The 144,179-nt window shown below is 46.3% G+C and overlaps 1 protein-coding gene across 1 annotated transcript; it reads left to right on the top strand.

The window, feature by feature from the left end:
• Positions 1-84,544: 84,544 nt before the first annotated feature.
• On the top strand, positions 84,545-143,639 carry TERB2 (telomere repeat binding bouquet formation protein 2). The gene is made up of 7 exons (XM_063930425.1): positions 84,545-84,700; positions 88,190-88,271; positions 89,807-89,946; positions 127,350-127,411; positions 132,095-132,156; positions 135,651-135,739; positions 143,409-143,639. The coding sequence occupies exons 1-7, from the start codon at positions 84,637-84,639 to the stop codon at positions 143,558-143,560; spliced, it is 651 nt and encodes a 216-aa protein (XP_063786495.1). The 5' UTR covers positions 84,545-84,636; the 3' UTR covers positions 143,561-143,639.
• Positions 143,640-144,179: the final 540 nt, after the last annotated feature.

The following is a 144,179-nucleotide window of genomic DNA, read 5'->3' as shown; positions in this document are numbered from 1 at the left end:
TACTGTACGATCGAAAGTACTGGATTAGTGGAGCATTAGCGACACAGTGGTGGAGATGTGTAATGCATGATGAGTATCTAGATCGCCTCAACGCGCCTGCCTGTGATGAAACTCAGCTATCGCATTAGCGTGACTAAACGCCCGTCTCGGCGGAGAAACAGTCAAGATAAAGGTGGCTACATCTGTAGCTGATATTTAAGGTACAAGGACTGGAAGACATTTCAGTGAGGTTGTGTACAGGGTGAAAAGAAGTGGCCAAGAACAGATCTTTGAGGTACACCAATAGGTAGAGTAGAAGAGAGGGGAGATGGATTCAAAGTTAGAAACAAATAATGAGTTGCTAAAAAGGCAAGAGGACAGAGTCATGCAGACAGAGAGTAAGGGGCTTGAAGGAGGGGTATCAAAGGCACTTTATAGGACCAGGAGGATGAGTAGAGAGAAAAGACCCTTGGATTTGATGGTGAAAAGGTAATTGGGGTGGTGGTGGTGGGGGGCGAGTACAACAATCAAGAAGATTGGATGCAAAGGAAAAGGAGAGTAAGGAGAGAGTAAAGGTCAATAGGGTCAAGTACTGGTTTCTTGCCAATTTCTTGATGATTGGTGTGACAATGGTACGTTTGAAGGAAGGGACAGGTTGAAGAGAAGGGCAAGAGGAGAGCAGGCTTCTGGAGAGAAGGAACAGAGTAAGAGGGATGAAATAGAGTCCAGGAAGCAAGTGGAGGGGGGAATTCAAGGAAAAAGCATATGTATTATTCTTGCCACCTCTTCTGGTATCTGCGCCAATGCTCACTTCTTTGTACATGCCCTCAGATTCCATTTCCTACTCAATAATATTCATATTGCATATGGCTGACACTGTAATTACTTTATCAAAATACAGACGCTTTTTCTATAGACCTGGGTTGTTTGTTCAACAGAATATAACTGGTAGCTCCAGAACCAGCTCTACTATCCGTCCAGTATGAGATCAGAGTATAAGTATTCTCAAACAGAGTGGATTTTGTAACAAAATTATATTCTCATACTAAAACAGATATTTTACTGTAGAGAGCTTGACCTTAAAGCTTCAACGACCTACTTATTTCCCTGATAACTGGAAAACTTGACTAATTATTTGAAAAGTTCAGTTAATCCAAGGGTATAACCTTTCTTTCAAAATCTTTCAAAAAAGCTCTTTCAAAATCTTCAGGACTAAGGGCCTAATTCATATTTGTAAGCAAAAACAATTGCGATTTTCTAGGCTATGGAGCTACTAATGTTAGCAAGTGAAGCTGCCGCCATGAAATGAAAAGAGACACCCACCAAGCCATCGCAAACTCATCTGGATTCGCATATTTATTTGCAACCTGTACGCAAAAACGAGGCACATCGGGCTAAGGGTTGATCTATGGCTACGCAGACTGGACACAGCAGTAGCAACACAGGTGCCGTGTTTTTGCACATATGAGCTTACAGCCATCAGCAAATACACGCCCTGAAATGACCATGACAGTCCTGTGTTTTCCTAACCACTCCCAGTAAACTCCCTGTTAATACTTCCAAACGGTCACTACCTGTCAATAAGTTTTCCATGAAATCCTCATTGCAAGCAAGATCGCAGAGACACCTTCGCACATGCTCATTGCGATCACAGCACATGCGCATTCTGCCAATAATTGCTCCGTTGCCTTATAAATGCCCATTGCGTACATACATGAATTAGGCCCTAAGTGGAATGTCATCTAAAAACTATGGTGCTAAAGTAGAGTTGAACAATATGCACTTTCATACTGTGCATGCACACCAAATACAGTGCATCCGGAAAATATTCACAGCGATTCACTTTTTCCACATTTTGTTATGGTACAGCCTTACTCCAAAATGGAATAAATTAATTTGTTCCCTCAAAATTCTACACAAAATACCCCATAATGACAACGTGAAAAAAAGTTTTTCTTTGAGATTTTTGCTAATTTATTAAAAATAAAAAACTAAGAAATCACATGTACATACTGTAAGTATTCACAGCCTTTGCCATGAAGCTCAAAATTGAGCTCAGGTGCATCCTGTTTCCACTGATCATCCTTGAGATGTTCCTACAGCTTAATTGGAGTTCACCTGTGGTAAATTTAGTTGATTGGACATGATTTGGAAAGGCACACCCCTGTCTATATAAGATCCCACACTTGACAGTGCATGTCTGAGCACAAACCCAGCATGAAGTCAAAGGAATTGTCTGTAGACCTCCACAAATCTGGGGAAGGGTACAGAAAAATATCTGGTGCTTTGAAGGTCCCAATGAGCACAGTGGCCTCCATCATCCATAAATGGAAGAAGATCGGCAGGGCTTCCGTTAGAAATTATGGGGCCCGGGACTGACAAAATAGACAGCCCCCACCCAAAAAAATAAAATAATAAAAAAAATTCTGCCACACTGCTCCGCCCCTATGTGATGTCATACGTTGTGATGTTACATACAGATGGAGCGTTGCGGACCTACAGGAGCGGTTCGCAGAGAGCTGATGCACAGGGAAGGCTTGTTTGAAGAAGTCCTCCTTGCGCATCAGCCTGCTGTTGTTTCACAGCCTGGTGCAGCTCTCCAGGTATTAACGGTAGGAGCCAGGGGTGGGTCCCCCTCTTCGTAAGGGCCCTGGACACCAGTCCCCACAGTCCTCCCCTGATGGCTGCCCTGAAGTTCGGAACCACCAGGACTCTTCCTAGAGCTGGCCGGCCGTCTAAACTGAGCGATTTGGGGAGAAGGGCCCTAGTCAGAGAAATGACCAAGAACCCGATGGTCACTCTGTCAGAGCTACAGCATTCCTCTGTGGAGAGAGGAGAACCTTCCAGAAGAATAACCATCTCTGCAGCAATCCACCAATCAGGCCTGTATGGTAGAGTGGACAGACAGAAGCCACTCCTTAGTAAAAAGCAAATGGCAGCCCACCTGGAGTTTGCCAAAATGCACCTGAAGGACTCTCAGACCATGAGAAACAAAATTTCTTTGGTCTGATGAGACAAAGATTGAACTCTTTGGTGTGAATGCCAGGCGTCCTGTTTGAAGGAAACCAGACACTGCTTATCACCAGGCCAATACCATCCCTACAGTGAAGCATGGTGGTGGTAGCATCATGCTGTGGGTATGTTTTTCAGCAGCAGGAACTGGGAGACTAGTCAGGATAGAGGAAAACATGAATTCAGCAATGTACAGAGACATCCTGGATGAGAACCTGCTCCAGAGTGCTTTTGACCTCAGAATGGGGTGACAGTTCATCTTCCAGCAGGACAACAACCCTAAGCACACAGCCAAGATATCAAAGGAGTGGCTTCAGGGCAACTCTGTGAATGTCCTTGAGTGGCCCACCCAGAGCCCAGCCTTGAATCCAATTGAACATCTCTGGAGAGATCTGAAAATGGCTGTGCACCGACGCTTCCCATCCAACCTAATGGAGCTTGAGAGGTGCTGCAAAGAGGAATAGGCGAAACTGCCCAAAGATAGGTGTGCCAAGCTTGTGGCATCATATTTAAAAAGACTTGAGGCTGTAATTGCTGCCAACGGTGCTTCAACAAAGTATTGAACAAAGGCTGTGAATACTTGTGTACATGTGATTTCTTAGTTTTTTATTTTTAATAAATTTGCAAAAATCTCAAAAAATCTTTTTTGACATTGTCATTATGGGGTATTGTGTGTAAAATTTAGAGGTAAAAAAATTAATTTATTCCATTATGGAATAAGGCTGTTACATAACAAAATGTGGAAAAAGTGAAGCGCTGCAAATTCTTTTCGGGTGCACTGTATGTGTATGCTCACCTGCGTATATTTTTTGTGTGTCATTGTTTACTTTGATTCTATCACATTCATTTCCAAGCACACAATGCTGCTGCACCTGCGGCCTACTTACATACATCTCTGTCTCAGGACCTACATGCCTTAAGGTGCATACACACTGAGAGATTTTTCCCCCTGCCCAGCGATGTCAGCGGGGTGAACGGCTTTCCATAGCAGGACATTCATGAAGCGGGGGCGTGCATCAGTGCTCATCGCCGGGGCATAAACACTAGCAGGGACGTGCAGTCAGGGGAGGCAGGGTAGGCAGCGCCTCACCTGTCATACTCCATGTCATTCTCCAGAGTTTTGACTACAAAATGATTAGAATAATACAAAGAAGATATTTATAACACATAATCATCTTCTTTCTATTAAAGTGATCATTTGTAAAGTTAAAACTCTCCAGGTTTTAGGATCTCTGTGGAACTGAAGGGAGAAATGAGACATGAGGCAGCAACAGCTCTGCCTCACATCTCATAGTTGGGGGCTGCTGCAGCGCAGCCTGTGGAGCGAGGTGGGGATACACAGCGGCCAATCACACCAGTTAAAAAAGAGCCAAGTGAGGCATGCCTCACAGTGGCTTGAGCTGTGATTGGAGACCTCGGATGTGTCATATGACCATCCAGGAAGAGACGGGAGCGCTGCGTTAGTAGCACAATGGCTGACCGAGGATGCTCATTTTCTGCATAACGGGACCCGCTGTTATAGTGACCGCACACCTACCCCCGCACAGGATATGAAGCATCTCTCACTGCAACTCCGGGCCCCACTTACCAGGAGGAGGTTGTAGCAAATACCAAAGGAAGCCTGGCCGTATACCGGGGGAGAGGGGCGCAGACCCGAGTCCCCTGTCCACCGCCAGCCACTGAGTACAGTCTCCCTTTTTCCGTATAAAAATTCCAGCGGGCAAGTGACAGGAGAGGACCCCGGCACTGCCAGCAAAAGTTCGGTGGAAAGGAGACCAGCAGGTACCGGCTGATATAAGGCTCTCTCATTACATAGATGGGAGGGCTTATACTTTGCATGTCAGTACCATTCTGTGTGTATGTCCATATTGAGTACAGTGCCTTTTATTTCTTTGACATATATGAACTGGGGGGGGGGAGTTAGGTTTACCCTGCAGACCAAGGGTTAGGGTCAGGCTGCGGGGGTGGGGTAGGGGGGGCGGTGGGTTAGGCTGCAGGGATGGTTAGGGTTAAGCTGTGGGGAGGGAGGGTTAGGGGGTTTAGGGATCAGGGTTAGCTTTTAAAATCAGCCAGTCTAAGTATTTGAAATATCGCAATGTCGCTGTCACATCCCGACCGCTGGGATCCCTATAACAATGTATATATATATATATATATATATATATATATCAACACATGTCCATCCATAACTTTCCAGCCAGGGTGTAGACTGAACCAGCACACTACTTAATATTCAATCAGCTTTTTACTTCATACAGCAGACATGTTATTCAATCAGCTTTTAACTTCATGTAGCAGTAGAGCACAAACATCTGGATTTAGCAAATACTCATCGTATGCAGGGCAAGTACAGACTGGCAAAATCCCAAACAGCCGTTTTCGGTGCTCCTTCCTCAGGGGAAAACCAGTTAAGGTGCCATAGTGCCTGGTGTTAAAGTGTCAAAGTGCTGTGCAAAATGCTGCATCATAGGAGAGCATTATTTATGCTCCCCTAATCAAGCTCATCACCGGCACCTGGAGTCCCGTGCCGTCGGGGCTGGTCACACCACGCTCCCCAATCCCGGAAACACCCATCATTGGAACGCATGGCGCGCACCACGGGACCGGAAGTTCCGGCCCGTGGAGCGCAAACAGCACGTCACCCAGGCGGAAGTCCAGGCCCGGGAGGCGCGGCCAGCAACAGCGTCCCCGGCAACACTGCCAACAGGCCCAGGTCACCAGGCAATGATGCTATACACAGTAAAGGAACAAAATCAACAACAAAAAAAGAATAAACGTAAATATAGGGATCTATTGATACTGCAGAGTATTTGTTTATCAATTACGAATCATTTTTAGACTATTATATGTACCGATTAGCATAACATTTAAATTAAAAAAACACAATAACTGTGCAGTAGCAAATTGATCCCAAAAGAAACAATAAACAATAATAAGGTGCATAAACAAGGTAAGAGATAACTATACCATCAATAGCCAAAAACAAGATCAGGGCATACTCTCTATATCCTATACGGGGCCCATCAGTGATTACTTAAAGGAAAGGGCTAAAAGAAAATTCCTCATTTAAACCATGGGGTACCATTGCATCCATACGATATATCCATCGACACTCTTGTTGTAACAGTAATTTATGTCTGTCACCTCCCCTTCTCAAAGGTGGAACGTGGTCGATCGGCATATATGCAAAATCACTCAGCTTATGTCCACGTGTAACATAGTGTTGTCACAACTGAGGGCCTGAGCTGACGGGAGGCAGCCTCAGTTGTAGGGGCTGAGGTGTAATGGAACCTGGCAGGTTGTATCAGACCCCTAGACATATAGAAGAATTGCCCGAAGGCGTGACCACGACAACCAGGAATAAAAGTCAATGATGTTTATTTATGACAAACTCCATGCATCACAGTAGCAGTAAAGAAACATAAAAATCAGCAGAGAAATAATAATACAGTTCCTGGGTACTACAGGGTGGCAGGGGCCACAGAGCTCTGGTGGTATGAGACAGTTCTTATTATCTGCAAGTTGGAAAGTCCTTACCAGGCTCAACTGTAGCAATGCAGAAAGCCCAGGGTCGTACCAGCTGGTGTTCCAGGGAAAGCTGGACTGCTGAAGATAAAATGCTGCTGTGGGTACTGGTTAGAACCAGACAGGTGTTGGCACAGAGTGGATACTGGCTGGAACCAGTTAAATAATAAATGAGGCTTGAGAGCGATGCAATATGGATGAAATGTAGAATTTGAGAACGGAGAAATAATAATACCGGTGGAGAGAGGTAAACTGCAGAAAGGACACCGGCCCTTTAAGAGAAGCTGTACACTGCTGGAAGCTGGGCTGGAAGCAGGTGATTGTTGTAGCTGGAAACAGGTGAGTCCAGAATGGATTGGAGAGTCAGGCTACACCGCAGATGGAATGCTGGTACACCGGCCCTTTAAGAGAAGCTGTACACTGCTGGAAGCTGGGCTGGAAGCAGGTGATTGTTGAAGCTGGAAACAGGTGAGTCCAGAATGGATCGGAGAGTCAGGCTACACCGCAGATGGAATGCTGGTGCGGGTCTCTATAGCAGAAGTCTGGAGACAGGAGCTGGAACCTGGAAGACAATCACAGGAGAGAGACAAACTGGAACTAGGTTTGACAACCAAAGCACTGACGCCTTCCTTGCTCAGGCACAGTGTATTTATACCTGCAGCAAGGAAGGGATTGGCTAGGCAATTATGCAGATTAACAATACTGACAACAGATTGGAGGAAATGATCAGCTGACAGAATCCAAGATGGCTGCGCCCATGCAGACACTTGGAGGGAAGTTTGGTTTGTAATCCATGTGGTAATGAAAACAGTAATGGCGGCGCCGGCCACTGGAGACAGGAGACGCCAGGCTGACAAGTGCACATCCAACCACGCGGACACAGCGGAGGCCGCGGCTGACGTAATCGCCACTCAGACACTCTGCATGCAGAAGCTCAGGGACGGCGGCGGAGGCCGCGGGAGACGCCATGCCAGGTGTAATATGGTGTTTACTGTGACAGCGTCTCAGAGTGACAGGAGAGGATACAGGAATGTAAACATTAGGATAACAGATGGGATCCGGTCCTGGAGCGCTGAGCCAGCCTTAGGAGGCATCTGATGGGTAAGAAATGGCGTCCAGATACCCGGATCGTGACAGCACCCCCCCCCCCCCCTTTAGGAGTGGCCCCAGGACACTTCTTTGGCTTTTGAGGAAACTTGGAATGGAATCTCCGGACCAAGGCAGGAGCATGGACATCAGAAGCATTGGTCCATGAACGTTCCTCAGGGCCATAACCCTTCCAGTCAATAAGATATTGTAGTTGACCGTAACGGTGACGTGAGTCCAGGATCTTGGCTACTTCATACTCAACGCCTCGTTGAGTTTGGACTTTCGGAGTTGGAGGAAGTGAGGAATGAAACCGATTCAAGATCAGCGGTTTCAACAGGGAAACATGGAATGTCCTGGGTATTTTTAAGAAGGGGGGCAACTGAAGTCTGTAAGCAACAGGATTGATGACTTGTTCAATCTTGAAAGGACCGATATAGCGAGGTGCAAACTTCATACTGGGAACTCTTAACCTCACATTCTTCGTGGATAACCATACCTGATCACCCACCTTGAGAGCAGGAACTGCTCGACGCTTCTTATCCGCAAACTTCTTGTACCTGAACGATGCGTTGAGCAGAGCTGATCGTACGCTCTTCCAGATATTGGCAAACTGATGCAAGGTGATATCCACTGCGGGAACAGAAGTTGCTGGAAGCGGTTGGAACTCAGGGACTTTAGGGTGGAATCCAAAGTTAGTGAAGAATGGTGTTGAAGCAGATGAAGAATGATACTGGTTGTTATGACAGAACTCGGCCCAGGGAAGTAATTGAACCCAGTAATCTTGAGAGGAGGACACATAGATGCGGAGGAAGGCCTCCAAGTCCTGATTCACCCTCTCGGTTTGACCATTGGTCTGAGGATGGTAAGCCGTGGAAAACTTTAGCTTGACTTGGAGGACTTGACATAAACTTCGCCAGAATTTGGCTGTGAATTGAACTCCTCGATCTGAGATAATTTCTTCAGGAAGACCGTGGAGTCGGAAGATCTCTTGTATAAATACTTGAGCCAACTTGGGAGCTGACGGAAGACCGGTGAGAGGAATGAAGTGTGCCATCTTGGTGAACCGGTCAACTACCACCCAGATGGTATTGAACTTGTTGCACATGGGTAAATCTGTAATAAAATCCATCGACAAATGGGTCCAAGGTCGACGGGGAACAGATAGTGGAACCAGTTGCCCTGCAGGCGACTGGCGGGATACCTTATGTTGAGCACACTTTGGACAAGATGCAATAAACTCCAAGACGTCCTTTTTCAGAGTTGGCCACCAATAGGACCTAGAGATAAACTCCAGGGTTTTTTGGATACCTGTATGTCCGGCAAAACGGGAAGCATGGGCCCAATGCATGAGCTTCTTCCTTAGCATCGGTTTCACAAAACTTTTCCCTGATGGGGGCGTAGAGTCCATCCCTACCGTGGAGAATGCCAACGGATTTATAATAGGATGCTTGTCTGAAGACTCTGACTCATTTTCTTGCTCCCATGAGTGGGAAAGGGCATCGGCCTTGCGATTCTGAGAGCCCGGACAGAACTGGAGTTTAAAGTCGAACCTGGAAAAGAAAAGTGCCCATCTGGCCTGACAAGGATTGAGACATTGTGCGCCTTTCAGATATAAAAGGTTCTTGTGGTCTGTAAGTATGGTGATTGAATGAGAAGCTCCCTCCAACAGATACCTCCACTCCTCTAGAGCGAGCTTGATGGCTAGCAACTCCTGGTCGCCAATGGCATAGTTGCGCTCAGCTGGGGAGAACTTCCGGGAGAAGAAACTGCAAGGGTGTAAATGGCCATCTTTAGCCCTCTGAGATAACACCGCTCCTACTCCAACGGAGGAGGCATCCACCTCTAAGATGAAAGGAGAGTCGATGTCAGGCTGTTTCAGAACAGGCGCAGAGATGAACCTTTGTTTTAAAAGATGAAATGCTTGCATGGCTTCTTCAGACCACTTGGACGGGTTAGCACCCTTCTTAGTGAAAGCAGTAATAGGCGCCACAATGGTGGAAAAGTCTCGTATAAACTTTCGGTAATAGTTGGCGAACCCCAAGAACCTCTGGATCCCTTTGAGGGTTAAGGGTATCGGCCAATTTTGGATTGCTTGTAGTTTCTCAGGATCCATCTCTAGTCCGGAACCGGACACAATGTACCCTAGAAACGGAATGGACTTGACTTCAAAGACGCATTTCTCTAATTTGCAATAGAGATGATTGACACGGAGATGGGACAGAACCTCTTTAACCCAAAAACGATGTTCCTCTAAATCGTTGGCAAAAATGAGGATATCGTCTAGATAGACCACGACATGACGGTATAGAATGTCTCTGAAGATCTCATTGACAAAATGCTGGAAGACAGCTGGAGCATTGCTCAATCCGAAGGGCATGACGAGGTACTCATAATGTCAGTCACGGGTGTTAAAGGCGGTCTTCCACTCGTCACCCTCACGGATCCGGATGAGATTGTATGCACCTCTCAAGTCCAGCTTTGTAAAGATGGTAGCTCCGCTAACTCTGTCAAAGAGCTCAGTAATCAGGGGTAAAGGATAACGGTTCTTGATGGTAATGTCGTTCAAACCTCTGTAGTCGATGCACGGCCGCAGACCACAATCTTTCTTTTTTACAAAAAAGAAGCCTGCGCCGGCTGGGGAAGAAGAAGGTCGAATGAACCCCTTTGCTAGGTTCTCTTTAATGTATTCCTCCATAGAATGCGTCTCAGGCAGAGACAACGGATAAGTTCGGCCTCGAGGTGGAACCTTCCCTGGAACGAGATCAATCGGGCAGTCCCATTCTCTATGAGGAGGAAGGATATCAGCAGAAGCTTTACTGAACACATCCGTGAAATCTTGATATGGAGGAGGTGGAACATCAGACGACCTGGGGGAGGAAGAATAGACAGGCAATACTTTAAACAAACATGTCTCAGCACAGGAGGAACCCCATGCCAGGATTTGCGTAGTCGTCCAATCAATTGTAGGATTGTGAAGACGGAGCCATGGAAGGCCCAGGACCACAGGATGTGTGGCTCTTGGAATCACTAAAAAAGAAATAAATTCGGAATGAAGAACTCCCACTCTCAGACGAACTGGTAGAGTCCTTAGGGAAATAACTGCATCAAAAATCTTGCTGCCATCCACGGCAGTTAAGGAGATGGACGAAGGAAGTCTCTCGGTGGGTAGGGACCACCGTTTAACATAGGCTTCGGTAATAAAGTTCCCAGCTGCTCCGGAATCAAGGAGGGCAATGACGTTCCGATAACGTTGAGCAATTTGGAGCGACACTGGGAGATTACAATCATAAGGAGATGGAGAGGAGATCATTACTTCTAGCCGGCCCTCTCCTGGGCGAGCTAGGGTTTGGAGTTTTCCCGGACGTTCGGGACAGGCATTGATGGTGTGAGACGGAGCTGCACAGTAAAGACAAAGAGACTCAGAGAGACGTCTTCGGCGCTCAGCAGGAGTTAAACGGGAACGGCCAATTTGCATGGGCTCGTCTTTAGATGGTGACAGTTGGCGAGGAGGAGGAGCAGAAGATTTTGGAGCAGATGATCTTCCACGCTCAGTTGCTCTCTCTCTGAAACGTAAATCAACTTTCGTGCAGAGTGAGATTAGCTCATCTAACTTAGAAGGTAAGTCTCTGGTAGCTAACTCATCTTTAATACGCTCAGATAAGCCATGCCAGAATGCAGCATACAGGGCCTCGTCGTTCCATGCCAGTTCGGATGCCAGGATCTGGAACTGTATCAGATATTGTCCTACAGTACATGACCCCTGGCGTAAACGGAGAATCTCGGATGAAGCTGAGGTTACCCGGCCTGGCTCGTCGAAGATGCGCCTGAATGTTGAGACGAATGCAATGTAAGAAGATAGCAGGGTGTCGGACCTCTCCCATAACGGTGATGCCCAATCAAGGGCTGAGCCACTGAGAAGAGAAATAATGTAGGCAATTTTTGTACGGTCACTGGGAAAATTGCCAGGTTGTAGCTCAAACTGAATCTCACACTCGTTGAGAAATCCCCTGCAGAATCTTGGAGATCCGTCAAATTTTGCTGGCGTTGGAAGATGAAGACGTGGAGCAGAAATGGGAAAGGTGGGTGGGGTTATAGCTGGAGTCACTGTGGTTGACGCACCGGACGCGTCTGATCCACGGAGGGTTGTCTGAATCCCATCCAGCCGAGTAGAGAGATCCTGGAGACAGCGGATGATGTGGCCCTGTGCAGCCTCCTGATGTTCAAGTCGGGCTGCCAGTTCTTGCATTGGCCTAGCCGCTTGATCCTGGTCTCCGGCTGGATTCATTAGGTCAGTGCTTACTGTCACAACTGAGGGCCTGAGCTGACGGGAGGCAGCCTCAGTTGTAGGGGCTGAGGTGTAATGGAACCTGGCAGGTTGTATCAGACCCCTAGACATATAGAAGAATTGCCCGAAGGCGTGACCACGACAACCAGGAATAAAAGTCAATGATGTTTATTTATGACAAACTCCATGCATCACAGTAGCAGTAAAGAAACATAAAAATCAGCAGAGAAATAATAATACAGTTCCTGGGTACTACAGGGTGGCAGGGGCCACAGAGCTCTGGTGGTATGAGACAGTTCTTATTATCTGCAAGTTGGAAAGTCCTTACCAGGCTCAACTGTAGCAATGCAGAAAGCCCAGGGTCGTACCAGCTGGTGTTCCAGGGAAAGCTGGACTGCTGAAGATAAAATGCTGCTGTGGGTACTGGTTAGAACCAGACAGGTGTTGGCACAGAGTGGATACTGGCTGGAACCAGTTAAATAATAAATGAGGCTTGAGAGCGATGCAATATGGATGAAATGTAGAATTTGAGAACGGAGAAATAATAATACCGGTGGAGAGAGGTAAACTGCAGAAAGGACACCGGCCCTTTAAGAGAAGCTGTACACTGCTGGAAGCTGGGCTGGAAGCAGGTGATTGTTGTAGCTGGAAACAGGTGAGTCCAGAATGGATTGGAGAGTCAGGCTACACCGCAGATGGAATGCTGGTACACCGGCCCTTTAAGAGAAGCTGTACACTGCTGGAAGCTGGGCTGGAAGCAGGTGATTGTTGAAGCTGGAAACAGGTGAGTCCAGAATGGATCGGAGAGTCAGGCTACACCGCAGATGGAATGCTGGTGCGGGTCTCTATAGCAGAAGTCTGGAGACAGGAGCTGGAACCTGGAAGACAATCACAGGAGAGAGACAAACTGGAACTAGGTTTGACAACCAAAGCACTGACGCCTTCCTTGCTCAGGCACAGTGTATTTATACCTGCAGCAAGGAAGGGATTGGCTAGGCAATTATGCAGATTAACAATACTGACAACAGATTGCAGGAAATGATCAGCTGACAGAATCCAAGATGGCTGCGCCCATGCAGACACTTGGAGGGAAGTTTGGTTTGTAATCCATGTGGTAATGAAAACAGTAATGGCGGCGCCGGCCACTGGAGACAGGAGACGCCAGGCTGACAAGTGCACATCCAACCACGCGGACACAGCGGAGGCCGCGGCTGACGTAATCGCCACTCAGACACTCTGCATGCAGAAGCTCAGGGACGGCGGCGGAGGCCGCGGGAGACGCCATGCCAGGTGTAATATGGTGTTTACTGTGACAGCGTCTCAGAGTGACAGGAGAGGATACAGGAATGTAAACATTAGGATAACAGATGGGATCCGGTCCTGGAGCGCTGAGCCAGCCTTAGGAGGCATCTGATGGGTAAGAAATGGCGTCCAGATACCCGGATCGTGACAAGTGTCTTGCAACCATCTACCTTCTGGTAGGCCTTTTTAATCGATGATCTATGCATTCCATTTCTCTCTTTTAGCATACGTATGGTTTTCCCTATATAAACCTTCTTGCAAGGACAGGTTATCATATAGATCACAAATTTAGTTTCACATGTCATCCGATAACGCAAAGGATAACATGTTCCCCTCATGGGGTGACAACAGCTTTTTCCAGTCAGCATATAATTGCAATTGACACAACCAGGACATTTATAGGCACCAGTGTGAAGTTGTAGCCAGTTTGTTCCCCTACCCATGCGTGGGCTAATGTCAGAGAAGGTCACTTTTTCTTTCAGATTACGGCTCTGCTTATAGCAGAATAATGGTGGCTTATTGCAGTAGTTCTGCATCACAGGATCTGATTGCAGTATGTGCCAGTGTTTGCGAATTGACTGCCGAGCATTGCCAGAGGAGATAGAGTACGTGATGGCAAAAACCAAGCGCTCTGGTTCGAGCTTAACCCGTGGCTGTAATAATTCATCACGTGACAGTTGCACACATCTATCTATTGCCTGTTGTACTTCAGTGGTGTCGTAACCTCTGTCGATGAATTTGTCACCCATCATTGCAAGAGCATCAGGTAGTTCCTCACGGTTAGAGGTAATTCTTGCCACACGAACTAATTGAGAAAAAGGCAGCCCCTTTTTTAGAGCTGGTGGATGGAAGCTGGATGCAAGTAAGAGAGAGTTTTTATCAGTGGGCTTCCTGTAGATTCCTGTTGACAGTACCCCATTGCATATTCGCACAGAAACATCAAGGAAATTGATCTCTGAAGCATCATGATTACTAGTGAATCTGATGGACCCCGGCAAATTGTTAAGTTTATTAACAAAATTAATTAGCATGTTTTCGCCACCAGACCACAGTATGAAAAGATTGTCAATATATCGTACATAGAATTTAATGTACCCCGAGAACAATGTGTCCCCCATGATATGACGCTTTTCATACTGATGCATAAATAAATTGGCATATGATGGGGCCATATTAGACCCCATCACTGTGCCTTTAAGTTGTAAATAGAAAGAGTTGTTGAACAAAAAATAATTTTTATGGAGCACCACCTCCATCAACAACAAAAGAAATTCCATAGGAGGACCCGCATACTGTGGACTATGGCTCAAACATTCCTTTACAGCAGAGATCCCTTCTGTGTGCCCAATATTAGTGTATAAACTGGTGACATCTAGAGTCACCAGTATACATTCAGAAGTCAGTGTACCAATGGTATTCAATTTACAGAGAAAATCTGTGGTATCCTTTATAATGTACTGGGAGGCTGGCTGGCTTAGAGACCCCCGTGCAGAAATAATAGGCCTCCCTGGTGGTTTCTCTAGTGACTTGTGTACTTTCGGTAGAGTGCAGATCAATGGGATCTTAGGAAACTCCTGCATAAGAAAGTTAACCGTGGATTCATCAATCCAATTATTAGATAGACCCATATAGATAATTGAATCAATTTCCTTTTTAAAGCGCTCTGTTGGATCAAAAGGGAGGAGCTTATAGCAGTCAAAATCAGATAATTGACGTAGCACCTCGTTAATGTAATCTAGACGGTTCATCAACACAATAGCCCCACCCTTATCAGCGGGGCGTATGATGAGGTCAAGGTTATCACGCAGACCACTGATAGCTTCAGCCTCAGATTTAGACATGTTCGAGAAACACATCCTCCCTTTTTGAAGAGAGGTTAGTTTTTCATTACGTACCAACCTCATAAAGGTTTCTATTGAGGCATTATGTGCAGGCGGATCAAACGTACTCTTACCCCTAAATGTGGACTTTTGTCTAGTATCTTCACCCTTTCTGTGAAAGAAATCTTTTAAGCGTAGTTGTCGTTGAAACTTGTAAAGTTCAATTTCGCAATCAAATTTGTTCTGTCGGTATGTCTGTACATATGACAGACCTTTAGACAGAACAGTCATTTCCAATGCAGTGGGCGTATAGGTTGATAAGTTCAGTACTGTTATCTCCTGCCCCCTTTGGGATTTTTTACTGCTTTTGTGTTTCCTCCCCCCTCGCCTGCAGGGTTTTTTGAATTTCTGTTCCCCTTTAATAGGCTTCTGGTATTTGCCCTTTCGCCTAAAAAAGACGTGGAATTCTTATAATGTGACGAATGATCAGAGTCACTTTGAGATGTCAAGGAGTCAATATCAGTAAATTGGGCCTCCGCCCTTTTTCTAAAACCCTGTCCATTTCTCCAAGGCCGACGTATAGTCGGGGAGAACACCCAAGGGTACACCCTAGATTCCTTGTAGTCGTCTTTTACTTTTCTGTATTTGGACTTTTTAAAAGCCAGCAAGTCTCCCTTAAAGGACACCAAATTTTCTTCAATCTGCGCCAACCAATCAACTGAGGTATCAGCTTTGAGTATAGACAAACCCTGTGCTTCGCAAGTGGCTATTTCCTTCTTAACATTCTCAATATCAATGTTCACTTGTTGAACTAATAAAACCATAAGATCAAAACTACATTGATTGAGTATTTGACACCACTTTCTGCAAAACTCTTTACTATTGTGCCCCAAAGTAGGTTGGTTTCTAATCCTTAGACCTCTTGGTATAAGGTTTTCTTATGATATTGTGAGAGCGTAAGCCTGTGCAATTCCAATTCTATCAACCTTTTGCACAGTTTAAGTAAATCAAAATTTATCTCAGACGGTGTGTCGACATCAAAAGCAAGCTGGTCAGTAGTATTAAACAGTATACGTGTTACATCTTTATCTTTGTACCAGTATAGTCAGCAACATTCTCCATCCTATACTGAATAATACAGCAAAATGCAAGTGCAAATAACAACAAAAAGGAGAAAACAAAATGAAAAAATCAGAATCAATATAATTAAAATCAAATAGTGGTGCAGCTCCAATTGAATTAAATAAACAAATCACAGAACAAAGTCCCAGGAAGCCGCACTGACACTCTCATATGTAATGATGCAGGTGACCGGTCAGAATGAATGTTATATCAACACATGTCCATCCATAACTTTCCAGCCAGGGTGTAGACAGAACCAGCACACTGCTTAATATTCAATCAGCTTTTTACTTCATATAGCAGACATGTTATTCAATCAGCTTTTAACTTCATGTAGCAGTAAAGCACAAACATCTGGATTCAGCAAATACTCATCGTATGCAGGGCAAGTACAGACTGGCAAAATCCCAAATAGCCGTTTTCGGTGCTCCTTCCTCAGGGGAAAACCAGTTAAGGTGCCATAGTGCCTGGTGCTAAAGTGTCAAAGTGCTGTGCAAAATGCTGCATCATAGGAGAGCATTATTTATGTGTAAGAGGGGTGGCGGCGGTGCGTGTAGTGCCTGCTGCCGTGCAGGTGTAGGTTCACCACTTACCAGGCGTCGCACTCTCTCACCTTCAGGTACCGGAACCTTCAACGGACCTGGAACTCTTCAGTCGGACCCGGACACGATGATTCCCTCTCGGAGCTGACAGACGAACGAGCTGAGGAGAAAATAGTCTACCTTAAGGGGGGTATCAACCCTTCTTCCACCGGAAAAGGGGATACCCCAGGGGTGACGGCGATCTTCACCGGTTGGGTGAAAGGTCATCACAGGCACAAAGCCTCAGCCACCCAGAATTCACACACTCGCACTCTCGCGCGTAGTGTGATGAAGGGGATTCTCACGTCCGTGAGCAATCCCTATTCCGGCTCTCGGGGACAGACAAGGGACAAACGTACACAGAGGCTACTCACCGTCAGTTCCGCACTGCTAACATCTTCTTCTCTTACAGGTCCCTGTAAGGAGGCAAACAAACAAGCAAACAGCCGTGCAGGGCCTAACTCTAACCTAGTGTCACACCCCTATACTAACTACAACGGCAGAGCCCTCAAACTAGCTCTGTGGGTGTAGTGCAACAAACTAAACACACTTAACAAGCTCACACTTTGCCCCGCACGGTAACAACATACATCACGATACACAGTGCAAGCAACTACCACGGTGCTGTCCCTTTAAGTACCCAACTCAGAACACCCGGTAGTGGGGGCCGCACAGCTCACCCACCTCCCGTACTCTCTTCTCAGGGGCTCAGGCCGAGCGGGCCTGCCTGCCTAAATACCTTGGGGTGGACTGGGCCTAGTGCCCAGTGCAACCTTTATCCACCTTTGAGGAGGGCCACTTATGGACTGGGCCTAGTGCCCCCTATTTGCGCACTGGCCCGAGGCCCGATATTACCCACGGGCCTAGCGCCCGCCTAACTGGTCACCCGTTGGATGACCTGGGCCTAGTGCCCAGGGTCACCTCATAGCTCTAACTGCCGACAACCAAACTAGGGCCTAATGTCCTCTATTTGTCCCGCAGGCCTATTGCCTGTTTTCGCCCCTCCGGCCTACTGCCCGCCTACTATGCTGTTTAGGCGGCTTGGGCCTAACGCCCAAACCACCGACTCAGATGGTGACCCCAAAACTCCTATCTGCGCAACAGGCCTAGTGCCTGAACTGTGCCCCCGGGCCTAATGCCCGTCCCTGATGGTCTAGGGAGGAAAAGGGGAGGGGGTGAGCGTAGCCTCACTGAGGCCTCACCTGATCCAGGGATCTCCACCGCCCTCTTCTGCTGCTGACCCGTCCTGGCCAGCAGCGCCGCCTCCGCCTTCCTTCTGAGTCCAGCCGCCGCTGGACATCTTCTTTCAGGAGGCCGACATCTTCCGGCCTCTTCAGCGGCCACCGGAGCTCTTCTCCCCACGGCTGCCGTCTTCTTCCTCGTCCACGCCGCCTCGGCTCCCCGTCCGGCTCTTCAGCGCTCTCCTAGTCTTTTTCTCCCGCCCGGCGTCTGACGTCAGACACCGGGGGCGGGGCCTATGATGCGGCGAGCGCCGATTGACTCGCCGCTCCCGCCTCTGATTGGCCGGCACCCCACGAGCCGCGATTGGCTCGCGGACGGCGCCGGGTTTGAAAAGACGCCGGCGGCGCTTCTCATTGGCGGCCCAAGTGGCGCCAAGTTTAAAGCGCCGCCGCGCCGCTACCCGCCGCCGCCGACAGCCCGGTGCAGGGAAACATCCGATCCCTGCACCAGACACCCGCCGCCGCCGCATATGTGACACAGGGCACATCTCCCACATATGCTCCCCTAATCAAGCTCATCACCAGCACCTGGAGTCCCGTGCCGCCCCGGGGCCGGTCACACCACACTCCCCAATCCCGGAAACAGCCGTCATTGGAACGCACGCCGCACACCACGTGACCCGGAAGTTCCGGCCCGTTGATCGCAAACAGCGCGTCACCCAGGCGGAAGTCCAGGTCCGGGAGGCAAGGCCAGCAACAGCTTATTATTGTTTATTGTTTCTTTTGGGATCAATTTGTTACTTCAGTTATTGTGTTTTTTTAATTTAAATGTTATGCTAATCGGTACATATAATAGTCTAAAAATGATTCGTAATTGATAAACAAATACTCTGCTTTTAAAGGTACACTAAACCTGTGTCAGCTGCTCCTTAGTAATTTATCAGCCAGCCAGTGTCAGGTGACTAGTGTACCTTTAAAAGCCATAAGATGCATGGCAGATACACATTAAACCTAGTGGGCATGTGTGCAGTATATTATGTGTGATACAGTTGCCAGGTTTTAATTTTAGAGACTTTGTGATAGTGTAGGACCTGCATGAAGGTGGGGTACCTTGGCGAGTGGTATGCAGGCTTCCGTGCATTGGCCAATTCACTAACTAAACCCCCATCATTTATTTATTGATGTTGTGAGGATAAGTGAGCTTGCTATGGTGAGTGCTGAACTTTCTGTTTGTATATATTTGGGTTGGTGGCCATGGGCTGCATGCACCCCACCCTATGAGTGGTGAGTGCAGATATTGCACCCCGCTTCTGGGGTGGCGAGTGCTGTGGTTTTCTAAATTTGTTTGTGTATATATATATATATATATATAGACACAACAGAAGTACCGGCTCTCCCATCAACAATCACCAATAATGCGCCGGGTGCCCGTGCTATATTTAGTAATACACTCCTCCATAAAGGCACAGCACTCCAAGCGGCTTGTTAATAATGAAAGACAGCAGTATTTCAGCAACATTTCAATGTATTTCACATTGTCCTCAGGCTTCACAATGGGCTCATTTGCGCTCACCCAGCTGTCAGTATGCCGGCGTTCCAGATTCCGGCGCCGGTATGCTGGTCGCCGGGACCCCGAACGCCGGCAAACCACACTACACCTGTCACTGTGCACTAGGCGGTTTTGAGCTGAAAGGAGCAAAAGTGAGCTGCTTTCAGCTCAAAATCGCCCAGTGTGTATGGGCCTTTAGTATGTAGATCTTTAACATTATAAATTGCACCAAACATAAAACACCAGTTCGGCCGAATTTTATACAAGGCAAACAGGATGCTCTGTGCCTCCTTATGTCAGTGATTTAATAAATGCTATAAGTGTGATAGGATAGGAGATGCTGCTGTCTAAAGCTTGATTTAAGAATTAAGCCCTATTAAACTGCATTACAAACTACTGTCAATGTCAAAAAATAGTTAAAATGGCAATAAGCATGTGTGTGTTTCTGAACTCCCACCTTCCCACTCCTCTCGGGACTATGTGTTACAGAACCACCTTTCACATCCGATCAGCAGTAGCCTGTGTGAAGCTTTCTCAGCTGCTAAATATTTGATAAAGATTCTCCCGCCTCCTCCCTCAGAGGGCTGGTATGCTCTGTCAGGCACAGCAGATGGAGCCAGCCCTAAAAAAAAGGGTCAGGTAAAACTTTGTAGAAATGTACAGGCTTCCATTAATTTCATACAAAATTACTGCCGATGTTACATACAGCATCACTGTGAGAATCAAGACATATATATAGCATTTGAGAGTACTATTTTTACAGGTAGGAAACTCCATATGTTGTAGAACTACACATTTCAGTATGAACTGTAAGAAAAGGCATATGCTAAAATATGATATTCTATCTATCTTTATCCTTATAACCAGGTTGGTTTTGCATTGTAATTGATTGCCCCTTTTAAAAATGTTTGAGATTGTCCAGCAGACCCTATTACATATGCCCCTCTCTTTTCAGAAAAATGGACATAAGACCTCCCTCATTCTATTTTGCTTACTGATTTATTCCCTACACAGTACAGTGTGAGGCAAAACAACCTTCCAGATTTTAAAGGTTAACAACAAGGCATGGTAAATGCTATTCAAAAGTTTAGTACATAATGTAAAAGTGCATGGGATACAGTTTATTTTCAATTGGATTTCTTCCAGATGGTGGCCTTCATTCGTGATACACATTTGTAGTCGATTTCTGAAGTTTAACAAAGTTCGCTTTCATTTGACTGGCTACTTTAACAAGCAGAATTTTCGTTACTGGGCGGAAATCAATCCTCATCAGCTTCATGAAAGGCCTGTCCACAGCCAACTGGGCCATCTGAAAGCTGAGGTCTACATTGACCAAGAACCATTAATGAACTCAAGGCTGCTATATGCCAAGAAATTATGATCTCATATTCAAAGCTGATTGAACATAAACTGTATTCCATGCACTTAGATTATGTACAAATATTCTGAATAGCATTTATTAGAATGCAGGTTTTTTTTTTTGTTAACCTATACAATCTGGGAGGTTTTTGCCTCATCCTGTATTAAAAATGATTAAAATAACTATTCTGGCTGGAAATAAAATAACGTTTAGAATAAGTGCAGACTGTTAAAGCAGACTGTTTAATCAGTGTGTAGAAAATGTATACGGATACAAGGTCAACATGGCAGTTGGCACCATTTGTGTCTGCTGGCTCTTTGTGGAAATGTCAGGATTGCACATCACCTGGCTGTACGGTCTGCATTCTGAGATGTCTGATTAGGAAATTTGGACAAATGCAGGGGCAAACGCAGGATTTCCTGGGGTTTTTTCTAATTTTATTTACCTAGGGACCTCTGGTATAAATGACTGTGCGCCCAGGTGGCTGTATTCTTCATATGTTAACACACGCGCGCGCGCACACACACACGCACTTTAAAAGCTGCCTTTATTTTTCCTACGTTTCGGGCTTACACTCGTCGTCAGGGCAGGACTCGCACACAATGAGATACAAAAAGCATATACTGTATATACATACACAAGACATGATTAAAATATAAGTGCACTCACCTGCCCAGCCGTTCTCGGCAGTGCCAGATTCACGCGTCTGAACACAGCGTCGCAGCACTCGGACGTCACTGAGCCCCGCTGCGCAGAGCAAGTCCTTAGTAACATTGTTACTATATACAAACAGAGAATGTCAATACTGGTCAAAAAAATGTATGAATTAGCTATTTCCAGTCTCTGCTTATATAGTCATATGCAATTAACTATACTATATGGTCCTGCCGTATGGATGAGTGAGTCCTGCCCTGACGACGGGTGTAAGCCCGAAACATAGGAAAAATAAAGGCAACTTTTAAACTACGTGACAAGCCTGCTGAGTGTCGCCGACACTTTGGAACACTGTATGGAGCACGCCAGCTCATGGAAGGCACCGCAGCAAGTAAATTATACCCGCATTATGAGTGCCGGACACTTGGGTGAATATATATATATATATATATATATTTCTCCAACTCCGGCACTCCGCTGACATAAATCAATTGCTGCACCCGATGCCTTCCACATGACAGCCTGCACGGCTCCACGTAATATATCCCTCCACTGGCGGCACTCAAAGGTTAAAGTAAAGATGACACAAGGCCCTAAACAGCCGACTTGTGTCATCTTTACTTTAACCTTTGAGTGCCGCCAGTGGAGGGATATATATATATATATATATATATATATATATATATACATACAGATCCCTGCACTCTCACATAACTCTGCCAACAACTGGGGTGCCAATCAGAGTCCGACCCACTTAGAGGTGGGACCCATAGTACAGTACAAGGTTATCCACCTAGTGGAACAGATAGCACTCTCCAGACTTTATCTCAATTTAATCAGCAAAAGTATTTAATAAAGGTAATCTCACAGTTCCAATGTAAAGTCCAATTCCGACGTTTCGGTCCACACCAGGACCTTTGTCAAGGAGTTACGGCATGGTCACAGCAGACATCAGCACAGCACGGTCAGCATATAACAACAGTTCCCATTTATGCTGACCGTGCTGTGCTGATGTCTACTGTGACCATGCTGTAACTCCTTAACAAAGGTCCTGGTGTGGACCGAAACGTCGGAATTGGACTTTACATTGGAACTGTGAGATTACCTTTATTAAATACTTTTGCTGATTAAATTGAGATAAAGTCTGGAGAGTGCTATCTGTTCTACTAGGTGGATAACCTTGTACTATATATATATATATATATATATATATATATATATACACACACACACACACACACACACACACACACACACACAGTGTATATATGTATATATATAGTGTTTCCTTGTGTGTAATTCTTTAATTTTCTCATGTGTGAAGTACTATATAATTAGAATTAGACAATGAAAAACATTTTTCAATAGCCTGTCTTATCTACTTTTTCTCTGCTGGACAGGCACTGTCTGGCTCAGCAGTGCCTGTACGTTCCTCTCTTCCTCAGAACTCAGAACATCCTCCGTAAGGCTAAGCTCATTTCTGCTGTGATCTCCCTTCCTCCTGCCTCCTCCATCCCTGCAGCATGCGTGCCAGCCAGTCAGCCACAGGCTGCAAAGCGTCTCTTACCATTGGAGAGTTGAACCGTTACTCGGCAGTCCGGCACAGTGCTCAGTGCTCTGCGGCGCCGGCAGCTGTGCTGTAAGTGTGGTGCGCAACGCTGCTGATCTGATCTGTAGCGGGCGGCGCGAGTGGTGAGGTTGCTGACCCCTGCTCCCCTCAATCCATCACTGGGAGGCGGCTGTGCTTATTCATCCGCTCCGTCTTCTATAACGTGGATGTTTTTTTCCCCTCAGTTTGTTAAGTTTATTTCAAAGTTGTGAGGATGAGGGGGGTTTCTGGGCAACTGGAAACCCCCCCTGTGTGCGCCACTGAAATGGGGCTCACCCATGATCAATATCCGTTCAGATGGTCGACAATGATAAGGTCGACACTCATTAGGTCGACCACTATTGGTTGACGCTGACATTGTCAACATAGACAAATGGTAGACACGTGAAAGGTCGACATGGCTTTTTTTAAAAACAAAAATAGATTTTTAACTTTTTTATGCTTTACCATCCACGTGGACTACGATTGGGAATAGTACCCTTTGCCGAGCGCTGCGGTAGCGGTGCGAGGCACCTTCCCGCAGCATGGCGAGCAAATCGAGGGGTTCCTGGTCATGTTACGGAAAAAATTACACCAAAAACGGTACAAAAATGGGGTTCCTTGTCATGTTACGGAAAAAATGACACCAAATACAGTTAAAAAATCCATGTCGACTCTTTCACGTGTCGACCATTTTCATGTGTCGACCATTTGTCCATGTTGACCATGTCAATGTCAACCAATAGTGGTCGACCTGATGACCGTCGACCTTAACATTGTGGACCATTCATACCGGAACCCCCATGATCCACCTAGAACATGTCCAGATCTACCCATTACAGCAAGTTCCTGTCCTAGCACTGTATGTCACCATTTTCATCATGTGAAACTGCACATTTTTCATAGAAATTACTACTGTTCTGGTACTGGTATTTTTTTGTGCAGTAAATAATAATTTTTCTTTAACAAAAATCCAGGGGTCTGCCTAGCCATTTTGATGCTTGCTATTTGAAATGAAGTCTCTCTCTTCCCGTATATAAACCATAGACAATTCTAATAATTGTTTTAAGTATTATTAAATCTGCATACAAGTAAAATTGGATTTTTAAAATGAATTCCATTTGTTTGCAGGCCTCACTCAATGTTGTTGTTGCATCATGGGCACAGTGTTGTAAATAGATGTAGATACAGGGGCTGACTCACAGTTGATTATTGTGTTTGTTATACTGCATGTACTCCGGAACACAGAGTGCACAAGTGTGGCCATTCAGAGTAGTATGCATTTCAGGAGCATTCCCACTTATAGCTAAAGAGGTGTAAAAGGGCTAAAATGGGACATTATCACATACAGATGAGCGTACAGGTAACTTATCACATTCTGTACTGCAATGCAGGTGAATTTGTGGCCAATTTTCGTTCAACTCTGCATTGGCCCCATTAGCCACTTGCCTGGCTTGGTCACAAGGGATGCCACCACAGGTAGCCAGGCTTCCAGTGATTCAGTCACCAACTTCTCACTGGACCCTCTTTGCCTGACTCCGCAAAATACAAGGTTACAAAAAACAAAACACTGTATCCACTTGTAGACACAGGTGACAGATTGTGAAATCTTAAATGACTATAATTACCACAGTGATCACAGCACACAGTAAAACATATGAAATAAGCCACAGTCCATTAATGTAACATTTTTTTTCATGATCTATACAGAAGTGAATGGTGATGAATAAAATGAAAAATAAGAATTTACTTACCGATAATTCTATTTCTCGTAGTCCGTAGTGGATGCTGGGAACTCCGTAAGGACCATGGGGAATAGCGGCTCCGCAGGAGACTGGGCACAAAAGTAAAGCTTTAGGACTACCTGGTGTGCACTGGCTCCTCCCCCTATGACCCTCCTCCAAGCCTCAGTTAGGATACTGTGCCCGGACGAGCGTACACAATAAGGAAGGATTTATGAATCCCGGGTAAGACTCATACCAGCCACACCAATCACACCGTACAACCTGTGATCTGAACCCAGTTAACAGCATGATAACAGAGGAGCCTCTGGATAGATGGCTCACAACAACAATAACCCGATTTAGTTAACAATAACTATGTACAAGTATTGCAGACAATCCGCACTTGGGATGGGCGCCCAGCATCCACTACGGACTACGAGAAATAGAATTATCGGTAAGTAAATTCTTATTTTCTCTGACGTCCTAGTGGATGCTGGGAACTCCGTAAGGACCATGGGGATTATACCAAAGCTCCCAAACAGGCGGGAGAGTGCGGATGACTCTGCAGCACCGAATGAGAGAACTCCAGGTCCTCCTCAGCCAGGGTATCAAATTTGTAGAATTTTGCAAACGTGTTTGCCCCTGACCAAGTAGCTGCTCGGCAAAGTTGTAAAGCCGAGACCCCTCGGGCAGCCGCCCAAGATGAGCCCACCTTCCTTGTGGAATGGGCTTTTACATATTTTGGCTGTAGCAGGCCTGCCACAGAATGTGCAAGCTGAATTGTATTACAAATCCAACGAGCAATAGTCTGCTTAGAAGCAGGAGCACCCAACTTGTTGGGTGCATACAGGATAAACAGCGAGTCAGATTTTCTGACTCCAGCCGTCCTGGAAACATATATTTTCAGGGCCCTGACTATGTCCAACAACTTGGAGTCCTCCAAGTCACTAGTAGCCGCAGGTACCACAATAGGTTGGTTCAGATGAAACGCTGAAACCACCTTAGGGAGAAAATGAGGACGAGTCCTCAATTCCGCCCTGTCTGAATGGAAGATCAGATAAGGGCTTTTACAGGATAAAGCCGCCAATTCTGACACGCGCCTGGCCGAGGCCAGGGCCAACAGCATGACCACTTTCCATGTGAGATATTTTAACTCCACAGATTCAAGTGGTTCAAACCATTGTGACTTTAGGAACCCCAAAACTACATTGAGATCCCAAGGTGCCACTGGGAGGCACAAAAAGGAGGCTGTATATGCAGTACCCCTTTTACAAACGTCTGAACTTCAGGAACTGAAGCTAGTTCTTTTTGGAAGAAAATTGACAGGGCCGAAATTTGAACCTTAATGGACCCCAATTTTAGGCCCATAGACACTCCTGTTTGCAGGAAATGCAGGAATCGACCTAGTTGAAATTCCTCCATCGGGGCCTTACTGGCCTCGCACCCGCAACATATTTTCGCCAAATGCGGTGATAATGCTTTGCGGTTACATCCTTCCTGGCTTTGATCAGGGTAGGGATGACTTCATCCGGAATGCCTTTTTCTTCAGGATCCGGCGTTCAACCGCCCTGCCGTCAAACGCAGCCGCGGTAAGTCTTGGAATAGACAGGGTCCTTGATGGAGCAGGTCCCTTCTTATATGTAGAGGCCACGGGTCCTCCGTGAGCATCTCTTGAAGTTCCGGGTACCAAGTCCTTCTTGGCCAATCCGGAGCCACGAGTATAGTTCTTACTCCCCTCCGTCTTATAATTCTCAGTACTATTGGTAAGAGAGGAAGAGGAGGGAACACATACACTGACTGGTACACCCACAGTGTTACCAGAGCGTCCACAGCTATTGCCTGAGGGTCCCTTGACCTGGCGCAATACCTGTCCAATTTTTTGTTTAGACGGGACGCCATCATGTCCACCTTTGGTTTTTCCCAACGGTTTACAATCATGTGGAAAACTTCTGCTGAGGAAGTCTGTTTCCCAGTTGTCCACTCCCGGAATGAACACTGCTGACAATGCTATCACATGATTTTCCGCCCAGCGAAAAATCCTTGCAGCTTCTGCCATTGCCCTCCTGCTTCTTGTGCCGCCCTGTCTACGTGGGCGACTGCCGTAATGTTGTCCGACTGGATCAGCACCGGCTGACCTTGAAGCAGAGGTCTTGTTTTGCTTAGGGCATTGTAAATGGCCCTTAGCTCCAAGATATTTATGTGAAGTGATGTCTCCAGGCTTGACCACAAGCCCTGGAAATTTCTTCCCTGTGTGACTGCTCCCCAGCCTCGCAGGCTGGCATCCGTGGTCACCAGGACCCAGTCCTGAATGCCGAAACTGTGCCCTCTAGAAGATGAGCGCTCTGCAACCACCACAGGAGAGACACCCTTGTCTTTGGTGACAGGGTTATCCGCTGATGCATCTGAAGATGCGATCCGGACCATTTTTCCAGCAGGTCCCACTGGAAAGTTCTTGCGTGGAATCTGCCGAATGGAATTGCTTCGTAGGAAGCCACCATTTTTCCCAGGACCCTTGTGCACTGATGCACTGACACTTGGCCTGGTTTTAGGAGGTTTCTGACTAGTTCGGATAACTCCCTGGCTTTCTCCTCCTGGAGAAACACCTTTTTCTGGACTGTGTCCAGGATCATCCTTAGGAATAGAAGACGTGTCGTCGGGATCAGCTGCGATTTTGGAATATTAAGAATCCAACCGTGCTGCCGCAACACTACTTGAGATAGTGCTACCCCGACTACCAACTGTTCCCTGGATCTTGCCCTTATCCGGAGATCGTCCAAGTAAGGGATAATTAAAACTCCTTTCCTTCGAAGGAGTATCATCATTTCGGCCATTACTTTGGTAAAGACCCGGGGTGCCGTGGACAAACCAAACGGCAGCGTCTGAAACTGATAGTGACAGTTCTGTACCACAAACCTGAGGTACCCTTGGTGAGAAGGGTAAATTGGGACATGGAGATAAGCATCCTTGATGTCCAGAGACACCATACAATCCCCTTCTTCCAGGTTTGCAATCACCGCTCTGAGTGACTCCATCTTGAATTTGAACCTTTGTATGTAAGTGTTCAAGGATTTCAGATTTAAATTAGGTCTCACCGAGCCGTCCGGCTTCGGTACCACAAACAGCGTGGAATAATACCCCTTTTCCTGTTGTAGGAGGGGTACCTTGATTATCACCTGCTGGGAATACAGCTTGTGAATGGCTTCCCATACCGCCTCCCTGTCGGAGGGAGACGTCGGTAAAGCAGACTTTAGGAAACGGCGAAGGGGAGACGTCTCTAATTCCAATTTGTACCCCTGAGATACCACCTGAAGGATCCAGGGGTCCACCTGTGAGTGAGTACACTGCACGCTGAAATTTTTGAGATGGGCCCCCACTGTGCCTGAGTCCGCTTGTAAAGCCCCAGCGTCATGCTGAGGACTTGGCAGAAAACGGGAGAGGGCTTCTGTTCCTGGGAACTAGCTGTTTGCTGTAGCCTTTTTCCTCTCCCTCTGCCACGGGGCAGAAATGAGGAGCCTTTTGCCCGCTTGCCCTTATGGGGCCCAAAGGACTGCGCCTGATAATACGGCGTCTTCTTATGTTGAGAGGCTACCTGGGGTAAAAATGTAGATTTCCCAGCCGTTGCCGTGGCCACCAGGTCTGTTAGACCTACCCCAAATAACTCCTCCCTTTTATAAGGCGATACTTCCATATGCCTTTTGGAATCAGCATCACCTGACCACTGTCTTGTCCATAACCCTCTTCTGGCAGAAATGGACAGCACACTTACTCTTGATGCCAGTCGGCAAATATCCCTCTGTGCATCACGCATATATAGAAATGCATCTTTTAAATGCTCTATAGTCAGTAATATACTGTCCCTATCTAGGGTATCAATATTGTCAGTCAGGTAATCCGACCAAGCCACCCCAGCACTGCACATCCAGGCTGAGGCGATTGCTGGTCGCAGTATCACACCCGTGTGAGTGTATATACATTTTACTGCTTTCTGTCAGCAGGTTCCTTAAGGGCGGCCGTATCCGGGGACGGTAGTGCCACCTGTTTAGACAAGCGTGTGAGCGCTTTATTCACCCTAGGGGGTGTTTCCCAACGTGCCCTATCCTCTGGCGGGAAGGGGTATGATGCTAATAACTTTTTAGGAATTAACAGTTTTTATCGGGGGAAACCCACGCATCATCACACACTTCATTTAATTCCTCAGATGCAGGAAAAACTACAGGCAGTTTTTTCTCACCCAACATAATACCCTTTTTAGTGGTACTGGTATTATCAGAAATGTGTAAAAACATTTTCCATAGCCTCAATCATGTAACGTGTGGCCCTACTGGAAGTCACATTCGTCTCTTAATCGTCGACACTGGAGTCAGTATCCGTGTCGGCGTCTGTATCTGCCATCTGCGGTAACGGGCGTTTTAGAGCCCCTGATGGCTTTTGAGACACCTGGACAGGCACAGGCTGAGTCGCCGGCTGTCTCATGTCATCAATCTTTTGTAAAGAGCTGACACTGTCACATATTCCTTCCATAAGCTCATCCACTCAGGTGTCGACTCCCTAGGGGGTGACATCTCTGTTACAGGCAATTTCTCCGCCTCCACATCATTTTCCTCCTCATACATGTCGACTAGAGATGAGCGCCGGAAATTTTTCGGGTTTTGGTTTTGGGTTCGGTTCCGCGGCCGTGTTTTGGGTTCGACCGCGTTTTGGCAAAACCTAACCGAATTTTTTTTGTCGGATTCGGGTGTGTTTTGGATTCGGGTGTTTTTTTCAAAAAACACTAAAAAACAGCTTAAATCATAGAATTTGGGGGTCATTTTGATCCCAAAGTATTATTAACCTCAAAAACCATAATTTACACTCATTTTCAGTCTATTCTGAATACCTCACACCTCACAATATTATTTTTAGTCCTAAAATTTGCACCTAGGTCGCTGGATGACTAAGCTAAGCGACCCTAGTGGCTGACACAAACACAAAAACCACTGCAGTGTCACGCAGGATGTCCCTTCCAAAAAACCCTCCCCAAACAGCACATGACGCAAAGAAAAAAAGAGGCGCAATGAGGTAGCTGTGTGAGTAAGATAAGCGACCCTAGTGGCCGACACAAACACCGGGCCCATCTAGGAGTGGCACTGCAGTGTCACGCAGGATGTCCCTTCCAAAAAACCCTCCCCAAACAGCACATGACGCAAAGAAAAAAAGAGGCGCAATGAGGTAGCTGTGTGAGTAAGATAAGCGACCCTAGTGGCCGACACAAACACCGGGCCCATCTAAGAGTGGCACTGCAGTGTCACGCAGGATGTCCCTTCCAAAAAACCCTCCCCAAACAGCACATGACGCAAAGAAAAAAAGAGGCGCAATGAGGTAGCTGTGTGAGTAAGATAAGCGACCCTAGTGGCCGACACAAACACCGGGCCCATCTAGGAGTGTCACTGCAGTGTCACGCAGGATGTCCCTTCCAAAAAACCCTCCCCAAACAGCACATGACGCAAAGAAAAAAAGAGGCGCAATGAGGTAGCTGTGTGAGTAAGATAAGCGACCCTAGTGGCCGACACAAACACCGGGCCCATCTAGGAGTGGCACTGCAGTGTCACGCAGGATGTCCCTTCCAAAAAACCCTCCCCAAACAGCACATGACGCAAAGAAAAAAAGAGGCGCAATGAGGTAGCTGTGTGAGTAAGATAAGCGACCCTAGTGGCCGACACAAACACCGGGCCCATCTAAGAGTGGCACTGCAGTGTCACGCAGGATGTCCCTTCCAAAAAACCCTCCCCAAACAGCACATGACGCAAAGAAAAAAAGAGGCGCAATGAGGTAGCTGTGTGAGTAAGATAAGCGACCCTAGTGGCCGACACAAACACCGGGCCCATCTAGGAGTGGCACTGCAGTGTCACGCAGGATGTCCCTTCCAAAAAACCCTCCCCAAACAGCACATGACGCAAAGAAAAAAAGAGGCGCAATGAGGTAGCTGTGTGAGTAAGATAAGCGACCCTAGTGGCCGACACAAACACCGGGCCCATCTAGGAGTGGCACTGCAGTGTCACGCAGGATGTCCCTTCCAAAAAACCCTCCCCAAACAGCACATGACGCAAAGAAAAATTAAAGAAAAAAGAGGTGCAAGATGGAATTGTCCTTGGGCCCTCCCACCCACCCTTATGTTGTATAAACAGGACATGCACACTTTAACCAACCCATCATTTCAGTGACAGGGTCTGCCACACGACTGTGACTGAAATGACGGGTTGGTTTGGACCCCCACCAAAAAAGAAGCAATTAATCTCTCCTTGCACAAACTGGCTCTACAGAGGCAAGATGTCCACCTCATCATCCTCCTCCGATATATCACCGTGTACATCCCCCTCCTCACAGATTATCAATTCGTCCCCACTGGAATCCACCATCTCAGCTCCCTGTGTACTTTGTGGAGGCAATTGCTGCTGGTCAATGTCTCCACGGAGGAATTGATTATAATTCATTTTAATGAACATCATCTTCTCCACATTTTCTGGATGTAACCTCGTACGCCGATTGCTGACAAGGTGAGCGGCGGCACTAAACACTCTTTCGGAGTACACACTTGTGGGAGGGCAACTTAGGTAGAATAAAGCCAGTTTGTGCAAGGGCCTCCAAATTGCCTCTTTTTCCTGCCAGTATAAGTACGGACTGTGTGACGTGCCTACTTGGATGCGGTCACTCATATAATCCTCCACCATTCTTTCAATGGTGAGAGAATCATATGCAGTGACAGTAGACGACATGTCCGTAATCGTTGTCAGGTCCTTCAGTCCGGACCAGATGTCAGCATCAGCAGTCGCTCCAGACTGCCCTGCATCACCGCCAGTGGGTGGGCTCGGAATTCTGAGCCTTTTCCTCGCACCCCCAGTTGCGGGAGAATGTGAAGGAGGAGATGTTGACAGGTCGCGTTCCGCTTGACTTGACAATTTTCTCACCAGCAGGTCTTTCAACCCCAGCAGACTTGTGTCTGCCGGAAAGAGAGATCCAAGGTAGGCTTTAAATCTAGGATCGAGCACGGTGGCCAAAATGTAGTGCTCTGATTTCAACAGATTGACCACCCGTGAATCCTTGTTAAGCGAATTAAGGGCTCCATCCACAAGTCCCACATGCCTAGCGGAATCGTTCCGTGTTAGCTCCTCCTTCAATGTCTCCAGCTTCTTCTGCAAAAGCCTGATGAGGGGAATGACCTGACTCAGGCTGGCAGTGTCTGAACTGACTTCACGTGTGGCAAGTTCAAAGGGCATCAGAACCTTGCACAACGTTGAAATCATTCTCCACTGCACTTGAGACAGGTGCATTCCACCTCCTATATCGTGCTCAATTGTATAGGCTTGAATGGCCTTTTGCTGCTCCTCCAACCTCTGAAGCATATAGAGGGTTGAATTCCACCTCGTTACCACTTCTTGCTTCAGATGATGGCAGGGCAGGTTCAGTAGTTTTTGGTGGTGCTCCAGTCTTCTGTACGTGGTGCCTGTACGCCGAAAGTGTCCCGCAATTCTTCTGGCCACCGACAGCATCTCTTGCACGCCCCTGTCGTTTTTTAAAAAATTCTGCACCACCAAATTCAAGGTATGTGCAAAACATGGGACGTGCTGGAATTTGCCCATATTTAATGCACACACAATATTGCTGGCGTTGTCCGATGCCACAAATCCACAGGAGAGTCCAATTGGGGTAAGCCATTCCGCGATGATCTTCCTCAGTTGCCGTAAGAGGTTTTCAGCTGTGTGCGTATTCTGGAAAGCGGTGATACAAAGCGTAGCCTGCCTAGGAAAGAGTTGGCGTTTGCGAGATGCTGCTACTGGTGCCGCCGCTGCTGTTCTTGCGGCGGGAGTCCATACATCTACCCAGTGGGCTGTCACAGTCATATAGTCCTGACCCTGCCCTGCTCCACTTGTCCACATGTCCGTGGTTAAGTGGACATTGGGTACAACTGCATTTTTTAGGACACTGGTGAGTCTTTTTCTGACGTCCGTGTACATTCTCGGTATCGCCTGCCTAGAGAAGTGGAACCTAGATGGTATTTGGTAACGGGGGCACACTGCCTCAATAAATTGTCTAGTTCCCTGTGAACTAACGGCGGATACCGGACGCACGTCTAACACCAACATAGTTGTCAAGGCCTCAGTTATCCGCTTTGCAGCAGGATGACTGCTGTGATATTTCATCTTCCTCGCAAAGGACTGTTGGACAGTCAATTGCTTACTGGAAGTAGTACAAGTGGGCTTACGACTTCCCCTCTGGGATGACCATCGACTCCCAGCAGCAACAACAGCAGCGCCAGCAGCAGTAGGCGTTACACGCAAGGATGCATCGGAGGAATCCCAGGCAGGAGAGGACTCGTCAGAATTGCCAGTGACATGGCCTGCAGGACTATTGGCATTCCTGGGGAAGGAGGAAATTGACACTGAGGGAGTTGGTGGGGTGGTTTGCGTGAGCTTGGTTACAAGAGGAAGGGATTTACTGGTCAGTGGACTGCTTCCGCTGTCGCCCAAAGTTTTTGAACTTGTCACTGACTTATTATGAATGCGCTGCAGGTGACGTATAAGGGAGGATGTTCCGAGGTGGTTAACGTCCTTACCCCTACTTATTACAGCTTGACAAAGGCAACACACGGCTTGACACCTGTTGTCCGCTTTTCTGTTGAAATACCTCCACACTGAAGAGCTGATTTTTTTGGTATTTTCACCAGGCATGTCAACGGCCATATTCCTCCCACGGACAACAGGTGTCTCCCCGGGTGCCTGACTTAAACAAACCACCTCACCATCAGAATCCTCCTGGTCAATTTCCTCCCCAGCGCCAGCAACACCCATATCCTCCTCATCCTGGTGTACTTCAACACTGACATCTTCAATCTGACTATCAGGAACTGGACTGCGGGTGCTCCTTCCAGCACTTGCAGGGGGCGTGCAAATGGTGGAAGGCGCATGCTCTTCACGTCCAGTGTTGGGAAGGTCAGGCATCGCAACCGACACAATTGGACTCTCCTTGTGGATTTGGGATTTCGAAGAACGCACAGTTCTTTGCGGTGCTTTTGCCAGCTTGAGTCTTTTCAGTTTTCTAGCGAGAGGCTGAGTGCTTCCATCCTCATGTGAAGCTGAACCACTAGCCATGAACATAGGCCAGGGCCTCAGCCGTTCCTTGCCACTCCGTGTGGTAAATGGCATATTGGCAAGTTTACGCTTCTCCTCCGACAATTTTATTTTAGGTTTTGGAGTCCTTTTTTTACTGATATTTGGTGTTTTGGATTTGACATGCTCTGTACTATGACATTGGGCATCGGCCTTGGCAGACAACGTTGCTGGCATTTCATCGTCTCGGCCATGACTAGTGGCAGCAGCTTCAGCACGAGGTGGAAGTGGATCTTGATCTTTCCCTAATTTTGGAACCTCAACATTTTTGTTCTCCATATTTTAATAGGCACAACTAAAAGGCACCTCAGGTAAACAATGGAGATGGATGGATACTAGTATACAATTATGGATGGACTGCCGAGTGCCGACACAGAGGTAGCTACAGCCGTGAACTACCGTACTGTGTCTGCTGCTAATATAGACTGGTTGATAATGAGATGTAGTATGTATAAAGAAGAAAGAAAAAAAAAACCACGGGTAGGTGGTATACAATTATGGATGGACTGCCGAGTGCCGACACAGAGGTAGCTACAGCCGTGGACTACCATACTGTACTGTGTCTGCTGCTAATATAGACTGGATGATAATGAGATGTAGTATGTATAAAGAAGAAAGAAAAAAAAACCACGGGTAGGTGGTATACAATTATGGATGGACTGCCGAGTGCCGACACAGAGGTAGCTACAGCCGTGAACTACCGTACTGTGTCTGCTGCTAATATAGACTGGTTGATAATGAGATGTAGTATGTATAAAGAAGAAAGAAAAAAAAACCACGGGTAGGTGGTATACAATTATGGATGGACTGCCAAGTGCCGACACAGAGGTAGCTACAGCCGTGGACTACCGTACTGTACTGTGTCTGCTGCTAATATAGACTGGATGATAATGAGATGTAGTATGTATAAAGAAGAAAGAAAAAAAAAACCACGGGTAGGTGGTATACAATTATGGATGGACTGCCGAGTGCCGACACAGAGGTAGCTACAGCCGTGGACTACCGTACTGTACTGTGTCTGCTGCTAATATAGACTGGATGATAATGAGATGTAGTATGTATAAAGAAGAAAGAAAAAAAAACCACGGGTAGGTGGTATACAATTATGGATGGACTGCCGAGTGCCGACACAGAGGTAGCTACAGCCGTGAACTACCGTACTGTGTCTGCTGCTAATATAGACTGGTTGATAATGAGATGTAGTATGTATAAAGAAGAAAGAAAAAAAAAACCACGGGTAGGTGGTATACAATTATGGATGGACTGCCGAGTGCCGACACAGAGATAGCTACAGCCGTGGACTACCGTACTGTACTGTGTCTGCTTCTAATATAGACTGGATGATAATGAGATGTAGTATGTATAAAGAAGAAAGAAAAAAAAAACCACGGGTAGGTGGTATACAATTATGGATGGACTGCCGAGTGCCGACACAGAGGTAGCTACAGCCGTGGACTACCGTACTGTACTGTGTCTGCTGCTAATATAGACTGGATGATAATGAGATGTAGTATGTATAAAGAAGAAAGAAAAAAAAACCACGGGTAGGTGGTATACAATTATGGATGGACTGCCGAGTGCCGACACAGAGGTAGCTACAGCCGTGGACTACCGTACTGTACTGTGTCTGCTGCTAATATAGACTGGATGATAATGAGATGTAGTATGTATAAAGAAGAAAGAAAAAAAAAACCACGGGTAGGTGGTATACAATTATGGATGGACTGCCGAGTGCCGACACAGAGGTAGCTACAGCCGTGAACTACCGTACTGTGTCTGCTGCTAGTATAGACTGGATGATAAATAATGATATAAAAAATATATATATATCACTACTGCAGCCGGACAGGTATATATTATATAATGAGGGACCTGCTGGACACTGTCTGTCAGCAGAATGAGTTTTTTAATTTTTATAGAATAAAAAAACACCACACAAGTCACACGACGAGTGTACTTTTTCAGGCAGACAATCACAATATACTATACTGGTGGTCAGTGTGGTCAGGTCACTGGTCACAGTGGTCAGTGGTCAGTCACACTGGCAGTGGCACTCTGGCAGCAAAAGTGTGCACTGTTTAATATGTACTCCTGGCTCCTGCTATAACCTATAACTGCTCCCCAGTCTCCCCCACAATTAAGCTGTGTGAGCACAGTCAGATATTATACATAGATGATGCAGCACACTGGGCTGAGCACAGATATGGTATGTGAGTGTGACTGAGTCACTGTGTATCGTTTTTTTCAGGCAGAGAACAAGAACAGAACGGATTATTAAATAATAATAAATTATAAAACTGCACTGGTGGGTCAGGTCACTGGTCATCAGTCACTAGTATAACTCCTCCTAAGCTCCAGTAAGTAAATGAAGTGTCTCACTCTCACTCTCCTATCTATTTTAATTTCTAAACGGAGAGGACGCCAGCCACGTCCTCTCCCTATCAATCTCAATGCACGTGTGAAAATGGCCGCGACGCGCGGCTCCTTATATAGAATCCGAGTCTCGCGATAGAATCCGAGCCTCGCGAGAATCCGACAGCGTGATGATGACGTTCGGGCGCGCTCGGGTTAACCGAGCAAGGCGGGAAGATCCGAGTCGCTCGGACCCGTGTAAAAAAACATGAAGTTCGGGCGGGTTCGGATTCAGAGAAACCGAACCCGCTCATCTCTAATGTCGACACAACGTACCGACACACAGCACACACACAGGGAATGCTCTGATAGAGGACAGGACCCCACTAGCCCTTTGGGGAGACAGAGGGAGAGTATGCCAGCACACACCAGAGCGCTATATATATATATATAGGGATAACCTTATATAAGTGTTTTTCCCCTTATAGCTGCTGTATTGTTATACTGCGCCTAATTAGTGCCCCCCTCTCTTTTTTAACCCCTTTCTGTAGTGTAGTAACTGCAGGGGAGAGCCAGGGAGCTTCCCTCCAACGGAGCTGTGAGAGAAAATGGCGCCAGTGTGCTGAGGAGATAGGCTCCGCCCCCTTCTCGGCTGCCTTTTCTCCCGTTTTTCTGTGGAATCTGGCAGGGGTTAAAATTCATCCATATAGCCCTGGGGGCTATATGTGATGTATTTTCGCCAGCCAAGGTGTTTTTATTGCTGCTCAGGGCGCCCCCCCCTAGTGCCCTGCACCCTCAGTGACCAAAGTGTGAAGTGTGCTGAGGAGCAATGGCGCACAGCTGCAGTGCTGTGCGCTACCTTGGTGAAGACAGGATGTCTTCTGCCGCCGATTTTCCGGACCTCTTCTTGCTTCTGGCTCTGTAAGGGGGCCGGCGGCGCGGCTCTGGGACCGGACTCCGAGGCTGGGCCTGTGTTCGGTCCCTCTGGAGCTAATGGTGTCCAGTAGCCTAAGAAGCCCAATCCACTCTGCACGCAGGTGAGTTCGCTTCTTCTCCCCTTAGTCCCTCGATGCAGTGAGCCTGTTGCCAGCAGGTATCACTGAAAATAAAAAACCTAAAACTAAACTTTCACTAAGAAGCTCAGGAGAGCCCCTAGTGTGCACCCTTCTCGGTCGGGCACAAAAATCTAACTGAGGCTTGGAGGAGGGTCATAGGGGGAGGAGCCAGTGCACACCAGGTAGTCCTAAAGCTTTACTTTTGTGCCCAGTCTCCTGCGGAGCCGCTATTCCCCATGGTCCTTACGGAGTTCCCAGCATCCACTAGGACGTCAGAGAAATGGGGATGAAGCGATTATAGCTTCATTTGAACTCGCCAAGTGTTGTCGTTTCTGTTTACCAAAAATTAAGTTCTCTTCATGTTTGTTCTGCGCATATTTTCTTCTTGCAAACACTTTTTTTTCCCTAGAAGCCCTACTCATTTGCCATCACAATTTTCAGTAAGTATAAGCAGACACACAAGACCAGGAAGCTGCACTTCCCATAGACTGTTCTTGTAAGTTGTATGGCAATGGAACAGAGAGAAAGAATGATTGCGGCCTGCAGGCGGTTTAAAACATTAGCAGCAGTCTCACTGTCGCCAGATCGTAGGGTAATAATAAAAATAATTTTATTTATATAGCATTCTTTCTCCAACAGGACTCAAGGTGCTTTACAGACATCAAAACAATGCACAAAGGGGGTCATTCCGAGTTGTTCGCTCGCAAGTGGATTTTAGCAGATTTGCTCATGCTAAGCCGCCGCCTACTGGGAGTGAATCTTAGCATCTTAAAATTGCGAACGATGTATTCGCAATATTGCGATTACACACCTCGTAGCAGTTTCTGAGTAACTTCAACCTTACTCGGCATCTGCGATCAGTTCAGTGCTTGTCGTTCCTGGTTTGACGTCACAAACACACCCAGCGTTCGCCCAGACACTCCTCCGTTTCTCCGGCCACTCCTGCGTTTTTTCCGGAAACGGTAGCGTTTCTTCCCACACGCCCATAAAACGGCCTGTTTCCGCCCAGTAACACCCATTTCCTGTCAATCACACTACGATCGCCAGAACGATGAAAAAGCCGTGAGTAAAAATCCTAACAGCATAGCAAATTTACTTGGCGCAGTCGCAGTGCGGACATTGCGCATGCGCATTAAGCGGAAAATCGCTGCGATGCGATAAAACTTACCGAGCGAACTCGGAATGACCCCCAAAATACAAAAGATTTAGATAATACAGCACTAGACAAGCCGCACAGACATAACAAAGAAAACCTTAAGCACACAGTAAGCACAATAGGCGGTATCCTATTAACCCGCGGACATTGACAGCGGGTAATTAGTGCACTGGGGGCTTGTTTCACCAGCCTCAGGCAGGCGAAACCAAATCCTCGAAAGCAGCCCCGTTTTCATGTGAAAATGGAGCTGCGGCCACAAAAAACACACAGGTTTCACTGAACCTGTATGTTTTTGGGAGATAATTTATTTTTTTACAGGTCATTCTAATTGGATGGCCTGTAAATAAACATTGGTGAAACATCGGAAAAAAGTGCGAAAAACTACTGTGTTTTACTTTGGCTAATAGGATACCACCTATTGCAGGGTTGGTGTTGGCATTTTGGGTAATAACTTCCATGGGTTGTGTATTTCACCCTCACAAGATAGCACGTTAGGCAGCCATCTTGGGCGCATTGCATAGGATTACCCTGAGTGGAATAGTCTACCCCTAGAAGAGATGACACAAAATGGAGTAATTGCAGCATCCTAACACTCAAAGCAGGGTCCCAACAGAACCCTCAGGTCCATGTATTTTTCATTTCATCCACAAGCGTACCAGATGAGGCAGCCATTTTGGGCACACAATGAAGTTACACTGTGGGAGGTGAGCCATACAAAGCCCCTATGCATATATGGGGAAACTGACACTTGTGTAGTAGTATGATGTACACGGAACCATCCACGTGAAGTACATCTTTACCATGGAGGAACCATCCGAGGCAATCATCTGGGGTGAACTGCGTAGGTTGCTGCTAGCAGTATGTGCAATCAGTGGAGGTACATTACAGGAATCAGAATCAGCTTTATTGGCCAGGTGTACTCACGTACACTAGGAATTCTTTGTGGTACAATGCATCGCCAAGCAGCATCATGAAGGGGGAATACATAGCATAAGAAGGGGGGAAAACGTAGCATACATTACAAACATAACACATATGAGTTCATACTGCACATTGTAACTGTACGATAGACTCGACATATTAGACATATTATATATGTAAGACTAAAAACGAAGACTGCTTGGCAGAGCAGCACCGAAGCAGCCATCCGCGGCGCTAACTAGAACTCAAACAATGCACATAATACAGAAGATTTAAGTATTACATCAAAAGATAAACCACACAGACAATAAAGACACAGAAAGAATAATGCATGATTGGTATAGGCATTTTGGGTAATAACCTCCAGGTGTTGTGTATTCCACCCTCACAAGGTACCAGGGGGTAATTCTGAGTTGATCGCAGCAGGAACTTTGTTAGCAGTTGGGCAAAACCATGGGGGGTAATTCCAAGTTGATCGCAGCAGGAATTTTGTTAGCAATTGGGCAAAACCATGTGCACTGCAGGGGAGGCAGATATAACATGTGCAGAGAGAGTTAGATTTGGGTGGGTTATTTAATTTCTGTGCAGGGTAAATACTGGCTGCTTTATTTTTACACTGCAAATTAGATTGCAGATTGAACACACCCCACCCAAATCTAACTCTCTCTGCACATGTTGAATCTGCCTCCCCTGCAGTGCACATGGTTTTGCCCAATTGCTAACTAAATTCCTGCGGCGATCAACTTGGAATTACCCCCCATGTGCACTGCAGGGGAGGCACACATTACAGGAATAGCACACAATGAGGCGGAAGTACACTGTACTTAAAAAGAAGTCTGAGATTTTCTGGCAATTCGCACCTCTGGCGATCTTGGGACTCCATTACATCACGCAAAAAATACATATTTCTCTGACGTCCTAGTGGATGCTGGGACTCCGTCAGGACCATGGGGATTAGCGGCTCCGCAGGAGACAGGGCACAAAAATAAAGCTTTAGGACTAGGTGGTGTGCACTGGCTCCTCCCCCTATGACCCTCCTCCAAGCCTCAGTTAGGTTTTTGTGCCCGTCCGAGCAGGGTGCAATCTAGGTGGCTCTCCTAAAGAGCTGCTTAGAAAAAGTTATTAGGTTTTTTATTTTCAGTGAGTCCTGCTGGCAACAGGCTCACTGCAACGAGGGACTTAGGGGAGAAGAAGTGAACTCACCTGCGTGCAGGATGGATTGGCTTCTTAGGCTACTGGACACCATTAGCTCCAGAGGGATCGAACACAGGCCCAGCCATGGAGTCCGGTCCCGGAGCCGCGCCGCCGACCCCCTTGCAGATGCCGAAAAGTGAAGAGGTCCAGAAACCGGCGGCAGAAGACTTTTCAGTCTTCATGAGGTAGCGCACAGCACTGCAGCTGTGCGCCATTGTTGTCAGCACACTTCACACCAGCGGTCACTGAGGGTGCAGGGCGCTGGGGGGGGGCGCCCTGGGCAGCAATGATAATACCTTGTTCTGGCTAAAAATACATCACATATAGCCCCTGGGGCTATATGGATGTATTTAACCCCTGCCAGGTCTCACAAACACCGGGAGAAGAGCCCGCCGAAATAGGGGGCGGGGCCTATCTCCTCAGCACACAGCGCCATTTTCCTGCACAGCTCCGCTGCGAGGAAGGCTCCCAGGACTCTCCCCTGCACTGCACTACAGAAACAGGGTAAAAAAACAGAGAGGGGGGGCACTTTTTTGGCGATATTGATATATTAAGCTGCTATAAAGGAAACAACACTTCTGTAGGGTTGTTCCTATATATTTATAGCGCTTGGGTGTGTGCTGGCAAACTCTCCCTCTGTCTCCCCAAAGGGCTAGTGGGGTCCTGTCTTCGATAAGAGCATTCCCTGTGTGTCTGCTGTGTGTCGGTACGTGTGTGTCGACATGTATGAGGACGATGTTGGTGTGGAGGCGGAGCAATTGCCGGTAATGGTGATGTCACCCCCTAGGGAGTCGACACCGGAATGGATGGCTTTGTTTATGGAATTACGTGATAATGTCAGCACGTTACAAAAATCAGTTGACGACATGAGACGGCCGGCAAACCAGTTAGTACCTGTCCAGGCGTCTCAGACACCGTCAGGGGCTGTAAAACGCCCTTTACCTCAGTCGGTCGACACAGACCCAGACACGGACACCGAATCTAGTGTCGACGGTGAAGAAACAAACGTATTTTCCAGTAGGGCCACACGTTATATGATCACGGCAATGAAGGAGGCTTTGCATATCTCTGATACTGCAAGTACCACAAAAAGGGGTATTATGTGGGGTCTGAAAAAACTACCTGTAGTTTTTCCTGAATCAGAGGAATTGAATGAAGTGTGTGATGAAGCGTGGGTTAACCCCGATAGAAAACTGCTAATTTCAAAGAAGTTATTGGCATTATATCCTTTCTCGCCAGAGGTTAGGGCGCGCTGGGAAACACCCCCTAGGGTGGATAAGGCACTCACACGCTTATCAAAACAAGTGGCGTTACCGTCTCCTGAAACGGCCGCCCTCAAGGATCCAGCTGATAGGAGGCTGGAAACTACCCTGAAAAGTATATACACTCATACTGGTGTTATACTGCGACCAGCCATCGCCTCAGCATGGATGTGCAGTGCTGGGGTGGTTTGGTCGGATTCCCTGACTGAAAATATTGATACCCTGGATAGGGACAGTATTTTATTGACTATAGAGCAATTAAAGGATGCTTTTCTTTATATGCGAGATGCTCAGAGGGATATTTGCACTCTGGCATCGAGAGTAAGTGCGATGTCCATATCTGCCAGAAGAAGTTTATGGACGCGACAGTGGTCAGGTGATGCGGATTCCAAACGGCATATGGAAGTATTGCCGTATAAAGGGGAGGAATTATTTGGGGTCGGTCTATCGGATTTGGTGGCCATGGCAACAGCCGGGAAATCCACCTTTTTACCTCAGGTCCCCTCCCAACAGAAAAAGACACCGTCTTTTCAGCCGCAGTCCTTTCGTTCCTATAAGAACAAGCGGGCAAAAGGACAGTCATATCTGCCCCGAGGCAAAGGAAAGGGTAAGAGAGTGCACCAAGCAGCTCCCTCCCAGGAGCAGAAGCCCTCCCCGGCTTCTGCAAAGCCCTCAGCATGACGTTGGGGCTTTACAAGCGGACTCAGGGGCGGTGGGGGGTCGACTCAAGAATTTCAGCGCACAGTGGGCTCACTCACAGGTGGACCCCTGGATCCTGCAGGTAGTATCTCAGGGTTACAGGTTGGAATTCGAGAAGTCTCCCCCTCGCCGGTTCCTAAAGTCTGCTCTGCCAACGTCTCCCTCAGACAGGGCGACGGTATTGGAAGCCATTCACAAGCTGTATTCTCAGCAGGTGATAGTCAAGGTACCCCTCCTACAACAGGGAAAGGGGTATTATTCCACACTATTTGTGGTACCGAAGCCGGACGGCTCGGTAAGACCTATTCTAAATCTGAAATCTTTGAACCTGTACATACAAAAATTCAAGTTCAAGATGGAGTCACTCAGAGCAGTGATAGCGAATCTGGAAGAAGGGGACTTTATGGTGTCCCTGGACATCAAGGATGCTTACCTGCATGTCCCAATTTGCCCTTCACATCAAGGGTACCTCAGGTTCGTGGTGCAAAACTGTCATTATCAGTTTCAGACGCTGCCGTTTGGATTGTCCACGGCACCTCGGGTCTTTACCAAGGTAATGGCCGAAATGATGTTTCTTCTGCGAAGAAAAGGCGTATTAATTATCCCTTACTTGGACGATCTCCTGATAAGGGCAAGGTCCAGAGAACAGCTGGAGGACGTAGTAGCACTAACCCAGGTAGTGCTGCAACAGCACGGGTGGATTCTGAATTTTCCAAAATCTCAATTGACCCCGACGACACGTCTGCTGTTCCTGGGAATGATTCTGGACACGGTTCAGAAAAAGGTGTTTCTTCCGGAGGAGAAAGCCAGGGAGTTATCCGAACTTGTCAGGAACCTCCTAAAACCAGGAAAAGTGTCTGTGCATCAATGCACAAGAGTCCTGGGAAAAATGGTGGCTTCTTACGAAGCGATTCCATTCGGCAGATTCCACGCACGAACTTTTCAGTGGGATCTGCTGGACAAATGGTCCGGATCGCATCTGCAGATGCATCAGCGGATAACTTTGTCTCCACGGACAAGGGTGTCTCTTCTGTGGTGGTTGCAGAGTGCTCATCTGTTAGAGGGCCGCAGATTCGGCATACAGGACTGGGTCCTGGTGACCACGGATGCCAGTCTGAGAGGCTGGGGAGCGGTCACACAGGGAAGAAACTTCCAGGGAGTGTGGTCAAGCCTGGAGATGTCTCTTCACATAAATATACTGGAGCTAAGAGCGATTTACAATGCTCTAAGCCTGGCAAAACCCCTGCTTCAGGGTCAGCCGGTGTTGATCCAGTCGGACAACATCACGGCAGTCGCCCACGTAAACAGACAGGGCGGCACAAGAAGCAGGAGGGCAATGGCAGAAGCTGCAAGGATTCTTCGCTGGGCGGAAGATCATGTGATAGCACTGTAAGCAGTGTTCATTCCGGGAGTGGACAACTGGGAAGCGGACTTCCTCAGCAGACACGATCTACACCCGGGAGAGTGGGGACTTCATCCAGAAGTCTTCCACATGATTGTGAACCGTTGGGAAAAACCAAAGGTGGATATGATGGCGTCCCGCCTCAACAAAAAACTGGACAGGTATTGCGCCAGGTCAAGAGACCCTCAGGCAATAGCTGTGGACGCTCTGGTAACACCGTGGGTGTTCCAGTCAGTGTATGTGTTTCCTCCTCTGCCTCTCATACCAAAAGTACTGAGAATTATACGGCAAAGGGGAGTAAGAATGATACTCGTGGCTCCGGATTGGCCAAGAAGAACTTGGTACCCGGAACTTCAGGAGATGCTCACGGAAGATCCGTGGCCTCTACCTCTAAGACGGGACCTGCTTCAGCAGGGACCGTGTCTATTCCAAGACTTACCGCGGCTGCGTTTGACGGCATGGCGGTTGAACGCCGAATTCTAAGGGAAAAAGGCATTCCGGAAGAGGTCATCCCTACCCTGGTAAAAGCCAGGAAGGAGGTGACTGCACAACATTATCACCGCATTTGGAGAAAATATGTTGCGTGGTGTGAGGCCAGGAAGGCCCCGACGGAGGAATTTCAACTGGGTCGATTCCTACATTTCCTGCAAACAGGATTGTCTATGGGCCTCAAATTAGGGTCCATTAAGGTTCAAATTTCGGCCCTGTCGATTTTCTTCCAGAAAGAATTGGCTTCAGTTCCTGAAGTCCAGACTTTTGTAAAAGGAGTACTACATATACAGCCCCCGGTTGTGCCCCCAGTGGCTCCGTGGGATCTTAATGTAGTTTTGGATTTTCTCAAATCCCATTGGTTTGAGCCACTCAAATCGGTGGATTTGAAATATCTTACATGGAAAGTAACCATGCTACTGGCCCTGGCTTCAGCCAGGAGAGTGTGAGAATTGGCGGCTTTATCGTATAAAAGTCCATATCTGATTTTCCATTCGGACAGGGCAGAACTGCGGACGCGTCCTCAGTTTCTGCCTAAGGTGGTTTTCAGCGTTTCACCTGAACCAGCCTATTGTGGTGCCTGCGGCTACTAGCGATTTGGAGGATTCCAAGTTGCTGGACGTTGTCAGGGCATTGAAAATATATATTTCAAGGACGGCTGGAGTCAGAAAATCTGACTCGCTGTTTATACTGTATGCACCCAACAAGCTGGGTGCTCCTGCTTCTAAGCAGACGATTACTCGTTGGATTTGTAGCACAATTCAACTTGCACATTCTGTGGCAGGCCTGCCACAGCCTAAATCTATCAAGGCCCATTCCACAAGGAAGGTGGGCTCATCTTGGGCGGCTGCCCGAGGGGTCTCGGCATTACAACTCTGCCGAGCAGCTACGTGGTCGGGGGAGAACACGTTTGTAAAATTCTACAAATTTGATACCCTGGCTAAAGAGGACCTGGAGTTCTCTCATTCGGTGCTGCAGAGTCATCCGCACTCTCCCGCCCGTTTGGGAGCTTTGGTATAATCCCCATGGTCCTGACGGAGTCCCAGCATCCACTAGGACGTCAGAGAAAATAAGATTTTACTTACCGATAAATCTATTTCTCGTAGTCCGTAGTGGATGCTGGGCGCCCATCCCAAGTGCGGATTGTCTGCAATACTTGTACATAGTTATTGTTACAAAAAAATCGGGTTGTTATTGTTGTGAGCCGTCTGTTCAGAGGCTCCTACATTTGTCATACTGTTAACTGGGTTCAGATCACAGGTTGTACGGTGTGATTGGTGTGGCTGGTATGAGTCTTACCCGGGATTCAAAATCCTTCCTTATTGTGTACGCTCGTCCGGGCACAGTATCCTAACTGAGGCTTGGAGGAGGGTCATAGGGGGAGGAGCCAGTGCACACCACCTAGTCCTAAAGCTTTTATTTTTGTGCCCTGTCTCCTGCGGAGCCGCTTATCCCCATGGTCCTGACGGAGTCCCAGCATCCACTACGGACTACGAGAAATAGATTTATCGGTAAGTAAAATCTTATTTTTTCAGAACCATTGTATAAAAAACATATCTTACACTAGTGAACATTAGCGGATAGGATGAGTTTTGCAACATCTATCCAAGGGCCTCTGAAATGCTAAGTGCTTATGAACATACTTTTCTACACAGTAATGAGCGGTGTATTTTTCAATGACTTGCAGACACAAGGGCTGATTTTGAGTCGCACGCAAAAAGTCTGTAATTGCGGGCAGCAGCGGAAGTCTGATTTATCACACAATGCTAATATGAGTATACATTCAACAAATGCAAGGGCTCGTGCATGTGCAAAAGGAAATCCATGCTGCCCATTCAGTTTCCGCCAATCGTTGCCATAGTCATCAGTAGTATGTGCACTTGCACCAGCCCTTACACTATTGACACACCAACAAGTCAGAGTGGTTACGTTCAACTGCTTTGTCACTACCCAGTTTATGTCCTGAAATGCCTTATTTCACGGTATGACAGATCTGGCCAAGTTGCATCTTACTCAGATGCAAAAGTGCATGAATTTACTTTTGCGCAAGCTTTGTATGCAAAAATAGGAATTTAATACCTACTGGTAATTCCTTTTCTCGTAGTCCGTAGTCAGGAACGGATCTTGGTGCGGGCAAGCAGTGCCTTTGCCCGGGGCGCTGCGGCCTGGGGGCGCGGCCGCAGTCACCCCGCAGGCACCGCCGCCTGCCCGCACTCCGCTCCACGGCTGCAGCAGACGCCGTGGGCTGTGTGGGCGTCCGCTGCAGCCGGCTCCGGCACAGACACTAGGGGTCGTTATTGACCTCTAGTGTCTGTGCGGCGCTATGGGAGAGACGTCATTGACGTCTCTCCCATAGAGAGGAGCGGGCGGCCAGACTGACGGAGCAACAGCAGCAGCAGAAGAAGCAGGAGCGGGGCAGTGGTAAGTATTGTTTTTATTATTTTGTGTGTGTGTTTGTAAGCGGGGGGCACAGCGACAGGGGGCAAATAAAGAGGGGGCACAACAACTGGGGGCAAATAAAGAGGAGGCACAAATACTGGGGGCAAATAAAGAGGGGGCACAACTACTGGGGGCAAATAAAGAGGAGGCGCAAATAAAGAGAGGGCACAACTACTGGGGGCAAATAAAGAGGAGGCACAAATACTGGGAGCAAATAAAGAGGGGGCACAACTACTGGGGGCAAATAAAGAGGGGGCATATCTGCAGGGGCAAATCAACTGGGGGGCACAGCTACTGTGAGCATAACTGGCCACGCCCCTCCCCTATGAAGCCACGCCCCCCGTTCCGCACACTAATTGTTTTGCCGGGGGGGGGGCGCCAGTGGAAACTCTCGCACTGGGCGCCACAAGGGGTAGAACCGGCCCTGTCCGTAGTGGATACCGGGGGATCTGTACTTTAGTACCATGGGTATAGATTGGGTCCACTGGAGCCTGGCACTTTAAAAAAATAAGAATTTACTCACCGGTAATTCTATTTCTCGTAGTCCGTAGTGGATGCTGGGAACTCCGTAAGGACCATGGGGAATAGCGGGCTCCGAAGTAGGCTGGGCACTCTAGAAAGATTTAGGACTACCTGGTGTGCACTGGCTCCTCCCACTATGACCCTCCTCCAAGCCTCAGTTAGGACACCGTGCCCGGACGAGCAGACATAATAAGGAAGGATTTTGAATCCCGGGAAAGACTCTTACCAGCCACACCAATCACACCGTACAGCTCGTGATACTATATCCAGTTTGACAGTATGAAAACAACTGAGCCTCTCAACAGATGGCTCAACAATAACCCTTTAGTTAACAATAACTATTTACAAGTATTGCAGACAATCCGCACTTGGGATGGGCGCCCAGCATCCACTACGGACTACGAGAAATAGAATTACCGGTGAGTAAATTCTTATTTTCTCTGACGTCCTAGTGGATGCTGGGAACTCCGTAAGGACCATGGGGATTATACCAAAGCTCCCAAACAGGCGGGAGAGTGCGGATGACTCTGCAGCACCGAATGAGAGAACTCCAGGTCCTCCTCAGCCAGGGTATCAAATTTGTAGAATTTTGCAAACGTGTTTGCCCCTGACCAAGTAGCTGCTCGGCAAAGTTGTAAAGCCAAGACCCCTCGGGCAGCCGCCCAAGATGAGCCCACCTTCCTTGTGGAATGGGCATTTACAGATTTTGGCTGTGGCATGCCTGCCACAGAATGTGCAAGCTGAATTGTACTACAAATCCAGCGAGCAATAGACTGCTTAGAAGCAGGAGCACCCAGCTTGTTGGGTGCATACAGGATAAACAGCGAGTCAGATTTTCTGACTCCAGCCGTCCTGGAAACATATATTTTCAGGGCCCTGACAACGTCTAGCAACTTGGAGTCCTCCAAATCCTTAGTAGCCGCAGGCACCACAATAGGCTGGTTCAGGTGAAACGCTGACACCACCTTAGGGAGAAACTGGGGACGAGTCCTCAATTCTGCCCTATCCAAATGGAAAATCAGATAAGGGCTTTTACATGATAAAGCCGCCAATTCTGACACTCGCCTGGCTGAAGCCAAGGCCAATAACATGACCACTTTCCACGTGAGATATTTCAGATCCACGGTTTTTAGTGGCTCAAACCAATGTGATTTTAAGAAACTCAACATCACGTTGAGATCCCAAGGTGCCACAGGAGGCACAAATGGGGGCTGAATATGCAGCACTCCTTTCACAAATGTCTGAACTTCAGGTACTGAAGCTAATTCTTTTTGAAAGAAAATCGACAGAGCCGAGATCTGTACTTTAATGGAGCCTAGTTTTAGGCCCATATTCACTCCTGCTTGCAGGAAATGCAGAAATCGACCTAGTTGAAATTCCTCTGTTGGGGCCTTTTTGGCCTCGCACCATGCAACATATTTCCGCCATATGCGGTGATAATGCTTTGCCGTAACATATTTCCTGGCCTTAATAAGCGTAGGAATGACTTCTTCCGGAATACCCTTTTCCTTTAGGATCCGGTGTTCAACCGCCATGCCGTCAAACGCAGCCGCGGTAAGTCTTAGAACAGACAGGGCCCCTGTTGTAGCAGGTCCTGTCTGAGCGGTAGAGGCAACGGGTCCTCTGAGAGCATCTCTTGAAGTTCCGGGTACCACGCTCGTCTTGGCCAATCCGGAACCACGAGAATGGTGTTTACTCCTCGCTTTCTTATTATTCTCAATACCTTTGGTATGAGAGGCAGAGGAGGGAACACATAAACCGACTGGTACACCCACGGTGTCACTAGAGCGTCCACAGCTATCGCCTGAGGGTCCCTTGACCTGGCGCAATATCTTTTTAACTTTTTGTTGAGGCGGGACGCCATCATGTCCACCTGTGGTTTTTCCCAACGGTTTACCAGCATCTGGAAGACTTCTGGATGAAGTCCCCACTCTCCCGGGTGGAGGTCGTGTCTGCTGAGGAAGTCTGCTTCCCAGTTGTCCACTCCCGGAATGAACACTGCTGACAGTGCTAGTACATGATTCTCCGCCCATCGGAGAATTCTTGTGGCTTCCGCCATCGCCATCCTGCTTCTTGTGCCGCCCTGTCGATTTACATGGGCGACTGCCGTGATGTTGTCTGACTGGATCAGCACCGGCTGGTGTAGGAGCAGGGATTTTGCTTGACTTAGGGCATTGTAGATGGCCCTTAGTTCCAGAATATTTATGTGAAGGGAAGTCTCCTGACTTGACCATAGTCCTTGGAAGTTTCTTCCCTGTGTGACTGCCCCCCAGCCTCGAAGGCTGGCATCCGTGGTCACCAGGACCCAGTCCTGTATGCCGAACCTGCGGCCCTCTAGAAGATGGGCACTCTGCAGCCACCACAGTAGCGACACCCTGGTTCTTGGAGACAGGGTTATCAAGCGATGCATCTGAAGATGCGATCCGGACCACTGGTCCAACAGGTCCCACTGAAAGATTCTGGCATGGAACCTGCCGAAGGGAATTGCTTCGTAAGAAGCCACCATCTTTCCCAGGACCCGCGTGCAGCGATGCACTGATACCTGTTTTGGTTTCAGAAGGTCTCTGACTAGAGATGACAACTCCCTGGCTTTCTCCTCCGGGAGAAACACTTTTTTCTGGACTGTATCCAGAATCATACCCAGGAACAGTAGTCGTGTCGTCGGAACCAGCTGTGACTTTGGGATATTCAGAATCCAGCCGTGCTGGTGCAGCACCTCCTGAGATAGTGCTACTCCCACCAACAACTGTTCCTTGGACCTCGCTTTTATTAGGACATCGTCCAAGTACGGGATAATTAAAACTCCCTTTTTTCGAAGGAGTATCATCATTTCCGCCATCACCTTGGTAAATACCCTCGGTGCCGTGGACAGTCCAAACGGCAGCATCTGGAATTGGTAATGGCAATCCTGTACCACAAATCTGAGGTACGCCTGGTGAGGATGGTAAATGGGGACATGCAAGTAAGCATCCTTGATGTCCAGGGATACCATGTAATCCCCCTCGTCCAGGCTCGCAATAACCGCCCTGAGCGATTCCATCTTGAACTTGAATTTTTTATGTATGTGTTCAAGGATTTCAAATTTAAAATGGGTCTCACCGAACCATACGGTTTCGGTACCACAAAGAGTGTGGAATAGTAACCCCGGCCTTGTTGAAGTAGGGGTACCTTGATTATCACCTGCTGGGAATACAGCTTGTGAATTGCCGCTAGCACCCTGTCTGAGGGAGCAATCGGCAAGTCAGATTTTAGGAACCGGTGGGGTGGAGACGCCTCGAATTCCAGTTTGTACCCCTGAGATACTATTTGAAGGATCCAGGGATCCACCTGTGAGCGAGCCCACTGATCGCTGAAATTCTTGAGGCGGCCCCCCACCGTACCTGGCTCCGCCTGTGGAGCCCCACCGTCATGCGGCGGACTTGGAAGAAGAAGCGGGGGAGGACTTTTGCTCCTGGGAACCTGCTGTTTGTTGCAGTCTTTTTCCCCTACCTCTGCCTCTGGACAGAAAGGACCCGCCTTTTCCACGCCTGTTTTTCTGGGTCCGAAAGGACTGAACCTGATAAAACGGCGCCTTCTTAGGCTGTGAGGGGACATGGGCTAAAAATGCTGACTTCCCAGACGTTGCTGTGGAAACTAGGTCCGAGAGACCATCCCCAAATAATTCCTCAGCCTTATATGGTAACACTTCCATGTGCTTTTTTGAATCTGCATCTCCTGTCCACTGGCGAGTCCATAAGCCTCTCCTAGCAGAAATGGACAATGCACTTACTTTAGATGCCAATCGGCAGATTTCCCTTTGTGCATCTCTCATATATAAGACTGAGTCTTTTATATGGTCTATGGTTAACAGGATCGTGTCTCTGTCTAATGTGTCAATATTTTCTGACAGTTTATCTGACCACGCAGCGGCAGCACTGCACATCCAAGCTGACGCAATAGCTGGCCTAAGTATAATGCCTGTGTGTGTATATACAGACTTCAGGATCGCCTCCTGCTTTCTATCAACAGGTTCCTTGAGGGCGGCCGTATCCGGAGACGGTAGTGCCACCTTTTCAGACAAACGTGTGAGCGCTTTATCCACTCTAGGGGGTGTTTCCCAACGTGACCTATCCTCTGGCGGGAAAGGGAACGCCATTAGTACCTTCTTAGGAATTACCAATTTTTTATCAGGGAAAGCCCACGCTTCTTCACACACTTCATTTAATTCATCTGATGGGGGAAAAACTACGGGTAGTTTTTCTCTCCAAACATAATACCCTTTTTAGTGGTACCAGTAGTTATATCAGAAATGTTTAACACCTCTTTCATTGCCTCAATCATACAGTGAATGGCCTTAGTGGGCATCAGGTTTGACTCATCGTCGTCGACTTAGAGCCCCTGACGACCCATGCGACGCCTGGGCAGGCACGAGCTGAGAAGTCGGCTGTCCCACATTTGGCATGTCGTCGATTTTCTTATATAAGGAGTCTATACGTGCACTCATTACTTTCCATAAGCCCATCCACTCAGGTGTCTGCCCCGCAGGGGGTGACATCCCTTCTAAAGGCATCTGCTCCGCCTCCACATCATTATCCTCATCAAACATGTCGACACAGCCGTACCGACACACCGCACACACACAAGGAATGCTCCGAATGAGGACAGGACCCACAAAAGCCCTTTGGGGGGACAGAGTGAGAGTATGCCAGCACACACCAGAGCGCTATATAATGCAGGGACTAACTAAGTTATGTCCCCTATAGCTGCTTTTTATATTATATATGTATTGCGCCCAAATTTAGTGCCCCCCCCTCTCTGTTTTTACCCTGTTCTGAAGTGTAGACTGCAGGGGAGAGCCAGGGAGCTTCCTTCCAGCGGATCTGTGAAGGAGAAATGGCGCCAGTGTGTCTGAGGGAGATAGCTCCGCCCCTTTTCCGTGGCCTATTCTCCCGCTTTTTTCTGGATTCTGGCAGGGGAATTTACCACATATATAGCCTCTAGGGCTATATATTGTGGTATTTTTGCCAGCCAAGGTGTTTTTATTGCAGCTCAGGGCGCCCCCCCCCCCCCAAGCGCCCTGCACCCTCAGTGACCGGAGTGTGAAGTGTGCATGAGGAGCAATGGCGCACAGCTGCAGTGCTGTGCGCTACCTTGGTGAAGACTGATGTCTTCTGCCGCCGATTTTCCGGACCTCTTCTTGCTTCTGGCTCTGTAAGGGGGACGGCGGCGCGGCTCCGGGACCGAACACCAAGGACTGGGCCTGCGGTCGATCCCTCTAGAGCTAATGGTGTCCAGTAGCCTAAGAAGCCCAATCCGGCTGCAAGCAGGCGAGTTCGCTTCTTCTCCCCTTAGTCCCTCGCTGCAGTGAGCCTGTTGCCAGCAGGTCTCACTGAAAATAAAAAACCTAAAATTATACTTTCTTTCTAAGGGCTCAGGAGAGCCCCTAGTGTGCATCCAACCTCGGCCGGGCACGAAATCTAACTGAGGCTTGGAGGAGGGTCATAGTGGGAGGAGCCAGTGCACACCAGGTAGTCCTAAATCTTTCTAGAGTGCCCAGCCTCCTTCGGAGCCCGCTATTCCCCATGGTCCTTACGGAGTTCCCAGCATCCACTAGGACGTCAGAGAAACTTTAGTGTGTGTATGTGTGTGCTGGCTCCTCCCCTCTATGGCCCTCCTACCAGACTCAGTCTAAGAAACTGTGCCCGAGGAGATGGACATACCACGAGAGAAGGAATAATACAACAGCGGTGAGGCAACAAGCCAACACACAACCATAACTGAAAGGAGGGCGCCAACCAGAACAGAGGATAGCAACACCAACCGAACCAGGATAGCAAGGCTATCTCAACAACAACAAACTGGGACCACTACGGCGGCCCAACCAAATGCTTACACCGGTAAGCAGGATTGAAGCACTGAGGTGGGCGGCCAGTATCCACTACGGATTACGAGAAAAGGAATTACCGGTAGGTATTAAATTTATATTTTCTCTAACGTCCTAGTGGATAATGGGGTTCTGTACTTTAGTACCATGGGGAAGTCCCAAGGCTACCTAACCGGGTGGCGAGAGTGCAGAGACCCCTGTAAAACCGCCTGTCCAAATTGAAGGTCATCATTGGCCAAGGTGTCAAACCTATAGAATTTAACAAACGTGTTCGAACCCGACCAAGTTGCGGCTCGGCACAATTGTAAGGCCAAGACACCCCAAGCAGCCGCCCTGGAAGAACCCACAGACCTCGCCGAGTGGGCCTGAATAGACGATAGCAAAGGCAGAGCCACCTAAGTATAGGCCTGTTGAATAGTCAACCGGAGCCAGCGAGCAATAGTTTGCTGACCAATCTTGGAGATGTTATAAAGGACAAACAGCGAGTCAGATTTCCGATGACGGGCTGTCCTTTTGACATAAATCTTCAGAGCCCAGACCACATCCAAGGATTCAGGACCAACGGAAGCATCAGACAACACTGGAACCACAATAGGTTGATTCACATGAAAAGTTCCACCCTGTCTTCATGAAAAATCAAATAAGGGCCCTTACAGGATAAGGCCCCTAATTCAGAGACACATCTGGCAGACGCCAATGCCAATAACATCACCACCTTCTAGGTGAGAAATTTTAACTCCGCCCTATGTAAGGGTTCAAACCAGTCCGACTGAAGAAAGGATAGAACCACATTGAGACCCCACGGAGCCATGGGAGGTACAAAGGGGGGTTGCAGATAAAGAACACCTTTAAGGAAAGTTTATACTTCCGGCAATAAGGCGAGTTGCTTCTGGTAGAAAATAGAAAGTGCAGAAATCTGTACTTTGATAGAGCTTAAATGTAGGCCCAGATCCACTCCCGCTTGCAGGAAAAGTAGAAAAAGGCTGATTCTAAATTCCACGGGAGACACCTTTCTACTTTCACACCAGGAAACATACTTCTTCCAAATACTGTATGATGATAATGTTTGGACGTCACCATCTTCCTTGCTTGGATCATGGTGAAAGTAACCCGGCAGGGAAGACCTTTTCTCGCTGGAATCTCCCTCTCAACTTCCAAGATGTCAAACGTAGCTGCTATAAATCTGGATAGACAATCGGACCTTGTTGAAGAAGATCCTCTTGGAGCGGTAGAGGCCAGGGATCCTCCAGAGCCATGGTTAGGAGTAGAGAGTACCACGCCAGTCGAGGCCAATCCGGGGCAACTAGAATTGCTAGAATGCTTTCCTTTGTAGTCTTTTGAAAACTCTTGGGATGAGCGGTAGAGGAGGGAACAGATACATAAACTGGTACGGCCAAGGCGTCGTCAGCACATCCATTGCTACAGCCTGGGGATCCCTCATTCTGGAACAGTAGTGGCAGAGCTTTTTGTTGAAATGAGAAGCCATCAGGTCTATCTGCAGACAGTCCCACCGGTGAATTAAGTGTTGAAACACCTGGGAATGTTGACCCCATTCCCCCGGATGGAGGTCGTGTCTGCTGAGGAAGTCTGCTTCCCAGTTGTCCACTCCTGGAAAGAATATGGATGAGATGACCCTTGCGTTGACCTCTGACCAGAGGAGGATTTTTGACACTTCTTGCATCACTGCTCTGCTTCCTATTCCCCCTTGTCGGTTTATGTACGTCACCGCCGTGGCGTTGTCTGATTAAACCTGGATCGCCCGATCCCTCAGGAGATGAGAAGCCTGTAGAAGAGCATTGTAGATTGCCCTGAGTTCCAGGATGTTTATTGGTAGAGCAGATTCCTGTCTTGACCATATCCCCTGGAACTGGGCCCCTTGAGTCACAGCCCCCCAACTCCGGAGGCTGGCATCCATTGTCAGTAGAATCCACAGGTGGATATTTAAACTCCTGCCTTCCACCAGGTGAGGAACTTGTAGCCACCATAAAAGAGAAATCCGGACTCTCAGAGATAAGGTCACTTCCTGATGCATGTGAAGGTGAGACCCCGACCATTTGTCCAGCGGATCCAACTGAAATGGTCAGGCATGAAATCTGCCGTATTGGATTGCCTTGTAAGAAGCCACCATCTTGCCTAGTAACCTGATGCAAAGATGTATGGATACCGTTGCGAGGACTGAGCACCGAGCAAACCATTGCCTGGATAGACAAGGCCTTGTCCATCGGGAGAAATACCTTTTGAGACACTGTATCCAGTATCATTCCCAGGAACTGCAAACATTGGGTCGGTTCCAGGTGAGATTTCTGAAAATTTAGGATCCACCCATGATCCGTAAGTAGGCGAGTCGTCAGATCGATATTGTGCAGCAGAAGCTCCCTGGACACAGCCTTTATTAGGAGATCATCCAAGTAGGGGGTCTATGTTGACACCCATCCTGTGCAATTGCAGCATCATCTCTGCCATGACTTTGGTGAAAACCCTCGGAGCTGTGGCTAAGCCGAAGGGTAAGGCCTGAAACTGGAAATGGTCATCCAATATGGCGAAACTGAGGTAAGCCTGATGGGGGGGCAACATGGGAATGTGTAGGTAATATCCTTGCCATCCAGAGACACCAGGAACTCCCCCTCCTCCAGAGTGGACACCACCGCCCGCAGGGATTCCATCTTGAATCTGAACACCCGCAGATACAGGTTTAGAAACTTCAGGTTCAAGATGGGGCGTACGAACCGTCTGATTTTGGAATGACAAAAAGACTGGAGTAAAAACCCCTGTTGTGTATCAGAGGAGGTACCGGACCACCACCCCTGTTCGCAAAAGTTTTTGAATAGCATCTTGCAAGGAAACTCTTGCTGCGGAAAAAGCTGGTAAGCGAAAAATCTGTGAGGAGGGAGTGTTTGAAATTCCATAAGGTATCCTTGGGAAATGAGGTCCCTCACCCAAGGGTCACGGCAGGACTCCGCCCACACGTGGGCGACGTGTTGAAGGCGAGCACCTACCTGAAAGTCGCCTTGCTGCTGGGGCCAACCGTCATGCGGAAGGCTTAACAGCAGGGGATCCGGTGGTCTGGTCCAGGGAGACAGCAGCAGCAGACTTACGGGACTTACCAGGAGATCCTCTGGAAGAGGTGTAGACCCCTCAGCCCCTGCCTCTGAACCTTGCCGCACGAAAGGACTGCAAGGAGGGTCCTGTGTAAGAACGTCTAGCAGGTGGCGCAGTCGACGGCAGATAGGTAGACTTACCCGCCGTTGCTTGGGAGAGCCATTTGTTTAATTCATCTCCAAACAGGGCATCCCCTGTAAAGGGAAGATTTTCTACACCCTTTTCTGGAATCAGCATCTGCCAAACACTGACGTAACCACAGAGCTCGGTCATTTATCTTACACAACTCCTTAATAGTCTCACTCATAAAATTTGCAGCATCCTGTATTTGTTGCAGCAGAGTAATGACCTCATCCCGGGCAGAGAGTCTAAACCATCAATTACAATATCAGACCATTTGACTACCGCCCTGGAAATCCACCCACAAACAATTGTGGGGCGTTGTGCTGCGCCCGCTGCCATATAAATTGCCTTGAGTGTGGTCTCAATTTTATGATCAGCTGGCTCTTTAAGGGATATAGCCCCTGGTACAGGCAGCACCAATTTCTTAGACAGTCTGGAGACAGACATATCGACTGATTCGGGGGGGGTGGGGGGGGTTTCCCATACCTTTCTGTCCTCAGCTGGGAGGGGAAAGGTACTTAAAAACCTCTGTGGAATTTTACATTTTTTTTTATCAGGGTTTAACCAAGCCTACCTGGCCAGGGAGTTTAATTATTTAGACACAGGAAAAGTTGCTGAGGTCTTTGGTCTAACATTAAAGTACAACTCCTCATCTGGTCCTGTCTCCTGATCCGGTATGTGAAGGACCTCTCTTACAACAAAAATGAGAGTCTCCACCCCAGGGGACAGAGAGCCGTCCTCATCCATATCATCATCATCCACATCAGGCTGATCAGAATCAGACTGGAGCACCTGAGGCAGTGAGCGTTTATGTGAAACCACTAGAGGGGGCTGTGAAGCCTTTCTGGTATCTGCTGCTTTGGCCACACAATCAATAGAGTGTTTTAACATCTGTCTCTCTTTTTTAGCTGCATTTAATCCTGAATTTACATTCTGAATCATGCTTTTAAAACTATCCAGATAGTCAGGTGCCTGTGAACTGTGTCCCTGTGGAGATAAGGAACATTGTTCACATATGAGTGACCCCGCTGAAGATGGGGTTGAGTTACAAGCAGCACACATAACCATGTCAACAGACATCTTACACAACTGTAATACAGCGCAGCCGACTGACCAACACCCTGTCAAAGTCAGAAAAATATCACGCTACACACTGCCATATTTGCACCTCATGCGAGTGCCTGTTGCACGTTCATGAGCCCTGCCGTGCGTGCGCATACTCGCCACTGCGGGCACCCGCAGGCGCACGGTGTGCGCATTTACGGTAAAGTTTATGTGCGTCTAGCGGGCGACTCGTTCGTTACATATTTTAACTATATAATGTATTTTGTAGATCATGGTCCCCTTGATAGATTCTGAAAGTTTAGTTAATATAGCATGTTCATGGACAAAGAGATCCCTCTTTGTATGATACGAAGGGTCAGACATGGGTCATACAGTGGTGTTTAGTATCCATCGGAAGAGTATTTAATTAGCAATATTCCGGTGTTGGTTTGAAGCAGATTAATCGCTCGTGCGAATAGTTATGGACGTAAGAAGTTTATGTCCATTTACTATTATTTGCACTTACTTATCCATGCGGCGGGAAAACTAGTTTCCCACCCACCTGAGCAGTTGGAAATGGTCTCAGCCCACCTGTATGAATCAACCTATGACCTTTTGTTATAATACGAAGACGAATTCCTGTGTCCAATGAACAATGAGATTGTAGGGACCATTGAATTGTATTGTGTGTGGGGCATAAATAGACAAGCCGATCATATCCAGCTCACTCTCTTCAACGGTTCTCATTGCTGATAATCGGGAGCTGGATATCGAGGCGCATGCGATCGTTCCCCTTGTGCGTAAGTTTTCTCCGCAATCATATTGTCTTTATTGTTATTGTGAGCCATATCTCTCTCTATCTCTCTCTCTCTCTCTCCTCTTCTTTCTCTCTCACTTTTCCTTAAACGAAATTGTATTGTATTTCCTGTGTAGTTATCTGGTTAGTTAGTCTATGTTATATTGTAGTGTATGACTTGTATTGTAGTATTCTTTTTCAAGTATAACATTCATATAAGGCGTTAGACCCTAAGCCCGGTATTTGTGTATTTCTTATAGTGTTAAGTATTCTCAGAGCGTCGGTGACGCTCGAACAGCTTTTGAGTTAATAAGGTTACACTGTGTTGCATCTACACTCTATCATTTCACTAAGGTTTTCCTGTATAATACATTGTTCATGGTTTACATATAAAGGTTTAACATTGTGAGCGTTAGTGCCGCTGGTGATCTCCTCGTGGTCCCGAGCGTTCGCTACGCTATAGCGAACCATTACGTTAGTCAGCAGCCAATAGCGTGCCTGTCTGTGATCTCTTGGCCGTGAGCGAACGTGACGCTTGAGCGTCTCGACTACGGCTAAGCGATCGTACGCAACGTGCGTACCCTTACGGTATTTCCATACGTCAATAGCGTACAGTGTTCTTAGACCTCGTAAAGGGTTTTAAGTAAGATAAATATTTAGCTTTATCAATTGGAGGCTCGTCCGTCCTTCACATATCTATACTAGGTAATTTCAGCAGACATTATCCATCAGCAAAGGGCGGGAGGTCATATTCCTCGTAGTGCTGTCTGGATAAGCGTCTGCTTTGCTTAGTAAAGGGTGCTGAGGGAATCCGGAACCGGAGGTAAGAACAACACGCTAGTGTCTTTTAAAACTGTTTATTTCTGTCTTGCGTACGCACACACGCATATCTGCATTTCTTTTATTCGTGTATTTTCATATATCACTCTCCTGTTTGCCATTTTATAATTGATAAACGTGCTAAGAGAGATTTGTCGCTATTTCATAGTTAAAGTGTAAAAGTAATACATTAAGGGATAAAGTGCAAAGCACGCACACAGCTCTACCTAAAGATACAAGGAGAGATTGGTGTGGTGCTCAGTAGATGATCGAGGATCATCTACATTGATAAACGTGTGAATTGTGTTACGGTGGATATTTGCTTTGCGTACACGTGTCTCTAACAAAGGGTGAGACTTGCGTACGCAACTCAAAGGCCGACGCACGCAGCGTATATTACGTAACGGAGCGCCCGGGTACGCCCACGTAACTCAAATCACACGCTAGTGTTATTTTTAACAGGCGAAAAGGTGGCAACGCGATAAATAGCGCAAGTCTATTTTAGTGTCCGAAATTTAGACTAACAGATCCTTCTCCAAATTTACAACACATCTGGTCTAAAGGAAAGAAAATTTCTGCGCAGAAATAGAAATAGAAACAAAAGTGTACATGTGATGAGTGAGTGTTTTGTATATATAAGTTTATACAATTTTTGAGGTTGAACCACAAGAAGTCGAGTTCTCGCAGGGTACATGCATGTAAGTGACGTACATGGTGGCTAGGGAGGCATCCCTTGTTAAACATAGAATCTGAGCATTAGAGTATAGCAGACCAGGAGGTCACACTGTAGCACAGACCAGGAGGTCCAGAACAGACCAGGAGGTCCAGGTACAGCAGACAAGGAAGTCCGCTATAAATAGAGAAAAGAGCACAACCCAGGGGGTTGGTGCAGAACCCATATAGGCCATTAAAGCTCATGCTGAAGGAATTCGCAGCCGAAATTTTCGATTCCACTGGTCGCTCTGCACATAAGATTAGTTGCTTATGTGCTGAACGATTGTACCGCACGTAATTGTGTGCATTAGTTAAATCTGACCAGTACCATTTGTGTACGAAACGGGTCATAAATACTATTTGTACATTCTGACGTGATTTGTGTAATTTTTTATTTTCTAAAGGAAAGTTCGCTGGTCACTCAGGAATTATCCAACAACCAACAGTTACTGGAAAGGGTTAATGCTCTGCGGATCACACTCACATGTTCCAGTAAACAAAGGTTCATAGGGGCCCTGGGTCGAGTACGCCAGCACTAGGGCAGTGTGTAGGTCGTATTGGTCGGCGTGGGCGAGTGAGTGGGGTACTCGGTAAACCGCCACCGTCAGCCTATCTTGAACATTTTGGTTTTTGTAAGGGTTGGCTGAAGAAAGCAACGCCTACAGGTATGGGGGCCAATTGTTCAGGAAGGGGGCGATCAACCTCGGTTCGGGTTGATTCAGTAAACCGACCAGTCGGGTCGGCAAGGTACGTAATGTGTGAAAAATACGGTTCACACACAGAGGTTTTATGTGATGAATGGGAGAGAATGACGGTACATGACGGGGAGAAATTCCCAAGAGTAGGCAGCTTTAGCCCAGAAGTGTTACAAAATCTAAGGAGGAGGATATGTCTCATTAAATCAACAAAGAGACGAATCAAACATTATGATTATTTGCAGCTATGGCAACAGGAGGGTGAAATACAGAGAGGATTGGCTCAGGCGGCGGGATCTAACCCTATCAAGAAACTGATAGCCACGGCCCCGCCGCCACCATACATATCAGGAGAGAAATTGGTTGCGGAGAATGACGCACTAGGGTGTAACAAACAAACACTTAGCAACTGTGTAAATGTTAATAAGTTAACCAATGCAAGTATTAACCCGTGCAAGTTGTACCCTGTTTTGAACTTTCCCCAGGAGTGTGATCAAGAGGACGAATCAGCAACAATATCGGCGCTCTCTCTAGCAGCCACCATATCAGAAACTACAGTAGGCACGGCCCAACCCTTAAGATTAGTAACAAAGGCCCCTAGCGGAGGGACAGGTGAGGTCGTATCTACGGGTAAGTACGGCACCATACACTATGCTGAAACCATTTCACCACAGGCTGTAGAATCTACACAGAATGATGTTGCTAGACTTAATCCTGTTAGGGTGATAGCCGTTCCAAATGGGAAAACAGACACCACAGGAGTCACTCCCATTAGGAACATTGCCATGTATAGCCCATTTTCCCGAATGGAATTAAGAACCATAGTGTCTGAATTCCCTGACCCTAGGAAAGACTTAGTTGCTAGCCAGAAATACATCAGAGACCTAGGGAACACTTTAGAGCCCAATAACAAAGACTGGCAGGTATTGCTGAGGGCTTGTTTACCCTCCAATGTCGACTCAGCTCAATTTTTAGCTGACTGTGGATTGGATCAGGATGTACCTCTTACAGATGTGTACAACAAAGACAATGTAAAAAGGATAAGTTTACAGTTAAAAGAGTATTTCCCAGCTGTAGTTAAATGGAACAAGATATTCTCCATTAAACAAAAGGAGTCAGAAACAGCTGCAGAGTATTTTCACAGGGCATTACTAGATATGGCTAAATACACAGGCATAGAGGACATTAAAACAAACATAAACCATCGAGAAGTAGCAGTGTCTGTACTAATGGATGGCTTAAAAGAGGCATTAAAGACAAGGGTACAGACCACGCAACCATGTTGGCGAGGTCTGTCGGTGGCTACTTTGAGAGAGGCAGCTGTTGATCACGATCGGAATATCACCAGACACAGGGAATTACAAGGTGATAAGTTAATGGCCGTAAGTATACAGGCCCTGACCACAAGGCAGCCTTTGTATAAATCACCAAACCCTGTGGGTAAGTCAAATGTGATAACCTGTTATTCTTGTCATAGAGAGGGACACTTTGCACGAGACTGTAAATCGAGAAACATACAAAAGTCTTATCAACCCCCTAGACAACGACACGACACACGACATTGGGAGCAGGGTCCACAGAAACGGAGTTATGAGCCACATGCAGGGGAAACAAAAAGATACCCCCCGAACAGAGACTGGCAAGCCTCTGGTAGTTCCCATTTAACCCCTTCACAAGTAGTTGCTGCCAGCGGGATTCAGGGAGGTCACCATACCCAATAGGGGTGTGGCCATATCTGTAATCTGCAGCCAGTAAAATTGATTGCAAGTTTTGGAAGTGAACCCGAAATTGCAATTAATGTAGCTGGTAAATCATTAAACTTTCTTGTAGATACGGGGGCGGCCAAATCAGTGATAAATTCGACAGTGGGCATGAGAACCACTGGTAAGACAATTCCAGCCATGGGAGTAACGGGAGTAGTCCAGCATTACCCTGTTAGCAAACCAGCCGAGATTACAATAGGGCCTTTACATACCAAGCATTCCTTTTTGCTGGCTGCATCGGCACCGACTAATCTCCTGGGAAGAGACTTATTGTGTAAAATGGGGTGCGTCATTTATTGTACTCCTGAAGGTGTATTCTTGGACATACCTGAGAATTACGCTCAGGAAGTGCGAGACATGTTAGACTCCCCATCAAAATTAATGACACATACCATTATGACAAATAAGATTCCATCCCAAATAGAAGAGATGACATCCCAGATACCAGAGTCACTTTGGACTAAAGATGGACAGGACACTGGATTAATGGCAAACGTAGCTCCGGTAGTTGTACAAGTAAAAGATGGTAGGATAGCTCCAAAAATCCCACAGTACCCTCTGAAGCCAGAGGTGGAGTTAGGAGTTTACCCAGTAATAGAGCGCTTGCTACAACAGGGCATTCTGGTAAGAACATCCAGCACTGCCAATAGTCCCATCTTCCCTGTGAAAAAGAGTGGGGGGAGGGGTTACCGGCTAGTGCAGGATCTAAGGGGGATTAACAAAATAGTTGAGAGTCAGTTCCCCGTAGTGCCAAATCCAGCTGTCATCCTTATGCAAATCCCTCCCACTGCGAAATTTTTCACTGTTATTGACCTCTGCTCCGCTTTCTTTTCGGTACCTCTGCACCCTGACAGCCAATATTTGTTTGCATTTACATACAGAGGAGTCCAATACACCTGGACTCGATTACCACAAGGTTTCATAGATAGTCCAAGTATATTTTCTCAGGCTTTGCATGATTGTTTACAGTCTTTCCAACCAGAGAGTGGATCAATATTGATACAGTACGTGGATGATTTACTACTGTGTTCAGATTCATTGGAAGCATCCCTGAAGGATACGAAACAGCTCCTGTTTCATCTTTCAGACACGGGACACAAGGTTTCCAAAGACAAGTTACAATTATGCCAAACTAAAGTAAAATATTTGGGACACTGTCTAAAACAAGGACTGAGACACCTGACCGCTGATAGAATTCAAGCAATTAGAGACATGACTCTGCCTCAAACCCAGCAACAGATCAGAACGTTTTTAGGAATGTGTGGGTATTGCCGTAACTGGATCCCAGGATTTTCCATTCTAGCATTACCTTTGCAGGAGATGGTTTCCTCAAACAAGCCTGATCGGATTTCGCACACAGACGAGTCCGAGATGGCATTTGAGAGACTTAAACAGTGCCTAACGCAGGCACCAGCATTAGGTATGCCAGACTATGGGAAACCCTTTGAGCTGTACGGAACAGAAAGTGCTGGTTGCGCGGCAGGCGTCTTAACCCAAAAGCACGGTGATACCAGCAGACCGGTAGCATACTACAGCGCTCAGCTAGATACGGTAGCGCGATCCCTCCCCACATGCTTGCGAAGCATTGCTGCGATAGCATTGCTAGTAACAAAAAGCGAAGATGTAGTGCTAGGTCACAACCTCACAATTCATACACCACATGCAGTGTCAGCCTTGCTAAATTCTGCCCAAACCAGGCACGTCTCATCAGCGCGGTTTACAAGATGGGAATTGGCACTAATGGCCCCCGTAAACATCACCATAAGGAGATGCAGTGCATTAAATCCTGCAACATATCTCCCAGGTGTGCCTGGACAGGCACAAAGGGTGGAGGATGAGAGTGGTGGGGAAGGAGGATTTAATACAAAGGAGGACACACATGATTGTATGGAATATTTGACCTAAAATTTCACCGCAAGGCCTGACATCAGTGACAACCCACTGGAAGATGTAGATCTTACCTTCTACACGGATGGTAGTTGTCACAGACAGTCAGACTCGGGAGACTTGTGTACTGGATACGCTGTCGTAGATGACCAAGGCACCATAGAAGCAGAACCGCTAGGCCCACCTCACTCAGCCCAGGTTGCTGAACTGGTCGCCCTAACCAGAGCATGTGAATTGGCTAAGGGCAAATCAGCCAATATCTACACCGACTCTAGATACGCCTTCGGGGTAGTCCATGATTTCGGAGCCCTATGGCGCCTCAGAAATTTCATGACGGCAGCTGGTACACCGGTAGCGCATGCAGCTCACATCAAAAGGCTTCTAACAGCGATACAGGAACCCGACAGAGTGGCTGTTATCAAGTGTAAAGCACACACATATAGCCAGGACCCAGTATCACTTGGTAACAGCCGAGCAGACGAAGCAGCTAAGTTAGCAGCTGGTACCCCCAGACAAACAGACACCACACAATTGATGGTATTTAATACCATCAACACACAGAAGTTGTGTGAAATGCAAAATTTGTGTTCCACACAGGAAAAGGCAGTCTGGAAGGCAAAGGGATATGGCCAGGAGTCCTCAGGACTCTGGACGGATGGACAAGGTAAACCAGTGGCCCCCAGAGCATACCTTCCATGTTTAGCTGAGGCAGCACACGGGCTGACTCATCTGGGCAAGGAGGGAATGTGCAAGTTGGTAAGAGCATATTGGTGCGCCCCAGGATTTTCATCTCATGCGAGTAAGAGAGCAATGTCATGCCTTACCTGTTTGAGAAAGAATATCGGAAAGGCAATACCAACAGAACCATCTCATATCCCACCTACAGGCGGCCCTTTTCAGGTAATACAGATTGACTTTATTCAATTACCCCCTTGTCGAAATTTGAAATATGTACTTGTTTGTATAGATGTATTCTCAAATTGGGTCGAAGCATTTCCAGCGGCCACAAACACCGCTATGTTTACTGCTAAGAAAATTGTGCAGGAATTTGTATGTAGATATGGTATCCCTAGAATAATCGAAAGTGATAGGGGTACCCATTTTACAGGTGATGTCTTTCAAGGAATGTGTAAGTTGATGGGAATTGATAGCAAGCTGCACACTCCATACCGTCCACAGGCGAGTGCGAAGGTGGAAAGAGTGAACAGCACTATTAAAAATAAACTGAGCAAAGTTATGGCAGAAACAGGATTGACATGGCCAGAAGCTTTACCCATTGTACTGTACAGCATCAGAACCACTCACAGGTCCCCTCTTAATCTGTCTCCCTTTGAAATCTTGTTTGGTCGACAACCGCATGTTATGATTAACCCTCAGGATGATTTGAAGTGTAACAATGAAGTGACTGTAAAGTACCTGGTTAACATGAGTAGACAGCTAAGGAATCAAAATGATAATTTGAAGTTAGTAATTCCTGAGTTACCAGATAGTAATTGTCATGACATTGAACCTGGGGATTATGTAATGATACAGAATTTTCTACGCTCAGGTTGCCTTATTGACAGATGGGAAGGACCATACCAAGTCTTATTGACTAGCACTACAGCATTGAAGGTTGCAGAGAGAGAGACTTGGGTTCATTTGTCCCACTGTAAGAAGGTTGCTGATCCAGAGAGGTCCCGTGATAAAGAACAGACGGTAGAGGAAGTTGTATCACTGGAGTGTCTGTTCCAGGAGGACTGAGGCGGCACCTAAGCATCGGAAAATCATAAGATCAAAAGCAGTTGTCGATTCCCGGTTCCCTTTTATTGTTTTTCTCCACTTCCCATCCCCTCTCCCTCAAATTATTTTCCCCCCCTTCTCATTCTTCTCTGTTTCCTCCTATAAGATGGACTTGCCCCAAGAGACTGTGATCCGGATTTTCCTGTTGACCATGATGTTGACCAGAGCAGTCTGTTCCGGCGAGAGTACCATGGTGGTCGAGAGAGGTTCTGGAAGGGGTTCTGATGACCAAGATGGAGGCGTAGTTTTCCAAGAACAACTTAACCAACAAGTAAAGGCGAGTATCAGAAAACGATCCGATAGCATTGACAATAGAAGGAATTGTGAAGGATTGTTAGCTGAAGAAAACTGTATCTGTAGGCTCTGTGACAATGTAGTTGAGGATGGGTGCATTAAGAAATGCCAATCCAGTTTTAATATCCACATGGACCGGCATCCATTGAGTGACTATCACTCCTTAGTGGGTAGTGTGTTAAATCAAACAGATTGTTGGGTATGCTCTCAAGTACCTCAAGGTCCATTTCCTTTAACGGTAGGGGAGGTACTTGAGCTAAAGGGTGGGAGACCGGTGGACAGGAGGTTTAATATCTCCAGTCCTCCTAGTTTGAAGCTCCACCAATATCATGTGGATTGATCCCTAATATGTTTTAACATTACCAATCCCCGAAAGCCGGGAAATTGGGAAGTGTCATGGAGTAACCAAACCATGACCTTTTCATATAGAGCAGATAGAATGCCGACAGATACAGAGCTTATACGCCACATAGCCAGTAGAGAAAAATCTTTCCGATATAGGTATACCCTAGGAAGTAGGATTACGAGAGTTGGAGAAGTATCACCAGGATACTGTGCACATATCGTACAAACTGATACGTGTACTAGACAGATGGGAGAATTAGGGGTAGGAGATTTCACATGGAGGATGTGTAATATGGTTATGTCCTACTCCGTCCCATATGTTCTCCCCGATGATGCATATTTCATATGCGGGAGGAAGGCGTATAAGTGGCTTGCCCCAAACTCTGAAGGATTGTGTTATATTGGAAAAGTACTGCCTGAGGTAATGACTGTATCACATGCCAAAATGAAAGATATACACCGTGGTGCCCAAGCTCCTTATACTCACACCCACTACGAGCACGTAGTTAAAAGGCAACTGACAGAAAGGACAGAGCATTCGGCCTCTGACATGATCCATGAATCCACCGGGATCCAATTCCTAATCGCGTTAAATTTCACTCGCACCGCTAGAGGAGTGCTGAACTATAGATATATCTCTGCGCTTGCAAATTTGTTAGACAATATCACAGAAATGTATGATGACACGTTTAGGTATACTGGAAGAGAACTTCAAGCTTATAAAACAGAACTGGTTCAGCATAGAATGGTTCTTAATTATCTCACGGCAGTAACAGGTGGATATTGTGTCACACTGGCAACGCAGTACGGCGTAAAATGCTGCACATATATAACGAATAGCACCGAGGACCCGGTCGAGGTCATAGAAAAAAAGATGGATGATATTCTCCAATTAAAGTGGGAATTTCGCAGGAGACACAATCTCACCCTTGCTGCTGTGGGTAATGAGCTGACTGGTTGGGTGTCATGGTTGAACCCGCGAAATTGGTTCTCTGGTTTAGGAGAATGGGCTCAAGGAGTCATAATGGATGTAGGGAAGTTTCTCCTATGTATCTTAGGTGTTGTCATATCGATTGGCTTGATATTTAGATGCGGTCAGGCTTTAACGAAGTGCAAACGTAGTACCAGGGTAATGAGTCTAAGGAGTGAGGAAATTGTAATTCCAATGGATTTGATTTATGACCCAACTGTAGAAACAATGATGTGATGAAAATGCGATTATACGGTCCGTTTCTTTCACCTGTTTTTCCGGTTTTTCCAAGGTAAAAAGACCCACTTTTGACGAGGAATTTGATGATCCTGTATACAGACAACTGATGGATTAAAGAAGAAGTTTTGACAACCTTATACACAGATATTTGATGAACTATGCCATAGACCCCCAGTTTCCCTAGAAATTTTAAAATTACGCTAGCCCAACACTTTTGTAAGTCTATGGACATTGACAAAGCTTTTTGCCCACACCTTTTGGCAAAAGCCCAAAAAAGACTGCATTCAATAGACACCGAACAAGACTTCAACCGACAAATGTTCATTAACCTGACATAGAATACCACTGCATTTACCATAAGTGTTCTTTATCTTCATCTCTACAACCTTCAGGTAATGACACACATAGTCGATAGGGAATACAGGCACAGATATCAGCAATCACATATTCCCCCATTCATGTATCATCAACTAAAATGTGCTCCCCCATTTTGTTGCAACCAAAATCCGAAAAGAGCTCGGTAAAGTTTGACAGCCCATCCACAGACCCGTACCGCGGGATAAGAAGGAATTCAAATGTATACTTCGCAATACCTCGAAGCTTGATTTAAAACACGTACGGCACGATGATACATGACCCCCCCCCAAACATGGATTCATACACACATGCTTCTGCTATCTCAATAGGTCATACCCTTTTCCTACCTTCTCCTCTCCTCCCCTACCCAACCATGGAAATGTATTTACACCTGACATATATTTTTCTCGTTTTGAAATGTTTTAGGAAGTGGCAGTTATTGTTGACTGCCAAAGGGTGGACTGTCAAAGTCAGAAAAATATCACGCTACACACTGCCATATTTGCACCTCATGCGAGTGCCTGTTGCACGTTCATGAGCCCTGCCGTGCGTGCGCATACTCGCCACTGCGGGCACCCGCAGGCGCACGGTGTGCGCATTTACGGTAAAGTTTATGTGCGTCTAGCGGGCGACTCGTTCGTTACATATTTTAACTATATAATGTATTTTGTAGATCATGGTCCCCTTGATAGATTCTGAAAGTTTAGTTAATATAGCATGTTCATGGACAAAGAGATCCCTCTTTGTATGATACGAAGGGTCAGACATGGGTCATACAGTGGTGTTTAGTATCCATCGGAAGAGTATTTAATTAGCAATATTCCGGTGTTGGTTTGAAGCAGATTAATCGCTCGTGCGAATAGTTATGGACGTAAGAAGTTTATGTCCATTTACTATTATTTGCACTTACTTATCCATGCGGCGGGAAAACTAGTTTCCCACCCACCTGAGCAGTTGGAAATGGTCTCAGCCCACCTGTATGAATCAACCTATGACCTTTTGTTATAATACGAAGACGAATTCCTGTGTCCAATGAACAATGAGATTGTAGGGACCATTGAATTGTATTGTGTGTGGGGCATAAATAGACAAGCCGATCATATCCAGCTCACTCTCTTCAACGGTTCTCATTGCTGATAATCGGGAGCTGGATATCGAGGCGCATGCGATCGTTCCCCTTGTGCGTAAGTTTTCTCCGCAATCATATTGTCTTTATTGTTATTGTGAGCCATATCTCTCTCTATCTCTCTCTCTCTCTCTCCTCTTCTTTCTCTCTCACTTTTCCTTAAACGAAATTGTATTGTATTTCCTGTGTAGTTATCTGGTTAGTTAGTCTATGTTATATTGTAGTGTATGACTTGTATTGTATTATTCTTTTTCAAGTATAACATTCATATAAGGCGTTAGACCCTAAGCACGGTATTTGTGTATTTCTTATAGTGTTAAGTATTCTCAGAGCGTCGGTGACGCTCGAACAGCTTTTAAGTTAATAAGGTTACACTGTGTTGCATCTACAGTCTATCATTTCACTAAGGTTTTCCTGTATAATACATTGTTCATGGTTTACATATAAAGGTTTAACATTGTGAGCGTTAGCGCCGCTGGTGATCTCCTCGTGGTCCCGAGCGTTCGCTACGCTATAGCGAACCATTACGTTAGTCGGCAGCCAATAGCGTGCCTGTCTGTGATCTCTTGGCCGTGAGCGAACGTGACGCTTGAGCGTCTTGACTACGGCTAAGCGATCGTACGCAACGTGCGTACCCTTACGGTATTTCCATACGTCAATAGCGTACAGTGTTCTTAGACCTCTTAAAGGGTTTTAAGTAAGATTAATATTTAGCTTTATCAACCCCACCCAGACCCTAGAGAGCCCCTGGAGTGACACTGAGGAGCGGACACCAGGACACAGAACACAGCAGTAAAATGTGTAACGTAAGTGTATGACCTGACAATAGTGCAGCTGCGCTGCCGCTAGCGTGCTCCCCCCTTCTATGGCCCCCTGGTACAAGTACAGAGTCTTGTAGCAGTGTGGGTCACCGGAGGAGCAGCGTACGTGCAGCCTGAATGATCTGCAGCAGCAGGAAATGGCGCCTTCCCGCCTCAGGTCCCGCTCCGGGAAGCCTCGCCCCCTGTAATGGCGCGCGGTCCCTAAGTAATAGATTTTACTGGCCACGTTATTTACACATCAGAAAATGTATACAGCGCACACAAAGCCTTCAGTGACAGTGAGCACTGTGGGGCATCAGCCCTGAGCCAGTTTGTCCGCGGCAGGCACCGCAGCTCCGGGCCTGTGACCGCCGCCAAACTGCACCAAGGACCCGCTAACAGGGACCCCGGTGTAACATTCACCGCACCTTGAAACTTCGGCATCTGTTAGAGGGTGGCGGCTAGCTGCTGGTGTGGGCACACATACTAACGATGTGTAATCAGTACCTCAGGAGCTCAGTGTCCTGTCAGCTGGGATTACAAACCATTAACCCTCAGGAGGTTGGTTTGGTCCCCACTCTAAAGGGCCCTACTCACTGGCCGACCCGCCGCCGAGCTGCCCGACGGCGGATACGGCCGACGAGCGACCCGGCGGCAGGGGGGGCAGTGACGGGGGGAGTGAAGTTTCTTCACTCCCCCCGTCACACGGCTGCATTGAAGTGCAGGCAAATATGGACGAGATCGTCCATATTGGCCTGCATGCACAGCCGACGGGAGACCAGCGATGAACGAGCGCGGGGCCGCGCATCGTTCATCGCAGGAGTCTCCACACTGAAAGATATGAACGAGTTCTCGTTCATTTATGAACGAGATCGTTCATATCTTTCAAAAAATCGGCCAGTGTGTAGGGCCCTTAGGTCCCACGAAGCAGGTAGACTAGTTGCCAACCAGGGCTACCTGAAAATAACAAACTAAATTAAAAATAATGGAAACTCTCTGGAGCTCCAGAGAAATGCACCTGGCTTGTTGGGCACATTTTCTAAAACGGAGTCTGGTAGATGGGGCATAGAGGGGAGGAGCCAGCACACACATACACACACTAAAGGTTTTTAAAGTGCCAAGCTCCAGTGGACCAAATCTATAACCACAGTACTAAAGTACAGAACCTCAGTATCCACTAGGACGTTAGAGAAAACCATTTGAATCCATGAAGAGAGAATAGTCCTAGAGTTAAAAACTAAAAAAACTGTCTTTACACTGTGGCTGTCTATTGGGCAACATGTATCTTAACATATGTGCAACTCTAAATCTAGCATATTATTAAGTCAAATGCACAAATGTGACCGCCATCTTTATGAAGTCAAATTCACCAGGCCTGCGGGATGTGCAAATATCTAAGAGGTGTTTCTTATAAAACATACAAAATTAGACGCATCTCTATGGGTTATGTTTACTTTCATCTCCACATTCCTACTGTACCTTGGTTGGATATGGTTGACCGGCAGTCAGAATACCGACCTTGGCATCCCGACAGGAGCACTGCACTAAAAGAACTCTAATTCCAACCTTCCTTTAACCCTAACCATCCCTGCCTACGGCCTAACCCTTCCCGCCTGCAGCCTAACCCTCCCTCCCTGCAGCCTAAACATAACCCTCCCTCCCCGCAGCCTACACCTAACCCTCTCCTCACAGCCAAACCCTTACCCTCACTTCGTAGTCTATCCCTAACACTTCCCAGCATACTTACAGTCGGGATTCCAGCTGTCGAGATTCCGATGCCGTAATCCTGACAGCCAGCATGTCAACTACATCCCCAATACCTACCTTTCAAAGCAGGTGGTGCACGTAGAAAATTTTTCTTAGTGCTACTGTGTGCGCGCGCCGCCGTTGGAGACCGGACTGAACACTGAAAGGGAGGAGAAGCGCACCCTGCGCCCTGCAATTGCCAGGTGATGGCAATCATACATTACCAGGAAAGTCCAGGAACAGAGCATTTTCTCCCTCATGGAGAGGGTCAGGTAGGCAAGCATGGTCCTGAGCTGTGCAGAGACTGCACAAACTTTTGTTTGTGCAGCTCTCTGCACAAGCGTTTGCAGCCCTGCACAGCGATTCCCCCCTCCCTTGTAGGCGGCGATTACCTGGTCGCAGCAGTGCAAAATATAGCCTGCGTGCGACCAGGTCTGAATTAGCCCTATGTACATAATATCACTGTAACACAGCATAGTTCATTCGTTACTATTAATTTGTTACATTCATTCGTTACATAGTGTGGCCTTTAGGAAAATAGCTATTGTGCTGCCATCTAGTGTACAAATGTAAAAAATGCAGTTTGACAAAAACATTGTCCCTCATTCCGAGTATATCGCTCGCTAGCTGCTTTTAGCAGCAGTGCAAACGCTAAGCCGATGCCCTGTGGGAGTGTATCTTAGCTTAGCAGAAGTGCGAATGAAAGGATCGCAGAACGGCACCAAAAATTTTTCAAGCAGTTTCTGAGTAGCTGCAGACCTACTCCTACCTTGCGATCACTTCAGACTATTTAGTTCCTGTTTTAACGTCACAAACATGCCCTGCGTTCAGCCAGCCAAGCCTACGTTTCCCCAGCCACTCCTGCATTTCTATCTGGCACACCTACGTTTTTACACACACTCCCCGAAAATGGACAGTTACCACCCCATACTTGCCTACTTTTGAAAAGTAGTTTCAGGGAGATTATAGATCGCACTCTAATGCGCCTTGTGGCGCACCATTGAGGGGGGGGTGGGGTGTCACATTGCACCCAAGGAGCATGTCTATCTCCACCTATGGGCGTATCTACTGTCAATCAGGGGTGTGTCCTGCAGTGTCAGGTGAAAACCAAACTACAAAGCTCAGTACTTGCCACACACTGACATCGCAGCTACATTACACAGCAGGGCTACATACTGACATTACACCCACGTTACACAACAGGGCTGCACAATGACATCACAGCTACATTACATGGCTACACACTGACATCATATCAACATTACACAGGAGGGCTACACATTAACATCACACCTACATTACACAGCAGAGCATAATACTGACATCACACCTACATTACACATCAGAGCATAATACTGACATCACACCTACATTACACAGCAGAGCATAATACTGACATCACACCTACATTACACAGTAGAGCATAATACTGACCTCACACCTACATTACACAGTAGAGCATAATACTGACATCACACCTACATTACACAGTAGAGCAGAATACTGACATCACACCTACATTACACAGTAGAGACAGGGCTGTCTTTTCGTATGGGCTCAATGGGCTCTTGCCCAAGGGCCCCAAGAGAATAAGGGCCCTAGGCTGATAGCTGAGGGTCCCTTCTTTCCAGGGGTACCAGATTTTTGAAAATCGGCCCTGGGGAACCAGAGATATCTGACTTGAAAGCAGTGGTCCCCATCCAAGCCTGTTAATTGCTCTTCCCAGCCAGATATTTCGGGTTCTGTCTGACTTTGAGTATTTCTAAGGGTATAAGCCAAAAGCCGGGACTCTCCACTTTTAGTGGACACTGGCAGCTTGTTTCTACTATGCCCAGAACCAGAGATATCAGCCTTCAAACAGCTGGTCCCTGCTCCAGCTCCTCACGCCTAATACGCAGTTTTAGATTTTCGTTGGTGAATTGCTCTGGCTCCTGAACTCTGAACCCCAAGTCCCCAGAACCTTCTGAAAGGTGGAACTCTCTAGTATTTTATTCCATTCAAAGCTAAGAAATATATTTTCAGGAACTTGAGATATCTGCAGTCAAGCAAGCTGCCCTCCCACCGTAAAATGATATTAAGCCCACTCCACTAGCCACCCCTCCCCTACGTATTAAACACCCCCTACCACCCTAGAAGTCATGTACCAGGGCTTCTTCATTCAGCACAATGACCCCTTCTACAGTTTAGCCCATCTGTGCAGTAAAGGAGTAATTAGCAGAAATCACTGCTTCTGGTCCTACATGCTGAGCACCCCCTACTGCCCGCGGGAAATCATAGCTGCTGCTGATAGCACCTCCGACCCATACCGCTGGAGCATGGGTAGGGGGCCCAATGCATTGCTGTGCCCAGGGGCCTACACTGCTGTTAAGACGGCTCTGAGTAGAGCAGAATACTGACATCACACATCATCATACACATACAGTATACGTGACATATACATTTGACAGACTTTAATCCAGCCCTGGTGATAGCTACTAAGTTTAAATTTTAATGTCCTTGCATTGCTTACATGCCACCTTGACCGGGGGGGGGGGGGGGGGGGGGGGGGGTTGGAGATCTTTTCCAGTGTCTTGGAGAGGGAGGTTAAGAGAAAGTGAGAAAATGAGAAGGGGAGAGCGAGAAAGTGTCAGGGTGAAAGAGAGGGTCGAGAGCGAGAGAGGGGATGTCAGGGAAAGTGAGGGAATGACAGAAAGTGAGAGGGGAGAGCAAGAGTGTCAGGGATAGAGGGAGCTGCACTTCAGTTTGGGAGGATAGGCAAGTTTGACCCAGTAGCCTCCCTCACACACATGACCCAACCCTGCACCCACTAACCTCCCTCACACCCATTATGCCCCAACCCTGCACCCAGCAATCTCCCTTAAACCAATATGCCCCAGCACTGCACCTGGCAACCTCCCTCACACCCATATGACCCAGCCTGGCACCCAGTAATCTAACCTCCCTGAAACATATATACCCCTGCCCCAGTCACCTCACCCTCTCTCTGCCTGGGTCCAGCTCTGACTGACTTGGAGCTGGAGGGGGCGGGGCTACAAGTCGGAGTGTGAGAGAAGAGCAGCCACAGCAGCTATGAGGACCTGGAGCCTGGCTGGGACTGCACGGCGGAAGCCTGGAGGCTGTCCCTGCTCTGGCAGCCGAAGGAAAGGGTGTCCTGGTGAGTACATACATCCCCCTCCTCTCCTTACCCACTGGGGAATGTCAGGCCTCCGGTGCAGGGCTCCAGGGAACTTCCTTGAGGGAGGCAGGGACATCCTTCCTCTCACTGCCGTCTGCTACATGCTGAGCCAGACCCCACCGCTGCTGTTGTCTCCTCCTCCACAGACTGCCCCGACCCCTGCTCTCTCTGCAGAACGGCCACCGCTACTGACAACCCGCGGTGGCTGGCGTTTAGATAACATGATGTCAAGTGTCATGACATCATGCCACCCTGAGACATTTTCACACTTGCGCATGCGCAGACCGGATTTTTTGCGGCGAGACTGCAAAATCCGGGAGCACAAGCAGAGATTGCGGGGCAGCGGGAGGCTTATTTAAAAAACGGGAGCCTCCTGCTAAATGCGGGAGGGTAGGCAAGCCTGTACCACCCAGAAACACCCACTTCCTGTCAATCACTCTGCGGCCAGCAGTGCGACTGAAAAGCGTTGCTAGACCGTGTGTAAAACTGCATCGGCTTTTGTGAAAGTACGTTGCGCGTGAGCAGTGCACCATACGCATGTGCAGAAGTGCAGATTTTTTGCCTGATTGCTGCGCTGCGAACAACGGCAGCTAGCGATCAACTCGGAATGAGGGTCATTCTACTTTGTATAAAAACCTGAAAAAGGTTTAGAATTTCCACCTGGCTGTTGCTTTATTAGCAAGCAAATAGAAATGTATTTCTCTGACGTCCTAAGTGGATGCTGGGACTCCGTAAGGACCATGGGGAATAGTGGCTCCGCAGGAGACTGGGCACAACTAAAAGAAAGCTTTTGGTCTACCTGGTGTGCACTGGCTCCTCCCTCTATGACCCTCCTCCAGACCTCATTTAGAATCTTGTGCCCGGCTGAGCTGGATGCACACTAGGGGCTCTCCTGAGCTCCTAGAAAAGAAAGTATATTTTAGGTTTTTTTATTTTCAGTGAGATCTGCTGGCAACAGACACACTGCTACGAGGGACTAAGGGGAGAAGAAGCGAACCTACCTGCTTGCAGCTAGCTTGGGCTTCTTAGGCTACTGGACACCATTAGCTCCAGAGGGATCGAACACAGGGCCCGACCTCGATTGTCCGGTCCCGGAGCCGCGCCGCCGTCCCCCTTACAGAGCCAGAAGCAAGAAGATGGTCCTGAAAATCGTCGGCAGAAGACTTCTGTCTTCTCCAAGGTAGCGCACAGCACTGCAGCTGTGCGCCATTGCTCCTCATGCACACCTCACACTCCGGTCACTGATGGGTGCAGGGTGCTGGGGGGGGGGGGGGGGGCACCCTGAGCAGCAATATTAACACCTTGGCTGGCAAAAAAATCACAATATATAGTCCTAGAGGCTATATATGTGAAAAATACCCCTGCCAGAGATCCATAAAAAAGCGGGAGAAGTCCGCCGAAAAAGGGGCGGGGCTATCTCCCTCAGCACACTGGCGCCATTTTTCCCTCACAGCTCCGCTGGAAGGATCGCTCCCTGGCTCTCCCCTGCAGTTTCAAGACTACAAAGGGTAAAAAAAGAGAGGGGGGGCACTAAATTTAGGCGCAGCAGTATATATATAAGCAGCTATAAGGGAAAATCACTCAGTTATAGTGTTCATCCCTGTGTTATATAGCGCTCTGGTGTGTGCTGGCATACTCTCTCTCTGTCTCCCCAAAGGGCTTTGTGGGGTCCTGTCTTCTGTCAGAGCATTCCCTGTGTGTGTGCGGTGTGTCGGTACGGCTGTGTCGACATGTTTGATGAGGAGGCTTATGTGGAGGCGGAGCAGATGCCGATAAATGTGATGTCACCCCCTGCGGGGCCGACACCTGAGTGGATGGACTTGTGGAAGGAATTACGTGAAAGTGTCAACTCCTTACATAAAAGGTTTGACGACATACCAAATATGGGACAGCCGGCTTCTCAGCCTGTGCCTGCCCAGGCGTCTCAAAAGCCATTAGGGGCTCTAAAACGCCCGCTACCTCAGATGGCAGACACAGATGTCGACACGGATAGTTACTGACTCCAGTGTCAACGACGATGAGACTAATGTAACTTCCAATAGGGCCACACGTTACATGATTGAGGCAATGAAAAATGTGTTGCACATTTCTGATGTTACCCCAGGAACCACAAAAAGGGTATTATGTTTGGAGAGAAAAAACTACCAGTGGTTTTTCCCCCATCTGAGGAATTAAATGAAGTGTGTGAAGAAGCGTGGGCTTCCCCCGATAAGAAACTGGTAATTTCTAAAAGGTTACTAATGACGTACCCTTTCCCGCCAGAGGATAGGTCACGTTGGGAAACATCCCCTAGGGTGGATAAAGCGCTCACACGCTTGTCAAAGAAGGTGGCACTACCGTCTCCGGATACGGCCGCCCTAAAGGAGCCTGCTGATGGAAAGCAGGAGGCTATCCTGAAGTCTGTATATACACACACAGGTATTGTACTGAGACCAGCTATTGCTTCAGCATGGATGTGCAGTGCTGCAGCTGCGTGGTCAGATTCCCTGTCGGAAAATATTGATACCCTAGACAGGGACACTATATTGCTAACCGTAGAGCATATTAAAGACGCAGTCTTATACATGAGAGATGCACAGAGGGATATTTGCCGGCTGGCATCTAAAATAAGTGCAATGTCCATTTCTGCCAGGAGAGGGTTATGGACTCGGCAGTGGACAGGTGATGCAGATTCTAAAAGGCACATGGAAGTTTTGCCTTATAAGGGTGAGGAGTTGTTCGGGGATGGTCTCTCGGACCTCGTTTCCACAGCAACAGCTGGGAAGTCAGCATTTTTACCCCATGTTCCCTCACAGCCAAAGAAAGCACCGTATTATCAGGTACAGTCCTTTCGGCCCCATAAGGGCAAGCGGGTTAAAGGCACGTCCTTTCTGCCCAGAGGCAGAGGTAGAGGGAAAAAGCTGCAGCATACAGCCAGTTCCCAGGAGCAAAAGTCCTCCCCCGCTTCCTCCAAGTCCGCCGCATGACGCTGGGGCTCCACAGGCGAAGCCAGGTATGGTGGGGGCCCGTCTCAAAAACTTCAGCAATCAGTGGGCTCGCTCACAGGTGGATCCCTGGATCTTCCAAGTAGTATCTCAGGGGTACAAGCTGGAATTCGAGACGTCTCCCCCCCGCCGTTTCCTCAAATCTGCCTTGCCTACAACTCCCTCAGGCAGGGAGGCAGTGTTACAGGCAATACACAAGCTGTATTCCCAGCAGGTGATAGTCAAGGTGCCCCTCCTTCAACAAGGACGGGGTTACTATTCCACAATGTTTGTGGTACCGAAACCGGACGGTTCGGTGAGACCCATTTTAAATTTGAAATCCTTGAACACATATATAAAAAAATTCAAGTTCAAGATGGAATCGCTCAGGGCGGTTATTGCAAGCCTGGACGAGGGGGATTACATGGTATCACTGGACATCAAGGATGCTTACCTGCATGTCCCCATTTACCATCCTCACCAGGAGTACCTCAGATTTGTGGTACAGGATTGTCATTACCAATTCCAGACGTTGCCGTTCGGCTTGTCCACGGCACCAAGGGTATTTACCAAGGTAATGGCCGAAATGATGATACTCCTTCGAAAAAAGGGAGTTTTAATTATCCCGTACTTGGACGATCTCCTGATTAAGGCGAGGTCCAGGGAGCAGTTGTTGGTCGGGGTAGCACTATCTCAGGAGGTGCTACAACAGCACGGTTGGATTCTAAATATTCCAAAGTCACAGCTGGTCCCTACGACACGTCTACTGTTCCTGGGGATGGTTCTGGACACAGTCCAGAAAAAAGTGTTTCTCCCAGAGGAGAAGGCCAAGGAGCTGTCATCTCTAGTCAGAGGCCTCCTGAAACCAAAACAGGTGTCGGTGCATCACTGCACGTGAGTCCTGGGAAAGATGGTAGCTTCCTACAAAGCAATTCCATTCAGCAGGTTCCATGCAAGAACCTATCAGTGGGACCTGTTGGACCAGTGGTCCGGATCGCATCTTCAGATGCATCGGCTGATAACCCTGTCTCCAAGGACCAGGGTGTCTCTGCTGTGGTGGCTGCAAAGTGCTCATCTTCAAGAGGGCCGCAGATTCGGCATATAGGACTGGGTCCTGGTGACCACGGATGCCAGCCTTCGAGGCTGGGGGGCAGTCACACAGGGAAGAAACTTCCAAGGACTATGGTCAAGTCAGGAGACTTCCCTACACATAAATATTCTGGAACTGAGGGCCATTAACAATGCCCTAAGTCAGGCAAAACCCCTGCTTCAAAACCAGCCGGTACTGATCCAGTCAGACAACATCACGGCAGTCGCCCATGTAAACCGACAGGGCGGCACAAGAAGCAGGACGGCAATGGCAGAAGCCACAAGGATTCTCCGATGGGCAGAAAATCACGTGTTAGCACTGTCAGCAGTGTTCATTCCGGGAGTGGACAACTGGGAAGCAGACTTCCTCAGCAGACACGACCTCCACCCGGGAGAGTGGGGACTTCATCTAGAAGTCTTCCAACTGATTGTAAACCGTTGGGAAAGGCCACAGGTGGACATGATGGCGTCCCGCCTAAACAAAAAGCTAGAAAGATATTGCGCCAGGTCAAGAGACCCTCAGGCGATAGCTGTGGACGCTCTAGTGACACCGTGGGTGTACCGGTCGGTTTATGTGTTCCCTCCTCTTCCTCTCATACCCAAGGTACTGAGGATAATAAGGAGAAGAGGTGTAAGAACTATACTCATTGTTCCGGATTGGCCAAGAAGAGCTTGGTACCCGGAACTTCAAGAAATGATCTCAGAGGACCCATGGCCTCTGCCGCTCAGACAGGACCTGCTGCAGCAGGGGCCCTGTCTGTTCCAAGACTTACTGCGGCTGCGTTTGACGGCATGGCGGTTGAACGCCGGATCCTGAAGGAAAAGGGCATTCCGGAGGAAGTCATCCCTACGCTGATTAAAGCTAGAAGGAAGTGACCGCAAACCATTATCACAGCATATGGCGAAAATATGTTGTGTGGTGTGAGGCCAGAAGGGCCCCAACGGAGGAATTTCAGCTGGGTCGATTTCTGCACTTCCTACAGTCAGGGGTGACTATGGGCCTCAAATTAGGTTCCATTAAGGTCCAGATTTCGGCTCTATCGATTTTCTTCCAGAAAGAACTGGCTTCACTGCCTGAAGTTCAGACTTTTGTTAAGGGTGTGCTGCATATTCAGCCCCCTTTTGTTCCTCCAGTGGCACCTTGGGATCTCAATGTGGTGTTGGATTTCCTAAAGTCACATTGGTTTGAGCCATTTAAAACCGTGGAATTAAAATATCTCACGTGGAAAGTGGTCATGCTGTTGGCCTTGGCTTCGGCCAGGCGTGTGTCAGAATTGGCGGCTTTGTCCTGTAAAAGCCCTTATCTGATTTTCCATATGGATAGGGCAGAATTGAGGACTCGTCCCCAGTTTCTCCCTAAGGTGGTATCGGCTTTTCATTTGAACCAACCTATCGTGGTGCCTGCGGCTACTACAGACTTGGAGGCTTCCAAGTTGTTGGACGTAGTCAGGGCCCTGAAAATTTATGTTTCCAGGACAGCTGGAGTCAGGAAAACTGACTCGTTGTTTATCCTGTATGCACCCAACAAGCTGGGTGCTCCTGCTTCAAAGCAGACTATTGCTCGCTGGATCTGTAGTACGATTCAGCTTGCACATTCTGCGGCTGGACTGCCGCATCCTAAATCAGTAAAAGCCCATTCCACGAGGAAGGTGGGCTCTTCTTGGGCGGCTGCCCGAGGGGTCTCGGCTCTTCAACTTTGCCGAGCAGCTACTTGGTCGGGGTCAAACACATTTGCTAAATTCTACAAGTTTGACACCCTGGCTGAGGAGGACCTAGAGTTTGCCCATTCGGTGTTGCAGAGTCATCCACACTCTCCCGCCCGTTTGGGAGCTTTGGTATAATCCCCATGGTCTTTACGGATTCCCAGCATCCACTTAGGACGTCAGAGAAAATAAGATTTTACTCACTGGTAAATCTATTTCTCGTAGTCCGTAGTGGATGCTGGGCGCCCGTCCCAAGTGCGGATTGTCTGCAATACTTGTATATAGTTATTGTTTAACTAAAGGGTTAGTGTTGAGCCATCTGTTGAGAGGCTCAGTTATTGTTCATACTGTTAACTGGGTATAGTATCACGAGTTATACGGTGTGATTGGTGTGGCTGGTATGAGTCTTACCCGGGATTCAAAATCCTTCCTTATTGTGTCAGCTCTTCCGGGCACAGTATCCTAACTGAGGTCTGGAGGAGGGTCATAGAGGGAGGAGCCAGTGCACACCAGGTAGACCAAAAGCTTTCTTTTAGTTGTGCCCAGTCTCCTGCGGAGCCGCTATTCCCCATGGTCCTTACGGAGTCCCAGCATCCACTACGGACTACGAGAAATATATTTACCGGTGAGTAAAATCTTATTTTAGATGCATAAGAAAGTCAGCATTAAGGTTGGCAACTATTTTTTTTTTAACTGCAGTCTGGTAGAAAAATAAAACCATCACATATTCACAGAAAATAACAGTTACTGATTCTAAAGGCAAAACTAATATACAGTATTTATTATTATTATTATTATTATTATTATATATTTATTTTTATATATATTTATATATCTATATGTTTTATATATATTTTTTTATTGATATATTACTTGATTACTGTTTTTTGACAATATCTGTTGGACATTTGTTCCAAAATTCTACTATTCTTCTGATTAATAATATTCAATAATATTACTCCTGTGCATACTTCATACTTACCAACTCTCCCTGATCGTCAGGGAGACTACAGGGGGTACACATGGAGAGATCAGTTTTTAAAAACTAAGCAGTCTGACTAGATTGCTTATATTTTAAGCACGGATCTCTCCTGTGTATGCCCCACAGCGATAGCAATGCGCGGCCCCGTAGGCAGCAACAATCTAGCACATCGCTCATTTCACCCGCTGGGTGAAATGAGCGCCCCCCTCGTTCAGTACACATGTGCTGAGAGGTCACTAATAGATCGCTCAGCACACATCTCTGGTGAAATAAGAACGTGTGTACTAGCCTTACCTGAAATCGCAGCAATCTCCCTGACTCCCTGAAGGGGATAGCAACCTCCCTGACTGAACCTTATCCACATTGTGTAGCTATTACATTCTTGGGGGAAAGAAGGAAAACAGAAATATATACATTCAAATGGGATCATCAGTGCAATTTCCATGGAACCTCTTGTAAAACTCCATACATGAGCAAGCTGAAAATAATCAGTGTCTTTTCATCAACAAGTAGAATTTACTAACTGCTGGGGGACTCATTTATATGTAGATGTAAGACATTTTTTGACACATCTCACAAATGTAGCAGTACACGTCCAATTTAACGTTGCTTTCACAATCTCCCTGAAATGCTTTTTCAAAAGTAGCCAAGTTGGACCCCATCGCAGTGGCCTGCTTTTGGAGGAAAAACCTGTTTTCAAACAGGAAATAGTTTTTGTTTAAAATAATGTCCATCAACAGCAGTAGTCAGCGGTTGCACTTACTTACAGTACTTTAAGTAGGAGGGCTGCCGCTACCCCCAGCCCGGCTTCTATGGACTGTATCCGCTGCAGCCCATAGAAGCCGCATTGGGCTGCATGAAAGGCAGGGAGTGGCTTCCTACTGGAAGCACACTCTGCTACTCACAGCTGGTCTGGCAGTCTCAGTGGGAGAAAATACCTCCCAATGGGACTGCCTTGTGTGTCTGTGACTGACAGGTAGGACTTCCAATAGGAAGTGAATGCCAGTCACTGTGAAGCCAGAGCAGTCACAGACTGCATCTGTCTTCACTGACACTGAGAGTGGTGGTGGATTTTACCTGGGGGGCTGCAGTACTGCTGCCCACAGGTAAAATCTGCAACATATTCAGCACTGTTAGTAACACACTCTCATCATGCTTGAATCCCCATTTCCGTGGTATATTAGTGTACAGATGGAAGACGCCTAGTGTAACCAGCAAAGACTCTTTTGTGATCCTTCGTGATTCCTCAGACTGTGTTAAGTCTTGAGATATTCACATTCACACATTGGAGACTACTGTGTCTCAAAATGGTTTTGTATGACTCTATTCCTTATTTATGTTTAATTTTTGTGATGCCATACTGTTTTTAATTACTTTGGTTACACATCTTGGATACACTGCCTTGTGCCTCACAATGATGCAGGGGAGTACCCCAGTTAATTTTCTGCACACACCATTCTAATTGCTCACTTTCACAGCTGTGCTATATATATAGCTTGTTGTGTGCCTCACTGGTGACGAAGGGTACCCTGCAGTGTATGCTGAGGTTATTGCACGGCTTTGCATTTTGTATGCAGGACGCTGGTATTTACAGTCTATGTATGTGAGCGACAGACCACCCTTTGCTGGGCAGTTATGCTCTTTTTCATTATTGGTGTCTTTGTGTAGACTTGTTTTTTCTTTATTGTGAGATGCTGTGCAAGATTATTTGCTCTGTTCACTGATGCGTCAAGATACCCTAGGTGGCAGTAGATGTGTGCTGATACTGGTCACCTTTGCTGCGACTTTCCCCGCAGTGGCATACAGTGGAGAGCAGGTTTTCAGCTAGCCCTGTTTTTCCCTTTTCTCTGGGGATTTCATGTCATGTCAGAGCACTGACTGCTTTGCCAGTCTAGCAACTAATGAGCTTAGCGAGGGGTTGGCTGTGACCTCCTGGGTGTGTTTTGCACATTGATTGATTGTTCTAATTGTTTTGGAACCCATTTGGGCTATATACTGTGGTTTGCATGCTGTTCCTGCTATACCCCTGATGAAAACTGATAGGAGTCACTGTCAGCTGTCTGGATCCCGGCAGTCAAAATACTGACGCCAGAATCCCGACACTGATCAAAATGCCGGCATCCTGACATAGGTTAGGCTCCAGGGGGAGGGTTAGGAATGGGCTGCGGTGTAGGTAGGGTTAGGCTGCAGGGAGGGGGGTTAGGTTTAGGCACCCCCAGGGAGAGTTAGGCTGTGGGGATGGGTGGAGGGGTAGGGGGGCATTAGGGTAAGTATACATACCTTCCCATGTCAGGATTCTAAGCATTGGGATGCCGTGGTCAGTCTTCTGACCGCCGGCATATCCTGCCCAACGGGTATATAACGTTTACAAACTAATCGCTCAAGAAGAGGACCGAAATTGGATCATTTCTCCACTCTTTTCACTGTATTATTAAGCACACAACACACTACTTATTAGAAAGCAAAGCACACACACACACACACACACACACACACACACACACACACACACACACACACACACACACACACACACTTCAGTACCAAAAAATACATTAATTGTGAATTACTAAGCATATAAAACCCTAGGTGACTTTTAAAGAGCATACTTCAAACAAAACATTTTTGCAGAGCTCTTATATAAAAAGGATTCTTGAAATATGTAGAACACAACAACACTTTGTACATATAGTTAACACTAGAGTGACAGTGAGATGCCTAGCTCCTCCCAGTCATGAGGCTGGGCACATGATCATGAAATCTGATCTAGCATCCACCACAGGTCTCCCATGGCTGCTGCCATACTGTAATAGTTCTCTTCCTTTGATACAGAACTCAGTTTGTGGGTCACACATAATGTTCCTTGGCTGTAAGGCCTGGTTTTCCCAAAGCGTGGAAAGCGACCTGATCAACTTGTGGGGTTAGAACATACACAATATGTTATTTACAATATTACAAAAGTTTATCCAATCAAATAGAATGTGTTAGAGTAATTTATAAATCTGATCTATGGTGCAGCCTCAAATACCACAGTAATTCATACTTGCCTACCTGACCCTCTCCATGAGGGAGAAAATGCTCTGTTCCTGGACTTTCCTGGTAATGTATGATTGCCATCACCTGTGGTGAGCTAGGTAATTTATAAGAAAGGTGTTTCACCACAGGTGTTGGCAATCATATATTTTCTCCCTCATGGAGAGGGTCAGGTAGGCCAGTATGCAGTAATGTCACCAAGTAATTTTTATAGATTACATACATGATTTAGGCCTTGCATGGATTTGTTATTTTACATAGCCATTATGTAATGTGTAAATTTGATATGCCGATGTGATCGTGGGTAGAAGTATTTCTTGCTACTGTACCGGCCATAAAGGGCCGTACTGGGTTTCAGGGGGGGGGGGGGAATGCAGATCTGATCGTTGCTGTGCATTTTTGCACAGCGGGCAAACAGATCTGAACTGCACATGTGTATGCACTGCACCTGCATGTCACACAGCTACAACGGGCTTTGCCGGTCAGTGACGGGATGTTGCGAAGGATCCATTTGCACGGGCGTTCGCAATGAGATTGACAGGATGAGGCCGTTTGTGGGTGGCAACTGACCATTTTCAGGGAGTGTCCGGAAAAACGCAGGCGGGCTCAAGCGTTTTCAGGGAGGGTGTCAGACGTCAGCTCCAGCCCCGATCAGCAGGATTCCATCGCACAGGAAGAGTAATTTATAAACTGATTTTTGTGCAGCTCTGCAACACAAGCGAACGCACACTTGCACAGTGCTTTTACCCTCCCCCTGTAGGCGGTGACATGATTGCAGGGCAGCAAAAAACGCAGCCCAGTGATCAGATCTGAATTAGGCCCTAGGTTGTGTAATCAGTGATACAACTCTCAGGGCCGAAACTAGGATTTTCATCACCCGGGGCAAGGCAGTAATTTGGAGCCCCCCTACCCCCCACCCCCACAAAAAAAAAAAACCTATCAGACTAAAATAATCAGATTATCAAACATTTTGAAAAAAGAGGATACTACTGGACAATATTCCCTTATGTGCCTCAAATGCCCTATGCGTCACATGCCCCACCAGCATGTTCAATTACATTCTGTGTGTCCCCATACTTTGCACTATATCATAACACTTCATCACTGTGCTACTCCCCTATCCACTGCATTACATCACTATGCTACATCCCCTACACGCTGAACTACATCACTACACTACATGCCCTTATGCCATACTTGCCTACCTGACCCTCTCCATGAGGGAGAAAATGCTCTGTTCCTGGACTTTCCTGGTAATGTATGATTGCCATCACCTGTGGTGAAACACCTTTCTTATCAATTAACTAGCTCACCACAGGTGATGGCAATCATATATTACCAGGAAAGTCCAGGAACAGAGCATTTTCTCCCTCATGGAGAGGGTCAGGTAGGCAAGTATGCCTTATGCACTCCACTACATACCCTATATGCTACACTACATCACTACACTACATCCCCTTATATGCTATACCACATCGGTGCACTACATGCCCCTATATACTGCAATACATGACCACATTACATACCCTATATGGTACACTACATCACTGCACTACACCCCACTATAAGCTACACCAAATCTCCCCATCTGGGAGGCAAAGCGTAGGTTGATACTGCTAACTGGGTGCACAGTGCGCTTCTATAGTAGCTTGTATGGTGCACCGCATGCTAGTCGCAGCATTGCATGGCAAAGAAGAGAGTTTAAGACAGTAGCCAACATGGGAGAGATCTAAGGTACTGGAGCTCACCCGCACAGCGTCGGAGCCAGCTGCGGGCAGACAGGTGAGTCAGATACATTGCCCTGGGAGCTGTCTGCTGTCTCACTGAAGCAGCACAGCACTGCCAGTTAAAAAAATTAACAAAAAAACCTGCTCCTCTGTAACTCCTTGGCGCCCCCTCAAATCCTGCACCCGGGGCGCATGCCCCCTTAGAACCCCCCTAGTTACGGCCCTGCAGCTCTGATGCTTTACAATGAGCCTAAAAATTCCTTACAATGAGCCTAAAAAGGAGTGCTGGTTTAAATTGCCAAAAAGTTCCTATGTGAAAAACTAGTTAGAAATACAAAATCCATAGAAGTAGGTGACAGTACACAAATGTATTCTGTTATACAAAGTTTGTATAGTGGATGCATAAAGTAAAGAAGCACAGATGTCTCTCACAAGTTAAACGTCATAAAAAAAATAATAAGGTAGGTGAAATAAGAAGTTGCAGGTGAAAAATGTGAAAGTTAAACTTATGGTGTGTACACACGGTGAGATTTTTTGTATATATAGTCAAAATCGTAAGAAAAGTTAGTGCAGATCACAAGGTGAAAGTCACCTTGCGATCCCGATTCGATGCCAATGCGCGGTCCCGTGCGGTCGGCATCGCAAGAATTGATAGACTGTGCAGGCAAGTCAATTTTGACTATCTCTGTAGAAGAGATAGTCAAAATTGACACTTAGGGGGTCATTCCGACCCGATCACAGCGCAGCGATCGGGTCGGAACTGCGCATGCGCCGGCGCTGCAGTGCGCTGGTGCATGCCAGCTGTCGTTGCCTAGAAATCGCCTCTGAGGCAGAGGCGGTCACTGGGTGGGAGGGGACCGGACGGCGGCGTTAAGCCGCCGTATACGGGGCACGATCCGGCCAACGCAGGCATGGCTGGACCGTTGGGGGGGGGGGCAGCGGTGGCTGCGTGACGTCACACTCCTGGCCAGCCGCGGGAGCTGCGTTAGCCGGGAGTAACTCCTGAGATGCAAAAGTATTGCCGCTGTGCGATGCTTTTGCATTTCTGCAGGGGGGGGGGGGTGGCACAGACATGCGGGGCAGACTAGCCCTGCGCTGGGTGTCCCCCCGCATGTCTGAGTGCCTGATCAACTCGGAATGGACCCCTTAGTCAAAATCACACATGGTCAGTATCGCAAGCATATACTGAGTGTGCTTGCGATACTGACTATGTGCCGACCTAGCCCCTGTCGCATAGTGAGAATCGGGCATAGCAAGAATCTCACCGTGTGTATGGGCCTTTAGAGGGATTCATAACAAAAACATAAAAATAAAGTATGTACTGTCTATGTGCACTACATTACAATGCAATATTACTGGCATCTGACCATCCTATCTTTGAGTCTCTCTGCAATATGTACATTTTATGAAATTACCCTCTTCTGAGAAACACAGATTGCAGGCATTTCTATGTCTAGTGCACCCACTCAGTTATCTAAAGCAAAAAAGTAATATTGCAGATTATAATTAATGCTTTATAATATAAGCAGGGAAAGCTGAGCAGAAGAGCACTGGAATAAGTTACGTTGATTGCTCTGTTGATAAGTGTGCATATTTAATGTGAACCTTATCCCAGTTTAATAATTCACAAACATCTGTTAATTTTGTAGAGTCTGAAGGTGGAGTCATCACAACTCATCATCATGCCAGTTATCTTTTTAGCAGTGATGCATCTCACCGTGATACCCAGAGGTCTGTGTTGCTGAACAATTTGCTTTCTTACTGACAGAAAAAAAAGAATGCAGGTGCACCTCATGTAAAATTGAGATTCTATGCATAATTTTGGCCAAAAGTATGGGCCTACCCATCCTGTCCAGGTGACCTCATTATCGGGTAGGTTCATAACATTCTAAAGGTTCAAGTACAGGGCGTGGGATACCCCCAGGCCAGCCCAACCAAACCACCCAAGGCACCACACTAGTGAGAGATAGCAAGTAAAGTGATAGGGGTGTTAGATAAGTAAAAGCAGTTACTATGTACAATATTACCAGTGTTACATGAGTGAGAGATAATAATAAGTGTGTTAAAAGTGTTACATTGATAAAAAAAAATAGCATGCTGTAAAGTGCTAAAAGAAGTGTTACTTTGTGATGCTCTGATGCAGCCAGGCCTAACCAACTCAGGGGCCCCCACACCCCAAACTCTCCCCGTTACTGACATACTATATAAATGTATTCCGTTGTTACCATTAACAATGCCTTGCTCAATGTGCAGTCAAAAAATGCAAGGGTTCCTAATTAAAAACAATCAGGGGCAGGTGGTAGGGGCGCCAATTCAGGCTTTAGGAGTCTCCACGTACGTACGTACGTACGTACGTACGTACGTACGTACGTACGTACATATATACAATATAGAATATATAGGGGTATAGGAGTGGGGGCGTTTGGCTGCACACCCTAACTAAACATAATGAGAGGTGCTAACATGCTGAGACTTGTAGTGCTGCACACAGAGAAAAAACAGAATGCATGTGCACTCTCCAAGCATTACTAATCAGAATTGTAATACATTTTGGAATTTAACATCAAGTAAAAGTTCTTACAACATCAAGTAAATGTACTTATTTACTGATATGTTTTTGTCCTGGTATACCATCATCTTCAGGGTAATTTGATTTGTAGGTAACATAAAGTTGGTATTATTTTATTATTTTACAGTGTATACAAATGTGTATAGAAACAGGCACATTTACAATGATTGGGTACTATATCCCGGCCATACTGGCAGTCCCAATACTGACAGCAGAATCCTAATGTTCAAAATCATTACAAATTTTGGTGAGTATTCTAACCTTAACCCCCGAGCGTCCCCTTCAGCGGCCTAACCCTAACCGTCCCCTCTCTCAGCCTAATCCTAATACTCGCCATTGGAATTGTGGCTGCCGAGATCCTGACTACATCCCATTTACTATTATGTGTACAGTAGTGTAGGCATGGTCTTCTTATCTGTAAATGCCCCATTTTGCCCTGTGAAGCCATGTACCTTGGTGGACATGCCACTGACTTTATCATATCACTGTAAAACCTTTTCATAGAAAAACTAATATTGTTAACACCATTTAACCCCTTCAGTACTGAGGGTGAGCAGGAATCCTACCTATATGTCTAAAATGCAAGCAAGTCCCCACACCGGTCGCACACCACTAGTTATGGCCCTGAATGTATGTAATGTTTAAATATGACAGTTGCTAGATGTAGGCTTACTTTTTTCTGTCTTATTTCTTTCAGAATATATAACAGTCTGGACTATGTTGAAAACAAAGCCACCGTTTTCCATTCCAGCTTCCTGAAATCAAGCACCAAGTCTAAAACCAAGAATCTGGTGTCACTTGGGCATTTCATTCTCCCCCCACCCTCGCTTCACGAAGGTTTGTTACTGTCCTTATGATGCATGTCATGGGAGGCGTGTTAAGGTTTGTTATATGTTACAGGCCTCATACCCGGGATTGTGAGGGGACAGGATGTAGGGGGAGGTATTGGGACCGGTGCCCTCCTGACCGCCGGTCACATAACTACATCCCATGCAGGGGGTATTGACAGGAGTTTGCAGATACTTTTAAAATTTTTGTTTGAGCAAAATTAAACATCTGGCTCAGCTCCTATTTCTCATACGTCCTAGAGGACGCTGGGGACGACATCAAGACCATGGGGTATAGACAGGATCCGCGGGAGACATTGGCACTCTAAAGACTTTTCATTGGGTGTGAACTGGCTCCTCCCTCTATGCCCCTCCTCCAGACCTCAGTTTTAGAAATGTGCCCAGGTCGACTGAATGCACTCTGAGGAGCTCTACTGAGTTTCTCTGAAAAGACTTATGTTAGGTTTTTTATTTTCAGGGAGAACTGCTGGTAACAGACTCCCTGCTTCGTGGGACTGAGGGGGCAGAAGTAGGAACCAACTTCCTAAAGAGTTTCATGGCTCTGCTTCTGGCTGACAGGACACCATTAGCTCCTGAAGGGAACTGAACGATAGCCGTGCCTAGATGCTCACTCCCACAGCACGCCGTCACCCCCCTCACAGAGCCAGAAGTCAGAAGACAGGTGAGTGTTAGAAGACAGATCTTCAATCAAGAAAGTGACGGCTAAAGGTACCGCGCGGCTGGCGGGAGCGCAGCGCGCCATGTTGCCCACATACACAGGCACTGCAGGGTGCAGGGCGCGGGGGGGCGCCCTGGGCAGCATGAAACCTATGGAAACTGGCATATATAAGGGGCATAAGTTGCTGAGGCACAGTCATACCCCTGCCAGTATAAAAAATTACCTCATAAAAGCTGAGGAGAAACACACCTTTGAAGAGTGGAGCTTCCTCCTCAGTCAGCCAGCACACTGCTCAGCGCCATTTTCCCTCTCTCCTCAGGCTGCAGAGACAACACTGGTCCTCCTCCACTACTGAACAAGTATCAGGGTGCAAAACAGGGGGGCCACAGTGAATTTGGTGCTATATAATTGTGTGATTAACATTATAAAAGCGCTGAATGTCAGTTGGCATTATGTTTCACAGACATTGTGTTACAGGTGCTGGGTTGTGAACTGGCAAAATCCTATCTGTGTCCCTCTGACAGATTTTACTGTGGGTCTGTCCCCTATAAATCCCGGAGTGTCTGTGGTGTGGTTCTGCACGTGTGTGATATTTCTGTGGCAGGGAACTCTGTGGAGACATGTTAGGGACACAGAGGTGTAATATGACACCAAGAGCCTGACTGGGTGAAAGGTTATATGATAGTGTGAATCATATCAGCTAGAGGTTGGACTGAATCTCATACAGAAAATGAAAATAATCTGTTGAAGATGTGATTTTTAATATTTCTGCCTTTCATCCACATGGACCTTTCTGGGTCACATACAAATTTGCACAAGTAGTACAAACTGATACCGACACGGACTCTGATTCCTGTGTCGACACTAGTGATTCCAGAGGAATAGGTCCTAAGTTAGCAAAAATGCATTCAAAACATGTTTTAGCTATAAAGGAGGTGTTAGAAGTTACGAAGCCCCCTCTTTTACCACAAGGAGAGGGTTTACTTTAGTAAAGAAGTAATGTAATTTTCCCTCCACCTCAGGTCTGATTTTCCTGAAAAGAAATTTCTGAATCCCAAAAGGATATCAGCCAGCTTACCTTTTTCCAAAAAAGGTGGGAGTCACCCCGCATTTTAGACAGGGCCCTGTCATAAAAGAGAAAAGGTGTTTCTCCCTGCACATGGAATGGCTTCACTTAAGGAGCCGACAGACCGCAAGTGAATGAGGTGATTTATTGATGTGGCCAATGGGACACTACTCAGGCCTACCATTGTCTGTGAGTGGGTGAGTAGTGCTATTGAAAAGTGGTCAGAAAACTTGTCATTAGACATTGACACAATAGATGGAGACGAGATACTCCTAACGTTAGGTCATATCAAAGACGCTGCTGCGTACGTACTAGAATCCATGAAATATATTGGTTTCTTGGGATCAAGAACCGCTACCATGGCAGTATCGGCTCGGAGGGCGTTGTGGAATGCTGATGCAGATTCCAAAAGAAATATGGAGGCTCTCCTGTATAAAGGTGAGGCCATGTTTGGTGATGGGCTGGATGCGTTAGTCTCGGCGGCTACCGCAGGTAAGTCGACATTCTTGCCTTATGCTCCTACACCGGCGAAAAAGACACATCACTCTCACATACAGTCCTTTCGGCCCAAAAAAATACAAAAAGGCCAAAGGTCTCCCCTTTTTTTTGCAGGTAGGGGAAAGGGGAAAAGGAAAGAAATCCGTGTCTCCTGGATCGCAGGAGCAGAAGTCCACATCTGCTTCTGCCAAATCTGCAGCATAACATTGGGGCTACCTTGCAGGAGTCCGCTCGGATGGGAGCACATCTGAAACTTTTCAGCCAAATCTGGATTCAATCTGGCCTGGACCAATGGGTCTTACAAATAGTGTCCCATGGGTACAAACTAGAGTTTCAAGACGTCCCCCCATGCTGATTTTTCAAATCGACCTTGCCAGCTTCTCTTCCGGGAAGAGAGGCAGTAACAACGGCAATTCAAAAATTATGTCAGGATCAGGTCATTGTCCTGGTAAATCATAAAATATTTGAATGTCCCCTCTCCTGCGCTCTCTCAAATAACAAAGGAAGAAAGACTTCACTTATCTTAAACCCGAGGCTTCTTACAGTTTTCCATCGTCTTCATACCCAATAGTATTACCTATGGTAGTATGACGTATATTTCCAAAGGTAGTATATGAAAAAGAAAATTAAAAACTCGATCTAGTGTGATAAGTTCATAAACTTTTAGAAGATAACCATTTCCAATGAATACGGTATAATGATCAGACACATATAATAAAATATGGTTATTTTAATGTTTAAGAAGCAGTCCAATAGTAAAATTCTTCATCACATGGAAAGATGATACAAATCCACTTTACATCCAAAACATATGAGGGTGGCTTCCTACCAGATTTTGGAATTTTGAAGTGCACAAAAAAGGGGCTGTATAGATGTTCCACGTCCCCGGGGACAATTCAGCTCCAAGCAGTGGGCACCCCGTCCTCTCCTCGTCTGGTCGATCAGCCACCAATCGATTCTGTCAGTCATCCAACGCGTTTCGATCAATCCGTTGATCTTTTCAAGGCATATCCACAGAGTCCCTCATCCCAGCTATTTATACCCTTATGCATTAATATTCCTAATTGCTGGGAGGAGCCACTCTCATTCACAATCAAGTTCAGTTTCATACATCATATTTCTCCAAATTCCTCTCTAACATCAATATCCTATTCTAAACAGTGTGTTATATCTCATCTTATCCAAAACGCTATTTAAAAAACATTATTTCATTAAAAAAAGTTAGAAACTAAAAATCACGGCGACCGGAAGTGTCCTGTGCACTGTGGTCTGTCCCCTGATTTCCCTCCATAAAAGGTTCCACATCCCTAATACAGATCAAACAGTATCATCCGGTCACATGACCATTATACCACAAATATTACGAGCTGAAAGATCCCAGTGACCGGAAGTGCCCTGTGCACTCCGGTCCGTTCCCTAATTTCCTTCTATAACAAGTTCCATATCCTTAATACAAATCCAAACAGTCCGGACGTATCATCCGGTCACCTGACCATCGTGACGCACATAGCGTCCCTGTTATTTCCATCCGGTGATCCGATCACATGATCTGACCGGAAATTCCTCAGCAGCCATTTTTGTAATGCCCGCATGAAGTATCTGGTATCGTTCCTGTCATTAATGGAATTAGGCGGAAATACACAAACCGCCATGATACTTTATGGAAAATCTGGTCTTATACCCAACATACGTAATATTAATACAACGATACATGTACAGAAACATTCTTTTCACATTAGATTGTAATTATTATTAACAATGCAGATCTTATATCCAACATGTATACTATTGCAATAATATATATACAGAAGCGATCTTTTCACATCGTATTGTGATGACGTCATATCTTATTTCAGATGATGTCATTCAAATCCATAGGATTTTCTGATTCGTCTGGGTGAGTCCAGTATAATACACTCAGAATCACAGTTTCTCTGGTGAGAAAAAAGGACAAAAAATGAACATCCCACTTTTTCCAATTAACTATATATGTCCCATTCTATACCACATTGTTAACATAAAAAAGCATATTCTAATCAAGGAACCACTTAACTTCAAAATCCTTGTTTAGACCCCCCGGAATCAAAGTTTTCAAGGAATATATGTACTGCATCTCAGCTCTAGCCAAAGTTGCAGCCATATTATTACGCCTCCAATTTCCTTTCACTTGTTTTATAGCACCAAACTTTGTTAAATGTTTCATATCTTGGTTATGGATCTTTTTAAAATGGGATGAGAGTGCATGCGTCTCAACTCCATTTTTAATATTGCGTAGTTGTTCCGCAAATCTTATTTTAAGGTTCCTACTGGTCCTACCGATGTAAAATAATCCACAACTGCACCCCAGGAAGTAAACCACATTGACTGAGGTGCAAGTTATGAATTCATAAATCTTAATATTTTGACCATTTATTTCAATTTCCGTGCATTTGCTAACACCACTAACCAGTTTACACATGCGACAAATCTCGCACCTAAAGAAACCTTTTGAAAAGGTGCGAACATTAGCCTTAGGAGGTGAAAAGGCACTCCTAACCAGTTTATCTTTTATGTTCTTAGCTTTTCAATAGATAAACTGGGGTCTATCCGGAAGCAGTTTTTCCAATAGCGGGTCACCTTTCAATACTGCCCAATGGTTTCTGAATATATTTTCTATTTGTTTATGTTGGATGTTAAAACTCGTGATAAAAGCCATAGAATAATACTTGTTCTCCCTACCAGATATATTCAATTTTCTTATTGGGGCCAGCAGATCTTTTCTATCAATGCCATCACACTTGATTCTAGCTCTTTCAACACTTTTCTGACTATATCCGCTTTTTTAAAAACCTTTTAACATTGTTTCTGCTTGCTGTTCGTATACTTTATTATCCGTGCAATTCCTTTTTAGCCTTTGCAGTTGACTACTCGGTATGGACTCCAACCAGTTGCCATGATGGCAACTGGTGGTGTGGATATACCCTCCTGAATCTGTTGGTTTTGTATAATTATGAGTTTTTAAAAGGCCACCTTCCACATAAATGTTCAAATCTAAGAAATTGACACTATTGTTGCTAATTTCAAATGTTAATGAAATATTGTACTCATTCCTGTTCAATTGTTCTTTTTCATATACTACCTTTGGAAATATACATCATACTACCATTGGTAATACTATTGGGTATGAAGACGATGGAAAACTGTAAGAAGCCTCGGGTTTAAGATAAGTGAAGTCTTTCTTCCTTTGTTATTTGAGAGAGCGCAGGAGAGGGGACATTCAAATATTTTATGATTTAGAGTGTTCTTTTGGGGTGATGGTAAACACCCTATTTTTGAGTGTCCATTAGCCCGCGGCTCATCAGCGCAATTTCTTGCAGGTGTAAATTGTGTTATTCTGTGTGCATTTTTTACCTTTGACACCAGTGGATTTTGCTGCTTATAATCATGTTCTCGGTAAGAGAGAATAGGCACAATATGTGCACTAAGTTATTTGAGGAAAGTGAGGACATCATCTCTATAGAGGATGATGACCTAGAGAGTAGCATGAGAAAAATGGAGAAATTGCTACTAAAGGAGGGAAGGTTGTGGTGGGAAGTCACCTCTCTTGAGAAATATCTGTCACATAAGTTAATACCTAAGGGTTTGAAGATCAGTAAAACATCCACTTTTTCTGACATCACAGATGAGTATAAGAAGGAGTGGGAAAAAATTGTGGATGGGTGTTCATTTCGTCTAATGGAGTTGATAATAAAGGAAAGGAAATTAGAGGGTTATAGAGGAGGAAATTGATATGTTAAGAACTTTAATAGCTCCTTTCTCCAAATTGTCTGATTATAAAGAGCTGGAGATGAACATTATATATAGACTACAAAAAAATGAGAAGGAATTAATGTTAATAAAATCAAAAAAATTTAATAGGGATAAGAATGGTATAGGAGAGTCCCGCCAAGAGTTAAAACATCCGGTCCCTCCAAGGGAAGATATGTCAAGACAGGTGAAAAATCAGAAAGATCGTCGTGATGTTCAATTATAGTCCAGGAGGACATCACATGAGAGATGTAAGAGACCTGAGTCAACATCTAGATGGAGGCAGAATAGAGGGAGGATTCACTCCAGAGATTTACATAAACATAGGCTAAGGGATCGATGGGGGGACTATATGCCTATTAGAGAGAATAATAGATATGAGTCAGATAACTGGAGGAGGGCATAAATACCCTCTCACTCTAGAAACAACCTAAGGAATTCGGATGAATCTCCTTACAAACGGAATCGTTTTAATCGTTTTCAGAATGAGGATGTTTTTTTAGGAAATGGGAGGAGGGAACGCCTTTACACATAATTGGTAGAAAACATAGGGGAAAACGAGGGGGGAAGAAAGGGAAAACAATTAGAATTAAAAGATACAAAAAGAAAAAACAACAAAGAAGGAAGGACACCAATGAAGGATGTGGGATATCTCAAGAAATGGAGACTCCCATAGTGGACAATAAAGTTAAGATTTTTAATTTGAGTAAACATATACTAGGGGAATCGGAGATTTCTTTACTTGAAAAAGAATTGAAATTTGCCACGGTTGCCAAGTTGAATAAATTCAATGTATATGTGGATCTCCAGAAATATATTAGAAAGCTGTCATTAAAAAGATTTTTTGCTTGCAAATCACAGTTGGAGGAGGAAATGGTAGATGACACCACTCCCAAGAGACCATTTAGACCTAAGTCTATATTCAACCCCACCTTTATGAAGGGGAACTTTGTGGAAACTTTTTTCTCATTAGTTAGGGATATAGAGGCACTTAAGCCATCAAGGGCTACTTATAACCTGACGAGAAAAGAGAATGAAGCTTTGAGAGAATTAAAATCAAATAAAGAGCTTATAATAAAACCCACAGATAAGGGTGGAGGGGTTGTAATAATGGACATTAATAAATATGAGACCGAAGTGCTACGCCAATTAAATGACTGCCATACATATAAGAAATTAAAAGGAGACCCAACCAAAAGAATTTTAGCTAATTTCACAACTTTAGTTGAAACCTATATAGATAACGGTACTATCACGGATCTGGAGGGTCAGTTTTTGATACCTACAGATCCAAGTATACCGGTTATCTATGTATTTCTGAAAGTCCACAAGGATGCCCATAATCCCCCCGGTAGACCAATAGTGTCTGGAATTAATTCAGTTACTGCAAATATGTCGGAGTTCATTGACATTCATTTGCAGCCTCTGATATTGAAGAATCGTTCCCATTTAAAGGACACGAGAGACGCTTTGAATGTTATAAAGGACGTACAATGGGATGAAAACTGTTATATCGTTACAGCGGACGTAAGTTCGCTGTATACGATCATTAATCACAATCTGGGGATAGAGGCGGTCATCACATATTTGGAGGATAGTGATTATGGATCAGAATTATGTGATTTTTTAGTAAAAGGAGTAGATTTTATTTTGCGTAACAATTATTTTCATTTTAAGGATTGTTTCTATATCCAGAAAGTTGGGACGGCCATGGGTACCAGGTTCGCCCCGAGTTATGCCAACATGTTTATGGGCATGTGGGAAACCCAACATGTTTGGCAAAACAACCAATTCGGGGCGAACCAGGTATCATGGTCAAGGTATATTGATGATATAGTCTTTATCTGGAGAGGTGATAGAGATTTTGTCCCTTTTCTGTGAACAATTGAACAGGAATGAGTACAATATTTCATTAACATTTGAAATTAGCAACAGTAGTGTCAATTTCTTAGATTTGAACATTTATGTGGAAGGTGGCCTTTTAAAAACTCGTAATTATACAAAACCAACAGATTCAGGAGGGTATATCCACACCACCAGTTGCCATCATGGCAACTGGTTGGAGTCCATACCGAGTAGTCAACTGCAAAGGCTAAAAAGGAACTGCACGGATAATAAAGTATACGAAGAGCAAGCAGAAACAATGTTAAAAGGTTTTTAAAAAAGCGGATATAGTCAGAAAAGTGTTGAAAGAGCTAGAATCAAGTGTGATGGCATTGATAGAAAAGACCTGCTGGGGGCGTGGCTTGGCTGGCAAGTGAAGTGGACGTGCTTCTCCCCAGCTCTCCCAAAACCCGCACATAACGGGCCTCTTAACCCACCTTCTTCAATTCCCCAAACGAACAGAGGGTACTCCGGTGACCCCCCTTATCTAGCTGCTGGTGTCTGGGGGACCCGCGGAATCGGGGAGCGCTTTTAAGCGCTCCCGCGGATTGCGGCCTTCCCCCCAGATGGAAGCCGGGACCTGGAGTAGGTGAAGCATCCGGATCGCATCACCTCTCCGGAGACGACTACCTGCTGCACGCAGACTTTTTGCGGGACCCTGCCGCTCCTCCTACACCCATCGTGCCTCACCTGGAAAGCCGGGAAACGGACTAGACCGCGGTGGTGAGTTTGCTCCACAGACGGAGCTTAATCAGCGACCGCCGCGCCGGCTGCCCATACGGAGCTGCTGAGGCGCCCACGAGTCCGCCGCCTCCCTCCTGCAGCCCCGAGACCGTCCGTCCGCCTCAGTGACGGTACACCCTCCCCTCACCCTCCTCGCCCTGCAGTCCTCAAGGCCCCCCCTGCCCTTTGACACACTACCCTGGAAGGCCCCGGGGTGGTCAGCGATCACTGCCTCCCCAGACATATTGCCTCTTATATAGAGACTCATCCCCCCCTCACCCCAGTGCCCATATATATACCAGTGGGACTCAGCCACTGTTCAGACCACGAGAGCTGGGTCTGTGGAACCGAGGAGGGCCCCAACACCCCCCTGCAGACTGCGGCCTAATTCCCCCCTTGAAGCCGGGGACTCCATTTTCCATTACACACCTGGCAGGCATTGGGACAGGTCCTACCACAGATTCCAAGCTGAAGCTCACATAAAAGGCTCCCCCTGGTGGCTACCTTGGGGTAATTCACTAGAGAAGTATATCTCTGCTCAAACAAGAAAAATCATACAACCGCTTCTCAGTCTCTCAGAGCCTATAATGCTACAAGATACATACCTAAACCGGCTGCCGTGGCCGCCGATGCTGTAATGTACTGCTGATGCCAACCCACAGGGAGCCACACCGCTGAAGGCACTTTTATACGAATTATGTAACCATACTCCACCTCGTCAACTTGATCTCAAGGAACCTGAGCTTCTCGATGCTGATTGAGTGATGCCCAAGAACAAGAAATCTTCTCAGAAGACTGGCAAATCAACTCCTCTGTCAGGTCCGGGTGTTTTTGTGAATCCGTTAACCCGGGACCAACCACAGGTGTAGGTGCTGGGGTATGAAGAAAGCAGGGAGGACGAAGAAAGTTCAGTTTCATATATTTATTAAAAATAACAATTCAGTAAAGAGTTAAATGACAAGTTGTTAATCATCATATTATACTGAAGTATTGCAGGAATGGCAGAAATAATATGCAGGATAAATCTCAAAAACAAATAACAGAAATGTTCATGGAACTGTATATAAAACAAGCTGATGAATAAATGTTGAATTGTCCAAATATAAACAAGCTTTGATGCTGAACTGCAGAATGTGTTTCACTGGGTAATGCAGACATGAAGAAATAACTGTAAGGATTTGCAATGAAGTTTTGAGAGTTAACTGAGAGGCTGTGAAGAATTATCCTTGTTATGGTAACATAAAAAATAAAAGTACTGAATTGGGTTACTTGCGGGTTCCGGAGATCACTGTGAAAACTGTAGCAGATGACAAGGTGATGAACGGGTTAAATGCAGAGTAGATCAAACGAACAGCTGAGGGTAGTGGAATCCTCCAAACTTTGTATGGTTGAAGGCAGGCAGACAAGGTAACCTCATGCAAGACTCTGGGAATCCAACTGTTTCCAGTAGGTGTGCAATTAACTGATAGCACAGCGGAGAGCCGGTGGATCTTTAGCAGTGAAGGCTGCAGACGGACCTCTGGGAACGGAGGCGATATCTGGACCACGGGAATCACACAGGAATGCACGGAGAGAGCTCAGAGCTAGAGCACAGCGTTGATACAACAAAGCACTGACCCAGAGTAACATAATCCCAGCCTACTTAAAGGCAGCACAAGCACGGGATTGGCTTACACCTGCCCACAGGTGTTTTCACAAGTGCTCTGTATTACCTATTTGGTCTCCAACATGGCCACCTCCTATACAGCAGACACACCGCAGTGCCTTAGGCCATTTGGTCCCCGCACTCCCAGTTCCCAGACTCTGCATTACCTGTGCCACTGATCACGCCGCGACCCCACACGGGCGCACAGCACCGCGAGCAACCGCACTGGCAACGGACGAACCCCAGAACCCGCAGAGGTGAGAGACCGGTTCGTGACAATACCCCCTCTTCTAAGGGTGGTCTCCGAACACCTTTGAACCTTATCAGGATTTTTGGAGAAGTATTTCTGTATCAGTCTTGGAGCATGAACATCTTCAGAAAAAACCCAGGATCTCTCCTCCGGACCGTAACCCTTCCAGTCGACCAAAAACTGTAAACGTCCATATCGGGAACGTGAGTCCACAATCTCTTTAACTTCAAATTCTTCATCCTGCAAAGAGTGAACTTTAGGAGATTTGGACTGGGTAGTACGGAATTTATTGAGAATCAAAGGTTTCAATAAAGATGTATGAAAGGCGTTAGGAATTCTCAAAGACGGTGGCAACTTGACTTTGTATGACACAGGATTGAGTACCTTTACAATGGGAAATGGACCAATAAACTTGGGAGCAAATTTCTTAGAAGGAACTTTGAATCTGAGATTTGCGCGTAGAAATCCAAACTTGGTCTCCCACCTTGTAATTCGGTACAGCTTTACGTTTTCTATCTGCAAAAGATTTATAACGAGCGGAAGTTTTGACCAACGACTTACGCACACAACTCCAGATTCTAGATAGACTTTGAAGCTATTGATCTGCTGCTGAAACCTCTAGGGCTGGCAATGGATGGAACTCTGGCACACGAGGATGAAAGCCGAAGTTAATATAAAAGGGCGTAGATTCTGAAGACGAATGGAAGAGATTATTATGAGCAAATTCTGCCAATGGAAGGTAGTCAACCCAGTCATCCTGTGAGGACGATATATATAGCCGGAGAAATGTTTCAAGGTCTTGATTTACTCTCTCAGTTTGTCCATCTGTCTGAGGATGATATGCAGAAGAAAAATTCAACTTGACATTTAAAGATGAACAAAGCGACCTCCATAACTTGGCCACAAACTGTGTTCCCCGATCAGAGATGATCTCTCGAGGAAGGCCATGCAACTTGAAGATTTCAGAGATGAACAATCTGGCTAGTAAAGGGGCTGATGGTAATCCAGTTAATGGAATGAAATGTGCCTTTTTCGAAAATCGATCCACTATCACCCAAATGGTATTTCGCCCTTTTGATGGAGGTAGATCGGTCACGAAATCCATTGAGATATGAGTCCATGGTTGTTTGGGTATGGATAATGGATGTAATAAACCTGGTGGAGAACTTCTTGGACTCTTATGTTGGGCACATTTAGGACATGCTGCTATAAACTCTTGGACATTGGCTTTGAGACGTGGCCACCAATAAGACTGTTGAATAAATTTGAGAGTCTTTAGAACCCCAGGATGACCCATGAAGGAAGAGGAGTGAGCCCAGGTAAGCAGCCGTTTACGAAGATTTGTGGCGACAAAGGTCTTGCCAGGCGGAGGAACTGGAGAGGTTCGAGTCATTAAAAAGGACGTAGGATTCACAATGGCTTGATTCGTGGTAGCATCATTTAATTCAGAAGAAGCAAAGGACCGAGAAAGGGCATCTGCCTTTTTGTTCTGAGACCCTGGTCGATAGGTGAGCTTGAAATTGAATCGTGTGAAGAAAAGCGCCCATCTAGCTTGTCGTGGATTCAAGCACTGAGCTGACTGCAGATATAGAAGATTCTTATGATCAGTATAAACTGTAATGCGATGTTGTGCTCCTTCTAGAAGGTATCTCCACTCCTCAAATGCCAACTTGATGGCAAGTAATTCTTGCTCACCGATTGCATAATTACGTTCGGCCGGGAGAACTTACGAGAGAAATATCCGCAGGGATGGACCTTTTTATCTTCAAAGACTTGTGACAACACAGCTCCTACTGCTTCTGTAGATGCATCCACCTCTAGTAGAAAGGGACGATTCAAATCAGGCTGTCGAAGAATGGGGGCTGACACAAAGGCTTGCTTTAAATCAGAGAAGGCTTTGATTGCTTCAGAAGACCAGTTCGTAGGATTTGCTCCCTTGCGAGTTAGGGCTGTAATGGGAGCAGCTAACGTAGAATAATTCTTAATGAATCTCCTATAGAAATTAGCAAAGCCAAGAAATCGCTGAATCCCCTTGAGAGTCGTAGGAGTGGTCCAATCTCGGATAGCTTGTACCTTACTGGGATCCATACATAGCTCTGATCCAGAAATGATGCAACCAAGGAACGGTATGGAAGATACTTCAAAGGTGCACTTCTCTAACTTACAATAAAGTAGATTTTTCCTCAGACGTGTCAGTACCTCTTTAACTTGGTGACGGTGAGACTTTAGATCCTTAGAGAATATTAGGATATCATCCAGGTACATTACTAGACACTTGTAGAGAAGATCACGAAAAAGTTCATTCACATAGCTTTGAAAAACTGCAGGTGCATTACAAAGACCAAAAGGCATTACAAGGTATTCGTAATGCCCATCCCGGGTATTAAAAGCAGTCTTCCACTCGTCCCCTGCCCGGATGCAGATTAAATTGTAGGCCCCTCGGAGATCCAATTTTGTAAACACAGTAGCTCCCTTTACCTGATCAAATAATTCTGGAATTAAGGGTAATGGGTACTTGTTTTTCACAGTGATCTCATTGAGTCCACGGTAATCTATGCATGGTCGTAACCCACCGTCCTTCTTCTTAACGAAAAAGAATCCGGCTCCTGCAGGTAAAGAAGATGGTCTGATAAATCCTTTGGTTAGATTTTCCTGTATATAATCAGACATAGCTTGCGTCTCTGGGATGGATAGCGGATAAATTCGTCCCCTAGGAGGGGTTTTGCCCGGAACCAGGACGATTGGGCAGTCCCATTCGCGATGAGGAGGTAGAGAGTCTGCTGCTTGTTTACTGAAAACATCCGCAAAGGATTGATACACCGGAGGTAGGTCGGGAAGGCTAATTGACCGGAGAGGTACAATTGAGGCTAAACAGTCCTTGGTACAAGATTTACCCCACGAAAGGACTTCCATGGTTTGCCAATTAAGTTGAGGATTATGTTTCTGCAGCCAAGGTAAACCAAGTATCACATCTTGAGAGGCTTTGGGAATCACGTAGAAGGAGATGTATTCGGAATGGAGCACACCAACTTTCTTCTTGAGCCATACGGTTCGATGAGTAATTATACCATCTGGAATTCGACTTCCATCCACTTCTGTAACAGCAACTGCTGCTTCCAGAGGCATGGTTTGAACTTTAGACCGTAAGACAAAGGCTGAGGAGATGAAGTTCTCGGCTGCCCCGGAATCTAGGAGAGCTGAAACTTTCACTGTAGAACTTGGAACTTCTAATTGAATAGACAAGGTCGGCTCTTTCCCAGAACGTGATTCTAAAGTAACTCCTAGCTTAACCTCTCTTGAATAAGCTAGGAGCGAGAGTTTCCCGGTCGGAGTTTGCAGAATTTAACTAAATGTTCGGAGGACCCTCAGTACATGCAGAGGTTACCCTGTCGACGACGAAGTCGTTCCTCCTCTGTGAGGCGAGAGCGCCCAATCTGCATAGGTTCTTCTGTCGTTACCGGAGACTGTGATGAAGAATCTTGTCGAGGCCTAGGATGATAACGTGGATTGGATCGCTCTGCCCTGGATTTCTCTAAACATCGCTCCCTGTAGCGTAGGTCAAGTTTGTTACAGAGAGAAATCAATTCATCCAGTTTAGTTGGCACATCCCGGATAGTTAAATCACCCTTGATTCTCTCTGAAAGTCCGTTCCAAAACGCGGCGATCAGGGCCTCCTCATTCCAGTTTAACTCTGAAGACAACGTGCAAAACTGAATAATATATTGACTGACAGGACGTAAACCTTGACGTAGACGGAGAATCTCCAAAGATGCTAAGGTGGTCCTGCCTGGTTCGTCAAAGATTCTCCGGAAGGATGATACAAACTCCTTGTAATTAGAAGAGGATAGGATCACCTCTTTCCCATAATGGTGATGCCCACTCCAGAGCCTGACCGGAGAGGATGGCAATAATATATGCAACCTTAGAACGAGCTGATGGGAAACTGGTGGACAACAGTTCGAACTGGATCTCGCATTGATTCAGGAATCCTCTGCAAAGTTTTGGAGTTCCGTCAAACTTACTCGGAGAGGGTAACTGCAAGCGGGACGTAGGCAGCGTCACAGGAGAAGCTGTAGTGGTAACTGGGACAACAGAAGTTGGAATCTGGACTTGAGACGTTTTAATAGCCGTATGAAGAGTCTCTAAACGGTCTGCCATAGTTTGCATAAACTGCACTATTTGTGTCTGTATAGACTCCTGGTTTTCCAGACGGGAAAGGATATCTGACGTAGCACCGCCTCCTGCGAATTGGTCACTTGACAGATCCATGTGGCCAGTGCTTACTGTCAGGTCCGGGTGTTTTTGTGAATCCGTTAACCCGGGACCAACCACAGGTGTAGGTGCTGGGGTATGAAGAAAGCAGGGAGGACGAAGAAAGTTCAGTTTCATATATTTATTAAAAATAACAATTCAGTAAAGAGTTAAATGACAAGTTGTTAATCATCATATTATACTGAAGTATTGCAGGAATGGCAGAAATAATATGCAGGATAAATCTCAAAAACAAATAACAGAAATGTTCATGGAACTGTATATAAAACAAGCTGATGAATAAATGTTGAATTGTCCAAATATAAACAAGCTTTGATGCTGAACTGCAGAATGTGTTTAACTGGGTAATGCAGACATGAAGAAATAACTGTAAGGATTTGCAATGAAGTTTTGAGAGTTAACTGAGAGGCTGTGAAGAATTATCCTTGTTATGGTAACATAAAAAATAAAAGTACTGAATTGGGTTACTTGCAGGTTCCGGAGATCACTGTGAAAACTGTAGCAGATGACAAGGTGATGAACGGGTTAAATGCAGAGTAGAACAAACGAACAGCTGAGGGTAGTGGAATCCTCCAAACTTTGTATGGTTGAAGGCAGGCAGACAAGGTAACCTCATGCAAGACTCTGGGAATCCAACTGTTTCCAGTAGGTGTGCAATTAACTGACAGCACAGCGGAGAGCCGGTGGATCTTTAGCAGTGAAGGCTGCAGACGGACCTCTGGGAACGGAGGCGATATCTGGACCACGGGAATCACACAGGAATGCACGGAGAGAGCTCAGAGCTAGAGCACAGCGTTGATACAACAAAGCACTGGCCCAGAGTAACATAATCCCAGCCTACTTAAAGGCAGCACAAGCACGGGATTGGCTTACACCTGCCCACAGGTGTTTTCACAAGTGCTCTGTATTACCTATTTGGTCTCCAACATGGCCACCTCCTATACAGCAGACACACCGCAGTGCCTTAGGCCATTTGGTCCCCGCACTCCCAGTTCCCAGACTCTGCATTACCTGTGCCACTGATCACGCCGCGTCCCCACACGGGCGCACAGCACCGCGAGCAACCGCCCTGGCAACGGACGAACCCCAGAACCCGCAGAGGTGAGAGACCGGTTCGTGACATCCTCGAGGGAACATGTCGCAGTCTGCTATGAGGCCCTTTTTACAACCCGCCTCGACCGCTCTAACAGATAACCCTCCTGCTGCAACCTCCCCCACTCTCCCGCAGGCCCCTCACCCGTCTTCTCCAAGCGCAGACACACCACATGCTCGCTCCCCGGGAGGTAGGGATCTGCAAGACATCTTAGCCTATATGAAAAATCTACCCACTAAACAAGATCTGCAAAACACAGTGAGATGTGAACTGGCCGCTATGAGACAGGATATTTCCCACATCTCTGATCGGGTGTCGAGCTTGGAAGACCACCAGGTTTCCTCTGGCACTTTCCTAAAGTCATTGACGACCGTCATCGAAGCCCAATCTTCGGAGATCCACTCCCTCCAAACGCGGTTAACAGATTTGGATAACAGAGGGAGGAGAAACAATATCCGTGTGCGGGGTCTGCCGGAGGAAGTCCCTCAAACGGGCCTGATCGACGCTCTTACGAAGATCTTCAACGAGATCCTGGGTAACGACCCCAATGATACCATCACTTTCGATAGGGCTCATCGTGCCCTGAAACCAAGAGGCCTCTCCGCAGATAGACCACGTGATGTCATATGCAGATTGCATTATTTCTCCCAGAAAGAGGACATTATGCGCAAAGTTCGCCAACTTGATGGAGTTGATTTCAACGGTTCCGCTATCCAAATTTACCAAGACTTGTCCTGGCATACACTACAACAATGGAAGGCCCTCAAGCCCCTAACGGATGAACTCCGCAAACGCCAATTGAAATACCGGTGGGGCTTTCCCTTTAATCTCCAGGTCTCCTCATTGGGGAAAACCCACACCCTCAACTCCTACTCGGATCTCCCAGAGTTCTGTTCGGGACTTGGCATACCAAAACCTGACTTACGCGACTGGGACTTCCCTACCCCAGAGCTACCATCCTTCCAACCCCTGAATACAGGATCACCTTGGCAAGTGGTGCGGAAGGCTGGGGGGAAAAGCACCAATGGATCCCCCTCCGACAAGGACCCACGTGTAACCTGATTGATCACCTGAGATTTCATGCTTGTTCTTGTTCTACTTAAATTGTTTCTCTAGGCTGCAGCGTGATACTATTTCTAGGTTACAATGTGATACCATTTCACACCACTGGTGAACCTTCATGTGAAACTACGCTGTTACTGGGGCTCCGCCCCCACCCTCCAATATGTCTTGGGCCGTGGATTAATGTTATTTCCTGTTCTATAATTACGAGACTTCTTGCATCCTACCACTCGAAGATTTCTATATGTTGATGAGGATTACGGTTTTACAGTTTATTGCTTACAATTAGTTAAATCTATACATGTATAATGATTACTGCAATATTTTTTCTCATTTTCATTATGCCTTTGGCGGTGGCTCCCTCATCCGCCCCACACCCGCCCTTGGCTGTTTGGCCTCTTGGGTTCCCAATCCTTAGATGGATCGGTTACTCCATTGCGGTTTTTTTTTAATGTTATTATTGTTTTTTCTCCATGCTCTGTCTCTCTCTTTTTCCCTCCTATCTCTCCCTCTTTTCTTTCATTGACCATTCTGGACCTACCGCTTTCCATTATAATACATGTCTCCTATGACGTCTACCGGCAAAGTTAAAGTCGCATCGATCAACGCGAAGGGTCTCAATGTACCGGAGAAAAGAACATCCCTTTTAAGGTCCCTTTGGGCTGACAAAATAAATGTTGCACTGGTCCAGGAGACGCATTTTAAAATCTCAGCCAAGAGCCCTCCCTTGACTAACTACCGATACCCCCAGGCCTTTTTATAATAATAACCCAGACTCTAAATCAAAGGGTGTAGCGATAGTATTCTCCAGGACTCTCCAGCTGTCAGACATATCAGTCCATAAGCTGATCCCGGGTCGACTCCTAATGGTTCGCTGTAAAATATGCACGTGCCCATACACATTTATCGCACTCTATGCCCCAAACAAGGACCAGGTTCCATTTTTCCGCTCCGCCCTTTCCCAAACGGAGCCACTCCTTTCAGGGGTAGTTGTTCTAGGGGGTGATCTGAACTGGATAATGGATCCATCCTTAGATTCATCTTCTAGCGCACCCCGGACTTCCCAACATCACTACCGACAGGTCAGACGACTGTTCCATGACCTCCAGCTGGCTGACTCCTGGAGGATTCTCCATCCCTCGGACAGAGATTACGCCTTCTACTCTCCCCCACACAATGCTTACTCTCGCCTCGATTATTTATTTCTGAGTCATAGGCATCTCCCCTTACTAATAGACTCCTCCATAGGCTCGATAACCTGGTCTGACCATGCCCCAGTACATATGACACTTTCGACCCCCCAGACTACCCCAGGTCAATGGACCTGGCGTCTTAACGAGTCATTGCTGCAAGACCAATATTGCAGGGGTGAAATAGAAAAGGCTCTGGCTGAATTCTTCTCCATAAACGATACCGAAGATGTCTCAAAGATTACCATATGGGAAGCGCATAAATGCACCATACGGGGTAAGCTCATACAGCTGGGGACATTTATGAAGAAGCAGAGGTCAGCACTAATCACCAAACTATTAGATCGACTCCACCACCTTGAGTCCTTACACAAAGCGACTCTATCGGAGACTGACTACCTGGAACTACTTGATACACGGGCCCAACTGAAGAAAACCCTTACTGATAGTATCCAACTCTCAGTCCGTAAATGCAACTCCAAATACTACCAGTGGGGTAATAAACCTGGCCGCCTCCTAGCCCAGGCTCTTAAGGCTCAACGCTCCTCTTTGTATATTACCAATGTAAAAGATCTCAGGAATGCACTCCGATTCAAAAACCCTGAAATTGCGGCCTGCTTCAAACAGTATTACTCCCTCTTATATAATCTGGAGACCCGACCTGATGGCACTGCCTCCCCTTATGACTTTTTACAGGCGAAGACATATCTAGAAAAAGTGTCCTACCCCGTCCTATCACCTTCAGATAGGGAAGCATTGGAACTACCTTTTACCCAGCAAGAACTGGAGTCTTCCCTGTCCATGACACCATCTGGCAAGAGTCCAGGGCCGGATGGCTTCACTCTCACCTACTATAAACAATTCAAAGACCTCACCTCCCCTTACCTTCTCCAAGCCTTTAATTCAATCTCCGCAGATACCCATTTCTCCAGCCAGTCCCTAGAGGCTCACATTTCTGTTCTACCTAAGCCCGGTAAGGACCCCTCGGTGTGTTCCAGCTATAGACCCATATCTCTTCTAAACGTCGATGTCAAGCTTTTCGCAAAACTAATGGCAAATAGACTGAATGCATTCCTGCCTTCCCTGATCCACAACGACCAGGTGGGTTTTGTCCCGAACCGAGAGGCTAAGGACAATACCACTAAGGTACTGAGCCTAATTCATATAGCATCCCACGGTGGTCCACCCACTGTGCTGCTATCCACCGATGCTGAAAAGGCTTTTGATAGGGTCAGCTGGGGCTTTATGAGGTCTGTACTGGAGCACATTGGATTGGGTCCCCGTGCGCTTGACAGAATAATGGGACTTTATAGATCACCCACAGCCCGGGTCCGAGTAAACGGATCCTTATCCGACCCCTTTTCCATAAGTAACGGGACACGACACGGCTGCCCACTATCCCCTTTACTCTTTGTCCTCTGTATCGAAGCTTTTGCTAGAGCTATTAGGGCCAATGATCGTATTACTGGCCTGAAGGTTGGTGATACAGAGCACAAACTTTCCCTGTTTGCTGACGATCTATTAGCTACAATAACACACCCGATTTCCTCCCTCCCTCACCTCATGCAGGAGCTATCCCATTTCGGAGCACTCTCCAACTTTAAGATCAACATGTCCAAATCCTGCGCTCTGAACATCTCTACCCCCCCGACACAGTAGCCGCACTTAAGCGATCCTTCCCCTTTACCTGGAATGCCTCCCACCTGTCCTACTTGGGAATACAGTTGCCAAGCGATCTGTCTAGTTTATACACTTTAAATTTTGCTCCCCTTCTTCGAACACTCAGAGCTGATTATAGCAGATGGTACCTCAAACCACTCTCTTGGCTGGGGAGGGTTAATGTTGTAAAGATGAATACTCTCCCTAAACTACTCTACAAACTACAGGCCCTCCCCATACAGATCCCAGACTCCTGGTTCAAGTCCATCCAACTCTTGATACAACAATTTATCTGGTCTCGGAGACGGCCTAGAATCAGCCGGTCCACTATGACTCGCCCCACTCGAAGTGGCGGTTTCCAGTTACCTGATATCAGAGGCTACTAATGGGCAATACTGCTCAATAGGGTTCTGGATTGGACGAGGAGTCGAGACACAAAGCAATGGGTGGCTATAGAGGGGCTTTATATGCAACAATTCCCAGAGATTTTCCCCTGGCTTCCTTCCCTCCCCAAACCCCCCTCCCCTCACCCAACTATCACCGCGACCCTTTCCTTCTGGAAAAAAGCGCGCCGCTGGCCCTTCATCTCTTCTGATTTTGGCCCACTGACCTCTTTTCTAGCTAACCCCGACTTTCTGCCCGGCTTAACACCCTCCCATTTTCGTGACTGGGCCCTTGAGGGTCTCTTTAGGGTAGGCCAGTTGGCAGTCTCCTCAGGAATTAAACAGTTCTCGGAAGTACGATCTAAATGGGAAATCCCACAACATGACTTCTGGAAATATTTACAGCTCTGACACTTTCTGCACTCCGAGCGCAGATATCTCCAGGCCTCACGAGAATTAACACAGTTCGAGAGGCTGTGCGTCGCCATATGCACCCCCCAGCACACTGTCTCCTCACTTTACATATTATTACAGAATCCAGGTGCTCAGAAGCCCGCACCCTTCCAGCTGGCCTGGGAAAGGAATCTCGGGATTCCCCTAACAGACAAAGACTGGCGGTTGATATTCCTCAAATCCCATAAAAGTTCAGTCTGTATACAAGTTAGGGAAACTCAATATAAACTCATAATGAGATGGTACAGACACCCCTCTCTCCTCCACTTCATGTATCCCGGAATGACGGACAGATGCTGGAGATGTCTTAACGCCACAGGCTCCCTAATGCACATCTGGTGGAACTGTCCCCTACTAAAACCATTCTGGGCTGATGTTATATCCATTTCACAGGACATACTTCATACCCCCGTCCCTACAGACCCGGCCTTCTGGTTGCTATCCCACTCCTCAATTTCACTGGCTCAGCACAAAACATCACTACTCCGCCACCTGTCTAATGCTGCGCGAGCAGTTATCCCCACTCTATGGAGATCTCCATCCCCGCCCACAAGGAAACTATGGTTTACTAGAATTAGTTATTATATGAACATGGAAAACATCCTCCTGGTTTCCAGAGACAAACTATTAGAGTTCATGACTACATGGTTACCCTGGATAGACTATGTGTCCTCCAAAGACTACAAAGATTACGTCTATGCCACCAAATGACTTAGCCACACAGCTGATCGTATAGAGAGACTGTACTGCACCTCCCCCTCAATTCGAAAGCCCCCCAGAATAGGTCACACTATGTTCTCTCCCTCTTATTTCTTACATTTCATACTTCTCTCTTTTCTATAACTTTTCCACAATGTTACTTAAGATACCACGATTGCATTATTGTACGGATAGATAGCGAATGGACACCATATTGTTACTATAGAATAGCCTACCAATGCTAGTACCTGTGCCAACCCCTAGCACTTGAGGTGATTCACTACCCTACTCTTTAAGGCTATGATGTAATAGATCTTCATTGTACGTCCTGACGATTTCTTTCTTTTTCTGTCAACTGTGATGTAATCCTTACATTATCCTAAATAAAAAACAGACTATACAAAAAAAAGAAAAGACCTTCTGGCCCCAATAAAAAAATTGAATATATCTGGTAGGGAGAACAAGGATTATTCTATGGCTTTTATCACGAGTTTTAACATCCAACATAAACAAATAGAAAATATATTCAGAAACCATTGGGCAGTATTGAAAGGCGACCCGCTATTGGAAAAACTGCTTCCGGATAGACCCCAGTTTATCTATTGAAAAGCTAAGAACATAACAGATAAATTGGTTAGGAGTGCCTTTTCACCTCCTAAGGCTAATGTTCGCACCCTTTCAAAAGGTTTCTTTAGTTGCGGGATTTGTCGCATGTGTAAACTGGTTAGTGGTGTTAGCAAATGCACGGAAATTGAAATAAATGGTCAAAATATTAAGATTGATGAATTCATAACTTGCACCTCAGTCAATGTGGTTTACTTCCTGGGGTGCAGTTGTGGATTATTTTACATCAGTAGGACCAGTAGGAACCTTAAAATAAGATTTGCGGAACATCTACGCAATATTAAAAATGGAGTTGAGACGCATGCACTCTCATCCCATTTTAAAGAGATCCATAACCAAGATATGAAACATTTAACAAAGTTTGGTGCTATAAAACAAGTGAAAGGAAATTGGAGGCGTAATAATATGGCTGCAACTTTGGCTAGAGCCGAGATGCAGTACATATATTCCTTGAAAACTTTGATTCCGGGGGGTCTAAACTAGAGATGAGCGGGTTCGGTTCCTCGGAATCCGAACCCGCCCGAACTTCAGTTTTTTTTACACGGGTCCGAGCGACTCGGATCTTCCCGCCTTGCTCGGTTAACCCGAGCGCGCCCGAACGTCATCATCACGCTGTCGGATTCTCGCGAGACTCGGATTCTATATAAGGAGCCGCGCGTCGCCGCCATTTTTCACACGTGCATTGAGATTCATAGGGAGAGGACGTGGCTGGCGTCCTCTCCGTTTATAGAGATTCGAGAAGAGAGTGAGACAGAGAGAGACACAGTAGTAATTTTGTGGAGCATTAGGAGGAGTACTACTACTACTAGTACTTGCTGAAGTGATAGAGAGAGATAGTGTGACTGTATTATCTGACTTGTGGGGGAGACACTGACAGTGGGGAGCAGTTAGAGTCTGAGAGCAGGACTCAGGACTCAGGAGTACATATAACGTACAGTGCACACTTTTGCTGCCAGAGTGCCAGCCACACTGCCATTGTTTGTGACCACACTGACCACCAGTATAATATATATTGTGATTGTCTGCTTAGGACTCAGGAGTACTACTTGCAAGTTGCTGATAGTGTGACCAGTGACCTGACCACCAGTTTAATAATCACCACCAGTTTATGAGTTTAATATATATATATATATATATATATATAAAATTGTATATAATATATATATAATATTGTATACCACCTAGCACCTACCCGTGTTTTTTTTTTTTTCTTTCTTCTTTATACATACTACTATAGTAGCTTACTGTAGCAGTCTGCGGTGCTGCTGAGCTGACAGTGTCCAGCAGGTCCGTCATCAGTCATTACATAATAAATATATAATATATACCTGTCCGGCTGCAGTACTAGTGATATTATATATACATATATATTGATTTCATCTCATTATCATCCAGTCTATATTAGCAGCAGACACAGTACGTTAGTCCACGGCTGTAGCTACCTCTGTGTCGGCACTCGGCAGTCCATCCATAATTGTATACCACCTACCCGTGGTTGTTTTTTTTTCTTTCTTCTTTATACATACTACTATAGTAGCTTACTGTAGCAGTCTGCGGTGCTGCTGAGCTGACAGTGTCCAGCAGGTCCGTCATCAGTCATTATATAATAAATATATAATATATACCTGTCCGGCTGCAGTACTAGTGATATTATATATACATATATATTGATTTCATCTCATTATCATCCAGTCTATATTAGCAGCAGACACAGTACGTTAGTCCACGGCTGTAGCTACCTCTGTGTCGGCACTCGGCAGTCCATCCATAATTGTATACCACCTACCAGTGGTTGTTTTTTTTTTCTTTCTTCTTTATACATACTACTATAGTAGCTTACTGTAGCAGTCTGCGGTGCTGCTGAGCTGACAGTGTCCAGCAGGTCCGTCATCAGTCATTACATAATAAATATATAATATATACCTGTCCGGCTGCAGTACTAGTGATATTATATATACATATATATTGATTTCATCTCATTATCATCCAGTCTATATTAGCAGCAGACACAGTACGTTAGTCCACGGCTGTAGCTACCTCTGTGTCGGCACTCGGCAGTCCATCCATAATTGTATACCACCTACCCGTGGTTGTTTTTTTTTTCTTTCTTCTTTATACATACTACTATAGTAGCTTACTGTAGCAGTCTGCGGTGCTGCTGAGCTGACAGTGTCCAGCAGGTCCGTCATCAGTCATTACATAATAAATATATAATATATACCTGTCCGGCTGCAGTACTAGTGATATTATATATACATATATATTGATTTCATCTCATTATCATCCAGTCTATATTAGCAGCAGACACAGTACGTTAGTCCACGGCTGTAGCTACCTCTGTGTCGGCACTCGGCAGTCCATCCATAACTGTATACCACCTACCCGTGGTTGTTTTTTTTTTCTTTCTTCTTTATACATACTACTATAGTAGCTTACTGTAGCAGTCTGCGGTGCTGCTGAGCTGACAGTGTCCAGCAGGTCCGTCATCAGTCATTACATAATAAATATATAATATATACCTGTCCGGCTGCAGTACTAGTGATATTATATATACATATATATTGATTTCATCTCATTATCATCCAGTCTATATTAGCAGCAGACACAGTACGTTAGTCCACGGCTGTAGCTACCTCTGTGTCGGCACTCGGCAGTCCATCCATAATTGTATACCACCTACCCGTGGTTGTTTTTTTTTTTCTTTCTTCTTTATACATACTACTATAGTAGCTTACTGTAGCAGTCTGCGGTGCTGCTGAGCTGACAGTGTCCAGCAGGTCCGTCATCAGTCATTACATAATAAATATATAATATATACCTGTCCGGCTGCAGTACTAGTGATATTATATATACATATATATTGATTTCATCTCATTATCATCCAGTCTATATTAGCAGCAGACACAGTACGTTAGTCCACGGCTGTAGCTACCTCTGTGTCGGCACTCGGCAGTCCATCCATAATTGTATACCACCTACCCGTGGTTGTTTTTTTTTTCTTTCTTCTTTATACATACTACTATAGTAGCTTACTGTAGCAGTCTGCGGTGCTGCTGAGCTGACAGTGTCCAGCAGGTCCGTCATCAGTCATTACATAATAAATATATAATATATACCTGTCCGGCTGCAGTACTAGTGATATTATATATACATATATATTGATTTCATCTCATTATCATCCAGTCTATATTAGCAGCAGACACAGTACGGTAGTCCACGGCTGTAGCTACCTCTGTGTCGGCACTCGGCAGTCCATCCATAATTGTATACCACCTACCCGTGGTTGTTTTTTTTTCTTTCTTCTTTATACATACTACTATAGTAGCTTACTGTAGCAGTCTACGGTGCTGCTGAGCTGACAGTGTCCAGCAGGTCCGTCATCAGTCATTACATAATAAATATATAATATATACCTGTCCGGCTGCAGTACTAGTGATATTATATATACATATATATTGATTTCATCTCATTATCATCCAGTGTATATTAGCAGCAGACACAGTACGGTAGTCCACGGCTGTAGCTACCTCTGTGTCGGCACTCGGCAGTCCATCCATAAGTATACTAGTATCCATCCATCTCCATTGTTTACCTGAGGTGCCTTTTAGTTGTGCCTATTAAAATATGGAGAACAAAAATGTTGAGGTTCCAAAATTAGGGAAAGATCAAGATCCACTTCCACCTCGTGTTGAAGCTGCTGCCACTAGTCATGGCCGAGACGATGAAATGCCAGCAACGTCGTCTGCCAAGGCCGATGCCCAATGTCATAGTACAGAGCATGTAAAATCCAAAACACCAAATATCAGTAAAAAAAGGACTCCAAAACCTAAAATAAAATTGTCGGAGGAGAAGCGTAAACTTGCCAATATGCCATTTACCACACGGAGTAACAAGGAACGGCTGAGGCCCTGGCCTATGTTCATGGCTAGTGGTTCAGCTTCACATGAGGATGGAAGCACTCAGCCTCTCGCTAGAAAAATGAAAAGACTCAAGCTGGCAAAAGCACCGCAAAGAACTGTGCGTTCTTCGAAATCCCAAATCCACAAGGAGAGTCCAATTGTGTCGGTTGCGATGCCTGACCTTCCCAACACTGGACGTGAAGAGCATGCGCCTTCCACCATTTGCACGCCCCCTGCAAGTGCTGGAAGGAGCACCCGCAGTCCAGTTCCTGATAGTCAGATTGAAGATGTCAGTGTTGAAGTACACCAGGATGAGGAGGATATGGGTGTTGCTGGCGCTGGGGAGGAAATTGACCAGGAGGATTCTGATGGTGAGGTGGTTTGTTTAAGTCAGGCACCCGGGGAGACACCTGTTGTCCGTGGGAGGAATAGGGCCGTTGACATGCCTGGTGAAAATACCAAAAAAATCAGCTCTTCGGTGTGGAAGTATTTCAACAGAAATGCGGACAACATTTGTCAAGCCGTGTGTTGCCTTTGTCAAGCTGTAATAAGTAGGGGTAAGGACGTTAACCACCTCGGAACATCCTCCCTTATACGTCACCTGCAGCGCATTCATAATAAGTCAGTGACAAGTTCAAAAACTTTGGGTGACAGCGGAAGCAGTCCACTGACCAGTAAATCCCTTCCTCTTGTAACCAAGCTCACGCAAACCACCCCACCAACTCCCTCAGTGTCAATTTCCTCCTTACCCAGGAATGCCAATAGTCCTGCAGGCCATGTCACTGGCAATTCTGACGAGTCCTCTCCTGCCTGGGATTCCTCCGATGCATCCTTGAGTGTAATGCCTACTGCTGCTGGCGCTGCTGTTGTTGCTGCTGGGAGTCGATCGTCATCCCAGAGGGGAAGTCGTAAGCCCACTTGTACTACTTCCAGTAAGCAATTGACTGTCCAACAGTCCTTTGCGAGGAAGATGAAATATCACAGCAGTCATCCTGCTGCAAAGCGGATAACTGAGGCCTTGACAACTATGTTGGTGTTAGACGTGCGTCCGGTATCCGCCGTTAGTTCACAGGGAACTAGACAATTTCTTGAGGTAGTGTGCCCCCGTTACCAAATACCATCTAGGTTCCACTTCTCTAGGCAGGCGATACCGAGAATGTACACGGACATCAGAAAAAGACTCACCAGTGTCCTAAAAAATGCAGTTGTACCCAATGTCCACTTAACCACGGACATGTGGACAAGTGGAGCAGGGCAGGGTCAGGACTATATGACTGTGACAGCCCACTGGGTAGATGTATGGACTCCCGCCGCAAGAACAGCAGCGGCGGCACCAGTAGCAGCATCTCGCAAACGCCAACTCTTTCCTAGGCAGGCTACGCTTTGTATCACCGCTTTCCAGAATACGCACACAGCTGAAAACCTCTTACGGCAACTGAGGAAGATCATCGCGGAATGGCTTACCCCAATTGGACTCTCCTGTGGATTTGTGGCATCGGACAACGCCAGCAATATTGTGTGTGCATTAAATATGGGCAAATTCCAGCACGTCCCATGTTTTGCACATACCTTGAATTTGGTGGTGCAGAATTTTTTAAAAAACGACAGGGGTGTGCAAGAGATGCTGTCGGTGGCCAGAAGAATTGCGGGACACTTTCGGCGTACAGGCACCACGTACAGAAGACTGGAGCACCACCAAAAACAACTGAACCTGCCCTGCCATCATCTGAAGCAAGAAGTGGTAACGAGGTGGAATTCAACCCTCTATATGCTTCAGAGGTTGGAGGAGCAGCAAAAGGCCATTCAAGCCTATACAATTCAGCACGATATAGGAGGTGGAATGCACCTGTCTCAAGCGCAGTGGAGAATGATTTCAACATTGTGCAAGGTTCTGATGCCCTTTGAACTTGCCACACGTGAAGTCAGTTCAGACACTGCCAGCCTGAGTCAGGTCATTCCCCTCATCAGGCTTTTGCAGAAGAAGCTGGAGACATTGAAGGAGGAGCTAACACAGAGCGATTCCGCTAGGCATGTGGGACTTGTGGATGGAGCCCTTAATTCGCTTAACAAGGATTCACGGGTGGTCAATCTGTTGAAATCAGAGCACTACATTTTGGCCACCATGCTCGATCCTAGATTTAAAGCTTACCTTGGATCTCTCTTTCCGGCAGACACAAGTCTGCTGGGGTTCAAAGACCTGCTGGTGAGAAAATTGTCAAGTCAAGCGGAACGCGACCTGTCAACATCTCCTCCTTCACATTCTCCCGCAACTGGGGGTGCGAGGAAAAGGCTCAGAATTCCGAGCCCACCCGCTGGCGGTGATGCAGGGCAGTCTGGAGCGACTGCTGATGCTGACATCTGGTCCGGACTGAAGGACCTGACAACGATTACGGACATGTCGTCTACTGTCACTGCATATGATTCTCTCACCATTGAAAGAATGGTGGAGGATTATATGAGTGACCGCATCCAAGTAGGCACGTCACACAGTCCGTACTTATACTGGCAGGAAAAAGAGGCAATTTGGAGGCCCTTGCACAAACTGGCTTTATTCTACCTAAGTTGCCCTCCCACAAGTGTGTACTCCGAAAGAGTGTTTAGTGCCGCCGCTCACCTTGTCAGCAATCGGCGTACGAGGTTACATCCAGAAAATGTGGAGAAGATGATGTTCATTAAAATGAATTATAATCAATTCCTCCGTGGAGACATTGACCAGCAGCAATTGCCTCCACAAAGTACACAGGGAGCTGAGATGGTGGATTCCAGTGGGGACGAATTGATAATCTGTGAGGAGGGGAATGTACACGGTGATATATCGGAGGATGATGATGAGGTGGACATCTTGCCTCTGTAGAGCCAGTTTGTGCAAGGAGAGATTAATTGCTTCTTTTTTGGTGGGGGTCCAAACCAACCCGTCATTTCAGTCACAGTCGTGTGGCAGACCCTGTCACTGAAATGATGGGTTGGTTAAAGTGTGCATGTCCTGTTTATACAACATAAGGGTGGGTGGGAGGGCCCAAGGACAATTCCATCTTGCACCTCTTTTTTCTTTAATTTTTCTTTGCGTCATGTGCTGTTTGGGGAGTGTTTTTTGGAAGGGCCATCCTGCGTGACACTGCAGTGCCACTCCTAGATGGGCCCGGTGTTTGTGTCGGCCACTAGGGTCGCTTATCTTACTCACACAGCTACCTCATTGCGCCTCTTTTTTTCTTTGCGTCATGTGCTGTTTGGGGAGGGTTTTTTGGAAGGGACATCCTGCGTGACACTGCAGTGCCACTCCTAGATGGGCCCGGTGTTTGTGTCGGCCACTAGGGTCGCTTATCTTACTCACACAGCTACCTCATTGCGCCTCTTTTTTTCTTTGCGTCATGTGCTGTTTGGGGAGGGTTTTTTGGAAGGGACATCCTGCGTGACACTGCAGTGCCACTCCTAGATGGGCCCGGTGTTTGTGTCGGCCACTAGGGTCGCTTATCTTACTCACACAGCTACCTCATTGCGCCTCTTTTTTTCTTTGCGTCATGTGCTGTTTGGGGAGGGTTTTTTGGAAGGGACATCCTGCGTGACACTGCAGTGCCACTCCTAGATGGGCCCGGTGTTTGTGTCGGCCACTAGGGTCGCTTATCTTACTCACACAGCTACCTCATTGCGCCTCTTTTTTTCTTTGCGTCATGTGCTGTTTGGGGAGGGTTTTTTGGAAGGGACATCCTGCGTGACACTGCAGTGCCACTCCTAGATGGGCCAGGTTTTTGTGTCGGCCACTAGGGTCGCTTAGCTTAGTCATCCAGCGACCTCGGTGCAAATTTTAGGACTAAAAATAATATTGTGAGGTGTGAGGTATTCAGAATAGACTGAAAATGAGTGGAAATTATGGTTTTTGAGGTTAATAATACTTTGGGATCAAAATGACCCCCAAATTCTATGATTTAAGCTGTTTTTTAGTGTTTTTTGAAAAAAACACCCGAATCCAAAACACACCCGAATCCGACAAAAAAAATTCGGTGAGGTTTTGCCAAAACGCGGTCGAACCCAAAACACGGCCGCGGAACCGAACCCAAAACCAAAACACAAAACCCGAAAAATTTCAAGTGCACATCTCTAGTCTAAACAAGGATTTTGAAGTTAAGTGGTTCCTTGATTAGAATATGCTTTTTTATGTTAACAATGTGGTATAGAATGGGACATATATAGTTAATTGGAAAAAGTGGGATGTTCATTTTTTGTCCATTTTTCTCACCAGAGAAACAGTGATTCTGAGTGTATTATACTGGACTCACCCAGACGAATCAGAAAATCCTATGGATTTGAATGACATCATCTGAAATAAGATATGACGTCGTCACAATACGATGTGAAAAGATCGCTTCTGTATATATATTATTGCAATAGTATACATGTTGGATATAAGATCTGCATTGTTAATAATAATTACAATCTAATGTGAAAAGAATGTTTCTGTACATGTATCGTTGTATTAATATTACGTATGTTGGGTATAAGACCAGATTTTCCATAAAGTATCATGGCGGTTTGTGTATTTCCGCCTATTTCCATTAATGACAGGAACGATACCAGCTACTTCATGCGGGCATTACAAAAATGGCCGCTGAGGAATTTCCGGTCAGATCATGTGATCGGATCACCGGATGGAAATAACAGGGATGCTATGTGCAGGTGACCGGATGATACGTCCAGACTGTTTGGATTTGTATTAAGGATATGGAACTTGTTATAGAAGGAAATTAGGGGACGGACCGGAGTGCACAGGGCACTTCCGGTCGCTGGGATCTTTCAGCTCGTAATATTTGTGGTATGATGGTCATGTGACCGGATGATACATCCGGACTGTTTGATCTGTATTAGGGATGTGAAACCTTTTATGGAGGGAAATCAGGGGACGGACCACAGTGCAAAGGACACTTCTGGTCACCGTGATTTTTAGTTTCTAACGTTTTTTTAATGAAATAATGTTTTTTAAATAGCGTTTTGGATAAGATAAGATATAACACACTATTTAGAATAGGATATTGATGTTAGAGAGGAATTTGGAGAAATATGATGTATGAAACTGAACTTGATTGTGAATGAGAGTGGCTACTCCCAGCAATTAGGAATATTAATGCATAAGGGTATAAATAGCTGGGATGAGGGACTCTGTGGATATGCCTTGAAAAAGATCAACGGATTGATCGAAACGCATTGGATGACTGACAGAAACGATTGGTGGCTAATCGACCAGACGAGGAGAGGACGGGGTGCCCACTGCTTGGAGCTGAATTGTCCCCGGGGACGTGGAACATCTATACAGCCCCTTTTTTGTGCACTTCAAAATTCCAAAATCTGGTAGGAAGCCACCCTCATATGTTTTGGATGTAAAGTGGATTTGTATCCTCTTTCCATGTGATGAAGAATTTTACTATTGGACTGCTTCTTAAACATTAAAATAACCATATTTTATTATATGTGTCTGATCATTATACCGTATTCATTGGAAATGGTTATCTTCTAAAAGTTTATGAACTTATTACACTAGATCGAGTTTTTAATTTTCTTTTTCATATACTACCTTTGGAAACATACGTCATAATACCATTGGTAATACTATTGGGTATGAAGACGATGGAAAACTGTAAGAAGCCTCGGGTTTAAGATAAGTGAAGTTTTTCTTCCTTTGTTATTTGAGAGAGCGCAGGAGAGGGGACATTCAAATATTTTATGATTTAGAGTGTTCTTTTGGGGTGATGATAAATACCCTATTTTTGAGTGTCCATTAGCCCGCGGCTCATCAGCGCAATTTCTTGCAGGTGTAAATTGTGTTATTCATTGTTCTGTTACCCTTGGCACAGTAAGGAGAAGGTTTTTTATTCAAGCCTCTTCGTAGTTCCGAAGCCGGACGGCTCGGTCAGATTGATTTTAAACCTGAAAAATCTGAATCTCTACCTGAAAATGATCAAGTTCAAGATGGAATCCCTGAGGGTAGTGATTTCCAGTCTGGAAGAGGGGGACTTCATGGTGTCAGTAGACATAAAAGATGCTTACTTGCATGTTCCCATTTATCCTCCTCACCAAGCTTATCTGAGATTCGCAGTACAGGATTGCCATTACCAGTTTCAGACATTGCCGTTCGGACTCTCCACGGCACCGAGGGTATTCACCAAGGTGATGGCGGAGATGATGGTCCTCCTTTGTTAAAAAGGAGTCAATATAATTCCTTATCTGGACGATCTCCTGATAAAAGCGAGATCCAGGGAACAGTTGGTGCAGAACATCGCACTCTCCCTGTCAATACTCCAACAACACGGTTGGATCATGAATTTTCCAAAGTCGCAGTTGGAACCGACGAGAAGATTGTCCTTTTTAGGGATGATTCTGGACACAGAAGTACCGAGAGTATTTCTTCCAGTGGAAAAGGCTCTGGAAATCCAGAAAATGGTCAAACAAATATTGAAACCAACAAGCGTGTCGATCCATCAATGCATTCGGTTGTTGGGGAAAATGGTAGCGGCCTACGAGGCCATACAGTTTGGCCGATTTCATGCCAGAGTATTCCAGTGGGACCTGTTGGACAAGTGGTCCGGATCCCACCTACACATACACCGGAAAATAAACCTGTCCCCCAAAAGCCAGGATTTCGCTCCTGTGGTGGCTACACAGTTCTCACCTACTAGAGGGACGCAGGTTTGTGATTCACGACTGGGTCCTAATAACCAAGGATGCAAGTCTCCGAGGCTGGAGAGCTGTCACACAGGGGGAAAGCTTCCAAGGAAAATGGTCAAGTCAGGAAGCCTGCCTTCACATAAACGTTCTGGAATTGAGAGCCATTTACAACGGCCTTCTACAAGCGGTACATCTTCTTCAAGATCCCGTGCAGATCGAGTCGGACAATGTAACAGGAGTTGCGTACATAAACAGGCAAGGCGGAACGAAAAGCAGAGTGGCAATGGCAGAGGAGACAAGGATTCTCCTCTGGGCAGAAAGACATGTTAGAGCTCTGTCAGCAATTTTCATTTCGTGAGTGGACAACTGGGAAGAAGACTTCCTCAGCAGACACGATCTCCATCCAGGAAAGTGGGGCCGCCACCAAGAAGTCTTCGCAGAGGTGACAAGTCTTTGGGGAATTCCTCAAGTAGACATGATGGCATTTCGTCTAAACAAGAAGCTTCAGAGATATTGTTCCAGGTCGAGAGACCCTCAAGCAATAGCAGTGGATGAATTGGTGACCCAGTGGGTGTTTCGGTCGGTATATGTTTTCCCTCCACTTCCACTGATTCCAAAAGTTCTCAAAATAATAAGAAGAACAAGAGTTGAGCAATCTTCATTGCCCCAGACTGGCCAAGGAGGGCTTGGTAACCAGATCTTCAGGAGTTGCTCATAGAAGATACTCGGCCTCTTCCTCCTCGAGAGGACCTACAGCAGGGGTCGTGTGTGTATCAAGACTTACCGCGCTACATTTAACGGCATGGCTGTTGAGCGTCGGATCCTAGCCCGAAAGGATATTCTCAAGGAAGTCATCCCCACTCTTATTCAGGCCAGGAAAGGAGTAACGTCTAAACATTACCACCGTATTTGGAGAAAATATGTGTCTTGGTGTGAATCCAGGAAGGCTCCTACGGAAGAGTTTGAGTTGAGACGTTTTCTCCATTTTCTACAGGCTGGTGTGGATGCGGGCCTTAGATTGGGGTCAATCAAGGTCCAGATTTCGGACTTATCAGTTTTCTTTCAAAAACAATTGGCCTCCCTTCCAGAAGTTCAGACGTTCGTGAAAGGGGTTCTACACATCCAGCCTCCATTCATGCCTCCAGTGGCACCATGGGACCTTAATGTGGTGTTGCAGATCCTTCAATCGGGTTGGTTTGAGCCTCTACAAGAAATAGAGTTGAAGTTTCTCACTTGGAAAGTGGTGATGCTTTTGGCTTTGGCATCTGCAAGGCGGGTGTCTGAGTTGGGGGCCTTGTCTCACAAGAGCCCTTACCTGATTTTCCATGAAGATAGGGCAGAGTTGCGAACTCGCCAACATTTTTTTCCAAAGGTGGTTTCTGCTTTTCACATAAACCAACCTATTGTGGTGCCAGTAGTTACTGACACACTCACTGATTCAAAGTCTCTAGATGTGGTTAGAGCGTTGAAAATCTATGTTGCTAGAACAGCTCGTATACGGAAAACAGAGGCTCTGTTTGTCCTGTATGATCACAACAAGATTGGCTGTCCTGCTTCCAAGCAGACTATTGCACGTTGGATTAGAAATATGATTCAGCCAGCTCATACTACGGCTGGATTGCCGTTACCGCCGTCGGTAAAGGCCCACTCCACTAGGAAGGTGGGCTCATCCTGGGCGGCTGCCCGGGGGGTTTCGGCATTACAACTTTGCCGAGCAGCTACTTGGTGTTATGAGCCACGGCTGTGGCTCATTCCTATGTTTCATTTTGGTTATGTATTTTATGTTATACTTCTGTTTATGTTCCCCGTGGGTGTCATGGGGTGCTCGGAGCTCACCCTTAAGGAGAGGATACTGTTATGAACCACAGGTAGTGGTTCATTCCTATTTTATGTTTATAGTTCTCTTGCAGGCCAGGATTTCCTTTTGCTCTGGTTTAGAAGATATTTGTTTGCTGTCAGTGGTGAGTCTGTGTAATTGCAGCCTGTTTCCATGTGGTTGGTCTCACCTGTCTGCTAATTGCATCTTGTCAGTTTGGAGTCATGCAACGGGGCAGCTGCACGACATAATTAATTAGGCCTCTCTGTTATATGCTGGCTGAGTGCAATTCACAGACGCTGGTGATATTTCTAGGTTTCCAGTCTTCCAGAGTGCTTGAGTTCTGAGCTTGTTCCTGCCAGTTCCTGAGCTCCTGTCTAGCAGTGTCTGTCTAGCTGCTTCCTGTGTCGATTCCTGTGTCAGTCCCTGTGTCGATTCCTGTGTCTTATCCCGTGTCCTGCTGTGAAGCGTTCCTGTCCAGAAGTCCTGTGGCTTTGCCTATGCCTGGTCGAGTTTCTGGCTTCTTGGTGTCCACCGGTCTGTCGTTTGGGATTCTGCCTGTCCTCCAGTTCTGAGAGTCAGTGTCGGCAGCATTGGGGGTTCCTGTCCGTTTGCCGGTATTTGTACCGGTTCCGTGAGTAGCGGCTTTGCCGCGTCCGTCGGCCTAGGCCGCTGTATTCCTTGGTTGTATCTGTCACTGGTGTTTTGCAGAGGGTTCTGCTTATGCTGTCACCGCCGGTACACAAAAGTATTGTGTCGGCGTGTGGTCAGCATTTCCTTTGTTGTTCTTTTCCTTTGGCGGCAAGCCGCACATACATTTAGTTTTAGCCTAGTTAGTAGCCCCTGGCTTTGGTTGTTTCAGTTAGAGGGCCCCTTGTTATTACCCTGTCTCAGTTCACGCTTTGTCTCTCTTTAAGACCTGAGGGGGCATCGGAGTTGGGCAGACCTAATCCGCCCTTCAAACGCGGCTGCCATGGGCCCAAGAAACCATAGTCCTGCAAGCGTGAATTGACAACACGGGTAAAACAACGGAGGTAGGGTGCCAGGGGCTATTCCCGTTCCATTTCACCAAATCCAGTATTACGTCCTGGTGCTCTGGACTCACTTCATAACATCTCCCTTGTTCTGAGCACCAGGAACCTAACACTTGGTCAGGGTCAAACACATTTGCTAAGTTCTACAAGTTTGACACCTTGGCCGATAAGGACCTAAAGTTTGGTCAATCAGTGCTGCAGGGTCATCCGCACTCTCCCGCCCATACTGGAGCTTTGGTATAGACCCCATGGTCTTGATTTCGTCCCCAGCATCCTCTAGGACGTATGAGAAAATAGGATTTTGATAACCTACTGGTAAATACTTTTCTCCTAGTCCGTAGAGGATGCTGGGCGCCCGTCCCAGTGCGTACTTTACCTGCAGTTTAGTTATTACAATTACACAAGTTGTGTTATCTTGGTTTCAGCATGTTGCTGCAATTAGTTCATGCCTGTTGGCGTGTTTTATGTTGAATGTCATGTGTGCGGCATGGTTGAGGGTGTGAGTTGGTAGATATCTCACCACTAGTTAAGTAATTCCTTTCCTAGAAATGTCAGTCTCCCTGGGCACAGTTCCTACAACTGGGGTCTGGAGGAGGGGCATAGAGGGAGGAGCCAGTTCACACCCAATGAAAAGTCTTTAGAGTGCCCATGTCTCCTGCGGATCCCGTCTATACCCCATGGTCTTGATGTCGTCCCCAGCATCCTCTACGGACTAGGAGAAAAGGATTTACCAGTAGGTTATCAAAATCCTATTATTTTTAACTGTATACTATTCTATATACTAGTGGCATCATTCTCTGTCCTATCAGTGACAAGAAAAGGATTTGATGTTAATTTTGAATGTGATGATTCAGGCCCACATAAGTACTCACCATTGTGGGTGGGAGCCAGGCTCGCGGGCGGCTGGCTTCAGATTCACCATCGTGGGTGGGAGGTCTCGCGGGCTGCGGGAGGTAAGGTGCGGCACAGGTGGCCGGTGCGGCTGGCGTCAGATTGCGCAGCATGACCTCTGACATCATGTCATGCTGTGCAGTACATGCTGCCAGGGGGCAGGGGAAGCCGGTAGGTGGGAGCCGGGCAGCGTCTGAGCCTCCTGAGGACGCTCAGCGCTGCCTGGCATTAAAAAAACAATGGGGCAGGTAAATCCCGCAATCCCCGGGATTGAAACTACCAATCCCGGGATTGAATCCCAGCTATTTTTTGGCATAAATCCTAGGATCCCGCCGTTTCCGTTCCAGGATTTGCCTCCCTAGCTGAGGCAAAGCATAATCCCTGAGGAACATCTGATGGTTACATTAAGGCATTTTCCGACACCTCTTCAATAGCAATGTTGAATGCTGTTTGCCTCCTCCAACCCAGTGTTGTTAAATATTTGTGTATGTTATATTGGCTATACATAGCTGGAAAGGCAAATGTCATTGCAGAATCTACTATGGAGGTGTAGTGTTTGTTTCTGGGATAGCTTTCACATTTTCTATATAAATGAAGTGGCACCCTACTGTATATTGATTATGTCAGATATCAGCATTGATATTTAACATGATCTTATAGTACACAGTGAAGCAAAACAAAACTTATGGCGCCCATAAATCAGCAATCAGAAAAACTATTCACTGATTCTGCATTTTCCCTCCCAATTTAACGATTCTGTAATACACCAATATGCGTCCATGCATTGCCGATATTTTACAGTAATTAGCAGATCATTTTCATGCAATGATCATATCTGTAAATCATGAAAGTGCCAATTTTACTAGTAAAATAATAGTAATGGTCTGCAAATCGTCTGATCGTTACCCTACAGTAGCAATCTTGGACAACCTGATTCACTGATTCCATAAAAAATTGGCGATTGGTTAACCCCCTACGATTGTTTTTGCACAATCATCTGCAATAGTCATAATTTCCCCAGATGATTGCTGATGTATGGGCCCATTATACTGCTGTGTCTTTTCTCCAATTGTACTTTCTGAATTATAAAATGTTGCAAATAAAATACAAAAATATATATTTTTTATAGTTTTAATATATTTATGCCTTACAGAAATCAGAAGGCAAATTGGCAACTTTATATGGGAGCAAGACAACACCCAAGAAGTAGAGCAGGTCAGTACATTGCACTACAGATTTTAAATGCATCATTGTGCAGCATATTAGGCTTGTTGTGAAAGTATCCTGTAATAAGACGTGTGGACTGACACTATGGGCGAGATTCAATTGATTTTTCCCCCCTCCTACAACTGTTCACGTTCACCAGCAGCTATTCGATTGTTTTGGCCGACAGGCGTGATAACATCATCTCTGCTGGCTACCCCCGGGAGTGGCAGGCTGAAATGCGCAAAAAGTGACTTTTTGCGGTGAGCCATTTAGTTTTGTCGGGTTTAGTCTCTTTACGAGGCTAAACCTGACTGCTATGGGCGCGATATGCGTGATAAAATAGATCAATTGAATATCTCCTTGCAATCTCCTGTCACTTTAGATGGGAGATCGAGTGCGATATAACAGTTGAATTTCGCCCAATATTGCTTGGACAGCAAAGTCACTGAGAGGCTGCACAGCAACAAAGGTTCTCTTATCTATTGCACCAATCTCTGCTTTCATTTTCGAGTCTCATACTAAGTTGGACGTATATGCATCAAAATAATAAAATCTAACTAGATGCACATAACAGTAGTGCATGTATGGCTGCATGCTGGATGCATTCAGCTCTGTATCAGTCACATATGTGCAAGGTTAATGTCACCAGTACTTGCATCCAACCAGGTCAGGAGCACAAGGACTTTTTTTTTTACAGTGAGAAACACATTTGCTATTAAGAAAGAAAGACGTCTACAATAATGTTTCTTCTCAAGCATAAATAAAAGTAGCAGAAGATATATTAAAATACACTTCTACTAAGTCATATAATATATGCAAAATAAAAAAAGACCCTATCAGGCTCAGAGTTGAGTCCGCAATGAAGCAAATGGAAGTGAGAGGATAGCTAGGGCTGACAATCATCATCATAATCAGCAGCAGCATGTATTTGCACCAGCCAAAAAAAGTCCTTTTTTAAGACGTGTGTAGCAGTGGCATTCCCTTCCAATCCCCACCACCAGTGACAAAAGATGATTATAGGACAAATTAGGATGGTTGGGCGGTAAGACTCAACGGGGCGGATCCAGAACAAAATGACAGGGGGGCACCATGACAGGGGAAGGGGGTGTTCTTTAGCATGCACCAAAGGCATACGAGCTTCTGGAAAAGTAGCTGTGGATCCGCAACAAGTGATGTGGCTTAAAAAGGAATTCCATATCCACAAGTCACGCCTAGCTTTCATCATGCTTCCTCACCCACTCCTTTTATGCCACCCTTCCTACCAAATACCCAGCTCATGAAAACCTTTGCCTTCTTAGACCCCCACCCACTCCCCTCAGCAGTCACAGACAGGCTCCTCATGCCAGGCTCTGGGCTCCGAGTGACAATCCTCTCTTCCACTTCCTGGCCCCTCTTCCTTCACACAGCACTGTTCAGTGCCTTACCTCAATCTCAGACTGCTTTTCTGAAGACAGGGAGAGGCAGTGGGTAACACCAGGGAATGGGTGACAGTGAGAGGCAGTAGGTGACAGGAAAGGGTGATGGGAAAGGCAGTGGATGACTAGGAGAAGGTGATGAGGAGAGGTGGTAAGGGACAGGGTGACAGGGAAAAGCAGAGGGTGATACTTTTGAGAGGTAGAAGGTGACAGGAGAGAGAGGGTGATGGAGAGATAGTGATGCATGGGAGATGCAGAGAGTGAAGCAGTGGGTGACAGGGAGAGATAGTGGGAGACAGAGAGGCAGTGGGTGACAGGGAGAGGCAGTGGATGATAGAAATATAGAATATAACAGCAGATAAGAACCACTTGGCCCATCTAGACTGCCCATGTGTACACACACACACACACACACACACACACACACACACACACACACACTTACACACTAGGGTTAATTTTTGTCAGGAGCCAAGTAACCTACCAGTATATTTTTGGACTGTGGGAGGAAACCCACATAAGAATGGAGACAATATACAAACTCCACACAGTTAGAGCCGAGGTTGAAATTGAACCCAAGTGCTGTGAGACAGCAATGTTAACCACTACACCATACGTACTGCCCGACGCAGCAAGCACATTATCTCCAGTGAGTTGCCCCTCTCAAGGAGTGGTGGCACCGGCGAGCTCTGGGCACGGGGGTAGACTGGCAGCTGCTTAGACATGTGTGATTCTGGCTCTCACTTCTCCACGTGAGGGTGCCCGCACCCTGCCCACTGCCACGTCACCAAAAGAAAGGGTGCACAGTAGTAGGATCCCATGCCTTAGGCTGGACCAACAGTGATAGATCACGGACACAGCCACATAAACCAATGGGCCACCAGAGCACTTTTTTCATAGGAGTGACTCGGGGGGCACATAGCACTGATGCTGCGTTATTAATCAAATAAATAAATTTTTTCCTCAATGATAAGGGAGGATTTGGCACATGCCTTGGTGACCCCCTCCCCCCCTGAATCCGCCTATGTGCCTCGAGCACACATGACTTACACTTACACCCATGTTTAACCTTCTGTTTTGTTTGCAGTATGCATTCACTATTTGGCTTCAATCTAAAATTATATATATATATATATATATATATATATATATATATATATATATATATACAGGTTGAGTATCCCTTATCCAAAATGCTTGGGACCAGAGGTATTTTGGATATCGGATTTTTCCGTATTTTGGAATAATTGCATACCATAATGAGATATCATGGCGATGGGACCCAAGTCTAAGCACAGAATGCATTTATGTTACATATACACCTTATACACGCAGCCTGAAGGTAACTTTAGCCAATATTTTTAATAACTTTGTGCACTAAAAAAAGTGTGTGTACATTCACACAATTCATTTATGTTTCATATACACCTTATACACACAGCCTAAAGTTCATTTAATACAATATTTTTAATAACTTTGTGTATTAAACAAAGTTTGAGTACATTGAGCCACAGAAAACAAAGATTTCACTATCTCACTCTCACTCAAAAAAGTCCGTATTTCGGAATATTCCGTATTTCGGAATATTTGGATATGGGATACTCAACCTGTATATATATCCAGCAGGAACACTTTTCCATCTTGTGTGTAAATTTACTAAAAGACATACAGAAAAAAAATATATAAATACGAGCAACGAAGAAAGAACCTATCAATGTCAGCAGTGCACTTGTAATAAGACAATCAGGAGGGTTCCCTAGTTCTGGCAGCTATCACTGTGTTTGCACCTGTCATTGACCAACCACAAATGATACGGCCTGCACAGATGCTCAGTGGGTGTAGTAGGGTATGCCGGTGGCCGGGCTCCCGGCGGCCAGCATGCCGACGCCGGAATCCCGACCACCGGCATACCAACAGCTGGGCGAGCACAAATGAGCCCCTTGCGTGCCACTCTATCTATTCTCCCTCCAGGGGGGTCATGGACCCCCAAGAGGGAGAAAAGGTGTCGGTATACCGGCTGTCGGGATTCCGGCGCCAGTATACTGTGCACCGGGATGCCGACAGCCGGCAAACTGAATCCCACCCATGCTGGGTGTAGTAGGGTATGCCGGCGGCTGGGCTCCTGTATTCCCAATAGCAACAAAACGCACTTTCGGTATTCAGCCGCCTGTGCTGGATCCTTACTAGTTGTTATTTAGTTTATACTAAACAAGCACATGCCCAACCCAGCATGAGACCTTATCCTAAAGTTATGAATATCCATTGTACTACATGACTGATATTAAAGTGAACAACAAAAACTAAAAGGTAGAAGTATTGCTGTAAGTGGGAGCTGTATGAATTGGTAGACAAGTTTGACATCTTGCTCTTTTTTCTTTTTCTATTTGGTGACCCTGTAACCTTAGGGTGTGTACACACGGTAAGATCTTTTCTTCCGATTCTGACTATATAGTCAGAATCGGAAGAAAAGATAGTGCAGATCGCAAGGTGACAGTCACCTTGCGATCCCGATCCGATGCCGATGCGCGGCCCCGCGCGGTCGGCATCGGCCGAAAAAATAGGCTGTGCAGGCAAGTCAATCCTGACTATCTCTATAGAAGAGATAGTCAGGATTGACACTTAGCCAAAATCGCACAGAGCCAGGATCGCAAGCACACTCATTATGTGCTTGCGATACTGGCTAAGTGCCGACCCGGCCCCCCGTCGCACAGTGAGAATCGGATAAATCCGAATCTCACCGTGTGTACACGGCCTTAGGGTGTGTACACACGGTGAGATTAATCTGTAAGATTTTGACTATATAGTCAAAATCTTATGAAAAGTTAGTGCATATCTCATGGTGCTAGGCAGCTTGCGATACAGATTCGATCCCGATGCGCGCTCCCGTGGGGTCGGTATCGTAAGGCTAGATAGACTGTGCAGGCAAGTCAATCTTGACTATCTAGTGTAAAGTATAGTCAAAATTGGCACTTATCGTACATAGACAAAATCTCAAGCACAGATAGTCAAAATCTGTCCTATCTGTGCTATCTGGGCTCTGGGGGAGTTCAAGGGAAATCGCATAGTCAAAATCGAACATAGCAGGGATCTCACCGTGTGTACACACCCTTAGCTTATACACAATCCTCTCCATATAAATACTTAGCAGGTCTCATTTAATATGCAACTTGAAGCATGTAATCATTTTTCATCCTAATTTTGGGAAGCTCATGCACAGTTATTTTGGGAGGTACTGCAAATAACAGGCATTGCAACTAAATTCATTTAATGTTTTTAGAATGATAAAACACCTTGCAGAGATAACGAGATTAACAGCAGGAGCATTGAATGTGTTACAAGGTAGGAACATGCTGCTCATCATCAATATATGTCAAGTTTCAACTGGAGGAAATTTATCAGGTGGTATTTTGATCAAGTGTTTGTGTGTGTAATATAAGTGTTATCAAAGGCAGAAGTGCTGGAAATTAACCTCAACAGCCATTTTCATAACAGACACAATCGGGTCTGGGACTCCAGGTCGACAACAAAAAGGTCAACACACCTTAGGTCGACGCCAATTGGTCGACACACCTTAGGTCGACATGGACAACAGGTCGACATGGACAACAGGTCGACAGGAACAAGGTCGACATGGAAAAAGGTCGACATGCGTTTTTTATGTTTTTTTGGTGTCGTTTTCTTCGTAGAGTGACCGGGAACCCCAATTAGTGCACCGCTTCGCTCGCCATGCTTCGGGCATGGTGCCTTCGCTCGGCACAGATTACCGTTCCAATCGTAGTCCACGTGGATCGTTAAGTATGAAAAGGTTCCAAAAAAGAAAAAAATTGTGAAAAACCCATGTCGACCTTTTGTCCACGTCGACCTAAGGTGTGTCGACCAATTGGCGTCGACCTAAGGTGTGTCAACCTTTTTGTTGTCGACCTGGAGTCCGGATACCGACACAATCGTCATATCTTTTACATGTTCGACTTAAAAATGGTTGGATTTTATAAGGCTGCAGTTTCATAAACATATTGAAAACCCAATAAACAAAAAAGGTGGCCCTGCAGGTCAAATAAGTTTGGTGAAGATGAACCTACTCAGCTCCTATACCTTTTTTAAACTCTGCCCATTCCTGTTCCTTATCGTATAGTATGTATGTATGTATATATATATATATATATAAAAATAAAACAATTAGTGAAAGCGCCAGTGTACTTGTGTATAAATAGTCCAGCAAAGCCAACAGATGATCTGTAGGGAGTCTGCACTTATAACCACGTATATCAGGGCCGCTGCTCCCCTACTCCAACTCCAGAAACCCAGGATTCATGGGTGTAATTTCTAACAAAAAAGACAAAAGAAGAGGGGGCGCTCCATAGTGCATAAAAGTTTTAATTCAAACAGACAGATAAAAGACTGTGAACTCCAGAGAGATGTGACTCGTACCAGAGAATAAAACACTGTGGGCTGGTTACCACACGACATGTAATGTTACCATCCAGGCAATACTCGTCCCGCAGTTTAACGACTCTCCAGAGCAGAACACATGAAGCTGCCAGCCGGAAAAGATGTTTTAGCTTCACACGGACCCGCCGTGTGTGTGAGCTGCTGCACTGGATCGCTTAGACACAGTAAAGGATTGCCGGAGGTGCAGATAGAGAGCGCGCTGTCAGATCACACCCTAGGGTGTGATCTGACAGTGCGCTCTCTATCTGCACCTCCGGCAATCCTTTACTGTGTCTAAGCGATCCAGTGCAGCAGCTCACACACACGGCGGGTCCGTGTGAAGCTAAAACATCTTTTCCGGCTGGCAGCTTCATGTGTTCTGCTCTGGAGAGTCGTTAAACTGCGGGACGAGTATTGCCTGGATGGTAACATTACATGTCGTGTGGTAACCAGCCCACAGTGTTTTATTCTCTGGTACGAGTCACATCTCTCTGGAGTTCACAGTCTTTTATCTGTCTGTTTGAATTAAAACTTTTATGCACTATGGAGCGCCCCCTCTTCTTTTGTCTTTTTTGTTATATATATATATATATATATATATATATATATATATATATAAAAACAATAGTGCAAATAGCGCTGCTACCTGGGTAACAAGACTAATAAATACAATTTTAAGTTAGAGTTGAAGTTCAGAAACACTTCCCCTGTTCAGGGGGGCTGCTTGAAAGGTCCTCTTGGGTGGACTCTATTTCAAAAGTCCAAGTAGATAAAATGTACAAGATGGTAGAACCCAGCGCCTTCTGTGCTAAACGAATTCCAAGTGAAAATTAAATAATAATATGCGTACCGCATCCCATGTATATATCAGGCATGTAGTGTAAACCGTGTTTCTCCTGATGCCGGTCTTCTAGCTTTCCCACTGACTCCGTAGATGGACCGTAAGAAAATTAGAAAAGTAACAAAAAATAGTGTAGTATTGCCAACATATGTAAAGGTGTGCATATATCAAAATTTCCGATGTGATTAGTGGTTATGCCTTTAATTAAATGGTGCACCCAGTGTCACAATTGAATACCATGTGAAGTGCCCACCGCCTAAAGTAGTATTAAAAAAAGTACCCTCAGGACTTGCAATGCTTGCATGTAGAAGTACAGTATCTTTAGAGAATTCTTCTCCTGAGGTTCATACTGGGGACCCTTGCATCTCCATTCTCTGCAGCAATTTTTGCAGCAAAAGTCCAATCATGGGCATCTGGATCTTTATTCACCCATTTTTTCAGTTCCTTGATGCATGGGTCATTGCAGTCTAAAATGATAATTTATTTGAAGGACGCACAGGCTGGAAAGAGTTGATAGATGCTGGGACCAATAGTTAGATCAATTAGGATATCTCCACTAATGTTCTCTTGCTCTGCATGCAGTCTAATGCGCCCTACACATTAGTCGATGTGCCGCCGAGGTGCCCTATGGCCGATACGGCCGACCCGGCGGCGCGGGGGGGGAGGGGGCAGTGACGGGGGGAGTGAAGTTTCTTCACTCCCCCCGTCACCCGGCTCCATAGACGTGCAGGCAAATATGGACGATCTCGTCCATATTGGCCTGCATGCACAGCCGACATGTCACCAGCGATGAACGAGCGCGGGGCCGCGCATCGTTCATCGCTGGTGACTCCACACTGCACGATATGAACGTTATCTCGTTCATTAATGAACGAGATCGTTCATATCATGCAGTAATATCGACATGTGTGTAGGGCCCATTAGAGAAGACCGGCATCAGGAGAAACACGGTTTACACTACATGCCTGATATATACATGGGATGCGGTACGCATATTATTATTTCATTTTAACTTGGAATCCGTTTAACACAGAAGGCGCTGGGTTCTACCATCTTGTACACATATATATATATATATATATATATATACTGTACATAAAATATATACTGCACATTCCAGCAAGCAGCTGCAGTCTACAGGTCTTAAATGTGTATGACAAACAAACACACACAGTCTGTTCTACAATGTTTCGGCTTATTTAACCGTCGTCAGGCATGTCAGTATGTATATATATATATATATATATATATATATATATATATGTATATATATATGTATAGGTATGTATGTATCGTCCGGCACTCCACTTGCTGTAGGTAGTTGCCCTGGTGCCATCCGTGGAGGATTAATGCATAAAAGTAAAAAGGCAGCGGCACTCCGGGGTTTAAGTGAGAAAAATCTATTTGTGACATATTGTAGGTACACACTTGCCGACGCACCCACAATTGGCCTTTCAATTGAACACACAATATATCGGCCAGTGTGTACCCAGCTTTAGACAAAAGTAAATATGATGCACCAAGTTTATTGTTAGTAATCATGTGGTTTTCTGTTGTGGTACAGGAAAGAGGTTTGGAAGTCTGGCAGTGATCTCTCTGATGATGTGATGTGCCACGCCCTTCACAATTACCCTGTAAATAACATGTGCACAGGTAAAATACTGACATCATTGAGTTATTACTGGCAATATATTTTTTTTTATTTAGTTTCATCAAATGAATACATTTCATATAAATATGCAAGTTATTACTTTCAAAAGTGTCAGCATCTTCTTCAGGGTTCAGTATGATGTTCCGACGGACACAATACCGACGGTCATAATCCCGACAGCTATTGGCCTACAGTCAAAATACCGACATACATTATGCCAACATGTCCAAAAATGCTGACAGTCAGAATACCGGCATTTGAAATGCCAACATGTCAAAATATCGACATGAGTTTTTCTATTGTTTTTCTTTTTGTCGTCAATGTCGAATTCCGGGATTATTACCGTCCGTAAATCAACTGCTACCCCTTCCATAGTGCTGTACATACAGAGAATTCTAACAATGGCATAGTTGTAACATATACACACACAGACACAAGTTCCCAGCTTAAAAGACCAGGGATATGAATGGGTGTGGTTAATTAGATCTACACTAAAAAGGTCTACAGTCAATAGGTCGAACACTAATGGTCGACATGCATTAGGCCAACAGGGTCAAAAGGTCTACTTGGAATAGGTAGACAGTAGAAAAGGTCGAAAGGGTCAAAAGGTAGGCAGACACAATCTTTTTTGTATTTTTGGGAGTTTTGTCACTTTTCTGCCACAAACGCCCCATTAGTGTACCACTTCACTCGCCATGCTTCGGGCAAGGTGCCGCTCTCTGCTACCGCTGCACTCGGCATAGGTTACTATTCCCAATCATGGATGGTAAAATAAGAAAAAGTTGAAAGAATGGAAAAAACAAAAAAACTTGTGTTGACCATGTCATGTCAATCTTTTGAACCTATCGACCTTTTGAACTGTCTGCCTTTTACATGTCAACCTTTTGACCATGTCAACTTAATGCATGTTGACCGTTAGTGTTTGACCTATTGACTGTAGACCATTTAAGTGTAGATGTATAGACTGGATAACGATAGGAACAGTAGGTGAGAGAATGTGTAATATAACACAGGGTCCAATTACGAAGTGTAAAAATAGGATTTTAATACCTACCAGTAAATCCTTTTCTCTTAGTCCGTAGAGGATGCTGGGGATGCTTCAAGAACCATGGGGTAAAGACGGGATCCGCAGGAGACATGGGCACTTTAAAACTTTAAAAGGGGTGTGAACTGGCTCCTCCCTCTATGCCCATCCTCCAGACTCCAGTTCTAGGAACTGTGCCCAGGGAGATGGACATTTCGAGGAAAAGGATTTATTTAATTTTTAAACTAAGGTGAGATACATACCAGCTCACACCTCAAACACGCCGTACAACATGGCATTCAACAACAACGCATGCAACGGCATGACTAACATCAGCCACAGACTGACTGAACTCAACACAACATGTGTGTAACCATAACCAATAACTGCAGATACAGCCCGCACTGGGACGGGCGCCCAGCATCCTCTACGGACTAAGAGAAAAGGATTTACCGGTAGGTATTAAAATCCCATTTTCTCATACGTCCTAGAGGATGCTGGGGATGCTTCAAGAACCATGGGGTTTATACCAAAGCTCTAGAGAGTGCGGATGACTCTGCAGCACCGATTGACCAAACAAGAGGTCCTCCTCAGCCAGGGTATCAAACTTGTAAAACTTCGCAAAAGTGTTTGATCCCGACCAAGTAGCAGCTCGGCAAAGCTGTAATGCTGAGACCCCTCGGGCAGCCGCCCAGGATGAGCCCACCTTTCTGGTAGAATGGGCCTTCACCGATTTCGGTAATGGCAATCCTGCCGTAGAGTGAGCTTGCTGAATCGTGTTACAGATCCAGCGTGCAATAGTCTGCTTGGAAGCAGGAGCCCCAATCTTGTTGGGAGCCCACAGGACAAACAGAGCCTCTGTTTTCCTAATTTGAGCCGTTCTGGCGACATAGATTTTCAAAGCTCTGACCACATCGAGAGACTTCGATTCCGTCAAGGCGTCAGTAGCCACTGGCACCACAATAGGTTGGTTTACGTGAAACGATTAAACCACTTTTGGCAGAAATTGCTGATGAGTTCTCAACTCCGCTCTATCAGCATGGAAGATTAAATAGGGGCTTTTGTGAGACAAAGCCGCCAATTCAGGTACCCGCCTTGCGGATGCCAAGGCCAACAACATGACTACTTTCCAAGTAAGAAATTTTAACTCAACCTTCCGCAAAGGTTCAAACCAATGAGATTGCAGGAACTGCAACACCACATTAAGATCCCATGGTGCCACTGGGGGCACAAAGGGAGGTTGGATGTGTAGTACGCCTTTCATGAAAGTCTGAACTTCTGGAAGGGAGGCCAATTCTTTCGGAAAGAAAATTGATAAGGCCGAAATTTGTACTTTAATTGAGCCCAACTTTAGGCCCGCATGCACACCTGCTTGCAAAAAATGGAGCAAACGCCCCAGCTGAAAGTTCTCCGTAGGAGCCTTCTTGGATTCACACCAAGACACATATTTCCTCCAAATATGGTGGTAATGCTTTGCCGTTACTTCCTTTCTAGCCTGAAGTAGTGTGTGAATGACTTCACTGGGTATACCCTTTCGGGCTAGGATTTGGCGTTCAACTGCTATGCCGTCAAACGCAGCCACGGTAAGTCTTGATACACGCACGATCCTTGCTGTAACAGGTCCTCTCGTAGAGGAAGAGGCCAGGGATCTTCTATGAGTAATTCCCGAAGATTGGGATACCAGGTCCTCCTTGGCCAGTCTGGAACAATGAGTATCGCCTGAACCCTTGTTCTTCTTATGATCCTTATCACCTTTGGAATCAGTGGAAGTGGAGGGAACACATAGACCGACTGAAACACCCACGGTGTCACTAGGGCGTCCACCGCTACTGCTTGAGGGTCCCTCGACCTGGAACAATATCTCTGAAGTTTCTTGTTGAGGCGAGACGCCATCATGTCTATTTGAGGAATTCCCCAACGACTTGTCACTTCTGCAAAGACCTCTTGATGAAGACCCCACTCTCCTGGATGGAGATCGTGTCTGCTGAGGAAGTCTGCGTCCCAGTTGTCCACTCCTGGAATGAAGACTGCTGACAGAGCGCCTGCATGAGTTTCCGCCCAGCGAAGAACTTTTGTGGCCTCCGCCATCGCCGCTCTGCTCTTTGTTCCGCCCTGGCGGTTTATGTACGCCACTGCTGTTATATTGTCTGACTGAATCAAGATGGGCAGACCGCGAAGATGTTCCGCTTGCCGAAGGCCATTGTAAATGGCCCTTAATTCCAGAATGTTTATGTGCAGACAAGCTTCCTGGGTTGACCATTTTCCCTGGAAAGTTTTCCCCTGTGTGACTGCTCCTCAGCCTCGGAGACTTGCATCTGTGGTCACCAGGATCCAATCCTGAATCCCGAACCTGCGTCCCTGTAGGAGGTGAGAACTGTGCAGCCACCACAGGAGAGAGATTCTGGTCCTGGAAGATAGGATTATTCTCCGGTGCATGTGCAGGTGAGACCCGGACCACTTGTCCAACAGGTCCCACTGAAATACTGTGGCATGGAACCTGCCAAACTGAATGGCCTCGTAGGCCGCCACCATCTTCCCCAGCAACCGAGTGCATTGAAGGATCGACACTCTTGCTGGTTTCAGAATCTGTTTTACCATGTTCTGTATTTCCAGAGCCTTTTCCACTGGAAGAAAAACTCTCTGTAATTCTGTATCCAGAATCATACCCAAGAACGACAGCAACTTTGATTTTGGCAAGTTTAGGAGCCAACCATGTTGTTGCAGAATTGTCAGGGAGAGCGTAACGTTTTTCAGTAATTGCTCCTTGGATCTCGCCTTTTTCAGGAGATCGTCCAAGTACGGGATAATTGTGACTCCCTGCTTGGGCAGGAGAACCATCATTTCCGCCATCACCTTGGTGAAAATCCTCGTAGCCGTGGACAGACCAAACGGCAACGTCTGAAATTGGTAATTACAATCCTCAACAGCAAACCTCAGATAAGCTTGATGTGGAGGATATATAGGGACGTGTAAGTAGGCATCCTTTATGTCGACCGACACCATAAAATCCCCCTCCTCCAGACTGGAGATCACTGCTCGGAGAGATTTCATCTTGAATTAGAATTTTTTTAGATAGAAATTGAGGGATTTTAGGTTCAGAATCGGTCTGACCGAGCCATCCGGCTTCGGGACCACGAACAGGCTCGAATAAAAGCCTTCCCCCTGTTGTGACGGGGGTACCGTGACAATGACCTGATTTTGACACAGCTTTAGTATTGCAGCGCATACTATCTCACTTTCTGGAAGAGAAGCTGGCAAGGCCGATTTGAAAAATCGGTGAGGGGGCACATCTTGAAACTCCAATTTGTACCCTTGAGCTACTATTTCTAATACCCAAGGATCCAGGGACGAGCGAACCCAGACCTGACTGAAGAGTTGGAGACATGCCCCCACCGGTGCGGACTCCCGCAGAGGAGCCCCAGCGTCATGCGATGGATTTGGCAGAAGCCGGGGAGGACTCCTGCTCTTGGGAACTTGCCAAAGCCTGTGACCTTTTTCCCCTTCCTCTTCCTCTCATAGCAAGGAAAGAAGACCCTCGTCCTTTTTTGTATTTATTGGGTTGAAAGGACTGCATCTGATAGTGGGGCGTTTTCTTCTGTTGTGCAGGAACATAAGGTAGGAACGATGACTTACCCGCGGTAGCTGTAGATACCAGGTCAGCGAGGCCGTCACCAAACAAGACACTACCATTAAACGGCAGAGACTCCATAGTCTTCTTAGAGTCAGTATCAGCATTCCATTGATGAATCCACAATGCTCTTCTAGCTGAGACTGCCATGGCATTGGCTCTTGATCCCAAAAAGCCAATATCCCTCGCAGCTTCCTTTAGATAGGCTGCAGCTTCCCTGATATGACCCAGTGTCAAAAGCACGCTATCCCTGTCCAGGGAATCTTTATCAGATGACAAGTTATCTGCCCACTTTTCAATAGCGCTACTCACCCATGCCGATGCAACGGCAGGCCTGAGCAGCGTACCTGTAGTGACAAAAATGGATTTCAATGTATTTTCCTGCTTACAATCCGCAGGATCCTTCAGGGCTGCCGTGTCAGGAGACGGAAGCGCCACCTTTTTGGACAGACACGATAGAGCTTTGTCCACCGTGGGGTTTGACTCCCACTTTTCCCTGTCCCCAGAGGGAAACGGATATGCTACTGGAATTCTCTTGGGAACCTGTAACTTCTAGTCAGGATTTTCCCAAGCTTTTTCAAAAAGAGCGTTCAGTTCATGAGAGGGAGGAAATGTCACCTCAGGTTTCTTTCCCTTAAACATGCAGACCCTAGTATCAGGAACAGCAGGGTCCTCCGTGATATGTAACACGTCTTTTATCGCCACAGTCATGTACTGAATGCTCTTAGCCAGTTTAGGATTCAATCTGGCATCACTATAGTCGACACTGGAAACAGAGTCCGTGTCGGTATCTGTATCTGCTTTTTGGGTAAATGAATGCTTCTGAGACCCCAAGGGGTTCTGAACCTGCGACAATGCATCCTCCATGAATTTTCTCCATGTCTGGTTCTGAGACTCAGATTTATTTAATCTCTTATTCAACCGAGCCACATTTGCATTCAAAACACTCAACATATTTACCCAATCAGCCGTCGGCGGTGCCGACAGTCATTCCCTCAGTCTTTTCTGTCCCCACTCCAGCCTCCTTCTGGTAAGAGCACTCAGCCTCAGACATGTCGACACATGCATACCGACACCCACAACACACTGGGCTATAGGGGACAGACCCACAGCAAAGCCTGTTATAGACACACAGAGGGAGTTCTGCCAGCTCACAACCCAGCGCCTATCCTGGTTCTGAAGCGTGTAATATACTGGCCAGACCTGTTAGCGCTTTTAATATCAATAAATTAGCACCAAATCAACCGTGCCTGCCCCCCCCCCCCCCCCCGTTTTGAATCCTGTTACTTGTACAGCAGTGTGGGAGGCCAGGCTCAGCGTCTCTGCAGCTGTGAAGAGAAAATGGCGCTTGTTAGAGCTGTGAGGGCTAAGCCACGCCTCCTTAATGGCGCGCTTCAGTCCCGCTTATTTTTATATATTTATACTGGCGGGGGGTCTGTATTTAGTGCCCAGGCACTGTATACTTTTATGCCAGTCGCTATTGAGGTTTTATGCTGCCCAGGGCGTCCCACCTGCGCCCTGCACCCTGCAGTGCCTCTGTGTATGTGGGAGCATGGCGCACAGCGCAGCCGCTGCGCGTTACCTCAGAGCCGTCTTCTGCCGTCACTGAAGTCTTCTGATCTTCTTCTACTCACCCGGCTTCTGACTTCTGGCTCTGCAAGGGGGGGTGACGGCGCGGCTCCGGGAATGAGCATCTAGACGTACCTAGTGATCAGACCCTCTGGAGCTAATGGTGTCCAGTAGCCTAAGAAGTAGAGCCTTGAAACTCACAGAAGTAGGTCTGCTTCTCTCCCCTCAGTCCCACGATGCAGGGAGCCTGTTGCCAGCAGGTCTCCCTGAAAATAATAAACCTAACATAAAGTCTTTTTCCTGAGAAACTCTGGAGAGCTCCTCAGTGTGCATCCAGTCTCACTGGGCACATAATCTAACTGGAGTCTGGAGGAGGGGCATAGAGGGAGGAGCCAGTTCACACCCCTTTTAAAGTCTTAAAGTGCCCATGTCTCCTGCAGATCCCGTCTATACCCCATGGTTCTTGAAGCATCCCCAGCATCCTCAAACTCGGTCCTCAGGACCCCACACATTGCATGTTTTGCAGGTAACCCAGTAAGTGCACAGGTGTATTAATTACTCACTGACACATTTTAAAAGGTCCACTTGTGGAGTTAATTATGTCACTTGTGATTCTGTGAGACCTGCAAAACATGCACCGTGTGGGGTCCTGAGGACCGAGTTTGAGAACCTGTGCTCTAGGACATATGAGAAATGACCATTGAAGATGGCAGCTACAAAGCAAACATTTGCAGCGGATGGTGGGTGGAGTGGTGGCGCAGTAAATGGTCATTACTTATGTTCCTTACTGTATGAATGTAAAAGGACACAATCTTTTTCATCCCCGCTAAGCTAGTGAACATCACGTTTCACCATTATGTCTTTTGTCCACTGTACTATAAAACAAACCTTGAAACATATAATACAGGCAGCCCTGAAGTCCCATTGCTCCCTTGTAAAATTTCTTGATTCACTTGATTCTTAAAAAGCAGTACTTTAGGAAAAAAGAAGAAAAGTTTTATATTAATATGGAAGATCAAGAAAGAAAATGTCAATTTTCTATTTGGACTACAATGGATAAAAAAAACAACAACAGAAGATGTTGTTATGATGCAATCACAATTTCTGCTTCATCAAGGGGGGAGGCGGCAGTCAGCATGCTGGGCGGGCTTGCCCTGCGATGGGCGGCCCCCAGAATGCATTCAGAAGGATTGCAAATTCTGCTAATTAGCAGAATTTGCAATCCTTACTGAATTAGGCCCTAGATGCGATCTTAGCAATAGGTGGTTGTATCATATTGCGGCATTGGAACAAGTATGTAAAGCAGCATATTTGAAACTTTTTTCTCTTAAAATATTAAATTTTGGTTTTCTTAACGTGTGTTTGAAAAAGATGTGAAGCTCTCATTTGTTATTACTTTTGTTATGGCTTTTATTAAGTACTTAGTGGCAGGAATTTCTCTCTGCTATAGGTTACATTTCCATTGACCAAATGAAGAAATTCTCAGGAGAGCTGCATGATTTCACCCCGGATGCTTCAGAATATTTCGTTTTTTGCGTTCAAGATGAAAGTAACAATGTCTCAGGGATTAAAAATGTACTAAACAAAAAATTGCTTAATTAATAGATTGACGCTTTCTTTGTGTAATGTTAGTGCTTTTGCGTGAAACAAATAAAAGTTAAATAATTGTATTATGGTGAAATGAGACCAATCAGAACATCTTTGCTAGTTTTTAGTAACTATTTAGAAAATAAAAGTTAAATGTGTTGAGTGATAGTGGAATAACATTGGCAAACACAATAAAATAAATATGTCTAGGGTGGGGGCTAGGCTATGTGCTAAATTCACTACAGTGGAAGATGAGTACTAGCAGTTCAACCCTTGAACTACCCAGACCCCTGTATACAAGCATAAATCAGGATTTTGGTACTTACCGATAAATCCCTTTCTCCGATTCCACAGGGGCCACTGGAGCGTAGTTACAATGGGGAAATAGTAGGCAGTAATTGGGAGCTGGCACTTTAAAAATTCTCACACTGTGGCTAGCTCCTCCCCTACTATCTCCCCTCCAAGCCAGTCTACGTAAAACTGTGCCCGAGGAGAGCTGGAATAAACAAACCGTAAGGTAGAGGAGGTTAATGAAGCCCTGTAAACCAGGAAAACACAGACCAAACCTGGAACAGAACCTAACAAACAACCGGCTAGCCCGAACTCAACAAGCAGTCATATGGTGATCTGCAAA

Source organism: Pseudophryne corroboree, chromosome 6 (genome assembly GCF_028390025.1).
Source record: "Pseudophryne corroboree isolate aPseCor3 chromosome 6, aPseCor3.hap2, whole genome shotgun sequence".
NCBI classification, from domain to species: Eukaryota; Metazoa; Chordata; class Amphibia; order Anura; family Myobatrachidae; genus Pseudophryne; species Pseudophryne corroboree.
Note: the sequence above shows the minus strand (reverse complement) of the source record. Positions and strands in the feature narration are given on the sequence as shown.

Bases quoted from the DNA above. Each gene is read 5' to 3' on its own strand.
- TERB2 (XM_063930425.1), top strand. From the start codon at position 84,637: ATGTTCCTTGGCTGTAAGGCCTGGTTTTCCCAAAGCGTGGAAAGCGAC. The intron at 84,701-88,189 runs GTTAGAACATAC...TTAATTTTGTAG, and splicing joins CGACCTGATCAACTTGTGGG to AGTCTGAAGGTGGAGTCATC. The intron at 127,412-132,094 runs GTCAGTACATTG...TAATGTTTTTAG, and splicing joins ACACCCAAGAAGTAGAGCAG to AATGATAAAACACCTTGCAG.